Raw genomic sequence first — 144,179 nt, forward strand, 5'->3', positions numbered from 1 at the left:
TGTCCTCCTTCAATTTGTTTTAGTCACCCAGGTGTAATGAAGATGTTGGCAGAACCAAAGACAGGAGGAAAGGGAAATCAGAGAAGTTAAAATTAGAAAGACCCTTAGATATCATCTAGTTCATTCCCCTAACTTACAGATAATGAAGTTAAGACTCAGAGATGTTAAACTGTAGAATTAAGGCTTGAACCTCAGTCTTTTAGCTCCAAATCCAATATATTTTCTAACCCGCCATACTGCTTTTGAGATACACCAAAAGATATAACGCTATATGTACTCTATCTCTATGCCATAATTATTTACAGTGACTGCTACTGTGGTACTGAGGTATTTTGGAAGCCTGAAATCCATAATGATTTCAGTGAAACATTCTCCTTTGATTTAAATTACAAGTAGAAGAAGGTTATTTACTAATCTAGTACAGTAAAAAGGGCACAGATTAAGGAAGAGGAAGACCAAGTTATTTGTGTAAACTTCCCGTAGATTCCCCTAGCTGAATTTATTTCCTCATTTCTAAAAGGAGTGGCTTGAACTCAGATCTATGATCTAAAGTAGCACTTTCTTCTGAGTTCCTCCTCTTTTTTTCTTTCTTTCTTTTTTTTTTTTTGCAAGGCAATGAGGGGTTAAGTGACTTGCCCAGGGTCACACAGTTAGTAAAGTGTCAAGTGTCTGAGGCCAGATTTGAACTCAAGTCCTCCTGAGACCAGGGCTGGTGCTTTAATCCACTGCTGCCCCCGTTCCTCCTCTTTCTTGACTTGCACTCTTGGGGTGGGTCCCCAGATGCTAACTACTATTGTCAAGTTTTGGATGCCCTGTGTTTCTATACTACCCCCTCCAAACTTACTTCCCACTAACGATTAGCTAGTAGGCACAATTAGCTCAAAACAAAGATATCTTCTAAGATGGAACAGTAGAACAATAGCTATAAAACATTCTCATAAATCTGAAGTGCACCCTCCCACAAATACACACAGAATACAATAGTAATGGGGCACATATACAGGTATCACATATGACCAAGGCAATTCATGCCCCCAGTAAGGTAGGGCCTTGATATTCTTTCTCTCCTCATGGAATCTTCATCCTGCTTGCCTAGTTGAGAACAGTATCTCTCCTAGGAAGGTGGATCAACTGGCCTCCCAAGGTCCACTTCTGGCCACAACTTGACTCTTGACTGCCAGGGCTAGCTTTTTATTGGATCTATATTCAGCTCTCTTTTCTGTTAAATGTCTCCTGCCTCAAGTTGCTATATTCCACTCTCTCCCCGTGTCCATGTCTGTCTAGAAAGTATGTATGTCTCTGCTTCTTGGCAGATGCAGTGTTTCCGACTGGGTGAGTCGTTCCACACAAAAAATGTCATAATCAATAGGCTACCAACTCCTTTAGTTTCTGAGATTACACCAGTCTTTAAACTAAGTTTAATTCCTATTATTTGTAATTACACACTGGGCCAGGGCAAATCAGGTGGTGAGGGACCAACTCCTTTTGATAATAATGCCACTTAAGGCATTAAAGGAGCTTTTTAAAAAACACCTGTGTGCAAGATACTTTTTCTTCACCAAAATAAAACAGAAAAACCCCACTAAAGTTCCTGCCCTACAGAATTTTGTATAGTATTGGTGATATACCATGTTTACAGATGAGTAAATACAGAATATACAGAAGGTAATTTAATGGGGAAAGAGCACCAATAACTCTACCATGATCAGGAGAGGTCTTATCTGGGAAAAAGTGGCACCTGAACTGATGCAGAGTGAAGTGAGCAGAACCAGGAGAACATTGTACACAGTAACAGCAACATTGTGTGATGATCAACTGTGATAGACTTGGCTCTTCTCAGCAGTGCAATGATCCAAGACAATTCTAAAGAACTCATGATGGTGGGGGCAGCTAGGTGGCACAGTGGATAAAGCACCAGCCCTGGATTCAGGAGTACTTGAGTTCAAATCCGGCCTCAGACACTTGACACTTACTAGTTATGTGACCCTGGGCAAATCACTTAACCCCCATTGCCTTGCAAAAAAGAAAAAAAGAACTCATGATGGAAAATGTTCTCCACATCCAGAAAAAAGAACTGTGGATTCTGAATGCAGATCGAACCATACTGTTTCTACTTTTTGGTTGTTTTTCTTTTTTGAGGTTTCCCCCCTTTTGTTCTGATTTCTTCTTTCACAACATGACTAATGCAGAAATATGTTTAATGTGATTGTACATATATAACCTATATCAGATTGCCATCTTGGGGAGGGAAGAAAGGGAGGGGAGGGAGGGAGAAAAATTTGGAACTCAAAATCTTATAAAAACGAATGTTGAGGGGCAGCTAGGTAGCACAGTGGATAAAGCACTGGCCCTGGATTCAGGAGGACCTGAGTTCAAATTCGATCTCAGACACTCGACATTTACTAGCTGTGTGACCCTGGGCAAGTCACTTAACCCTCATTGCCCTGACAAAAACAAACAAAAACAAATGTTGAAAACTATCTTTACATGTAACTAGAACATAATAAAACACTTTTATGATTTTTTAAAAAATTTAAAAAAGAAGTCGTACCTGAGCTGAGCTTTGAAGGAGGCTAGTGGTTCCCAGAGGACCTATGATAGAAGGTATTTTTTTTTGGGGGGGGGGGAAGGCAATGAGGGTTAAGTGACTTGCCCAGGGTCACACAGCTAGTAAGTGTCAAGTGTCTGAAGTCAAATTTGAACTCAGGTCCTCCTGAATCCAGGGCCAGTGTTTTATCCACTGTGCCACCTAGCTGCCCCCAAAGGTATTCGTTAGAACATAAAACTATTTCTTTTTTTTCTTTTTCTTTTCTTTTCTTTTCTTTTTTTTTGGTGAGGCAATTGGGGTTAAGTGACTTGCCTAGGGTCACACAGCTAGTAAGTGTTAAGTGTCTGAGGTCGGATTTGAACTCGGGTCCTCCTGAATCCAGGGCCGGTGCTCTATCTGCTGCACCACCTAGTTGCCCCCAGAACATAAAAGTATTTCAAACATACAAAGTACTTTTGATTTATTTGCCAACAATTAACCATATCACTATGAGATGCTTCTTAGGTGGAAGGGATTCAAATCCTGCTTGATGTTTATTATTTCTGTGACCTGGGCAACTTACTAAACCTTCCTAAACTTCAGTTTCCTCATCTATAAAATAAGGGGATTGGACTAGATAGCCTCTGAGGTCCTTTCCAACTCTATATCTATGAAACTATGATAATGATGGTTGTAGGATTTTACCCATCATTCCCTTTGTATATAGCCCGAACTAAGGCACAGAGAAGGAATTATTTGCCCTTTTCTTGTATGGTAAGGTTTAGGTTAAAAGGTTGAGCTGGAGTCCAGGTCAGCCATTCTCTGTTCTGTATAAAGATACCTTTACCCCCAGATCCTGCTCTTCTGATTAGAGGTTTCCACCATGGAACACCATTTCATAAGGGGCCCAGGCCATACTTCTATTACTCCCAGCTCTACTCACTTCCTGAGTTTTGAACCTTACCATCTCACCAGCAGCCTTGCCCCCTTTATATGTCACCTTCCCCCATTAGAATATAAGCTCCTTGGGTGTAGGAGTTCTGAGAGAAGGGACTGTCTAGTTTGTTTATATCCCTATCCTTGGTGTTTAGCACAGTGCCTGACACATAGCAAATGATTAATAAATGCCTGCTCTATTTATCTAATCTATCTATCCATCCATTTGTCTTCTATTATCTATCCATCTGTCTCCTGTCTATCATTTATCCATCTATTATCTACCCATTAACCATTTGTCATCTATCATTCACCCATTTTTCTCTTATCTATATATCTAGCATTATCCATCTATGATCTATCCATCTATCTATCCATTATTCATCTGTCTATCCATTATCCATCTGTCATCTATCATCTAGCCATCCATCAGTCTGCCCATCCATCCATCCATCCATCCATCTAATTGTCTATCGGTCTGTCTGTCTGTCTGTCTTCAGGAATCCCCTTTCCTACATCCCCACTTCACTCATTATTTCCCAGAGCCCTCAGCGCCCCGCAGGCCTATTCTCGGGCTCTACCCCGGAGACCACAAGGGGGCGGGATTTTCGTCTTTCTCCCTGTTTCCGGGTCCCCAGGGGACAGGCATTTGGGGGCATCTACGGCCGTCCTCGCCCAGCTCTCGCGAGGTTACGTCGTCCCGGAAGTGGCTGGCTGCCGTGACCGAGGGGGTGCTACCGTTACCGCGATGTGTGGGGACTGTGTGGAGAAGGAATACCCGAATCGGGTGAGCCACAGGACGTAAGGGGTTCCCCGTTCCCCCTGGCCAGGAGCCCCGATACCTCCGTCCTTGTAGATAGGGAAGGAGGGGCAGAAATAGAAATAGGCTCGCTCCAGCCCCTGCGGGGAAGGATGCCCGGCCCTGGGCTGGCCGACGTCGGTGTCCGGCCCCCGCCCTTTACCTTGGCGGTGTCCTCCAGGCGCAGCCCCGGCCCTGGAGCTGAGTGAGGGGTGCCCAGATCTGGCAGAGCGGGCCATCTCCCCTCTGATGTGCCTGTGGTTTAATCTTGTCCTTCGAAACCCCTGTTTCCATTCAACAAATACTGAAATGGTTCCTCTCAACCAAGCTCTTCCGTCAACTTATTTAGGGTTGTTTTTTTTTCTAAATCATATATTTTTATTCAAGCAATCAACCAGATTTTCCTTAATTTATATTTTCAGCCAATGAAAATCCCCCCCTCCCCACCTCTTTTGTTTTGTTTGTTTTTGCGGGACAATGAGGGTTAAGTGACTTGCCCAGGGTCACAGCTAGTAAATGTCAAGTGTCTGAGGCAGGATTTGAACTCAGGTCCTCCGGAATCCAGAGCCAGTACTTTATCCACTGTGCCACCTAGCTGCCCCTCTCCCCACCTCTTTTGATACAAAAAGAAAGAAAAACAAAATCCTCATTATAATAACAAGCGTTATCAGGAGGTTTGATCACAAGACCTCTAGATTCCAGATTGAGACATAGGTACACAGTAGGCACTATATCAATGCTTATTTTTCTTTCCTTTCTCCTTATGATGGAAAGTAACCATAATAATACTTGCATTGTTTACCTCACTGGGTTACTGTGAGTAAAGTGCTTTGTAAACCTTAAAGCATTGTAGAAGTATGAGTTGTCAAAGAGGAGTGATATACACCATAAGTACAAACTTCTCTGGGCTTCAGTTTTTTCAACTATAAAATGAGGGTTTGGACACAATCTGTGATTTTATGAACTACCTGAGGAATAGATACATTATGCCCTTGAAACAACTTAGTATTAGCATAAGGCAATATATGATTATGTCCCAGAAAAGAATGATACAGTCAATATATGCTCTAGGAATTCAGAAAGGGAAATCAATGTAAAGTGCCCTTGTAGTCTTTTAGAAAAGATGACATTTAAGCTTGATCTTATAGGATTTTTAGATAATTGGAGGAGAAAAGAGTGTTCTAGGGCAAGGAGGACCACTAGGCAACATGGTACAGTGGAAAGAGTGCTGGGTTTGGAACCATAGGAAATGGGTTCATATCTTGACTGTCACTACCTGTCTGACCTTGTTCAAGTTATTTAACCTCTCTGGGCTTAGTTTCCTGATCTGTAATATATTACCTCAAAAGTCCTTCTAGCTTTAAATAAATAATTCTATGACTTTATGAACATGAGCAGAAATCAAGGAGCTGGGCAAATAATCCACCTTTCCAGATATTTGATTACTCTTCCTCATGCACTCTGTGTCCCAACCAAACTGTTCTATGTGCTTTGCCTTATACATGATACTCCATTTTCCACTATTGTACTTTTGCACAGGCTGCCTCCCCCTCCCCCCCCCCATGTTTGAAATGCCCTACTTTCTCACCTCCAATCCTTGGGATCACTAATTGCTTTCAAGATTCAGTTCGTGTGCCACCTTCCAGCCCTTGCCGATTCCCTCCCTCTCCCAGCCACTCTGTATCACCAGTGTCTAGCAAAGTGTCTTGATCATAAGTAGGCATTTTATAAATGATTGTTAAATTGAGTCTTTCATTTCAACAAATGTTTGTTGAAAACAAAAACCAAAACCCAAATGTTTGTTGAGCACATGATATGTGCAGAACACTTTGAGGTCCTAAGGAAGATACAAAGTTTTAGATGGGACACAGCATTTCAGAGTTGGAAAGGACTGCAGTACCCACCATTTAGTCCAACTTGGGTTTTTTGTTGTTGTTGTTGGTTTTGTTTTTTTTTTTTTTGGCAGAGCAATGAGGGTTAAGTGACTTGCCCAGCTAGTAAGTGTCAAGTGTTTGAGGCTGCATATGAACTCAGGCCCTCAGGGCCGGTGCTTTATCCACTGTACCATCTAACTGCCCCCCATCTAGTCTAACTTATACTTGAGAAAGAATCATCTCTCCAAAATATCCAACAAATGATCTTCCAGCCTTTGCTTTGAAGAACTCCAGTGAAAGGGAACCCACTTCCTTCTTAGACAGCCCATTTCACTTTTAGAGTTCTAGTTGTTTCATTTTTTTTCCTTATGCTGAGCCAAAATATGCTTCTTTGCAACTTTAATTAGCCAACCTAGGGTGTGTGAGGTGTTCAAGGAGGACTAGCACCTCTGGTAAGCCCTTTTCAGGGCTGTGCATCCTTCTTTGGCATCTGTCTGCCACTCAACTCTCACCTGTGGCTCCAAGAAGCTGTAGCATCCACAGCAGCCAGACCCTAGTAAACTATCTTGGTTGACAGGCTAAACCAGGTTGAGGGTAACTGAAGGACCATAAACCTGTCAGTAAGTTAGGGGGTATCTACCCCAAGCATGTAAAGACTTCCCTCAGCAGAATAGGCAGATGAGAACAAGGGCCATCAAGGCAGCTAAAGCAGGTACTGTGGAGTGCTTTGAACTTGATCAGATATCAGACACCAAGGTCATCCCCTGCATTCTGGGCTATTGCCAGTTGTCCTGACTTTTGTCCTGCCACTGGACTTCCATAACTCTGGAAGAAAGAGTGAGGCTGATGACTTTGTGCTTCACCTTAATTCAGTTTATCCACAAGTCAAGACAAGACATCACCCCATGATGTCATTTGTCCTCTTCAAAAACAAAGAACAAATGACAGTAGCAGGTGAAATCAATCTGATTTCCTTACTTTCCAATTCCACTCAGCAGCCACGGGGCAGGAGCAGATAAATTAGATCCACCATTTGAGATTCAAAGGTAGGGAATGGCAGAAAGTAAGGAGGGTAAGGTATTCTAAAGTTGTTGCTTGTGAAACGTTACAGTGGCAAGCCATGGAGTTAAGGCTGGGTATGGAGGCAAGTAAACAGACTGGGAGATTATGATTTCAGGGCAGATAAGATCAAGAGAAAGGCATAGGGTTGAAGAGGTAGAAAGACTGGAGGCTGTGGTAAGGGAATTTCAAAGTATTGGATCTTGAGAGCTGAAAAGAAAGCCACTGAATTTGACAAGTAGGTTATACGAGACTATTAGTAGTAGCATAGTTTCAAAAGAGTAATGAAGTCATATTGAAAGGAATTAAAGAAGGTACGCATATTGAGAAAATAGAGACAAAGATATAAATTGCTCATATATAATGGTTAGTATTAGAGAAAGAGAAGAATGAAAAATAGTGGCTTGATGATGGGAATAGGGAGTTGTATCATGAGAAAGTGTTATTAGGATAAAAGAGACCTAGTTGTATATGTAAAGGTCAAGGGGAAGTAATTAGTAGGGAGGAAGAGATTGAAAATGCTGGATAGGGAGGGGATAATGGGTTAGTCTAATGGGGAGTTCCAAATCTTGGATGTGTAAGTAGTTGCTAGTTCAGATTGCCAATATGTACAATATTTAGATATTTCTCTTTTATACAGCTATTTGGAGATTTGTAGTGAGTGCATTTCACAGACAAGCAACAAATAGGCCTGAATCAGTGCAGATGGTGATGTATTTACAGTGAGTTCTTGGACAGAGTCATGAACCAAATATGAGAATTGGACAGCTTTCATTTTCCAAACCCTTTTTTTTTTTAACTCAAAACCAAATCTTTCTTCCCCCTGAAATTACCTAGTGAACTAGTTTGAAACTGAACTGAATCTCATTTTGCTCTTTTCTGAAACTGTTGTGTTGGCACATAATTTGGGACCACAAAATCTTTTCCAAAGTAATCCAGAATTGAAATCAGTATGCCATTCTTATCTGTTCTTGGATCTAAACTGCTCAGCAGTACAAGAAAATTCACCAAATTCTTAATAATTTTAACTTAATAGGGGAGAAGCCAGCCTTAGTTAATGAAGAGTGACTTTACAGGTAAAAAATATTTTAAATAGTTTTATTACTTACATATTCTTCGTATATAGTAAGTCATATTAGGCTAATAGTTTCTTCATTCAAGCTGTAGTCTAATAAAATTCCTTAAAATATCTGTGAATGACTCTCAGTACTTAAATACTCAGATGTTTTGCTTAAAATTTATTATCAAGGGGCAGCTAGGTGGCACAGTGGATAAAGCACTGGCCTAGATTCAGGAGGACCTGAGTTCAAATCCGGCCTCAGATACTTGACACTTACTAGCTGTGTGACCCTGGGCAAGTCATTTAACCCTCATTGCCCCGCCAAAAAAAATATATATATATATATATATATATATATATATATATATATATATATATATATATATATATATATATATATATATTATCAAAGGATCATTAAATAGAATTATTTCTGAATCCTGAGAGATTATGATTTATAAATGGGAGGCAGTTTGTAAGGTGACATTTTATTCAAATACTTTTTGGCAATCAATAAACAGCAAGCCCAATAGGGTCTTATATTGGGTGCTTTTAAAAAGTCTGTTTTCTTAAATGTTTTAAACATTCATGGGCAGCTAGGTGGCGCGGTGGATAAATCACCGGCCTTGGATTCGGAGGACCTGAGTTCGGGTGCAGCCTCAAACACTTGACACTTAACTAGCTGTGTGACCCTGGGCAGGTCACTTAACCCTCATTGCCCTGCAAACCCCCCCCCCAAAAAAAACCCCACAAAACATTCCGTTTTTATTTACAGCGTTGTAATTTTCACTGTCTGTAAAGAAACATTTGCTCAACCAAGTAAATTCAGCATAGTTCCTTTCAGAATTACCACAAATTCCTGAAATTAACTTTGCTGTGATATATTGTGAATTGTATCAGTTTTATCATAACATTCATTCTGGGTTGGGAGTGAAGGATAGACATTCCTCACAGCAAATGCATATACATATTTTTTCAAATGCCCAGTCACAACTTAACTTTATTTCACAAGGGTACTTATTAATATGTTGAAATTTATTTTTAAACCTTATCCACTTGTTTCTGGTAATATTTTGAAACTATTGTAGTAGGCTACATATTATTGTGGAATTGATGTATTCCTTTTTCCTACCAGTATAAAGAAGCTCTGTAATATTGCATATTTAAATCCACATTCTCAAAAGTCTGATGATTACAACTATTCATCATATGGAGGACTCATTGACAAAGGTCCCTTGTAGCTTATTATCACTTCTTTCAATGATATAGGGCTCAAAAGCTAAGTCTGGAATCTGTATGGTACATTTATATTCAACTATTTCAAGCATTCATTATTTCGTAACACAAAAGTTATATTGTATATCTCTTCTTCCATTATGCCAGTTTCTGAAATTTGCATTTTATAAAGAGATCACATTTTGTGATAAGATCACAGACACCTATATGGTAGCTCTCTGAGGAAATAGCATAGTTGTGTTGGAAATAGCATCAAACTAGGAATAAGAAGTTGGAAGAGTGACTTACTCACTTAGTAACCATATGACCATTTTATTTCACTGTCTCATCTGTAAAATCGGGTTAATAATTCTTACCTCCTTCACAGGGTTGTTGTAAGGCTCAAAAGACGATACATGTAAGTGTAAACTATATAAAGCATTGTACAAATATACTTCAAAAGAGCTGCGATTTTATTGGTTCCACTTATGTAGGGCACAACCCTTCTATTGCTTAAAAAAATTTTTTTTTCCTGAGTTCCTGGCACCAAAAGAAAAAAAAAATCACCTGGTGACTAACTTGGTAATAAGTCTCTTCAAATTTAGCTACAACTTGGCCTATAGGACTTATAGAACTTGGGTTCTACTGGCATATGCTTACAGAACACAGGGCTACCTCCCTGATCTGAGGAGTCATGAAAGTAGAATCTTAGTTCTTATAAATATAAGATAGTATTCTTGAGGGGCAGGTAGCACAGTGGATACATTGCCAGCTTGAAGTCAAGAAGACTCATGTTCTTGAGTTCAAATCTGACCTCAGACCACATACTAGCTGTAGCTCCATGGCAAGTCCCTGTTTGCCTCAGTTTCCTCATCTGTAAAATGAGCCTGAGAGGGAAATGGCAAATTACTCTAGTATTTTTGCCAAGAAAAGCCCAAATGTCAGGAAGATTTGGACACAAAAAATCTTGTAGGTATCAATTTATGTATAGTTTTTTGGTAATTTTTATAGACTCAGAATTTGAAGGGATCTTAGATATGATCTAGTTTACTAATCCTAATTTTATAATTGTGGGAACAAGCCCAGAAGAGGATATGACTTGCCTGACACCATGCATCTTGTGCCAAACCTGGAACTGGAATCCAGTTCTGGTTAGGAGTCCAGTGTCCTTTCCACTGTACCATGCTGTTTCTCAGACCTAGAGAGATAACTGATCACCATCCCATCCCCATCAATGGATATTTTCTACCTTGTTTTTCCTTCTCTGTTTTATTATAGTATAAAATTTGAATCAGATGTAAAGTGTATGAGTTATCATCAAATTAAAATGTGTCATTTGCTCCAGAGCAGTAACACAATATGCCTTTGATGGAATTGGATCCTTTTTTTTTTTTTTATAAAATAAACATTTTATAAAGCAATTCACAGGACTATTGGCACGATTAAAGTTTCTTGAGATTTTTAGCTAGGAAGTGATGGAGAGTATAACCTTTTAATTGTTAAAAATCCTTTGGGGAAAACTTCCCTTGAGCCAAATGCCTAAATTATTTTTATGAAACATTACCACAAATAGTGTAAACATACTCCCTTCTATTTTGTATTTGTGTCCTATCTCATAGATTACAGATGTCTTGCTTTCAGATCATCACCTACAACAGGGAACTTTTTTGGCCGAGGAATCATATTTGACTGAGTTGTGATTATATTAAGAACTAAGAAGAATTACTCTAACGTTCAGCTGAGTATCATACAAGTACAATTAGAAGGCATGGCAGAGTGGATAATACCCTGGATTTGAGAGTCAGGGAGACTAGGCTTTGAATGAATACTAACTATATCAGATCTAGACACAGCTGTGAGACCCTGGACAAATGATTTCACCTCCATCAGCCTCAGTTTTCTAAAGTCAACAAGCATTTATTAATCATATCTTGAGGATCAGAAACTGTATTAGACAATTGGAATACCAAAAAACCCAAAAGCCCAGGCATACAACCTCTGTTCTCAAGGAACTTGCATTTTATTGGGGAAAACACACGTATAAGTACTAACAGTTAGTGGAATTAGGAAGGACTATGTGTAGAAGGTGTAGAAGGTATCTTGAAGGAAGAAAGATTCTAAAAAGGTAATAATAATAGCATCTAGCTCACATAGTTGTGAGGGTCACATGAGCCAATGTGTGTAAAACACTGTGCAAAGCATCACATAAATGCCCTGGCTATTAGTACTTCTAATTCCAGCTCAGTTAATATATTTTAAAATATTTTTACCTAATTACATGTTAAAACCATTTAAAACTTTTTTTTAAAAGTTCTGAGTTTCAAATTCTATCCCTTCTTCCTCCCTGAGACAATAAGCAATCTGATATAGTTTATACATGTACAGTCATGTAAAACATTTCCATATTAGTCATTTTGTACAAGAGAACTCAAATTTAAAAAAAAAATGAAAGAAAGGAGAATAGCATGCTTCAGTCTATATTCAGATAGTATCAGTTCTTTCCCTGAAGCCAGATGGTATGCTTCATCATTAGACCTTTGGGATTGTCTTAGATCATTGTATTGCTTAGAATAGCTAAGTCAGGGAGCAGCTAGGTGGTGCAGTGGATGAAGCACCTGCCCTGGATTCAGGAGGACCTGAGTTCAAATCTGGCCTCAAGACACTTGACACTTACTAGTTGTGTGACCCTGGGCAAGTCACTTAACCCTCATTGCCCCCCCCCCCAAAAAGCTAAGTCATTCTCAATTCATTATACAATACTGTTGTGACTTTGTACAATGTTTTCCTGGTTTTCCTCTTTTCACTTTTCATCAGTTTGTAAAAGTCTGTCCAGGTTTTTCAGAAATCATCCTGCTTGTTATTTCATAAAGCACAATAATATTCCATCACAATCACATACCACAACTTGTTTAGCTCTTCCCCAGTTGATGGGCACGCTCTCAATTTCCAGATCTTGGCCACCACAAAAAGAGCTGCTATAAATATTTTTGTACAAAATAGGTTCTTTCCCTCCCCCCCCCTTTTTTTAATGTCTTTCGGATATAGACTTAGCTGTGGTATTGCTGGATCAAAGGGCATGTACAGTTTTATAGCCCTTTGGGCATACTTCCAAATTGTTCTCCGGAATGGTTGGATGAGCTCACAACTCCACCAACAGTGCATTAGTCCCAGTTTTCCCACATCCCCTCCAACATCATTTTCCTTTTCTGTCATATTAGCCAATCTGATAGGTATGATGTGGTAGTTCAGAGTTGTTTTAATTTGCATTTCTCTGATCAGTAGTGATTTAGAGAATTGTTTTCATATTACTACAGAGAGCTTTGCTTTCTTCTGAAAATTGCCTGTTCATATCTTTTGACCATTTATCAATTGGGGAATGATTCATTTCTATAAATTTGTCTCAGTTTTCCATATATTTCAGAAATGAAGCTTTTATCAGAGATATTTTTTGCAAAAATTTTTTTCTCAGTTTTCTGCCTTCTTTTTAGTTTTGATTGCATTGGTTTTGTTTGTGCAAAAACTTAAATTTTATATAATCAAAATTCTTTTTTACATTTTTGTAATGCTCTCTATATTTTCTTTGATCCTAATTTCTTCCCTTATCTATAGAACTGAAAAACAAACCATTCAATGGTCTAATTTGCTATATTGTATTATATTTTATATTTTATTATTATATTTATTTCCTATTTTATATTGTTTACGGTTATTTTAAATGGAATTTCTTTTTCTCTCTTGCTGCTGAACTTTGTTGAAAATATATAGAAATGTTGATGATTTATGTGGGTTTATTCTGTATCCTGCAACTTTCTTAAAGTTAACTATTACAATAGTTTTTTAGTTGATTTTCTAGGATTGGCTCAGTTAATATAAGGTATTAACTACATGTTTCATTTTTAGTGACCTTTTTAGCATATTCCTTATAGGATCAAAGATTCAGGAATGGAAAAGACCTTAAAGATCACATGGCCCGATCCCCTCGTTTTTTCAAATTAAGAAACTGAGGCTCAGAAAGGTTTAGTAATATTGTTTTAAGATCCCATAGGCAATATATTTTGATATTTGGATGGTGGCAAGGTATAGTGAGGATCCTCTCACATGCAGAAATGCATCCTTTAGACACTTAGAAAGCTAATTGTTGTTGGGGCAGCTAGGTGACATAGTGGATAGAGCACCGGCCCTGGAATCAGGATTACCTGAGTTCAAATCTAGCTTCAGACACTTAACACTTACTAGCTGTGTGACCCTGGGCAAGTCACTTAACCCCAATTGCCTCACAAAAACAAAAAAAGAAAAAAAAAAAAGAAAGCTAATTGTCTGAACTTTAGTTTGATATAGAGGGTCCTGGCCCTTTTTGTAATGTTGTTTGGTATAGTCTTCAAGTGAGAAAATTTGGGGTCATGAGTTTGTCTAAAAGCTGTGTCACCAGTGATTTGGGGGGGGGGCAGTGAGGGTTAAGTGACTTGCCCAGGGTCACACAGCTAGTAAGTGTCAAGTGTCTGAGGCCAGATTTGAACTCAGGTCCTCCTGAATCCAGGGCCAGTGTTTTATCCACTGCGCCACTTAGCTGCCCCCTACCAGTGATTTTAAAGTGAAAATTTTTATTCTTATTTTAAATATTGTGATATTTAAATGCTGTAATACTATAAATTAAAAAGAATTTATTTTTGTTTTAATTTTTGGTATTTTAGGGTAACACCTGCCTGGAGAATGGATCTTTCTTGTTGAACTACTTAGGCTGTGCAATGTGCAGTAAAAGGGACTTTATGCTGATTGCAAACAAATCCATGAAAGAGGAAGATGGAGAAGAAATAGTTACCTATGATCGTAAGCAGGCTTTGTTTTCTTAATTAGTGACCATGTGTTAGTAGATTTTAGTTTAATTAAGCTGACCTACTAAAAGTCTCATTTTTGTAAAATTGTTGGGGAAAAGCCATAGGAAGTAGGAGAGTGGAAGGAACACAGGACAGAACTTCATCTGAGTTCTGACTGACCATATGCAAGTCATTTAACTTCCATGAATCTTGGTTCCTCACTGTGAGGGAAAACAATCCTCTTCTCAATAATTCTCAGGAACTCAGCAGCAATGTGACAAAAGCTCATTTATTTCCTTTTTGTGAGAAGGAGGCACCCTAGTGTGCAGCTAGTGGGTGCAAAGAAAAGGGGCTTGAAGGCCCTGTTTTAAACCCTAGTCCCTAACATGAATGGACCCTCCCCTTTTTCATCATTGGTCTGATTACTCGAGGGTTACAATCTATATGCAAAAACTAGCTAATCAGAACGAAGTATTCCCATCCCTAATCAGTTCTTCCTTATATGGGCATAACTCAGGAGTGGACCTTATTGAGACCAGGGCTCCTTGAACCATGTGGTTTTGTTAGCCAGAGGGGGAGGAGGGAATCTGAGACCTTTGTCCTAAAAGCAGGTCTGGAGGAGTATGATTGACTGTTATATCCTCATTAAGAGGAGACAACTACCCATTTTCTCACACATAGCATCATATACAGTATTTATAGGAAAAGGATTTGGGGGGCAGCTAGGTGGTGCAGTGGATAAAGCACCAGCCCTGGATTCAGAAGGCTCTGAGTTCAAATCCAGCCTCAGACACGTGACACTTACTAGCTGTGTGACCTTGGGCAAGTCACTTAACCCTCATTGCCCCATTCTCTCTCACACACACACTCACACACTCACACACACACACACACACACACACACACACACACACACACACACACACACCCCTCCAAAAAAAGAAATCATTTAGTCTAAAGGATTTGGGGATGGGGGAGCCAGTAAATAGAGCCAGTAAAATAGTACCAGTAAGGTAGTATAATTTTTTTAAAGGTATTTTTTTTCCTTTGCGTATCCCTTTAAACCTTTTTTAACCATTAAGTTCACTTTAATTATCTGAAATAAATCAATTTACCCAACCCTAATTATGATTAGTCATGTTTAGTTCATTGCAGAGGTATCCATCTAATTTTTGAAAAAAAAAAAATCTGTTGTATATTTGTACAAGTATTGTGATTTTGTAAGTCACACTTAGTTATGCTTTTACTGATTACCTTATGGCTTTGAGTGGAAATTGCATAATTTCCTTTTGTGTTTCATGAAATAGAGCTAAGATTCTCTTAAAGTAATTGTCATGTAAAGAAAAACATTTGACTATTCTAAGGCAAATGAAATGTGTTATTTTTTCCCATTTGTCTTGCAGATGTGTGTAAGAATTGTCATCACATAGTAGCCAGGCATGAATATACGTTCAGTGTCATGGATGAATATCAGGTAAATCTCTTAAGTCTTTGGGGAAAAAAAAATTGTAAATATTCTATAAAAACCTAGATACAGTACTTACAAGATAACCACAGATAGACTCATAGATTTATAGAATCTATAAGGGGACCTCAGAAAGCACATAGTCCTACCTATTCCTGAGCAGGAGTCTTCTCTATTATCATTCCCAAATAGGATTGTGGAGCCTTTACTTGAAAACCCAGGATGTAAAAAAATTCATTACCTCCTGAGGCTACCTATTATACTTTTGAACAGCTCTAATTTTTAGTTATTTAAAATAACTCTGCAGTTCCCACCCATTGGTCCTATTTCAGACTTTTAGGGCCAAATAAAACCAGCCCCAGTCCCTTCCCAATGTGGCAGCCCTTCAGCTGCTTAAAAATGGCTATGTCTACCTTGAGTCTATTCTTCTCCATACTTTCTTCTTTCTCCTCAACTAATTGTCTTAAAACTTCATTTAAATCTTATCAACATCCTGGTCATCTTTCTCTAGGTGCTTTTCAGCTTAACAGTGACCTTCCTAAAATATAGTGTCCAGAACTAAACACTACTTTAAGCAGATTAACACAGGACTATAATCTCCCTTATTTTAGACATGATATTTATGTTAATGCAGATAAGGACAAAACACCTTGTTTAGTTGCTAGCAAAAGTTTTGAGTCCCCTAAACCCTTAGGGTCTTTTTTTTTTTTTTCTGGGGCAATGAAGGTTAAGTGACTTGCCCAGGGTCACACAGCTAGTAAGTGTCAAGTGTCTAAGGCCAGATTTGAACTCAGGTCCTCCTGAATCCAGGGCCGGTGCTTTATCCACTGTGCCACCTAGCTGCCCCCCTCCATTTTTCTAAAGTCCTGCTTTCTCAAAGATCTTGAAGGACATGGCTGAGAATGAGATTGAACTAGTTTCCTTGTTTAAGACCCTACCCAAGAGGAGACATTGTTTTCTGCTTAGGCTTGGGTGGGGCACAAATTCTTTGAATAGATTTGCCCAAGGCTGGCGGTGGTCTGGTTCTAGAGATGGTCCAAGGGTGACAGATGGCACTCTCAGCCCCTCACTGTAATATTCTTTCTCGAATTAATTGTTAACCAATCAGAGTTGATTGCCACTCTTCTTCCAAAAGACCATATAAGCCCTGAGCGGCCCCTCCAGCCAAATGACCATCCTTTTATTAATTAATGTGCTGACTTTATTAATGAAATGATTAAATTACCCAGAAACCATGTCTCTGGGACCTTAAAGCCCTCTGACTCCAAAGACAGCCTTCTTTCCACCGACGATATGATAACTGTTTTCAAATATCTGAAGGGCAGTCACAAGGAAGAGAGATTTGCTCTGTTCTGTTTGGCACCACAGGGTAGACATAAGAAAATGGGTGAAAATTGCAAAGAGGCAAATTTAGGCTCGGTGTCAGGAAAAACTTGTTAACAGTTATAGCTGTTCAAAAAGCAGAATGGGGAGGGGGCCCTAGGTGGTGCAGTGGATAAAACACTGGCCCTGGATTCAGGAGGACCTGAGTTCAAATCTGGCCTCAGACACTTGACACTTACTAACTGTGTGACCCTGGGCAAGTCACTTAACCCTCACTGCCCCGCCCCAAAAAAATCAGGAGAAAAAAAAAAAAGAAAAAAGGAGGAACTCTGGATGTCCCCAGATCATTGGTAATTATTTCTCTCACATCAGTGTGTTTGTTTCTGTTCCCTCTGACATCAAAGGGCCTCTTACCTGGACCATTGTCAGAACTTTCTGACCTGTCACCCACTTTCAGACTCAGCCTTCTGTGGTTTATTCTTTAGACCACTGCCAGATTCATCTTTCTTATACCCACAATTGGTAGTGTCCATCCTGTGCTCAAAACCCTGCAAGAGACCCTTCCTAAAGAAAATGTCATACTTGTTGGCTTCGAAGTAAAGGCTCTTCACAATCTGACTTCAAACTACCCAGCCATCTTTTCTTTTACATGCTAATACATGTTTTAGGCAAACTAGATGACTCATGGTTTTACATATGTCTAGGGCTTTCTGCTCTTGTTTTTTTCTGTTCTTTAGAGCACATACAATGCCTTTCACTCCTTCTATCTCTGCCTTTTGAAATCCAGCCATTCTCTTAAGATTCATCTCATACAAAATGGTCAAAGGATATGAATAGGCAGTTTTCCAATGAAGAAATCAAAGCTATCTATTGCCAGATGAAAAAGTGCTCTAAATCACTATTGATTAGAGAGATGCAAATTAAAACAACTCTGAGGTACCACCTGACACCTATAAGATTGGCAAATATGACAAAAAAGGAAAATAATAAATGTTGGAGAAGCTGTGGAAAAATTGGAACACTAATGCATTGTTGGTGGAGCTGTGAACTGATCCAACCATTCTGGAGGGCAATTTGGAATTATGCCCAAAGAGCTATAAAGTTGTACATACCCTTTGATCCAGCAATACCACTATTAAGTCTTTTTCCCAAAAAGATCATCAAAAAGGGAAAAGGACCCACATGTACAAAAATATTTATAGCTGCTCTTTTTGTAGTGGCAAGGAATTGGAAAATGAGGGGAATCCCCATCAACTGGGGGATGGCTGAACAAATAGTGGTATATGAATGTAATGGAATTCTATTGTGCTGTAAGAAACGATGAGCAGGCAGATTTCAGAGAAACCTGGAAGTACTTACATGAACTGATGCCAAGTGAGATGAGAAGAACCAGGAGAACATTGTACACAGTATCATCAACATTGGGTGTTGATCAATTGTGATAGACTTGATTCTTCTCAGCAATACAATGGTCGAAGATAGTTCCAAAGAACCAATGAAGGGAAATGCTCTCCAAATCCAGAAAAAAAAAGAACTGTGGAATCTGGATGCAGATCGAACCATACTATTTCTATTGTTGTTGTTGTTGTTTTTCTTTTTTGAGGTTTTTCCTTTTTGCTCTAAGTCTTCTTTCACAACATGACTAATGCAGAAATGTTTAATGTGATTGTACATATATAACCTGTATCAGATTGCTTGCTGTCTTGGGGAGGGAAGGGAGGGAGGGAGAAAAATTTGAAACTAGAAATCTTATAAAAATAAATGTTGAAAACTAGCTCTACATATAACTAGAAAATAATGAAATACTTTTTATGGAAAAAAAGGAAAAAAAAGATTCATCTTATACTCTATAAAGTGTTCTTTGTTCTCTGCCCTCTCATTCAGAAATTATTTTCCTTCCTCTGACCTCACTTTAGTCAACAAGCATCTCTCTCCTGGCTTTCCTGGCTTCCTTTAAGTTTCAGTTCAATTCTACCTTTTGCAAAAAGCCTTTCCTGGCCCTTGGCCCCACCCCCCCACAATGCTAGTGCCTTCCTTCTAAGATCACTCCCAGTTTATCCTATATACAGCTTATTTAAGTACATACTTTTAAAATCATGTCTCCCTTATTAGACTGTGAGCCCCTTGTAGACAGGGGCTATTTTTGCTTTTCCTTGTATTCCCAGCACTTAGCTCAGTGCTTGGCACATAGTAAGTACTTAATTCTTCTTGACTTTGCTTTATATCTCTTTTTATGCATCATACTCTACATATTCTAGTTTATGTATATTTTTTATTTCTCTTAGCATACTGCAAATTTCACAAAGTCAAGAACCCTGTTATTCATCTGTAAAGCTCCCCTAGCACCTTGTTCTCTGTATGTAGTAAATGATGAATGTTTACAAGTTGAATTAAAAAAACAAAAGGCTCCTGAGCTCAAATCTGGATTCTCACTATCCACTCAACCTCGCCCCCCTCCATCCCCAACTTGATCACTTATATGTAATTTGTTCATAAAGCTCTGTGCTTTGAGGTGATGAGAGCAGCCTCTGGCTGTTTCCTTTGTATGAAAGGCTCTGGAGATACAAGGTGTGGCATAAAACTAAGGCAAGGCTGATGTTTTTGGAAGAAAAGTGATACAGAAAGCATGTTTATGCTGGTTTGCAGATAAAAGCTCTTACAAAACAGAATCAGTGGTATAAAGTGAACCTCTTGGTTTCCCAAGAGTAAATATGTACTTTGTCTTGTTCTAGGAGTATACCATGCTGTGTCTGTTATGTGGCAAAGCAGAAGATTCTATCAGTGTCCTCCCTGATGACCCACGACAGATGGCTCCATTGTTCTGAACATCCTGCTGAAGTTTTACTGTAACTACTGTCACTGTGCTGGCTTAGGGTGCTTGAAAACCTGACACTTTCACATTTTGTTTTCATTCAAATGGTTTGCTTGCTTTTCAAAGTTCAGAATCAGCTATGTTGAAAGAAAAAAAAATATTCCAATGAAGTGTTCTTCCCTAGGGTTGAGCCCTCGCAGAGCCTCCTGTTGACATCACTGGGGTCAGAATGGTACTAGCAGCTGCATGTCTCTGGGACAAATAGAATGACTTAAATTGCCCCAACAAGTATATCTTTAGAGGAGGAATTTACTGTCTCTCCTTATGTAATGGAATAAACATTGGCCTACGAATCAGAAGACATGTTCTAGGCCTGCCCACTGTGTGCTCTGGAAACTTGAGTCACTTCTCTGGGTCCCAGTTTTCTCATCTATAAAAAAGAAATGGGGGCAGCTTTGTGGCACAGTGGATAAAGCACCAGGCCTGGATTCAGGAGGACCTGAGTTCAAAACTGGCCTCAGATACCCTCAGACACTTGACACTTACTAGCTGTGCGACCCTGGGCAAGTCACTTAACCCTCATTGCCCAGCTAAAAAAGGAAAAAAGAAAAGAAATGATAATTCTTGTTCTGCCTACCTTACGGGATTATGTAGATTGTTGTGAAATGATATATGCGATAACACTTTGAAAACTGTAAAAACATCCTAGTTTGGAATCAAGGGTCCTGGGTCTTCATCCTGTTCTGCTACTTTACTTGCTGTATGTATGACCGTGGGCAAGTTAACTGCACTCTAGGCCCCAATTTCCTCTGCTATAAAATGAGATCCTTTCTAAATCTTTGATCATATGATCTCTCATACTCTTTTTAGAATTTACATATATAAAAGACTTGGTAATACCAAACCATACCTTTTAAGATATAATGGTGAGGAAAGAAGGCAGTGAACTGTTAGTACCAGTAAGAAAACTTTGCATTGTGCAATGCATCATCTGTCTCCCTTTCATCAGTCCTCTAAAAGCATGAAGTAAATCTCTGGTGAGTCTAGGAGGAGGTTTCAAATACCAGTGACAACACTCATGGGAATCCTGTAACTAGATAGTAACCAGCTGCTGTCTTATTCTTGGAAAATGTTTGCACTTGGTTGCATACCTATATCTGACCCCAATGTTGCAGCCCCTTGTAACACTCATCCTTATGAGCAGAGAAAGTTCTCCATTAAAAGTTCAGCAAGGCTTTTTTAAAAAACGTGGTAGATCAAAACCAGGCCTATTAAAGGCACCGACAGTTTATAGTGTGCCAAAATTAGCCATTCAGGGTTCAGGAGATGTTCTTTACTTCATCTTTACCTTTATAATGTATTTTTGTTCTGGATTACATACATTTTTTAAATTGAAGCATAAACCCCTTTTATGTTTCTGCAGTATTGGATCAATCATGATACAGTGTTTCAGACTCCTTGTTGTATGTTTCTACAGTAATACAAAATGCACTTTTACCAAGAGAGAACAGATTTTATTATTTTATTATTATTATTTAACATTATTCTGTGCAGTGAGTCTAATAGAAAAACTCTTGAATCAAGGCTTTCTAATGGAAGCTTGTTATTATGAAAGGAGCCTTGGAGTCAAATCTAGAGTCTTGTATTCAAGTCTTGGTTCCATCACTTGGTAATTGTGTGGCCTTGGGCAAGTCACATATCTTCTGAGCCTCAGTTTTCACCGCTCTAAAATGAGGGGATTATACTAGATGACCTCTAAGGTTCCAGACAGCTCTAAATATTCTGTAATCTGCTTTGTATTCTACCAAGGTGAGAGGAATAATCAAGTTAAAATCTCTGGTTTCTGTTTTGCTTTGTGGGATTTAAGAATGAAAGGAAAGTAGGAAACTAGCAAACTTCTAGTCCTGGGAGTTCAACTTGGTAGCTTTATGTAGTCATAAAGTCAAATGTGCATATTGGGGCTTATTTCAGATTCACTCTTATTCTCAATTCTCAGTCATACTTTGTGAATCACTTATTCTTTGCATCTTATAATAATGAGATTATTATTTGTCAATGAAGATATGAGATGAAAGTTCTAGAATTTTTTTTTAAAGAGAACAGGGGATTTGTATGAATGGATACAAAGCGAAATAAATAGAACCAAAATGATCCATATATACACAATGACTATGACAATGTAAAAGAAAGATCACTAAAAGAAGTTGAACTCCAAGTAACTGAAAAACTAGTTATGGTCCTAGAGAGCAGAAAATCAAACATACCTCCCTTCAGAGCAGTCACTCTGGGTTAAAATCCCACCTCTGCTACTTATTCCTTTATATACCTTGGCAAGTCACTTAACCACTGTGGACCTCAGTTTCCTCACTTGTAAAATGAGAAGATTAGACTAAATGGCCTTGGAGATATATTCGAGCTCTTCTATAGTCCTATGCTTCTTATAGTAGAAAAGAGAGGACCGTTAATCAGTAAACATTTATTAAGTATTTACTGTGCACCAAGCTCTGTGCTAAGTGTTAGGGGGTACAAAAAGAGGAAAGACAGTTCCTTGCCCTCAAGAAGCTTACAGTCTAATGGAGGAGACAACATGCAAAAAAATGTGCACAAAGCAAGCTATATACAGGACAAGTAGGAAATAATTAACAGAGAGAAAAGACTAGGAATAAGAAGGGTTAGAGCAGAATCAAATCTGTCAAATTTAGTCAGGCTGTTTTTCGCTTAATTTTTTTTTTCTTGTTTACAAAGGAGGAGTCACTCTTGGACAAGAGGCAGATTCTCCCCCCCCCACCCGAAATGATTGAAGACAAAAGACAGCAATAAAACATATTTTTAAAAACTGAATGGGGCTTAACAATGATAAAAATAAGCCTTTATATCACACTTTAAAGTTTACAAAATGCTTTGTACATATTATTTCATTTGTGCCTCACAACAATCCTGTGACATAAGTGCTATAGATAGTTTTCCAGTTAGTGATAATAAATGAGGAAACTGAGGTTTAGAGAAGGTAAATGATTTGCACGAGATCATGCAACTAGTATGGACCAGAGGCCAATCTGAAGCAAGGTCTTTGTAACTTTGTAACTTTAGCCAGCAGTCTTTCTACTGAGTTGGGGTCATGGAAACAGGAAGTTGTTCAGTTCAGCCCACATCCCATTTCCCGCAAGCACCTAAATCTGAGGGTTGTTATGAAACCCAAATGAGATAACATTTGTAAGCACTTAGCACAGTACCTGGCCCCTAGCAGCTCCTTAATGAACACTTATTCTCTTGTCTGTCCTAAAGTCATGTCAGCATACTCTATTTCCCTCATAGCTCTAAATCCATGATTCCATATTTTATCTCTGTCCTCATGTAAGGGGCTAAAATTCTAGTTAGTCTGTCTAAAATATCTAATGAATGGTCACCAATAAATTATAAGCTTTATCAAGAGTTAGACTTTTAAGCATTTATTAAGGAGAATAAGAATTTGGTGAAGAGAGAGAAAAAGGCCTAGATTCATTTATCAAAGGGAGAGTACATTTTAGCTCCACTCTCCACGAGAGTCCTCATGAAAGAGCGCAAACCACCCCTTCCTCAATCCCACAAGCCTCCTGTGAAAACTGGAAATGTCCTGTCCCCACACACACAGCTCAAAGCTAATTGGCTGATAGCTTTGATAGAGAGTATCCATGAGCAAATGTCACTTCCTGACGCCAAGGACCTGACTGCATGTCTTGCCCTCAGATGCCTTCTCCTCATGGTGGAGCTTTCCTACAGTAGCTCTCCAGCAGGTGGCATCATTCCAATTGTTACACCCAATATCATGACAGGATCATTGATATAGAGTTGGAGGGGATTTCATAAACCATTTAACCCCTTACTTCCTTATACCTCAAGTAAATATGATTCAGTGATTTTGTTTACTTAAAAAACTGGGTCTGGTTATCCATTAGTCAATACTTCTAAGGATAGAAAGGAAGTGAACTACATGAAGAGTAAAACTAAGACAACTTTTCTACCTCTTAACACTGGACCCATTAGAAATGTAAAGTTAGAGGCTCATAAACCTTAGTCACTATTCAAAGCAAGTAGCAACTGCCTGCCCAGGATAATAATCTGTTTCCCTTTCACTGGGTACAAGGCACTTTTCTAAGTCTTTCAACAAAGACCCTATAGCTATAATTCCAGTGTCTGTGAGAAACCCTAAATTATTCATTTAACCTGAGCGTGATGGAAAAGGACCCAAACACTGCACTGGCATTCCAGGAACTAAATTGCCTGTGGCACAATGCCAACATTAGGTGATACTGGTCCTGTTAGTGATATTGGCTTTGTTCACTGGTCTAACACCACGTAAAGCACTACTGAGATTAAAAAACCAAACACACTCAGATCACTAAATTCTAAATTTCCCTTCTTCAGAATTGAGGCCCTTGGTCTTGGCCTAATACTATTTAAAATGAAGCCACATAAACTGCCTATTGACATGAACAGTTATTCTAAGAAGATTTGGTTCTTCAGGAAAAGGGAGTTGGGGGAGGAGAGGGAAGAATCCATATTGAGACTCTCCTGTGGTGAGATTAAGAATAGAGTAAAAAGGGGCAACTAGGTGGCACAATGGATGGAGCACTGGCCCTGGAGTTAGGAGGACCTGACTTCAGGTTTGACCTCAGACACTTGACACTTACTAACTGTGTGACCCTGGGCAAGTCACTTAACCCCAATTGCCATGCACAAAAAAAAAGGAAAAAAAAGAATAGAGTAAAAAACACTGTTATCCCAGAAGTGGCCATGGTTTACCAGCAGACATTAGGGAGAGATAATGAGGGCTTCCACTCTCCAATTTAGGTGTGATTTCTTAATCAAACAGATAGATTTAGAAGCTGTACACAAGGACCATAGCCTCTGGTATTTACGCTTCCATCTCAACTGGACCAGACTCAGAAAAAGGGTTTAGAGAGCAGAGTAATTGAGAAAGTGGCACTATTCCCCAGAATCAGGGTTTAGTCAGTATTGATTTGGGGAGGTGCCCATCTATCATATTTATAGCAGACCTTTATATATAGGTATGCAAATCACTTTAAGCATATTGTCTCATTTGAGCCTAACAGCAAACCCATGAGGGAAAAGTTCTCTTAACCTCATTTAACTGATGAAGAAATTGAGCTGAGAGGATTGAAGTACTGAAGGAGCTGAGAGCTTGAGATGCTGAGATACAATATTTAAACCCAGGTCTCCCCATCCCAACTACAAGTCCAGCCTTCTGTCTACTGTGCTATGCTCCCATTATCTAATCTTTTATACCTGCCTATTTGAGATGTCCAAAAATTCTTATTTACTGGGGAAAGGTGGGGCTCTGTTTTCTTTTTTCCACTCAAGAAGAGACTAATGCTTTTCCACTTAGTTCCATATAGTTTAGTGCCCTGAGCATAAAAGATTTTTAGGTGGGTAGAGACGTTCATCAGAAGTGGAAGTTTAGGCATTTAAGTATGGTTTTTCAACCATAGGAAGGCTAGAGGCAGATTCTTCACCGTTATTCCTTGGTTGGTTGGTGGTTAAAATGCCCAGGGAATGAAGAGAATAGAGAAAACAGTTGTTATTATTACCTTCTGCCCTTTCGCACACATGCTCACACCACAGCATCCTCTGCACTGCTGAATAAATTGGGGTACTTGTTAGAGGTTGAGAAAGGGCAGCACTTCATAGTGTCCCCATGGACCCAGACAGTGTACACAGGTTTCAAAGACCACCTTGACTTTTTAAATTTGAGGCTCAGGTGCTACTAAAAAAGATCAGCCCCAAACCTTTAGGGATAGATTGAAGAAAGATGTTTTTTCCTGAGAATTCCCAACTATAATGTTGAGGAAAAATTTAGACCCCATTGATAATTCCACTGAATTCCAAGTACTCCTTGGTGTTCCCCAGAAGACAGATGGATCTACTATTCTCATAATCTGATCACTAAGCCTGTTCTGGCACTGTTGACATGGAATAGAGGGGTTTGTCTTAATATAGACTTAGGATCAAAATACCAAAGTCTCATACAAGCAAACATGAAGCGCCCAACAAGACCATAAAGTGAAGTAATTTTACTGATACTCACAAAATGAAGAGCAGTTAAGGAGAATGATGGAAACAGGCCAGGTCTGCTGGGATCCTTGATAAGATATTGCATCCTGTGGAGACCCCAAAGGCAATGGGGCACCCTCTCCCCCTGGTTTTTAAAAGGGTCTTATCTATGTCTGGCAGGACTGTGCATTGGAGAAATGAGCCAAAATCTGGGGACTGGCACTAATTCATACTAGTTTCGGGGAGAGGGGGGACTCCTGGAGGGTCAGCACATAATTGATATGGGAAATGGAACTTTGGGTTTTTACTGTTGGTTATATTCTGGCCAGGTGAATCTGGGGTTTTTTACCTTCCTCAAGAGCAGGCACTGCCTTCTAAGTGACCTTTTCCTGTTCAAGCAACTAGTACCTCTAGAACCTAGCTTTTTTTTTCTTTTTTCTCTTTTTTTTTGGTGGGGCAATGGGGGTTAAGTGACTTGCCCAGGGTCACACAGCTAGTAAGTGTCAAGTGTCTAAGGTCAGATTTGAACTCAGGCCTTCCTGAATTCAGGGCCAGTGCTTTATCCACTGCGCCACCTAACTGCCCTGAACCTAGTTTCTTATACTGTGGGTCACAGCCCCATTTGGGGTAATGTAACTGAATGTGCGGGTCATGAAAAATTTGGCAATGATAAAAGTTTATGTATACCTATTTTATATACCTATATACCATGGGTCAAGCAAAAATTTCTCGGGCAAAAAGGGGTCATGAATGGGAAAAGTTTAAGCCCTACCATAAAACACAGCACTCTTAGCTATAGCTATTCTAGACATGTGGCTTGGAGATTTGTTGCTGGAGGGTCCGGAGTGGGGGAGTACATGGAGTGGTGTGTTTAGGAGCTAAGAACTCCACACTGGAGTCAAGCCAGTGTCAGAAAGTGGCTGGGGAAAGAGAGCGTAAGGCAAAAGGGGGAGAATCCACTGCAATTACACTCACATAGGACCACTTGGGCTGTTTGGGGATTTACAAATGGGCATCATGAGCTTTCCTTTTCCCCTGACACTTCTGGACCCAGTGCTGCCCAGAAACTGAATGTGCTCCTAAGTGATGCCCCTGGGTAGCAGATGTTTTAGTGAAAGCTAGAACATCATTTCATGGGTGCAGATGAGTCTGGTTCTAGTCCAACAAAAATGTATTAAAGCACTTGTCAGTCATTAAGTCTCATTCATCTTTACATGGACTTTGTCCATGGGGTTTTCTTGACAAAGCTACTGGAGTGGTTTGCCGTTTCCTTCTGTGTGAGCACATTTCGCAGATGAGGAATTGAAACAAATAGGGGTTAAGTGACTTGTTCGGGGTCACACAGCTACTTAATGTCTGAGGCCAGATCTTCCTTTCCTGAACTCCAGGCCTGGTGCTCTGTCTGTTGTACCACCTAGCTGCTCCTGGGTTATTAAGCAATTCCTATGTGCAAAACACTTTACTAGTGTCAGGGGATACAAAGATGAAAAGACAGTACCTTCAGGAACTACCATGGGGAGATAGTAGGGAGGAAGAGCTGGCTATGGCACGTAAATAGATAAGTATGATACAGGATACATGACTATTCAAGGAGGCTGGAAAAAACACAAGCAACTAGGGGGATCATGTCTCAAGGAGAGTAATGTTCTTTTTTTTTTTTTTTTTGTGAGGCAATTGGGGTTAAGTGACTTGCTCAGGATCATACAGCTAGTAAGTGTTAAGTGTCTGAGGCCGGATTTGAACTCAGGTCCTCCTGAATCCAGGGCCAGTGCTCTATCCACTGCACCACCTAGCCGCCCTGAGAGTAACATTTTTGAAGCTGAGGCACCTCAACTCTAGTCATGACCTTTGTGCCTCATTTTCACAAACCATAAGGCAAAGGTAGTTATTTCCCTTCTCAGCCTTACTTCCGCCAGATCAATTAACAGTAATAATAATAACTAATATTTATATACCCTACATACTGTCCTAAGGTTTACAAAGCACTTTACAAATGTTAAGTTTAATCCTCACAACAAACAGAAGAGAAAGTACTATTACTATCCCCATTTTGCAAATGAAAAAACTGTGTCTCAGAGAGGTTGACTTGCCCCATGGCCATAAAACTAAGAAGTTCAGAAGATAGGGACTCTGCTTCATAACATATGAATCTAAGTTGTGTCCATTCAAATGATGATAACTGTACTGGTTAGGAACTGAAAGGATATTGACTTCCCAATTAGGAAAGAATTAAAGTATAGTTTGCTAGAAATTAACTTGGGCTGGGACTCCAAAGAAGGAAATTAATGCATTAATAGGGATCAACAGAGAGAAAAACAAAATGGTGCCTATGTGACACAGGACTCTATCAGCTACCTTGTTGTTTTTAGTTGTGCCCAACTCTTCGTGATCCCCTTTGAGGTTTTCTTGGCAAAGATACTGTAGTGGTTTGCAATTTCCTTCTCCAGATCATTTTACACAGGAGTATGAGAACCAGGGTGCCACCCCCTGATGAGAAGCATGTGACTAGCATCCCGGAAGTTGCCTCTATTCATAGAACCGCCTGTAAGTCATGCCAATCAATGCTACCGTCCAATTAGCTTTGAGCTGTGTGCAGGGGGACTGCCCCTCTTCCGGGTCCGCAGGAAGCTTCCACTTGAACAAATGGGGAAACTGTCTCTTTGGTTCAAAAAGGAGCTCATGGTGTCAGAAGAAGGAGGAAGGTAGCCAGGCTTCCTAATGTTTGGAAATTCACTCTCTTGGATAGCTAGGTGAAGGCGGCTTTCTCTCTCTTTGTTAACCCCTAATATAATTTAATAAATGCTTAAAAGCCTAAACTGTTGCTGAATTTATAAGTAAACCGTAGCTAATTCTCCCCCTACACTGCAGGGGGGGGGGGGCAGGTAAGGACACACACATTCGATTTTAAACATCACAGGAGGAAACTGGGGCAAACAGGATTAAGTGACTTAGCCAGGGTCACACAGCTAGTAAGTGTCTTAGGTCTTCCTGACTCCAGGCCCAGTGCTCTTTCCACTGCACTACCTAGCATAATGGAGAATATGATTGACACTGTGGAATTTCCTAAACAGGACTTTGCTTGATGAGGAATCTGGCTTGCTCTAGACCACAGTGATAAACCTTCTATTTAGCAAGCCTTATGCAGATGACCCTGTCGTAGGGTCCCTTCTACCATAATGGAAGAAATGACTGACATAGGCATCCAAAACCAAAATGGCTAGATGATCATGGGCTGAAAGGTAAATTCAGGATTCTAAGGAGAAGCTTGGCAAAGAGGCAGTGACAAGCTTTTCTCTTAGGCAGGTTAAGAGGATAAAAAGTTTTTTGTTTTCTCAAGCACCTCACCCTCCTGCTCTTTTTAAAAAACTTACTAATAGTTAACCAGCCAGGACAGGGACAGTGGATAGTGTGTTGACACTAGCTACGTGACCTTGGGTAAGTCACTTACCTCTCTTCACCTCAGTTTCCTCATCTGTAAAATGTAAAAATCTGGAAAAGGAAATGACAAACCTCTCCAGGATATTTGCCAAGAAAACCTCAAATAGAGTCAGGAAGAGTTGGACATGACTGAACAACAATGACAAAATCTGCTTCCTAGGAGATTAAGAGTAGTTAATTGGCCCTAAACCCATCTAAAGGAGATGTGTGTATTCCTGACTATAGCTCTACCTATAATGACTTTAACCAACAGACTTAAAGGTCTTAATTTTCTTCTTTATCTCTCCAGAGCTCCTCCTCCCCAGTTCTGAGGAAAAGCCTTAGAGTTGTGCCTCAAGGTAAGAGTCTTTAATCAGGACCACTGAGGTCCTGTGATCTCCCCGCAGCTTTTCCTTGCTGTTAAGGAAAAAGACTCAGGAAACACAGCATTTTTCACACCTGACCTTTATTGGATTCACATAGACCAGAATTCAGGCCCTTCACGACTCTCAGGCACCCCCCATTCCCTAAGGGTTTAAGAAGATGCCATCATCCTGTGAAGAGCCAACCCAGACTTTGGAGCCCTGACTCACATCACCAACTGGAGCGCTGGGGAGCCAAAAGGGAACAGGTGGACAAGAAAGGAAAGAATGTTCAAGCAGTGGTACTGATCTTGGGCATCTCCTGAGTCCAGCAGGCCTTGGAAAGGATGCTAGACCCTGGAAAAGGGAACTCTGAGGTTGGATTAGGGGAAAATGGGGATGTATACTGAACAGCTCATCTATATGGCAACTTTGAGGAGACGCTTGATGTCTGGTTCGATATTGATGGTGGGGAAAGATCGGCTGTATCGGCGAAAGGGCTCACCTTCAGGCCCCACTAGGAACTTCTCAAAGTTCCAGGCAATATCTGAGCGACGCACAGGACTCCATATGATGAGCTTGGGGTCTGTCATGAGGGAGAATGGGTCATCATCAGGGTAGGGTAGTTTATCCTTCAGGTAGGCAAAGACAGGATGCTCGTTCTGCCCATTCACCTCACACTTTTGGACAAGGACAAAGTTGGGCTGGAAGCCAGCTCCAGGTCGGACGTGCTTGAGACTGTTTAAGATCTCTTCATTTTGACAGTTTTCCTAGGGGGGAAAAAGGATGGAAATGAAAAGGAGGAATGAAAGATATATACCATGCCAACCTTTCACATCCTCTTGTACTTGCCATCCATATTCTCTCTTCTCCCTTCCTCTCTTTCCCTCCCCCCCCCACCCCACTGTTGTATTCTCACCCTTCCTGTCCACTCTTCTTCCCACCCTTAACTTGGGGTTTTTGCCTCACAGCATACTTCCTCTTGGCTCCCTGCCTATCCTCTACTTTTCCTGGAATCCTTACTATTGTGCCTCCCCACAACACAGCCTTTGAACTTTTATAGCTCCTTAATTGTCCCTTCACTAAATGAGGCAACCTTAGCTTACCCTGAGCATGTTCAGGGGCCTTGTGTTTCAGATTAGGGAAGGGAGAAGAGGAAAAGAAGATTTCAGATCACCCTGTAGGTCAGGAGCAACTCTTAAAAAGATCCCGATCCTGCCTTCCAAACCCTACTAATACTACTGCTCTTCACTTGAAGGTATTGAATGTATCCTCTTTCCCTGCCGCAACAATCCCCATTGCCTGATAGGATGGGGGCTTTCAAGAAATGGAATTTCTAGTCCCTTGCTCCTATCCCTCTGTCCTAGAACTGAACAGAGAAGAGAAAACTGATGTAAACAAATCTTACCCAAGACTACATTTCTCAGGTCTCATTCTCCATAGAATAACAGCAGGACAATGACAATGAATGAATCACCCCCACGTTAATTCACTTATTTCCCACATGAGCTAAATAGGATGGACGATACTAAATGTGTGTTGGGTAGAAAGAGAAGGTAAAAGAGGGTAAAGGCATATGGGTATCTAATAACCCTTTCTGATGAAATGCTAGCTTTGTCCCCAGCTTTGGAGGACAGCAGCCAGCTAGGGCGCATCACCCCTATGTCTCGCTATAGATTTTGTAGCTCCGAGTACCTGTGCCCTCACTGACATCATCTTCATCCTCAGCCAAAATGGTGAAATACTGATGCCATGGAACCTTGAGGTGCAGTCCTCCCACCAGCCTAGGAGCCGAGCTACTTCTGCAGGTTGGGAAAAACACTTCTCTCTGCCCCACTAGTGCCAATTAGTACAGTCAGATCAGAGCCATGTCCCCATCCTTTATCCCAAGGTAATTACTACTAGACCACTTATCTCTTATGTTAATGTCTAGTTGATTGCTACTGGGTCATGGGCTCTTTCCAGCTGCTTTCTCTTCAGAGGAATGATGGAGTGGGGCTTGAAGGAAGCAGCAGCATTTAGCTCTGGCCTATTCCTCCAGCAGTTGTCAGTCTAGAGATAACATGGTTGGCTGCTTGTCTGAACCAACCTTTCTGACCTTCCTCCTTTCACCCGCCCCTCTGGCTTCCCTGTCTTCACACCACTACAGTCAGAATGACCACTGGGACCTTGGCTGCTTTCCCTAATGGAAATTATGCATAGAAATGGTATAAACCCTTAAAAGAGAGCTAAAACACTGAGAGAGCTGACTACTAATGGCACACTTCCAAACAGATAGATACAAATGATATTGAGATGAGTTTGTTCATTGTATACCCATTCCCTTCAACTACTGTTAAGTATTCAGTATAAATAATAACACCTAGTTTTTGTACAGTACTTGATACTTTTTAAGCTGGGTTCACATACATTATTATAAAAACTCATTATTATTGTTTCCCATTTTACAGATGAAGAAACAGGATCAAAGAGGTTGTGACTAGCCCAATGTCACATGGCTAGCTAAGAGTAAATCCACGGGCAGCCAAGTGGCACAGTGGATAAAGCACCTGCCCTGCATTCAGGAGGACCTGAGTTCAAATCTGGCCTCAGACACTTGACACTTACTAGCTGTGTGACCCTGAGCAAGTCACTTAACCCTCACACATACACACACACACAAAATTTTTTTAAAAAAGAGTAAATCCAACCTAAGACTAAAGATCAGTCCAATTTAGTTTTCTTTCCACTATACCATATAGTATAAGACTCACTCCCACTTTCAAACATTCATATCAAGATGTAATCATTGAATGATCAGTTACAGTCTCCGAATGATTGCATAAACTCCCTCTTAGTACCCCAGCCTTTTTGGTTACACCAGCCTAAACACCCAGAGACACCAATGTTTATACAGTCGATAATTCATCTCAGTCCTCCCATCCCAAGCTGCCAGACCCCCTCCTCAACCACACACACGTGAATTCCCCTGAGAAGGTAAGGCAGCCCTGCCTCATGGGCATCATGCCTGGTACCCCTCACCTGGTGCCCAAACTGGTTGCAGGGGAAGCCAAGTATTACAAGACGCCTTGGGAAGCGGAACTGCAACTCGTTGAGCTGGGTGTAGTCCCTGGTGGTCGTTCCTCAGAGGGAGGCCACATTCTCAATAAGCACTGCCCGACCCCGGAAAGTGTTGAAATCTATTTTCTCCCCATCCAGACTGGTAGCACTGAGGTCGTAGAAGGATTTGGCGATGTGAGCCATGGTGAGAAGGCAGAGGGACTTCTCTCACTCTTCACTCTTCACTCTTCAGAGTGAAGGTGGGTGTGGAGCCTTACTTAAAGGGCTTATTGAGGGTTGGGAGGGTAAGGAGGGGAAAAGAGGAGGAACAGGAAAAAGGGGTGAGTCTGTGGTTTGAGGCTGAATGTTCCCAGAATGACTTAGCACAAATAATCTTATACCTGTAGGAGTAATCTGAGTAAGTGCCAGTTATTTATAGCCTCTAAACAAAGCACCTGCCCCACCCTGCCCTGCTTGGCAACCTAGGCAGGGTTGATTTGTTATCTCTGGGTTTCTGTGAATAATTCAGTCTCTGCCCTACCTTGGGAAACCAGAGCCCCTAGAGTCTAATGGGGAGGAGGGAGGGATGAAAGGTAAAGTGATGGCATAGCAGAAGCATTGACTCCAACCTGTACTACCAGGGGGAAGCTATTCCCAAGGACATTGAGTGCCCATCACATCCTAAAGAGCATATACCAGGGGACAGCTAGATGGTGCAGTGGATAAAGCACCCGTCCTGGATTCAGGAGTAGTTGAGTTCAAATCCAGCCTCAGACACTTGATACTTAACTAGCTGTGTGACCCTGGGCAAGTCACCTAACCCCCATTGCCCTGACCCCCCCCCCCAGAAGAAAAGCATACACCAGAAACTGTCTGGGTGACCTTGCTGCAAAGATCAGCTATTACCATTGTGTTAGTATTCCCTTAGCCAGTGCAAAATGAAACCCTTTTATGACTTTGAGAGTTTCTGAGGCTAAAAAGTTCATAAATCTATGGACAATATGGGCTTTCTCCAAACATCTCTAGGCTAGTCTGTCACTGGGCCCATACTCAAAGTCTTTTTAGTTTGGTGGGATTCACCAGACCTTACTTATGCACTGCTGGCATAGCCTTCAAGAATTGAGGGCTTCTATGTCATTATGAGATGTTGGATTAGGACTTTAGAAAGGAAGGAAACAAGCATTTATTAAGCTCTTTACAAATATAATCTCATTTGTTCCTTATAACAACCCTGAGATATAGGCACTATTATTATCTTTACAATTCAGGAAACTGATGCAAACAGAGGTTAAATAACTTGCCCATAGTTATTGAGCTTGCAAGTGTCTGGGGCTGGATTTGATCTCAGGTCTTGGTCCAGCAGTCTATCCACTAAGCTACTCTGTCACTTTTAAGAGATATAACTAAAAAAGCTGGCTAATTCCCAATGTCAAATATTCTACCACGCTGTCCTTATAAATCATCAAAATATCCTAGAAGTTCCAAAATGTCCTCAAATAGTATCTGAATGAATCAAATCAGTGAGCATTACAATAAAATATGCAGGTATACTCCCCTTCACAAAGTTAATTGATTCCTTGAAAATGGAGGTGAGGAGAAATAGCATTAAATTGGTTGTGTGCCCTTGGGCAAAGCACAAAGAGAGGTGAATTCTCCTGGAAAATTTCTTCAGCGGTAAAATTAAACTTCTAATACATGCTACCTGTGTAATCACGGGCAAATTGTATAACCTCTAATGCCCTAAGCAACTTTCTTTTTCTTTTCTTTAAAAAAAAATTCAAATTTTATTGAGAATTCACCAACTCCAAGTTGACTTGGAAACCTTAAACAGCCTTCTTTTTAGCAACATGGTCCTTGAGTAATCCCTTGCTTTCCTTGTCCACTATGAAAGAAAGCAGCTATGGCCAAATTTGGAAGTGGTATTCATAAACTTCAAGTTAAATCTTCTCAGACATTTCATCTGTACCTTCATTAAGTGAGAACAAACTTCTTGGCCCAAAACCTTTCAGCATGATAATGGACAAATATTCCCAGAGATTGGTGGATGCATTATTTTTTATCAGTTTACCATCCCTGATCTTGGCCTAGGCCAATCTTGTAGATCTTGTTTATGTCAGTGTGGTGACCAGCCCAGGCCATGGAGAATGCCACACGAGCAGGTACCAAGCTCCACATACAAGGCACTTTGTGCAGGCCTTGGTGAATTTAAAGAAGCTAATGAAAACCTTGTAACCCTTGCCTTTGATCATCCCAATGACATCAATCACTTTGTCCTGCCCAAACACGCAGACCCTGACACTTACTACTCCAGATTTTCCCAGACCTAGTCCAGGTTCTCAGCCACATTGCCACCACTTACTTGGATTTTTATCAGGTGAGACTTCTTCCTTGGGGGTGGGAGGGAAGATGCTCCTCTGGGTATAAGCAATGACCCAGTAACCTGAAGTCTTTGTCTAGTTGTTTCTTGCCACCATCATCCTACCATCTCTTATAGTACTTAGTGAAAGGACTTCTTGGATTTATGCCAATTGTTGTACAACCACCTCTTCCACCAAATGCTGATGGGAAAGATTGTTTTGAATGTACAGACTCTAGGTTCACATGTAGCCCATGATACCTATGATGGTCATGGTGGAGCATTTCCACAATAGTGTTTGTGTTGCCCAGTTATTTCCTATTTACTTTAGAGCCAGGCCTGTCCACTTCCTGAACGGTGTAGTTCATAACAGTCTCGTAGCCTAGAAATCTGTGAGCTAGATGGGCTCGGTGGAATCATCTTTGGGGAAGCTCTTCACCATTCCCTGGTGTCTTCTGCTTTGGTTCCAAGGCAGGAAGCCCAGAGATGCATGCCTGGGACAGGAGAGCTTCTAGTAGGACACACTGCAGCTGTCACCAAAGTGAGGGGGAGAACTCTAGCTTTCTCACCGCTCCTTAGTTTTAGTGCCTTCCCTCTGAAACTACCCCCAATTTATCCCATGTATATATCTTTTTTGTAAATCATTGAATGAGCTCCTTGAGAGCCTAGACTGGTTTCTTATGTTGTTTTTTTTTGCCTTTCTTTATCCTCAGTGCTTAGCAGGATGCCTGGCACATAGTAGGAGCTTAATGAGTGTTAGTGGATTTAACTGGACATGTACAGAGGATCCCCTCTGGTAAGCATATAGAAGTCCCCTACCCAAAACAAGTCATCAGGCAGGTTTTAGTGGCCAGGAGCCTATATAATATTTTTTTTTTGGGGGGGGGTCAGGGCAATGAGGATTAAGTGACTTGCCCAGGGTTACACAGCTAGTAAGTGTCAGATGTTTGAGGCCAAATTTGAACTCAGGTCCTCCTGAATCCAGGGCCAGTGCTTTATCCACTGTACCACCTAGCTGCCCCTAAGTGGCCAGGAAAGAAAGAAACCCCTCACTGACAGGCTTCTGAATTCTAGCCTTGGGGCTGACACAAAGTATCACTTGGGATCATAAATGATAGGAATAGCTATAGCTCCAGAGATCTCATCTCCATGTCTGGGAAATTTCCCAGCTCAGTTTGAGTTCAGTTTGAACCTCTATCTATTATTACACAGGGAATCAATTTTCTTTAGATGTCTGGTTTATTTAACAAAAGAAAATGTAAAAGAAATAGATTAAGTATACAGGGACTATAGGAACCCTCCACCTCACCTTATACCAGGTTCTTCCCAAAGTTCTGGAAAGGGAATAAGGGTACTGATGCTAGTGCCTAAGGCCTGACTCTAGGTTCTAGACTGAAACAGTGAAATTAAGGGAAAAACCAGAGTGAGTTTTGGGAGTTAGATCAGTCTTCTGATCTCACCATCTGTGAGGTCCAAAATTGTCCAATCTGCAAGAAAAACCACTGAGGCAGAGTTCCAAGCCAATGGCATTTTATTAAAAGGTTCATGGCCCCCTCTAATGAAGTGGACCTCAGATCTTCCTCATAGTCTGAGATGTCCCCTTACTCCAGGGCCTTAGGTTTTGGGTTGTTGTTTTGTTTGTTTTTTTTTTCCAATTTTAAAAACATTTTTATTTGAAGTTTTGAGTTCCAAATTCTATCCTTCCCTCCTTTCCCTCCCCCCTCCCTGAGATGGTAAGTAATCAGATATAGGTTATACATATGCGTTTATGTAAAACATTTCCATATTAGTAATTTTGCACAAGAAAGCTCCAATAAAAGAAAAAAATTAAAGAAAAAAGTGAAAAAGAGCATGCTTCAGTCTGTGTTGTCAATTATCAGTTCTTTCTCTGGAGACAGATAATATGCTTCATCATTAGTCCTTTGGGATTCTCTTGGATCATTGTATTTCTGAGAATAGCTAAGTCACTCACAGTTTTTCATCTTGTAACATTATTGTTACTGTGTACAATGTTCTCCTGGTTCTGTTCACTTCACTATACATCAGATCATGTAAGTCTTTCAGGTTTTTCCGAAATCAATCCTGCTTGTCATTTCTTATAGCACAGTAATATTCCATCACAATCTTATAACACAATTTATTTAGCCATTCCCCAGTTGATGGGCATTCCTTTGATGTCCAATTCTTAGCAGGTCCTTAGTTTTATAGTGCTTGATACCCACAGACACAGAAGGGGTAAAGTAAAACATAATGCATTGGCATGAGTAAGATACAGAATGGGCAAGCAAAGGTCATCTCTGCTAATTGGTCATAAGATTGGCAAGGAAAGAGTTATCTTTGCTGACTAAGTCGTCATAAGATGGGCCCTTCCTCATCTTGGGCAAGAAAGGATGGCCCAGAAGTACAAAAATAAGTTGGAGGACTTTCCATATCACATTAGGACATCCCACCCACACTGAGTTTGGTCGTCAGCATTCTTGTGCTTAGGCAAGTAATATAACTTGTAGTTTAAAGTTTGGGATCTAATATAAAAAAAGAATCTATCTAACCTTATCTAATTATTCCTATATCTAAGATATGTAAAACAGGTATTAATATATGTGATTCTTATACTTGTGTTAGTTGACTAGACTGACTGAATGTATATTACTCAATGAGTATATTACTAATAATTTCTAACAATCATCACCCCTATGGAATCACACTGAACTGATTAATACCAATTAGAAGAAAATAGGAGTCTAATTAATATCATCTTTGTCACATTGACTGGGGTTTGCAGAAGTTGCTCTAGCCTGCCTCCTGGTCCAGACTTACCTCTCCACATTCTGGTCCCTGATTGGCTAGTCTGGATCCCAGTCTGACTTTAGCTGTCCCATTGCTTCACAGTGGCAGCAATCAGTGGCCACCATCACATGACCTTCCTGTTTGAATTCTCAGTGTAAAAGCGAAGCAGCAGAAGTAGGCAGCATCTTTCTGTATTCCTTATACCGAATGCAATGGCAGACACAAAGTCAAAGAAAAGAAAGTGGGAACATTCTAGGACACTGTGTATCTGTGCTCAGATTCCACCACTTCCTTCTTTTCTCACCAGTCTTTTTCTCCTTATTGGGAATTTCTGGTGAGTGGGGAAGACAATCATCAGAACCCAAACTGTCACTTGTTCTCTCAACATCTTCATCCAGGAACTCCAGGTGTGGAACATCATTGTCATCATCATTCAAAGAATGAATATAGCATTGGATACATACACACACACACATTTACAATGGTATCAATTAATCAACTAGAAAATTAGTTTTTAGAATGGGATATTTATTATGGTGGTATGGTTGGTACAAAATATGCCTCTCCCCCCAAATGTCTACAACATACTGTCCCATTAAGATATACAGAGGGGGGGGGCATTTAGGTGGCACAGTGGATAAAGCACTGGCCCTGGATTCAGGAGGACCTCAGTTCAAATCCAGCCTCAGACACTTGACACTTACTAGCTGTGTTACCCTGGTCCACTCACTTAACCCTCATTGCCCCTCAAAAAAAAAAAAGAGAGAAAGAGAGAATAAAAGTTTTTGGATGCCAAAAGATATACAAAGGCTAGGGGAAAGTGGAATGTGTGTGGCAAATGTCATTACTCACAGCTCCTGGAAGTTCTTTTGTTGGAGTCCTTGAGATGTTTTTCTTAAGTACAGTGGTAGATTTCTGCTAGCCAGAGCCTTGAAACTTCCTTTCTTTAGTGTGTCTTGTATATTCTCATTTCTCAATCTAGACACTGCATCATCTGTTCCACAGATGCTAGAAGGACTAAGAAGGCAATTCTCCAGCCCTCAGAAATTCATGAGGTATCCTCCAGGCAAGGTGCAGGGAAGAGTCAGAGTCCAGGACTAGCGCTCTTCTCCTCTTCCCCGCCACCCCCCCCCCCACCTCAAGCAATTCCTTCTCAGGTTCTTGACTAGAGACTTTCACCAGAAAACGGCTAGATGCTTAAATTCCTAGGTTCCCAAGTGGTCTGCCATTTTATACAAAAACCCACAAGATGTGACCAGATTTCTTCAACCAATATGAACACAATTCATGGGCAACATCATTCCAGTTCATCTAATGGCTTTCAAGGATATCTAAGTTAGTCAAGGATTTCTCTGCACTTAGTCTAAAGTGATTGATTAGTTGATGTCTATACGTTGTGCACTCCTCTGAATGAATTAATGATTGGCTTTTCCTCACCTGACAAGGGTATGAGGTTATAGCAGCCTATCTCTGGAATGAAGGGGGTAATTGATTGACTCAATTGGCTCACACCCTTTTACACACACACACATACACACATACACACACATTAAATATTCAAATGGATTAATAGTCAAGAAAATAGAATTAAGCACCTTGTATTTAATATGGGAATATTTTGTAAAGCCAGGCAGAAGCAGAGAGAGAAATAAATATAGTTGAGGTCAGAAAAATGAGGAAAAACAGAAAGAAACAAGAGCAAAAAAAACTTTATCTGTGCCATGAGAAAGAAGAATGGCCAATTTGTGATATAATGACTTATAGTCTTTCTTTCTCTCTTTTTTTGCAGGGCAATGGGGGTTAAGTGACTTGCCCAGGTTCACACAGCTAGTAAGTGTCAAGTGTCTGAGGCCAGATTTGAACTCAGGTCCTCCTGAGACCAGGGCTGGTGCTTTAATCCACTGCACCACCTCGCTGCCCCCAATTTATAATCTTTCAAAAGGCATATAAGTAGCTTATAACTCTTGGCTTCTGTTCCCTTTGGTTTAGTACACTGGAGTGAAGGACTGGAGCTAATATAGGAAATTTGTATATCAAGATGGAAAGAATTGAATTGCACCCCCTTTTTTATCCGGGGGTGGGGGGGAAGTGGTTGAATAAGTAGAGATGAAGGAATTATGTTTCTGTTCAAACTCTGGTGTTTTAAAGCAAGAGGAGTCATAATTAGTGTGGGGGTAATCAAAGATTTGCTTCTGGAAATCAATATTGGGGATGGGGCAAAATTCCTTCCTACAGTGACCAGTACCCTAACACTTCCCCTTGCAGTCCTCTGCTGGTGTAGTACAACCATGTCCAAGCTGCCACTCCCAGGGTCTCATCATGGTGCCCTTTTCTTAATGCCTTCCTTGAGGGATCAAGAGCTGGATTCTATCTGTGATTAGTTATCTCCCAACAATTTTTACCCCAGATAAAAAATTTCTAGTTATAACAGAAAGAAAATGGACTAGAAGCATTCAGAACAGGATCCAAGAGAAAGGAATAGTCACTCAGACCAAGACTATGGTTTATCCCTATACCAAGTGTCCCTAGAGTTATTTATAGAATCAGAATCTCTTACTTCAAAGGGAATTTATGCATTATTAATTCTAACCCTAGGAGGTTATGATTACTAATTAATAATACTTTGCCTATCACTCACTAAAGGGCCTTCCATCAGTATCCTCTTATTCTAAGAAGAGTGTGCACCTGGTGGCAGGCTGCACCCAATTCCTGGGATTGCCACTCTATAAATGGAAAGAAATGGCTAGGGATCTCCAGCTGCCCATTCTCTCTCTCTCTCTCTCTCTCTCTCTCTCTCTCTCTCTCTCTCTCTCTCTCTCTCTCTCTCTCTCTCTCTCTCTCTCTCTCTCTCTCTCTCTCTCTTTCTCTGCCAATTAGGGTTAAGTGATTTGCCCAAGGTCACACAACTAGTGATTGTCTGAGGTCAGATTTGAACTCAGATCTTCCTGACTCCAGGGCCAATGGTCTATCCTCTGCACCACCTACCTGGCCCCAGCTGCCTATTCTCCAATCTTTACTCCTAAATCACCATGAATATGGTGGGAAACAATCATAGAATATCCATTCTTCACTATTTCATACTTAATTCTGATCATGTCACTCCATTGCTCAGATAACTTCAGTAACTCCCCATAGCTTATCAGACAAAGTCCAAACTACACCATAATTTAACATTCAAGGCTCTCCCCATTGTGATTCCATTCCACTTTTCCATCCTTATCAGCCACTACTTCTATCTTCTATGCTCCAAACAAATCACACTATTTGTTGTCCCAAAACTAAAACAGCTAAAGTTAGAAGAAAAGCAAGAAACTCAGGGGAAAATGTGCAACAAATTTCTCTGATATAAGTCTCATTTCTCAAATATATAGGGAGCTAAGCCAGATTTATAAGAATTATATCCATTCCCCAATTGCTCAAGAGAAATGAACAGGCAGTTTTTGAAAGGAGAAATCAAAGCTATAAATAGGCATGTGAAAAAATGCTCTAAGTCGCCAATAATTAGAAAAATGTAAATTAAAACAACTCATGGGGCGGGTAGGTGGCGCAGTGGATAGAGCACTGGCCCTGGATTCAGGAGGACCTGAGTTCAAATCCGGCCTCAGACACTTGACACTTACTAGCTGTGTGACCCTGGGAAAGTCACTTAGCCCCAAATGCCTCACTTAAAAAACAACAACAACAACAACAAAAATTAAAACAACTCACAGGTGTTGGATTGTCTAAGATGATAGGAAAAATTAATGATAACTGTTGGAGGGGATGTGGAAAAATAGGTACTCTTCTGTTGGTGGAGCTATGAACTAGTCTAACCATTCTAGGAATCAATTTGGAACTATGCCCACCAAACTTGTGCATACTATTTGACCAAGAAATGTCACCACTAGTTCTATACCCCAAAGAGATCAAAGGAAAAGGAAAAAGACCCATATGTTCAAAAATATTTATCATAGCTTTTTGTCATAACAAAGAATTAGAAACTGAGGGATACCCATCAGTTGGAGGATGTTTAAACAAATTAAGGTATACGAATATGATAGAATACTATTGTGCTATATAATATGATGAAAGAGATGGTTTCAGAAAAACCTGGGCAGATATATGAACTGATGCAAAGTGAAATGAGCAGAACCAGAACAATTTACACAGTAACAGCAATTCTGTAAGGATAACCAACTGTGTAACTCTGATCAACACAATGGTCCACCACAGTTCTAAAGAATCCATGATGAAAAATGTTATCCACCTCCACATAGAAAACTGATGGATTCAAAATGCAGACAAGCATTTTTTTCTCTTTCTTCCTTTTTATTTTGTACAGAACATGGCTAATGCATATGACTTCATCTTTGTGATATATTTTACCTTCTCAATGGATAGAGGGAAGAAGAAAATTTGGAACAAAAAAAAATTGAATGTTTAAGGAACAGGAGGAGGTATTTTCTTCTATCTCTTATTTAGGACCAAGCTTGTCTAGGACATATTATTAAAGGGATATTTTAAAATTATTTAGAAAGGGAACAGATGGATCACTAAGAAATAGCATGGGTTTATAAAGGGCAGGTTATGCCAAACTAATATTTCTTGTTTAACCCAGTCATTTGATGCATAGATATAATGCTTAATATACATATCTGTCCTTTTCTTATCATTCATTTCTTGATACCAACCATATTGAGTCCCCTCCATTTGGATTCTTTGAAGACTCTTGTGAGGTCATAAATGTAGTAAAACTGGAAGGAAGCAAGAAATGTCTCTCCTACTATCTTGTAGATAAGAGGAATGATAAACTATCTGTTAGTGCAGATAGGCAGATTCTGGAACTGGTTGACTTAGCGAATGCAAAGAGTAATGATTAATGTTAACATGGAAGGAAATCTCTAGTGAAGTACCCCAGAGAGATGTCCTAAGTACATGGGTAGGGGGGCAGGTAAGTGGCACAATGAATAGGACACTGGTCCTGGAATGAGGAAGACCTAAGTTCAAATCCAGCCTCAGATGCTTAATAGCTACGTGATTCTGGGCATGTCACTTAACCCAGATTGCCTAAAAAAAAAAAAAAAGTATGTAGGTATCCTCTATTCAATATTTGCTATATCTGATTAATATTTTAGTTGGTTTACTAAATTTTCAGATGCACAAATTTAGGAGGAATAGCTAACACATTAGATAGTAGAATCAATATCCAAAAAGATCTTGACATACTGAACATTGGACTGAGTCTAATGGGAGAAAATATGATAGAAACAAATGTAGAGTCCTATACTTTGGCTCTGGCTTTTTTTTTTTAATCAGCTTCAAAAACAAAGTGTGGGAGAAACATGACTGGATATTTATGAAAAAGAGCTTGGAGTTTTTAGTGGGCTTTAGGATACATATGAGACTTCATGATGACATGGCAGTGAGAAAATGAAGGTGGTCTTCCCTTAAATGGATCAATGCTAATATAAATGTGGGTACACCTTCCCAAGGTTCAGATCACAACCTGTCTGTGGAAGGAGGAATATCAAGCAGTCTTCTACTTATAGGCATGTAGGCTAGGGTAGTCCTTTTCTTTAAAAAGTATTGAAACGGGGGCAGCTAGGTGGCGCAGTGGATAGAGCACCAGCCCCGGAGTCAGGAGTACCTGAGTTCAAATCCAGCCTCAGACACTTAACACTCACTAGCTGTGTGACCCTGGGCAAGCCACTTAACCCCAATTGCCTCACTAAAAAAAAAAAAAAGTATTGAAACAGGGGCAGCCAGGTGGCACAGTGGATAAAGCACTGGCCCTGGATTCAGGAGGACCTGTGTTCAAGTCCAGGCTCAGACACTTGACACTTACTGGCTGTGTGACCCTGGGCAAGTCACTTAATCCTCATTACCCCGCAAAAAAATAAATAATTTTTTAAAAAGTATTGAAACAACCCTTGAGACTTAATCGGTTTAGGAGACTAAACCAATTGACCAGTTCCCTGGTCACCTGGTATAAAAAAACAACCCAGGGTATAAGGAGCTCCTTCTCCTCCTCAGGCTTCTTTCCAGCAGACCATCATGGGCAACATGGAGAAGGGAAGCCTCAAGCAACTTAATTAAGGCTATATTTTCAATGAATTTCCCTTCTTTGAATATCCTTCCCTTGCCATGGTACAGCAAGTGTCCTTTTGTTCGTTTGTGAATGTTTCATAAGTGTTTTGTTTTGTCCTAATCTCAACCCTGAAGCACCAGACTGGCCTGGTAAGACCTGGACTACTATACTATCCAAGACTTCTCATTCTGGTTGAGTCTTACCCATGTCCTTCCAAAAATCCTCCAGAAAAGATCTACCTAATGAGAAGGACACCTTTCTCTAGATTATTTAACATTGTGTAAGTACCACTGCAGCACTCTAGTTGTCCATGTTATCCCTTGCTCTCATTATAGGACCAACCAACATCTTTTCCTTGCCCAACATTTCCTTTATGCCCACTGTGTGCCTCTCTTTTCTCCTATGGGTCACCTATAACTTTGATTCTAGAACACCATGGTGTAACTTTAGACTGCATTAAGGGAGCATCTACTGTCCCTTACTGACAGTTCTGATTTACTGTGTTCACTTGTGTATTGCTTCACTTTTAAAAAGACACTGAAAGACTGTAACATGACCAGAATGGAAATCATGCCATATAAATGTAGTGAATACTTTGGAAAGACTGTCCCAAACTCTCACTTGCACTAGCAGGCTAGACCCGCCCCCCCAAAATCAAGACTACTACATATACTCAGGGTCACAGAGTTAGCCTTGAGGGACTAGGGGTAGTTTTCCTAATGCTCAAGAGCCCCCACAAATTTGCTTCCTTACATGTTTATCAATTAGTCAGCCACACTTTGACTCCTAGTGCAGACATGAGCACCAGCTATGGCTATCCTGGGAATGCTGCTAAGGATGTTTGATAGTCAAAATACTCCTGTCCTCTGAAGTTTATTAGGCCCTCCCCTAGTCAAGTTGTGGAGGGAAAGAAACTGAGGCAGAATGGCTGTTCTCCCCCAACCCACACACCCAGAAGGGATTTCTTCTCAGGGGTTTCACTGGAGGCTTCTCTCCACTGTCAGATTCTCGAGTTTCTTTGGTTCTGAACTGGACTAATAGAAGATCCACAGGGTGTGACCCAACTAAACAGACTTCCTGTCAAACCTAGTTAAAATTCCTGTCAGTTAGTTGACTGACAGTGTTGCCCAGACTGTGTTCCCACTTTGTTCAAATTCTGATGGATTCAGTGAAATGCTGTTTCACTTGACAAAAAAAACAAACAACAGAGTTGAGTCCGTAGGGTTATCCTCCTTTTACAAAAGCATTGTTTGAAGAAATTGAGGACTCGTGGGAGAAAACATTTAGTGGTGACATGTAACTGTCATGGTATTTGAAAGACAATCAAATGGAAAAGGGATTAGATTTAGTCTTCTTGGCCCCAGGGGGCAGAACTAGGGACAAAGGGAAGAAGTTGGAGAGATGCAGTTTTCAGTTTTATGTAAGGAAAAGATTCCTATTGGAGCTGCCCAACCTTGGAACGGATGGAAGCTGGATGACTACCACTTGTGGAAATGCAGGGAAGATTCCCATTCAGGTCAGATTAGACTAAATTACTTCTGAGGTACCTTCAGCTCTGAGACTCTATCCAGTGCCCCTTTCCATTGTAAGCTCTTTGGGGGAAGAGATTGTCTTATTTTGCGTCTCCCACAGGGTCTAGCACAGTGCTTTCTCACATATTAGGCATGTAATAAATGTTAGCGAAACAAAATGAGCACATGAATTGTAAAAACACTGTCCATTATCTCCCAGACAAAGGGTCAGTTCCAAAGATGCTTATAAGGGAGCTTGTGCACCCCAGAAGAAGCAGTGTAGCTAGGATTCAGGCTGCTGTGGTTCTAGATCCAATCAGAATCACCTGGGAGATTTCCAGTGTAATTCACAGTTAAGTGATCTTGGGGCAGCTAGGTGGGGCAGTGGATAGAGCACCAGTCCTGGAGTCAGGAGGACCTGAATTCAAATCTGGCCTCAGACACTTAACACTTACTAGCTGTGTGACCTTGAGCAAGTCACTTTAAAAAACACCAAAAAAACAAAACCCAAAACAATACACAGTTAAGTGATCTTGAGTTAAAAAAAAAAGTGATCTTGAGTTCTGATACTTTGAAAGTCCAACAGAGGAATAAAAAAAGATAATTGTATTAATGCCTTGGATTTGAATAATACCTTTCTTCTGAAGAGTTCAAGGCTCACAAGAGAACAACATACAATAATGTAAATGAAAATATCAGTAAATGGCAGCCGACCTTAGATTAATTGCAATGAACAACCTTGTTTCCAAAGAATAGGAGTGACTCACATGCCTCCAGGGTACAGAGGTGAGGTATAATGGATATAAAATGTAGCATAAGTTTCCATACTGGATTGCTTTTTTTGATCGGTTATGTTTAACTGCTTTAATTTGTGCCAAGGGAAGTTTTTTATTTTTCTGAGAGAGGATGGAGAAGTAAGTATATCAGAACTGCTTTTCATATTTGCCTTTCTATCCTGATCTAATGGTTAGAGGTCTGGCCTCAGAGTCAGATAACCTGAGTTCAAATCTAGCCTTTTTAGTAGAGTTGAGTATATCCTAATTACGTCTTGTTGTTGTTGTTGTTTTGGTTCGGTTTTTTATGGGGCAATGAGGGTAAAGTGACTTCCCCAGGGTCACACAGCTAGTAAGTGTCAAGTGTCTGAGGCTGGATTTGAACTCAGGTCTTCCTGAATCCAGGACTTGTGCTTTTTCCACTGCACCACCTAGCTGCCCCCGAGTATCTCCTTATAGCAGAGGAAACCAAGCTTTGGATCCCTCGTGGGGAAATTCCTATGTTTGCCTTTTTAGAAACTGTGGGCAGTGGAGTAGATTTGAGTCAGGAAGACTTGAGTTCCAATCCTACTTCAGACATTTATTAGCTGTGTGGCCTTAGGCAAATCGCTTAACCTCTCTCTTTGTGGGGTTCAGACACCTGTGTAAAATAAGGGGGCTGGACTCAATGACCTCTAAAGGCCCCTTCCAGCTCTGTATCTATAATCTTATGATCTGTGACCCTGGAAAAATTACCTAACCTATTAGTGCCCCAGTGAATTCTCTAAGGGCAGCTAGGAGATGAAGTAGAGGGCCAGACCTGGAGTCAGACAGGCTCATCTTTCTGAGTTCAAATCTGGTCCAGACGCTTACCACATTTATGATCCTGAGCTAGTCACTGAACCCTGTTTGCCTCAGTTTCCTAATCTATCTATAAAATGAGCTGGAGAAGGAAATGGCAAAGCACTCCAGTGTTTTTGCTAAGAAAACCCTAAATGGGGTCACAAAGACATGACTGAAAATGACTCAACAACAGAATTCTCTAAATCTGGAAGTGGCAGATTTAATGATTTGTATTGACAGAGAAGCTCTTCACCAAAAGCTTCCTACACTAAGAAATCATAAGCCCAGTTTAAAAAAAAAAATCCTGCCAAGCACATAATTAGCATTTAATAAATGTTAAAATGAAATGAATTAAAGTGTTTGCAATTCTGGGGAGGGACTGAAGGAAAATACCCTGGCAAGTGTTCCATCCCTGCTTGAAGCCCTGGAGAGTTGATTCTTCAGAAAGGGTCCATCCTCTTCTCCCTTTTTCAACCTGGGTCTGGCACACACCTGCCAGACACGTGTGCAGATAGCCAGAAAGAACCAATTTTTCTTAAGGGCAGGATTACCTAAAGTAGGGCTAGCAAGAATTAGGGGTGCACTGCGCCCCCTACTGAAGCTGGGAAGGAGGAATCTCTGGAATCTCCCTACCAGGCAACCAAGTAATTAGTATTTGCCAGTTGACAATGGGCTAAACTGTAACAATGCCAACATGCCCTGGACTTGTTTTCATGTTTTCCCACTACTCCCTAAGGTCTTCTTGAACCTTCTGTTATCTACTCCCTTGTAATCCCTCTGCCCCAGAACAGCATGAGTTTTTAGTCCTGTTATCATCTCTCCTTAGGTCCACTCATCTTTACCCAGAGTACTGCCCTGCCCCTTACTAGTCTCATCCCACTTTTCAGGAAAATAAGTTATTCAGGTGGCAACATATAACTGTGAGTGTGTGCCACTAAGTTTAGAGGACAAGATAATTCACAGGACTTTCCTTTTGGTTTAGCAGAAAAAGCATTTTGAATGGAATATGTCAGAATACGTCAGTTCTAGCTATTCTACTTATGGTCTTTCAGATCATAGTTTTCTCATCCATAAAATGGAGGTAAGACTAGTTGCCCTGACCACCTCACAGGACTTTCGTGCAAATAAAATAATTGATGTGAAAAACTTCTGCACTATACAATATTTGGGACATGTAAGGTATCTGGTTATCAGTGTTCAGGCTTGTGTTTTTGCATGTGAAAGCTTAGAAATCATGTAGTCCCAACCCCTTGTTTCCAGGTGATGAGACACAGGTAGAAAGGCAGGATTCAAACTCAAATCCAGATATATTACCTCTTCCTATTTCTGTCCCACTCCTCCCCATCTCCACCCCAAACAGCTTCAGCTCATTGAAGTATTCAGAGCAGCTTTCTGTGGGGGCAAAAAACCTGAAAACCAAGAGGGTGGTGATTATAATGAAATACTAACGTGCTGTAAGAAAAGAGGGAAAAGCCAGTTTTGAAGAGACATGGAAAGACTTGTATGAACTGATGCCGAGCGAGATGAGCAAAGCCTAAAAGAACAATCTATACTATAGCATCATTATTAGAAAAATGAATAATTTTGAAAGACTTCAGGACTCTGATCAACTAATTGATAAAGCATTTTCCAGAGGACCAGTAAGGAAAAATGCTGCCAATCTGATTGGGAGATGATAGACTAATTTGCCAAAGAAGAAATGCATTTTGGGATGTGACTAACGTGACTAACATTTTGCTTGGTTATGTGATATAAAGGTTCTTTCTTTTCAGGGGGGGCGAGGGTGGGGTGGAAAGGAGAAAAAAAAGAATGCTTAATTTTTGCTTCTGCTTCCCTGAAGTATCCAATACAAGGTTGAAATGGGCTTGAAAGATCATTTAATCCCTTCTCTGTGTTTCATGCAGATAGACACCATTCTACTCCCCCAAAATTAAAAATGAATGCTAGTCTTAAAAGACCTTCCAGAGGTGATGATCATAATTAAACTCCGCCAGGAACCTTTTTTAGCAAATCAATGTTGGGAAGTTCTTCCTTGTGTCTCACCCAAATCCTATAATTTTAAGCCCATTTCTCAGGAGGATAGGAAGAGATGTTGCAGCTTCCAAAGTGGACTTCCTTATAGGTGACATCAGAAAAACTACAGCAAGAATCACAGCGCAGTGACTTAGGGCACCTAGACCCTCCCCCACCTTTATACCAACCCTAAATGCCCAGTCCCCTCTCACTGAGACTATCTCAGGACTGCTGTGTTGCAGCTCAGTTGTGGTTTGAAATTTCCTTTATTTTGTAAACATCTGTGTTTAAAATAGATGAGCCCCGGCTCACAGTTCATACAATGAACCCCAGACACAGGACAGCAACGTTCACAAGTCACAGAGACGGGCAGGGGCTCAAAAACCAGTGTCATTTCTAGAGCAAGGCTGTGTGCCAAGACAGCAGGGGCAGGGATGGCAGAGATGGGCTAGTTGGCAAGGGGAGCCCTGCAATGGCCTCGGCTTCATGCCATTCCCATGGGCCATTTCCTGGGCTTATGAACGGGCTATGAGACATCAATACTGTTACTCCCCCGAACCAGGCTTCTCCCTTAAAACAAAACACTACCTCCCCTAACGCCAGCAGCTACCTCTCCTAACAACAATTGGGTGATGAAGTCTTTCCAGGACCCCTAATAAGGGGTAGAATCTGGCCCCATCCTCCTGAGGACAGAAATGCGGATCTCTGCCTGATTTGCAGGGAAGTAGTACCTATCACACTGTTGTGAATATAGGAAAGACTTAGTAAATATGTGGATTGAATTGGGGACCACCTTTATGAACATCCCATGCTCAAGATAACAACACCTTGCTCTAACTTACGCTAGCTCAGTGAGGCATCCCGGTTTGAAGGCAAAATTCAGTCTGGCTTTATCTGCACTGAGATGCTGTGATTCCTCCTGCTGGTGATGACTTTCTCCCCTCACATGGGATTTGTTTTGCAGTTCTATAATGCATTTATGTACTATTACATAGTTTAATCATCCCTACTTGTGTCTTACCTTTCTACCAGACTATACACTCCATAAGCACAGGATTCCAGTGTTTTCAGTAAACTCTGTATAGCCTCAAGCAACTAACAGTGCTGGCCCTCATCACTTCATAGCTTGAGTATTGCAATAAGGCTGTTGGTTTGCTTACCGCTTTAGTCTATCCTCCATTCAGCTGCCAGCCAAAACACAGGTTCAAACATGTCATTCTCATACTCAATAAACTCCAGTGTCTCCAGGATCAAAACCAAATTCCTGTTTGGTAGTCAAAGCCCTTTATAACCTAGCCCCACCCAGTCTCTCTCCCTCATCTTTCCAATTTTCTTATACTTTCCATCACCCCTCACACACACACTCTTAGATCCAGTGACAACGGCCTCCTTGCTTGCTATTCCATGAACATTTTCCAGCTCTGGACATTTCCTCTGGCTGTGCCCCATTCATGAAATATTCTCCTTCCTCATCTCTGCCTCCCAGATTCTGGGATTTCCTTCAAGTCCCAACCAAAGTCCCACCTTCTATAGGAACCCCTCAAGCTCTAATGAATTCTAGTGCCTTCCCTCTGCTGATTATTTCCTATTTGTCCTGGATGTGGCTCACTTGCACATAGTAGTTTGCTTGTTGTCTCCCACTAATATTAGACTGTGAGATCCTTGAAGGCAGGGAGTCTTTTGCCTTTCTTTGTATCCCCAGCGTTTAGCACAGTGCCTGGCACAAAGTAGGCACTTAATAAATGTTTATTGACTGTCAATTAAGCACCTAATAGAGGCTTAATAATAAATTTAACTGATTTAAGTGAAGTCCCATCTCCTTGTCTCCTCTCCCTTAGCCTTAAGTCTCCCGTTAGTTGGAAGTCCAATATATTCTTCTTTCTCCTACCAGCCTCAACTATTCTCATTCTTTTTTCCACCCAGGGCAATGAGGGTTAAGTGACTTGCCCAGGGTCACACAGCTAGTAAGTGTCAAGTATCTGAGGCTGGATTTGAACTCAGGTCCTCCTGAATCCAGAGCCGGTGCTTTATCCATTGAGCCACCTAGCTGCCCCCCCACCCCATTCTCATTCTTAACTTCCCTGGTCTTTCTGTAACTTGAGTTATGGGGATGAGACTGAATTTAATTCTTTAGAGTGCATGTTAGAAGGAATGCATGGTCACACCCCCCCTTTGCTCCTTGCTATGGTATTCAATGAATTTTACTCAAGTTGTTGAATCCCCAATAGTCTTGTTAGGACCTCTAGGCTGCTCCTGTATTGGGATGCCAGGGTGGGGTGACCCCAAAGGGGAGCTGATTATCCTAACCTCCCAAGAGGCAAGCATACTTTCAGTCTCTTTGGACTTGAAGGCAAGTTGGGCCCAGCCTAGGACTATGACATGTGAAGTCTCAGACCCAGGGGAAAGAAGGTACCTTCCTAAATTAGAGGCTCTGAATAAACATCACAGCCTCCTTCTTTCCTGCTGGCAGCCACAATAGTTTTCAACTGAATTCAGTATGATTCAGTTTCCATCATTATCAGCCCATGGGAGGAGCAAGATGTGCACACCACATCCTGAGGAATATCCAGAATGTCATTAAGAGCTTTCTGCCTAAGATCTGCCACTTCCCCCACTCCTCATCCTCATTCCTGAAACAAAGGTAGGATGTGTAAACATCTATGACCTTCTCCCACTAATTCTTTGTCAGGCAAATCCACGAATTGGGTTAGAAGGGAGTTGAATTCAAGAAAAGGACACTGAAGAGGTACAGCTTCCCAACCCAGTCCCAAGGGATCATGGGAAAATGCTTTTCTCAGTTGGAAAGTGAAGGCAGAAAATGAATTCCATCCTTCTTTGAGGGGGTAGTCCAAGAGAGAATTGTTGCCATCATCTCACAGGCTACCCTGCTCTTCCATGGATTTTGTGCCTGGTCCCCCAGCCAACCCTTAAGAGTTTGTTGATATTGGTAACATTAATCCCAAAGTCTTCCCCAGAGTAGGATCTCATCTCTGATCAGATTTCTCCAAATATAGGAGCCCAGGAACAGGAAAAATGCATGTGCTTATGAGTAAGGAGAAGATCGAAGTGAGGGAAGTGAGACCAACTTGACAAAGAAGTCAGTTTCCTCCCAAACAAGGGAGTTTCCTTCGCCGCCCCACCCCTCCCCACCAGATTCCTTTTCCTGAGCTACTTCTTTCCTTTACCCAGCCTCCTGTTGATTTTTTTTCTGCCTCCATGTTTAATTTCCCTAATAGAAGAGGGTCTTCACTAAAAATTGGGAAGCAGCAGAAACTGCTCCCAAAATGCTAGAAGTTGTCAGGCAGGGTCAGACATCAGGGTGGGTGGAAGTGGGCAGGGCAGGCTCTGCCACAGGCTAAGGTACTGTCCAGTGGGGTGCTCACTCCCTCTGCCCGGCTCCATCCCAGCTTCTTCACAACACTGGAAAATGTAGTGCAAAAAAGATGGGGCATGGGAATGAAGTCCATAGGTGGTGGTAGTCCCTGTGGCAGAGAGCATAGAAATAAAAAAGACTCAAAATTGGCTCCAGTTCCTTAAACTAGCTCCCACTTCAGGCAAAAGGAAACAGAGGGAAGAAAGGAATGGAAGGACTGACACCACTGACAGTAACAAAGGGTAGGAGAATCATGGGTGTGTGTGTGTGTGTGTGTGTGTGAGACAGAGAGGCAAAAGAGTGGATGTGGCTATGGTCTCAGGCACTCTAGGGAGGGAAGGGCTCAAAGAAGCAAGAAGGGGGAGTAAGGGATGGAGGTTGTAGATGCTCATCACTACACATCTTGGGAACACAGGAAGCCCAAGGCTCAGGGAAAACAGTTGAGAACACCAGTGCCTGGAGGGGAAGAGAAGGTCACTAACAGAGCCCAGGAACCCCGCTCCAGGAGCTAGACAGTGATACCTACTGACAATCAAGGAAGTTATCTGGGGGGGGGGGGAGAGCAGTAGGGGAGTGAGACCCAGAGCCCTTTACTGTCCCCTGGTCTGTGGAGGGGAAAATGTGGCACAGAGCAAGGGGATGCCCTGCATGGGTTCCTCAACACCAGCAATTTTTGGAAGAGTTCCCTGCGCCCTCAGTTTTGCTGTCTTTCTCTTCCAACTCAGCCAGCGCCAACTCCTCCCTGGCATGCGCTCGGAGACCATCAAGCTCTTTCTTGTGTGCCTGCAGAACCAGCTCCGTCAGACGAGTGAAGGACTGGGGGACAAAAAGACATGGATTAGCCCTGATCTTTCCGAGTTCATCTAGGGATGAGCCCACCCTTTCCCTTCTCATGACCACCTGAGCTCTTGGCTTTTTTCCTTCTGTTTCCCTCAAGTCCCCATCATGACTGGCTCTCTCCCCGGGTTAAGCAGCTGCACTACCCCTCTCTCCCCTTTGGCTCAGTCCACTCACCTCCTTTATGTTGAGGTTGGTGCAGGCACTGGTTTCAAGAAGTCCATGCCGTACTCCTTAGCCAACTGCAAGGAGGAAGAAAACCCCTGAGACGGGGTTCCCAAGAGAGGAAGGATGGAAAGTTGCCCTTGAGGTCCTGGAATCTGGTGGCAAAATCAGCTCTCCTTGGAATCACCCATCTCTTCTACCTCCTGACAATATTCTCCCTTTGTCCCTTAGATAACTCCTTAACTCTATCCCCTGGCCTCCCAACCCCCAACTTTCTCATGACTTTTGAGTTTCATTTCCGGGGGATGAATTTTTCCACTCTTTGATTCCTATCTCTGCCCCATTCTCTGGCCTGAGGATGAAGAGAATGATGAACAAATAACAGCGAGTTGGAGGAGGGTCGGGCAGTGGATCTGGTTTCCTGGTTATTAGGGAGAGCTCTGCCAAGCTCCTCCAGACAGGGCGTCCTAGCCAGAGGCAATTTTGCTTTGACTGTGAAATCTCCTGAACCTCCCGAAGGGAGCTAGAAGTTCCAAGAGGTGAGGAGGCCGAGTATTTCCAGGCTAGGGTTACAGATTATCTACAAAAGCATGGAGGGGAGACACATGAAGAACAGGCTAGGGTTACAGATTATCTACAAAAGCATGGAGGGGAGACATATGAAGAACATGTCTAAAGAATGGCAGGTGAGCAGGCAGCTATGTGGCACAGTGGATAAAGCACTGGCCCTGGATTCGGGAGGACCTGAGTTCAAATCCAGTCTCAGACACTTGACACTTACTAGCTGTGTGACCCTGGGTAAGTCACTTAACCCTCATTGCCCTGCAAAAACAAAAACAGCAACAACAAAAAGAATAGCAGGTGAATTTGGCTGGAACACCACCTGCCTTGAGGGAGGATGGGGAGGGTCAATTCAGTTCAATTCATGAAGCATTTATAGGATAGTGTGTGTGTGTGTGTGTGTGTGTATGTGAGAGACAGACAGACAGACAGACAGAAACACAGAGAGAGAGATTGAGATTTTTCAGTCATGTCTGATTTCATGACCCCAGTTGGAATCTTGATGGCAATGATGCATTTCCTTCTCCATCTCACTTTACAGATGAGGAACTAAGGCAAAAAGGGTTAAGTGACTTGCTTAGGGTCACACAGCTAGTAAGTGTCTTAGGTTGGATTTGAACTAGGTGAGGTCTTCCTTATTCCACTATGTCATCACCTAGTTGTTGTTGGGTATACGAAGAGAGAATGAAAACCAGTGGCTGCCCACATGGAGAAGCATACTTACATTGGAAATATCCATTTCTTCTACTTCCTTAGGAGAGGGAATTGATACGTAATTAATTACATTGGAAAGATAGGCTGAAGTTAGAATTTAAACATCAAGTAGAGGAGCCAAGATGGCAGAGGAAAGGCAGTGAAAACATCAAGTAGAGAGATTTATATTTCATTTTAGAGGCACTGGGGAGCCAATGGAAGTTCTTGAGCAATGCAGTGACATGGCCAGACTACTGGTGCTTTCGGAGCACCAGTGTGTTAGCTGTGTGGAAGGTGGACTGGAGAAAGGAGAGATGAATTAAAAAGACTGATAAGGAGCTTCCTTATTGCAATAGTTCAGGCAAGATTGGTGAGGAGGCCCTAGACTACAGTGATTGTGGCAAGAGGAGAAGACTTAATTGACAAGATTTCAAATCCTGTGTAACATCCCATGCAGCTGGGGGCAGCTAGGTGGCACAGTGAATAAAGAACTGGCCCTGAGGGGCAACTAGGTGGCGCAGTGGATAGAGCACCGGCCCTGGAGTCAGGAGGACCAGAGTTCAAATCTGGTCTCAGACACTTGACAACTTACTAGCTGTGTGACCCTGGGCAAGTCACTTAACCCCAATTGCCTCACCAAAAAAAACAAAAAAAGACCTGGCCCTGGATTCAGGAGGGCCTGAGTTCAAATGTGGCCTCAGACCCTTGACATTTACTAGCTGTGTGACCCTGGGCAAATCACTTAACCCTCATTGCCCCCCCCCCAAATCCCATTCAGCCATCCACCAGTCACTAGAACCCACCTCAAGCATGGGCACTTTGCCACTCAGTCTACTCTTTGCATCACTAGGAAAATTAACCCTCCAGATTCCCACCTCCAGAGACCACATCCACCCCCATCTCAAATGCCCCTCAACCTAATTAATCCACTCATTTTCAGGATTATGCCTTGGGGTTCATCTGTGGAATTAATGGAAATTTACCTAAACTACTATACCATGCCTCAAATCCCATTCAGCTGCCCTGCCCTTCCACTCTATAATATATAAACACACCTTTGTACCTCACCCTACTCTTCCCACCCCTTATTCTGAGACTTCATTCAAATTCTTGATTGCATAGACCAAAATTCCATTCCTGAGCCACCACTCCCTTATTAGGGTGTTGTCTCCCTTATAATAATAGAACTGCACTTATTTCCAGATAGAGAAGTGGACAGATTGAGGCATGTTTTTTGGGAACATGGGTGATTCTTTGCTTAACTATACGTTTGTAATATATTTTCTTTTTCTTGCTTTCTGGTGAAAAGATGGAAAAGGAGAAAGGGGAAAAATCAGAGATGAAAATAAAATAAAAATGATTTTTCAAAAAGAATATAAGCTCTTTGAGGGCAGAGATGGTTTCATTTTTTTGTATTATGTGCCTAGCAACTACCATAGGATCTGGTATATAGTAGATACTTAGTATACTTGTTGATTTTATGACTTTTCAGCTGAATGAATATTAGGGAGTGAGACAGATTCAAGGATGAATCCTCTATTTCTAACCCAGCATCCCAGAAGTTCTCTGGGGTACATCAAAGAACCTTCTCCTTGAGAAACTAAACCAAAGGACAGACACACCTAAAGAGATAAGTGGCACCAATTGGTACTGAGCTAGTTCCATGACCACTACCCTTCATTCCAGTCTCCCTCACCCCTGGGGAGATAAGATTAGGTGTGGCTGCTGCCTTTGTGGCCTGAGGAGCAGAGAGATGGCTTGAGAGATCCGCAGCCACCCCTCACCCAACTCCTCCAGCCACCACCAGTGGAGAATGGTCCTCCCTCAATAAGGGAATTTTCCACAGTCAGATGATCACCTCCATTAGTCCTCTATAAAAATATCTGCCTGTCTCCTGCTCAAGGAGATTGGTATCACAGAGCCACGCTCTGTGCCATGCCTTCTCCCCATGAGAAGTCCAAGGATTTTTTCTCTTGGTTTCCCTTTGTAACTATTGGAGTGATGCCACCTGCTGGAGAGTTACTGTAGGAAAAGCTCCGCCATGAGGGAGAAGGCAGCTGAGGGCAAGCCATGTGGTCAGTTCCTTGGCATCAGAAAGTGATATTTGCTCGTGGGTACTGTCTATCAAAGCTACCAGCCAATTAGCTTGGAGCTGTATGTGCTTGTGGATGGGATGTTCCCACTTTCACAAGAGGCTTCTGGGAGGAAGAAGGAAGCGTGGGGTCATTTTTGTTCCTGACCTGGCCATGGCAGGTCGGATGAGGGGGTCTCTTAGAAATAGTTAGATTTTTACCTTTCTCTCTGATCATTAGATCCTAATGCTCTTTCATAAATACTCAAACACTTAAATACTCTTGCTAAAGCTTTTTTACTCATCAGATATTTTAGACAGACTAGCTAGGATTTTAGCAACTTTACACCTTTCCCAACCCCTAAATAAACTATTATCTTATTCTATTGGATTTGTGTGCAAGAGGGTGTAATTCTTTAAAGAGGAATTCCTAAGGACCCCAACCCCAACTCCTATCCCAAATCCCCCACCCATTTCCCCACAACAAAATGATGGTGCCTTTAATAGAAATAGAAAAATGGGAATGGGGGGGAAGGAATGATAATGAACTACACATGTTGAATTTGACATGGCTGAGGAATATTCAGGCAGAGACATTAAATGAGCAACTGGAGATCTGGGACTAACTCTCAGGAAAGGAGATGGCTGGAGAGATGGCTCTGGGAGTCTTCTGCACAGAGAAAATGATGAAATGTAGAAGGACCAATGGGATCACCAAGAGGGAGACTGGTGAGAGAAAAGAGGAGAAGACATGAATGACACCTAAACATATGGGTTTGGACATGGAAGATGACTTGCAGAAGAGTTTGTGAAGGAAGTGTGAAGATAGGAAAAGACCTATGGCAGATGGGTACCATGAAAGTGCAGAGAAGAAAGAGTATCTAGGAGAGGGTGGTCCACAGTGCAAGCACTGCACAAGGATCAAGAAAGATGAGGACTAAGGGCAGCTAGGTGGCACAGTGGATAAAGCACTGGCCCTGGATTCAGGAGGACCTGAGTTCAAATCTGGCCTCAGACACTTGACACTTACTAGCTGTGTGACCCTGGGCAAGTCACTTAACCCTCACTACCTGCAAAACATACATACATACATGAGTGAATGAATAAATAAGTAAAAGATGAGGACTGAAGAAAGGCCACTTCATTCACTCATTTGTTTATTTTCGGAGAGACATGACTGACAAAAGTTTATTTGATGGGTTGTTGTTGAGTTGTTTGTGTCTGACTTTCTGTGACTCCATTTGGAGTTTTCTTGGCAAAGATACTAGAGTGATTGGCCATTTCCTGCTCCAGCTCATTTTACAGATGAGGCTGGAAACTGAGGCAAACTTGAGGTAAACTGAGGCAAATAGATGTTTCATGGTTGCCAAATTGTGTTTCTTAAATTATTTGTGGGGGTTATGCTGGGTTTTCTAAAATTAATGATGCTGCTATATTAATGGTTATTTATATAACAATGGTTATCACACCCATTTTGGTAGTAAATATTTATTATTAAAGTACTGAAAGAATTGACCGCATAGCAGTTAACACAAGCAAGAGGAGTCATTTGTCATTTCCCTGCTGTACCATATTTCCAAGAGAGAGAGCATATGTCCTACTAGCTTACCCTGTCCTAAGAGGAGAGTGCTTACCAACCAACAGCAGGTCCAGGTCAAGAGTGTAAGCCTAAGGTTGGACTGGCCTCCTGGTCTTGGCTTTTATCCTCTTTTGATAGAGGCTGGCCACCACATGCTGATCAAAGCTAATTGGTTAGCATCATTCAATTCCATATGGTGGTCCATATTAAAATAAGCTCTACCATGATCTCATGGCCTAATGGGAGAGACCCCCTGAGGGGCAAAATTGAAGTCCAGATAGATGTGGCTTAATCCATCCCATCAATTTAATTTAGCTAGATGAAAGAGTCTATATCTCCATTTTATTGTACCTTTGGGCTTGCCCTGAGCCCTGAGGTTATTAACTTTCCAAGAACCAAGATTTCTGAAGGGGGGACAAGAGGGAGGGTGGAAGGTGAAAGGAGGAAAAGGGAGGAGTAATACAACTAAAACTGGGTGCCCTGGGTCCCCAAGAATTTGTTATTAATAATTATGTTCCCACCGGGGTTAAGTGATTTGCCAGGGTAACACAGATAGTAAGTGTCAGACCAGGTTTGAATTCAGGTCCTCTTGACTCCAGGCCCAATGCTCTATCCACTGTGCCAGCTAGCAGCCTGGCTGATGGGTATTTTAGTGAATTACAAACTAATTAGAAGAAGGGGGGAAAAAGTCAGCTTCTAGGTTCTTAGCATGTGCTAAAAGGATGTGTCTGAGTATAGACCTGGGAAGGGATTCATGACTCACAGGAGCAATATGTCTCTAGGTAACAATCAAACTGACCCATGGTAAGAAGTAGACTGGAAGAGAAGCCATTGGATTTAACAATTGGTGAATTCTTGCAGAACGATTTCAGCCAAAAGGGCGGGAAATGGATGAAACTGTAGCAAGGGTTAAGGAATGAGTAATGTGGGAAAATATGGGCCCCCCCCCCCAAAAGCTGATTGAAGTTGTCTGGGGAACAATTAATGTCTGGGAGGTGAATTTCAGCTGGGAGAAGGGTGCTTACCCAAGGGTGGTCACGTGGGGGAGGAGTTTAGAGGGCTGCCCCTTTGACTATACTGCATTCCAATTGGCTAGCGTTTGGTGCCAGTGTCTTGGCTCGAAGATTGTAACTAAGGAAGAAAGGAGGGGCCAGCCGGGTTAAGAAATAAAAGGGCTCCCAAGTCCTGAGCTTGCTTGCCATTTTCCATTAGGGAGTTGGCCATTGTGCTCAATACTTCAACACTGAGTCCAGAAATTTTTTTTTTTTGAGGTGACAAAGATTTTATTTTCTTCTCATGAGAAGGAGGCACCCTAGTGTGCAGCTAGTGGGTGCCCAGAAAGGGGGCTCGCAAGGCCCTGTTTTATACCCTAGTCCCCTAACGCGAATGGACCTTCCCTTTTTCATCACTGGTCGGGGTTACAATCTACGCGCAAAAACTAGCTAATCGGAACTCAATATTCCCACCCCTCTTCCTTGTATGGGCATAACTCAGGAGTGGACCTTATACTTACAGAACTCTGGAGAGGACCTAATTGAGACCAGGGCTCCTTGAACCATGTGACCTTGCTAACCTGAGGGGGAGAGGATCTGAGACCTTTGTCCTACAAACAGGTTAGGGGAGTATGACTGACTGTTATATCCACATTGAGAGGAGACAACTACCCATTTCTCACAATCCCTCCTCTTTATTTTTGACTATTTGGCTCCTCTCATTCCATTTATTGACTATTTCCTCTGCCTTTTGGTCTAAATCTGTGAATCCTATGCTATCTAGGCAGATTAGAGCATCAGATGACCCTTTTTGCCCCTCTGGGCTGTGTTTCTTTCTTGATTTAGACTCAGATTTGGAGAAATGCTCAGATGCCATGGTAAAGGGAGTGACCAGCCATACCAACCCACAAGTCCCAGCCCAGTTAGGGAGTAAGGTTGGTCTTCCACCACAATACCACCATAGGTCAGCTCAGGGGAGGATCAAAGATGAAAAATGTTTGGACACAACTCATTGGCTTCCTGGTTGGCATGCCTGGCACCTATGGACTCACTGCCTGGCACCCTGGTTGGCAGGCCTGGCACCTTGGCACACCTGGTACCTACGGACTTTAACTGCCTGGCACCCTGGTTGGCAGGCCTGGCACCATGGCACACCCAAAACCAAGAAAGAGCTGCTGTCCTTTTTCCAAATCCCTGTAACTCTCACCCTTTGCCAACCCATTCTGGTATAATTGAAAGAGACACCAGAACCCCTCCAGACCAAAATGTGGACTTAAGAGTATGGGCAGCTGGGGGCAGCTAGGTGGCGCAGTGGATAGAGCACCGGCCCTGGAGTCAGGAGTACCTGAGTTCAAATCCAGCCTCAGACACTTAACACTTACTAGTTGTGTGACCCTGGGCAAGTCACTTAACCCCAACTGCCTCGCTAAAAAAAAAAAAAAAAAAGAGTATGGGCAGCTGGTCTTCCCAAAGCACTGACCTTCCATCCAAGCATCTAAATCTCCAAACCCAGTCTCTGTCTCTACTGTCTGTCTCACATCCTTAACTTCACTGGCCTGTAACTCAGGAGTTTCAGGGTTTCCTAATTTCCCTTCAAGTCCTAGAAATTTTTAAATGGGGTTTCTCACAAGTAAGAATTGAGAAAATAGAAACAATGAGAGGCAATAGACAGCTTTTTCTAGGAGTTTGGTCTGTAAAACAGGAAAAACACTGTGATGAGGGCCTGGTAGGATCAAGTGAGGTTTTTTTAAAGGATAGGGGACATCTGGGGATATTTGTAAGCACTAGGGAAAGAGCCGGTGGATAAAAGAGAGATTAAAAATTAGGGAGAGATGGGGGCAGCTAGGTGGTATAGTGGATAAAGCACTGGTCCTGGATTCAGGAGAACCAGAGTTCAAATCTGGCCTCAGACACTTGACACTAGCTGTGTGACCCTGGGCAAGTCACTTAACCCTCATTGCCCCCCACACACACACACACAAAATTAGGGAGAGAGAAGGGCACAGTAGGGAGAGTGAAGGCACAAACTCCCAAAGAAAAGAGGAGGCAATATGATTAAGGGATCAAGGCTGGGTTTGAGTCTTGCCTCAGGCACTTACTAGCTGTGTGACCCTAGGCAAGTCATTTAACATTTACCCTCAGTTTCCTCATCAAATATACCTACCTCCAAGGGTAGTAGTGAGGATCAAATGAAATTATCAATCAATAAATATTTATTAAATGTTTACCATGTTGACAAGCATTGTGCTAAGTGCTGGTGATACAAAAAGAGGCAAAAGACAGTTCCTTGCCTTCAAGGAGGTTACAGTCTAACGAAGGAGACAACATGCAAACAAATATATACAAAGCAAGCTATAAACAGGATAAATAGGAAACAATTAACAGAGGGAAGGCAATGGAATTAAGAGAAGTACGGTAAGGTGTCCTGTAGAAGGTGGGATTTTTAGTTAGGACTTAAAGAAAGCCAGGAAGGTCAGCAGTTGGAATTGAGGAGAGAGTACATAAAGTTCTTTGTCAACCTTAAAGTGTCATATAAATGTGAGCCTATTATTTTTATTGTATCTCTCTCCATCATACGGTGCTTATACTAATTTATCATGATGATGATAATAAAATTATCTATGAAGCAGTTGTTCAGAAATAGAGCTTTGTTTTTCATCAAAGCACCTGGATTATCGGATTCAGGGGGAATAATAATAATAATAACAATAATAATAATAGTAATAATACCTAGTACTAGAATAGCACTTTGATTTAAGGTTTGCAAAAGCACTTTACAAACATTATCTCATTTGATCCTCATGACAACCCAAGCAAAAAAAAAAAAAAAGAACCCTAGGTCAGGTACCCTGGCTTTCCCTTCACTTACCTGCTGGCCTTGTTCTCTTCCCACTTGCCTTTTCTGTTCTTCATCAGCCTTATTTCCAATAAGGATTTTCTGGACTCCCTCTGGTGCATACTAAGGACAAAGAAGACAGGACTGTTACTGCCTACTGCCTCTCTTCCATCACATCCCCATTGCTACATAGTACCACTCTCCCCAGAACCCTACCACAAAACCATCTCCAAGTTCCAGAGCCATCAGGGCATTGCAGGCAGTTTGTCCAGTTCTCCTAGCAATAGCCTGGCTCAACCTGGGGTATTGCAGAAGGATTGACATTGTGGCAGCTTAGTGTATGCAACTGTCTGCCTGGAGTTTGTGCTTTAGGCATTTTGAGTCTCAGAATGTTGGAAACAAGAGAGCCCTTAGACATGATCTAGGCTAAACCCCCTCATTTTTTCAGATACTCTAAGACCTCGAAGACTTTCAGATTTGGAAGGATCCCCATCAATCAGGCTCTTTACCATTTTTGTGTCATGGACCTCTTTGGCAGTCTAGTGAAGCCTGTAGATCCCTCCTCAGAATAATGTTATTAATGTATAAAATAAATTACATAGGATTAAAAGGGAAATTAAAGGTTAGTGAAAATAAAGATGGAATTCTTCCCCCCATCCACATTCATGGACCCCTTGAGATCAGTCCATGGACCCAAGAGCAAGAACCCCCTGTTACAGGTTGTGGGAAAATGTGCCCCCCACCAAAAGTTGAAAATGCTAATGTCAACAAATGGAGGGGGGGGCTCCTCCAAGACTAAGAAAGGGCTTCCTCCCCTCCCCTTCCCCATCGAACTGAATCACATGATAAAGGAGACCCAAGGCTGATCACATGGGAGAGGAGTTTAGAGGGCTGTCTCTGTGTCACCTCCCCCCCACTGGCTATATTGGGTTCTGATTGGCTAATTTTTGGCGCCAGTGTCTTGATGTGCAGATTGTAACTGGGGAAGAAGGGAGGGGCCAGCCACGTTAAATGATAAAAGGGCTCAGGGGCCCACATTTTGCTGCCATTCTATTAGGGAATGGCCCATTCTCTGGAGAATGTAAATAAAGACCTTTGATATTTCTCCAACCCTGAGTCCCAGAAATTTTTAAATGGGGTTTCTCACACAGGTCATCTAGTCTAACCCCTTCATTTCATAATGAGAAAAATAGAGGTCAGAGAAGTGAGATGACTTGCCCAAAGTCATTAGGGGGAGCCTCCATGATTACTCAGGTATCCAGATTTTCATTTGATTCTATCCTATCCAACCCTAGATGCTTATGGGAAAAAAAGTAGTTCATAGATAAGGGTGAGGCTTGAGGCAAATCTTGACCCAAAGTCAGTGGAAGAGATATAGGGTATGATAACTCTGAACTCTTCGTTAGGGTCTTGCTTTGGTCCTCAATCCATAGGAACCAGGACTTAGAATTTACTCTTCAGTCTCAGAGCTCTAAGCCCTCCCATTTTATCTACACCTTTTGAAGTCTCCTGCCTTCACTTAATGGGGAGACATGGCTTATCTTACCTCATCCACATCACTGACCCACTTCATGATGTGCTGGTAAGATCTCTCGCTGCTGATGTCATAGACTAAAAATATTCCCTGAGATAAAGAGAGAGAAAGAGAATGAGGGATACACATAGATAGACACATGCACAGAAAAATATCCTAAGAACTAGGAAGTCAAAACAGAGCACTTCAGTACCATAATTGATGGGTCTCTACCTCCCTTCTTCCCCAAAGGGCATGTATACTGTGCTGACTACCTATCTCCTTTTACCATCAACCCCAGCTCTTGTCCAAGCCACTCTGGCTTATGATAAAATATCTTTTGGCCTTGGGGAGGTGATTTTCTGTCCTCAATTAATTCACTTATGTATATCTCTTTGTGTGCATGCCATATCCCCCTGACTCTAAGTTCCACCAGAGAGAAGATCCTGTTTTATCTATGCTGTGTTCTTCAGATGGTTCTTTACATAGTAGGGGACAAAAAATGTTTGTTTAATTTGTCATTGCTCCAAAGATCCCCCAATTCAAGTGCCACCACCTTCAGAAACCATTTCATTTTTGTCTTTGTATTCCATTGCTTGGAATGCAATAGGTACTAAATAATTGCTTGTTGGTTTATTGACCTCATACCCTTGATGACCTTTCCCCCGAAGACCTCATTCACACTTCTTCATTTTGAACTTCTGTATTATTTTGTACTATAGTCATCAGTGTATGTATCCATTCCAGGGCTTAGTACTGTAATGATTGGAATGACGCCACCTGCTGGAGAGCTACTGTAGAAAAGCTCCACCATGAGGAGAAGGCATCTGAGGACAAGCCATGTGGTCAAGGTCCTTGGTGTCAGGAAGTGACATTTGCTCGTGGGTACTGTCTATCAAGGCTACCAGCCAATCAATTTGAGGAGCCTCCCATTTCTGGGAGGAGAACATGAAGTAGGAAGCGGATGCTGGTGGAGGGGTTCTTCCTCTTTTGGTTCCTGACCTCGTCATGGCGGGTCGGATGATGGGGTCTCTTGGAAATAGTTAGATTTTTACCATTCTCTCTGATCTTAATGCTCTTTAATAAATACTTAAACACTTAAATATTCTTGCTAAAGCTTATAATTTATTGGTGACCACTCATTAGATTTTAGATAGTATAGCTAGAATTTTAGACCTTACGGTACAGTGCCTGGCACATAGTAGGTCCTTAATAAATGTTTACTGACTGACTAATTGTCATTCTTTAAGACCATATATTAAATCATAGAGGGACTGCAGCCTGTATTAATAGCCCAGGGATAAAATCAGACTATGGGAATATATGTATCATAATCCCCCTTGCTAAACTGTAAGCTTCATGACGGCAACAAATAAATTAATGAAAAAAAGCATTTAGGAGAGACTTGTTTTGTGTTAAATGTTAGAGATAAATGGTAAAGGCTGTCTCAATTAAATTGTGTATCTTCTTTAGCACCTAGCATCACAAAAAGGAAGAGAAGAGTCTCCCATGGAACAGAAAGAGCAACTATGCCCTGAACAGGCTGCAAGCTCTTGCATCATTCCCATAAAGCAAAATGGAGTTCTTTTTAAATGTCACCTTCCTAGTGGAATGTTAGAATTGACCTTGACTTAAGGCATTCAATTTATATTAATCCCCTGAGGCCACTCAACCCCACACTGTCCATTTCCTTGTTGCTTTGAGGAAGGAGTTGTTTGTCCTTATTTCTGGAAGAGGACCATGACATCAGGGTGATGTCATGACTTGCACTGAATTGGACTTAAGTGAGGCAAGGTCAACAAACTCATTCTCTCCTTCAGAGCCATCTGGGTCCTGTGGCAAGATATACATCAGGATGACAGGAGATGGCCCTGGATGTTTAAGGCAACTGGGGCTAAGTGACTTGCACGGGGTCACACAGCTAGTAAGTGTCTGAGGTGAGATTTGAACTCAGGTCCTCTTGCCTCTTGGTGGGGTGGGGAAGTGCTTTATCCACTGCACCACCTACCTGCTCTTAGGAAGCAGAAAGAACAGGTAAAAGTGTTCTAAAGGAGGCTGTCACAGAAATGTTAGAGTAGGCATTTAATAAATGTTTGCTGAAAATATGAAAATCCATCAGGCAAACTAAGGGTACTTCTCCCAGCACCCTTTGCAAAGAGAGTCACAGAATCGAGCCTCTCTACCCTCCAACTCCCTTGTCAAGGAACTCACCTGGGCCCGTCTGTAGTACTGCTTGGTGATGGTCTGATATCTTTCCTGCCCCGCAGTATCCCTGAAAAAGAAAGTCAGGTTCCCCAGATGTATAAGGACATGGTACAGCAAGAATGGGGAGGGAAGAAGGATGAAGGAAAGGGAAGAGAATCTTCCAACAGAGGACAGAACTAGAGTTGAATGTGTAAAGCAACAGAGCTTTAAGCCTCAGGACCTAGCAGGAAATAGCGACCTGATTAGGAAAGAGGAGAAGTCAAATCTAATTATGAGCTTGCACAGGGGAGGCACACTAGTCTTCTTGCCCTTCTGTCAACCATGTGTCTGAGCCAGAAAAGGCAATGAAATTAGGTATATCTGGGAAGCTTGGAGCATATGGCTAGATGATGGAAGGGGACTGCTTCAATCCCTACCCTGCCACCCTCAGCTCTCTAGGAATCTCCCTGAAAGTCCCTTCCACATTGCTCCAAGGTCAAGATACAATTCCTATACATTCCCTAAAACAGTTAGTACATAGGGTTTTGGAGCAGAGAGAGACAGTGCCTTCTTGTGGTCACACATGGAAACTGCACCATGGTTCTCTGGAAGGTCCCCAAAATGAGTTCAACTTGGCTTCAAACAAGGATTTCCCTATCTCTCTTTTCTGTCTCTCTCCCCACGGCCCCATGCCCCTGGAGTGTGAGACACATTACACAAGAAAATTTAGTTTCGATTCTCTCTAATCTATGACCTTTCTGTTTCCTTCCCCAAGAGATATTTCAGGACTCTTGGATGGACTTATTATATATAAAGAGGGCCAGTTTAAGAGTTGTTCAGGCCTCAAACACTTGACACTTACTAGCTGCGTGACCCTGGGCAAATCACTTAACCCTTATTACCCCGCAAAAAAAAAAAAAAAGTTGTTTGGTCATTTAGTTATGTCCAATTCTACTTGACCCCATGGGCAAATCCATGGGGTTTTCTTGGCAAAGATATAAGAGTAGTTTGTGATTTCCTTCTCCAGTGTGTCCCCATTTTTTTTTGTGGGACAATGAGGGTTAGGTGACTTGTCCAGGGTCACACAGCTAGTAAGTGTCAAGTGTCTGAGGCCAGATTTGAACTCAGGTCTTCCTGAATCCAGGGCCAGTGCTTTATCCATTGTGCCACCTAGTTGCCCCCTAGTGTGTCCCCATTTTAAAGATGAGGAACAGAGGCAAATAGGGGTTAAGTAACTTGCCTGGGGTCACACATCTAGTAAGTGTCTGAGTCTGGATTTGAACCCAAGGCTGCCTAACTTCAGGCCCGGTGACAGTTTAAGGATAGCCTAACATTAAAATTGGGCTGCCAAAAAAATAAAATAAAATAAAAAATAAAAAGTTGGGCTGCAACTCTGTCCCCCTCTTCCCCAGGAAGCAATTCCACATGCCTGCTGCTTCCTTTTTCTCCTTCCATCTAACTCACCAAATCTGTATCCGAACCTTGATGCCATCTACTTCTATTGTCTTCATCTTAAAGTCAACTCCTGATGGAGAGAGGAGAGAAGGAACAGGTTAGGGGATGATCCCGTCAGAACTGAGAAAGCTCAAAGAAAAACTAGAAATTTATAAAGAGATAAGGAACATGATTGGAGGTCTCCCTCCTCTCACTCTGGCCAGAAGACTGAAGGTCATGTGAAGCAGAGGGTTGCTGGGGAGGCAGAAAGAGGCAGAAGTAACATAAGGGAGTTTTTCATAGTTGCCTCAATTAACAGCTTTAAAACATCCAAAATCTGTCTTACTGTACTCATGTGTGAAGTCTATTTATACATTCAGGAAGAACTTATGTTTACCCCAGCCTAGAGCTCTAAACCCTAGAAATAGCAACCAAACCAACTATATATTCCTTATTTTTTTCCTTCTACTGCCTTATCTTGAGAAGGTAAATGACATTCTCCTGAACACCATTAGCTGATCAGAGGGATGTTTACAGAGCCTGGGGTGGGGAAAAACAGCATTATCTTAACTCTTATCTTGGACCATTGTACATACATATGAAAACTTGGGTAGGCTGAAGAATCTACATGGTCCTGGGTATGCGGATAAGAAAAAAAACCAAGAGAATATCAAGCCCTTTGGAATTGTATGTATATATATATGCCTCAGGTACGTGTCACAGGCAAACTCAATCTACTGCTAAAACCAGTCCATAACAAAAATATTTGAGCTCATGTGGGGAGATTTGTGGCAAGGAGAGACAATGGAGAATGTAATATGTCACCAGCAGAGATGAGGAGTAAATTTGACAAGAGGCTAAGAAATGCTTCTAGCTTCTTAGAAGGCTACTGCATGATACTGCTATACTTTTCATTCCCAAATGTCTCCAGGAAGACTGGCCATTACAGTCGTGTTAGCTTCAGCAATCTGGGTTCTGTTTCATGGTTCATTTGGGTAGTGTGCCAAGAATTTTCATCAGCTACAGAGTCATACTTGGTATTATAGTAGATGGACTGTTTGTGTCCTTACTTAGCTTCATACATAGAAAAGCGAATATCCAAACAGGCACACCAATATGTTAAGGTATGTAAACAAAATAGCACCTCTGGATTTCCTAGAATGCCTAATTATTTATGGGAACAGTTCATGGTAGGAAAGTGGATATGGCACTCAGTTTATGGGGACAGCAGTTGGTAGCGTACCTGGTACACAGTAGGCAGTTAATAAATACCTGTTGCTTTGTTGTTCAGGACTCCCTACCCTTCACTTGTCTCTCACCATTTAGGGCTTGCTCCTTGGGCAACTATTCCCTTCTGTCTTTATTCTCACACCCACTTATTCTTCTTCCTTCCCCTCCCCCCTGAACCTCCTGTCCCCAATATAATCCACCTTGGCTAACTTCTTCAGGATTTCAACCTCTCATGTGTCAGATACATTTTTCCTCTGCCCTGACTGTCCTATATTAATGATCCTAGCCTCTCTTGCTACCCCAAATGTGCCAGCCTCCAACACTGCCTCTATGAAAAGTTAAACATTAATAGTACCTCTCATTTCTACTGTATTGATTTTACAATGTAATTGATTTTATGCTATATCGATTTTTATAATTGAGTTAGTACTTGCCAGAACTCACTTTGCTCAGAAATACAGTTTTCTCTCTGAGTTAGTTTAAAGGTATGGTTGAAAGGGAATATTGTTATCACTCATGCAGTTAAGCGCTGGGACATCTGCTTGCTGTCTGTAAGCCCAAACCAGCTTAACCTTGTTCTATCCCCAGCAAAAGACAAGTCTTCTGTCCTTGCCTGTCCTCGAGCAATTAGGGGAGGTTTGATCTCCCCAAAGGGTACAACAAATCTGGTGGTTTTGATTTCCTAGCCAAGATTACAGGAGGCAGATGAATCCCATAAAACAATTCACATTCCTTAATTGTCAAAGAGGGGTATAATTAGCCACACCTGAATGTCAACCCACTTTTCCTAGTATAACCAATTATAAAGTTTCAAAATTGCCCAGACCCCACCCCCTCCTTTCTCCCATCTTCTCACTGGTATTGCTGGCCTTACCGAGGTGGCCAGTCTGACCCACTTTGTTAACAGTTAATCAGTTAAATGAACTGATTTTGGTCTATGAATCTCAGTCTACCTTTATTGCATTTACTTGCCACAGTTCAGGACTATTCAGAGTTCAAATTTAACATTCCTAAGTCAAAGCCTACTTTTACCTACCTACCCTAGTGGTCTATTCCCTTTTCCACAGACCTTTTCAAGGGCCAACATCATAGGCTAATGTGATTTAACAATGGATGAGACCTTGGAAGTCCAATACAGGAGGCTGGTCTTTTCCACTCTCTCGTCTAACTTGCACTTTCCCCCTGAGAATGCATATATTTTGAATGGAGGGTCTTTAGCTTCTAGGATTCACTTCATAATCAGTTATTGAAGAGGCAGTGTGGTGCAAAGGATGCAACTTTGTATATGGAATTAGAGGAACTATCAAATCCAGGCTTTGCCACTTATTACCACCAACCCTTTAGAGTGCTTCCTCATCAATAAACTGAGGGGTTGAACTAGGAAACTTCTAAGGCCCTTTCCAGCTCTAAATCTATGATCCTTACATCATTCTTTCTTTCTTTCTTTCTTTTTTTTTTGTGCGGGGCAATGGGGGTTAAGTGACTTGCCCAGGGTCACACAGCTAGTAAGTGTCAAGTGTCTGAGGCTGGATTTGAACTCAGGTACTCCTGAATCCAAGGCCGATGCTTTATGCACTGCGCCACCTAGCTGCCCCACATCATTCTTTCTTTCTCTGAACCTGTTTACCCAATAAATTTGCTCATATAACAAGATTCTTCCATCCATTGCTCATCCTCACCCCAGCACTTGCATAGCTATGATAGTCTGACCCATAAGACTGAAGTTTAAGTAACTATACTTTCTATTTGTACACTGCCATTACCAGCCCCTCCCTGCTCTTTTGCAGGTATTGTCCCTCATTGTCTAACTCTTAGCAGTCTCTTGGAGGAAGGCTAAAGGATGGGGATTGCTCATTCTTTTCCACTTTCATTTGAGGGAAATTTGCTTTTAGCTGGTAAGTTATACCCCAGAGAGGCACCATGGCATAATGAATACGGAACTGTCCTTAGAATCAAGGAAACATCTCTCTGATGAATCTAGTGGTGTGATAAGTTAAGTCACTTAACCTCTCTTTATTTTTAAAATAATTTAAATTTTTAAAAAAATATATTTTTATTCTGAATTTAACAAACACCAAATCGCATGGACATTTACCTATACAATGTGGAACAGAAAAGAAGAGTATTACATGAAACTGCAGGTCACTATTACATAGAGAAGAGAGCCGGGTGACACAATGAATAGAGCACTGGAATTGGAGTAAGAAAGACTTGAGTTTGAATCTAGTCACAACTTCTAGCTGTATAATCCTGGACAAAATCACTTACTCCCTTGTCTTGGTTTCCTCATCTGTAAAATGGAGATAATAATAACATCTAACTCCCAAGGTTGTTATAAAAATGAAATGAAGTAACTTGGAAAGCTCTATGTAAATACTAGCTATTATTATTATTGCAGCTTACGTTTCTTTTTCAAGTATATATAGAAGATCAACCTATAGATCTCAAAGCTGTCTTGCTTCTCATCCAGAAAAGCTTTTCGTTCTTCCTGGTCTTCTTTACTTTCTTTTCTCTCCATTTTAAAGAAAGATGCTTCAATGACCCTCTTTTTAATCTTTTTGTTGTTGTTTTCTTTTTCTGCTACCATGTCCTCATCTTTCCTTACCTTCCAACACTCCTCCTTCCTCACCCTGGGACACTATTACTTACTTATTGTAAATATTAGGAACAGAGACAGAAAGCAATTTTCCCAAGGTCAAACACTGAAACTATAATGTTTGAATAGAAAACAAGTACCTAAGCACAACATAGAAACCCCCAGCCCCAATACTAGAGGTTTCCTACTACCAAGGAAGCCTTCTTCTGCCTCTACAATGCCAAACAGTTCTTTCAGTGAACTTGAACCCAAAACAAGAGGGTTTGTCCACTAATCCATCATTAGAACATGTTACAAGCTTTCCAAAAAAAGCTAGACAGATTAAACCCATTTTCTCTTCTAGCCATCCAGACCAATAATTATTTAATTAGAAAGAAAACCGAACAACCTGAACCAAATCAAGTTGGACAGACATGATTCATTTTTCACCAGCCAGGGATGACTCATATCTATTGAGTTGTACTTTTCCGAGTGGGCAATGCCTGGCAGCCTAGAAGAGCCAGGCTGGAATGTTCAGGCTTGATCTCTGTCCCCAGATCAAACAGTCACTAAGGTAAATTCACATACCTGAGCACCATACCTTGTAGAATCAACATAGAGCTGAACACACAGTAGCTACTCAAAAATTGCTAACATTCAGCAAGTGTTTATTAAGCATCTATTGTGTGCCAGGCACTATGCTAGCTCTGAGGGACAGATAAAAGAAATGAAACAATCCCAATTTCAAGGAGCCTATATTTTAATGGAGGAGACATCAAGGAAATAGATGTTGTTCTTTAGTCATTTCAAGTCATGTCAAAGTATTCAAGACCCCATTTGGGGTTTTCTTGGCAAAGATAATGGAGTGGTTTGCTATTTCTTTCTCTGGCTCATTTTACAGATGAGGAAACTGAGGCAAATAGGGTTAACTGTGTGCCCAGGGTCACACAGCTAATAAGTGTTGGAGGCCAGATTTGAACTCTGGAAGATGACTCTTCCAGACTCCAAGTCCAGTACTTTATCTACTGTGCCACATAGCTGCCCAGGATATATAGATATAGATTTAGAAGATTTACATATAGATATAGATATATAGATGCAGATGCAAAATGTAGGTATAGATATGTGTGTAGATGCATATATGCAGAATAATTACAAAATAGTTAACTAATAACAATATATCCGTAATGTATTTTGTTTGTTTTGTTTTGTTTGTGGACAATGAGGGTTAAGTGACTTGCCCAGGGTCACACAGCTAGTAAGTGTCAAGTATCTGAGGCCACATTTGAACTCAGGTCCTCCTGAATCCAGGGCAGGTGCTTTATCCACTGCACCACCTAGCTGCCCCCATATCCATAATGTATTAAAGGCTTTCATAATTTTGAAAAACTTAACCTTCATAAGGATCATGTGAAACAATGATGTGAATGAGAATTACCATCTACAATACAAATTAGAAGACAGGCAGAGAGAATGAATGCCTTGTGCATGGCAAGATCATGTGAAGTCAGGCAATCTCTCATGAACTAGATAGGGAAGTTATACATACCTCAGGTGGTATTAACTCTTATTTCCATTGTAGAACCTGATCCCTGGGGAGGATTTGCTGAAGGTATAGATCTCAGCTGAGAAAGAGGCTTCTGGTTCTGAATAAAGACCTTCTCCTACCCTTCCCTGCAACCCTGCTCAAATTAAAACCCTTATTAGCTATGCTTCTCCCAACCTATCATAGCAGGAAGGGGCAGAAAGAGAGTAAGGTGAGTGGCCCTTAGGAGAATGAGTGGGCAAGTGCACTGGTCAGGAATGCAGACAAGTCTCAAGCTTCCTAATCTTACCACTGACTCCCTGTATGTTTGTGGGCCCTTGGGCCAGGATCATGTCTAGGTCTCAAGCCCAAGGCTATAACCTTTACTCATCATTCCTCTTATTCCCCCAGCTAGGATAATACTTACTCTATCACCTGTCAATATGTCTTTTTTTTTTTTTAGTGAGGCAGTTGGGGTTAAGTGACTTGCCCAGGGTCACACAGCTAGTAAGTGTTAAGTGTCTGAAGCCAGATTTGAACTCAGGTACTCCTGACTCCAGGGCCGGTGCTCTATCCACTGCACCATCTAGCTGCTCCACCTGTCAATATGTCTTAATGTTCTTAACAGCAATACATCATTCAAAAACAAATGAAAGTGTCAAAAAAGACAACTGGGAAGATTGGGTTAATTCTTTATGTTCCAGTTGATGTTCTATTCATCAGTGTAATGGAAAGTGCATTGGGCTTGAGTCAGGAGCCCTGGGTTAAAATCCTGACTCTAGCACAATGTGATTATGGACAAGTCACTTGATTTTTCTGAGCTTCAATCTCTTCTTCTGTAAAGTAGGAATGATAAACCTTACTTTACAAGACTATTTTAAGGATTTTATCCTAAAGCACTATGTAAATTTATTATTGATAACAGCAAAACAATCGAAAGATTCTTTTTGGGGGGGGAAGGAGGGCACAGGGCAATGAGGGTTAAGTGACTTGCCCAGGGTCACATAGCCAGTAAGTGTCAAGTGTCTGAGGCTGGATTTGAACTCGGGTCCTCCTGAATCCAGGGCCGGTGCTTTATCTACTGTGCCACCTAGCTGCCCCCTAATCCAAGGATTCTAAGATGGTACCCCTTTCCTTTCCTTCCTGCTTGCTTGATTTCTTGCCCCTTCCTCTGATGAATTGGCTTGTCCTGAAACCTCAGTTTTAAGGAAGTGTCTAGGCCAGGCACATCTTCATTCCTCTTAGGACTTTGCTCCTGATGCTCTGATTAGGGTCCTAACTCAAGTCCCACAAATGCCAACCAATTGTTTTTATGAATGTTGCAACTATCATATCTCAAATATGCCAGGACAGTCCTAATTTCAGGAAAATAAAATATACTTTTAATGAAGTATAATGATTCTCCACATGCCCGGGAGCCCTTCCTCAACCCAAACCCCAATCTTTCAGTTTCCCTCTTATGTTTTCTCTGTCCCCATTAGAATGTAAGCTCTTGGAGGGCAGGGACCGTTTTTCTTTCTGCTTCTCCTTGTATTCTGACAGCACAGTGGCTGGCATGTAGTAAGTACATAATAAATATACTTCTTTGTTGACTTGACTTGATTCCCTTTACCTGGCTTCCACAAAACTGGAGTCTTCACTTTTTCCCAAGACACCTTTCTCAACCACATCTCTGTTTTTGCTCATGTAATTCCTCTTCCTGAAACATCCTCCCTCGTTATCCTAACAAAATCCTCCCTATCTTTCAAGAGCCAGCTCAAGTACCTCTTCTTCAATGAACTATTCCCTCATTATTCCATCTTGAATTGATCCCTCCTCCTCCATGCCCCATTGTACTTACTCCGTATGCATTTCTATTACAGCAATTATTGCAAATTGCCTTGTTATTTTCTATTTGTGTGCACTTCTTACCTTCCCAACTAGACTGTCAAGACCACATCTTATTTGTCCTCATATGCCCTGCAGGACCATGTAAATAAGTGGAATTCAACAGATATTTGTTGAATGAATCCATGCATGCATGAATACCTTCAGCCCTTCATTTCCAGCACTGCCAGTTTCAGACTTGAATGGCCAAGATAGATAGGCTTCCTTCACTGGAATGGAGCACCCTCAGCCTAACGAAGGGTAAGAGTATAGGAGATATGGAGGCAGCTAGGTGGTGCAGTGGATAAAGCACCGGCCCCGGAATCAGAAGGACTTGAGTTCAAATACGACTTCAGATACTTGACACTTACTAGCTGTGTGACCCTGGGCAAGTCACTTAACCCTCACTGCCCCTGCCCCTTTTTTTAAAAAGAGTATAGCAGAATATAATGGCCATGTGGTTCCAAGGAACACAGCATTGTGGCCCAAGAAGAATGCTATTTATATTTAACAGCCCACGTTCCATATGTTTCAGGTCGGGGAAGAAATGAGGGAAGACAAAGAGGCTGAGAGTAAATAAGAATCATCTTGCATGTAATCTGTTTGTCATCTCCACCTTTTCTACATTTCTACTTAATCTTTCACCAAAGAAACAATCTTTCAAACTCCCTTCTTAGCCCAGAGTCATAGCCTTTTTTGAGAAAACAGACATCCTCATCTTTCTGTCATTATCCTCTCAAATCTCAAATTCTTATCCTATTGGGACAAAAGGTTTGTACCTGGAGACTAAGCACATTCGTTTGCTGAAGGAAAAAGCAGACATGAAAACGTGAATCCTTGAGCTTAAAAGTCACCTGTCCTGTCCCTTGTCTCCAGGCAAGAAAGATAATGATACTTTATATTTATGGGGGGGCCTTTAATTCAGAAAACTTTCAGACATCATTGCATTGGTTCTTATGACAGCCCTGTGAAATAGGTCAGAGGTTGTTTTATTATCTAGAAGCACAGAGTAGCTTGCTCCAGTTACATAGTAAGGAAGCCCAAACTAGTAAACAGGCCTCAACTCCCATCCTAGTGTCCTCCCACCTCTTGAAGAGTGATCTTCCAAGAATCAAAACACTTTAGATCTGGAAAGACACTTAGAGAGCACCTAGTACAATTACTTAATTTTACAAATGAAAAAACTGAGGATGAGCAAGGTTAAGTGTTTTACCTTGAGCTATTTAGTAGCTCAGGAGGGACTATAGAGATCTCATTGATTATACAACACCATGGCCCTAGAATAATGCTACCTGTATACATATGGTTCTACTCCCAGGGGCAGAGAAAAACCCAAGGGAGGAAAAATAACCTAATTGGGTATAGTAATATTTTCTCTGTGGTCCCAGAAAATTCTTTTTGGAAGCCTGAGAACCCAGTAGCAGGGAGACAAAGCAGGGAGACTCAAATGGGTACTTGCTAAATACTGTGACCTACATTTTTTGTTTTGTTTTGTGACCATATTTTTTAAAGCAAAAATCAAGACACCATGGTCTGACAGAGCATGGTTGCTTTTGCAAAGCTTCATTAAGAGTATAATGGATTTTCCTGAAACTGTCTGGCGTATTTGGGACATGATAATCACAACAGTCATAAACACAAATGGTTGGCATTTGTGGGACTTGAGGTAGGACCCTAAGGCAGCAAACACTTGTTATTTAAACCATTTCATGTTATATGTCTTATCTCCCAATCTAGATGCAGACAGGGACCACGTTTTTTGAAAGCCCCTCTATGCCCAGGGCTAGAACACACAGTAGGCATTCATTCATTCATTCATTCACACACAGAGGAAGGTTCTAAAGACTTATATAATACGGTCAAGTACAAAGTAGTTATCTTTTGCCCTTCTCACGCTTTCTTCATTTTCCCTTATATTTACCATTATCTTCCGACGTCTCTGAAGACTTAAAAAAAAAAACCTCTTTAGTTAGCAGACAAGCAGTAGAAGCTTTTATATATATGCCGGTACTTTCCCCAGCTTGAAAAATTTAGCCTGCCTCAGCAGGGCACTACCTATGGGTAGCAGCTGTACCTTCTGTGACCCTGGCAGCGTGCCTCCCTCCCATTATCGATGCCACTCCCTTGCCCACCACCTCCCCTCCTCCTCAGAGCCACGTTCCTCCATTATTAACTGCCAACTGCTATCAGTGTCACAGCAGGGGATGTCAGAGAGTGCTGCCAGCTGCTACCCACCAGAACAGAGAAATCCCAAGGAGCTAAAGGACTGGAGCTGAGGCCTGGGGACAAGGCTGCTCGTTGTTCCATTCTCAAGAACCTGTTATCTGACCCATGGACGGGAATTGGGAAGAGCACTCCAGGCCCTGTCTCCAGAGGCCAAAAGAGAGCACATAATAAAGGAAAAATGGGGAAGACTTAATGAGGAGAGAGAAGGCATTTTCTGGGAAATGGAAACTGCTTCTCAGCCATCTGTTGTTAGTTGTGTCCGATTCTTCATGACCTCACAGACCATACTGTCCATAGGGGTTTCTTGGAAAGGAACTGGAGTATTTTGCCACTTCCTTCTCCAGTGGATTAAGGCAAAGGGAGCTGGTGTCTGAGGTTAGACCTGAACTCCTGACTCCTGGTCCAGCACTCTGTCCACTAACCCACCTAGCTGCCTCCTAGGCAAATAGAGGTTAAGTGACTTGCCTAAGGTCACACAGCCAGTAACTGTCCAGGGCTGGATTTAAATTCAGGTCTTGGGGCAGTTAGGTAGACAGAGATCATGGGCAAAGGAGAAGCAGTGATAGTAGGAGGCATTCTGCTAGGATCACAGAAGGTACAGTTGCTGCCTGTATGTAGTGTATGTAGTGTTGGACCTGGAGTGAGGAAGACCTGAGCTCCAATCTAACCTCAGACACTTACTAGCCATGTGACCTTAGGCAAGACATTTAACCTCTGTTTGCCTCAGTTTCCTCATCTGCAAAATAGGGATAATAATAGTACTACCTCCTGGGGTTGTTGTGAGGATCAAATGAGATAATAGTTGTTAAAGAGCACTTAGTACAGTGCCTGGCAGATAGCAAGTATTCTGTAATGCTGATTCCTTCCCTTCCTCCCCAGGGGAGAATGGAAATAGCTCCCAGAGCATGACAGAAATCACTGAGGTAGGTGGGAGACGACAGACTAGTGGAGAAGAAGGGACAGTGCTGAGTAAGTGCAATTTGACTAAAGGGCGGAAATACCTGAGGTCTGGATGGAAGAAGAGCAGAAGCACATTCAAATATGCTCTTGCCATGTCTGTCTTCACCAATTACTGAGCAAACAGCACTCTCTCTCTCAAGCCTCAGCCAGTACCCCATAGATTAACATCCAATATTGGCCTCGGGCTGCCAAGATACTGACATATTTTATTGGAAGCAAAGCTCCCTTTGGGAACCAAACATAATCAAAGCAGCACGGAAGAATGAGGAAAGGAGTGATCCAAAGACTTAGCAATGGATTTCTCTAGGAGGAACAATCCAATTTTCCTTAAACTCAAGGCAGTAACTCAGTCCTCATCCAGGTATGGCTGACTCAACTTACTCACACAAACCCGAAGCCAGAGGCTGATCATCCAGTGAGCCAGCACGTTGTAAGCAGGGCAAGGAGACTGAGAAAACATATATTGAGTTCACAAAACAAAAAGGGTTGAAGAACTCCCTATAGTAGAGTCCCTGTGAAGTTGTCCAAGTCACGCCAACAAGTAAACTTGTAATATGTGCCAGGCACTATGCTAAGCATTAAGGGTACAAAGAAAGTGTGTGTGTGTGGGGGAAATACAGGAAGAGCAACAGAGGGTAGAACTAGGAGTAATGTGTGGAAGTCACAAAGAACATTTCAATTTAATGTAAAAGACTTCCCCACAATGAGAGCTGTAAGAAAAATTATTATTAATAACCAATGATTTGGGGAGATCCAGAGTTCCCTCCTTTCTCTAAAGTCCTCATTTCAAAGTCCAGTCTCTTGAAGGATGTTACTGATAATGAGGATGGATTAACTTTTTTAACAATCTTGTTCAGAGCTCACCCAGCTGGGGAAACTATTGTGCTCCACTCAGGTTGGGTGGGGATAAATTCTTTGAACAGATTGTTCAAGGCTGGCAGAAATTTAGAAGGAAATGAGATGATCAGGTCCATTTGAATAGGTTCAGCCTCACACTGTAATACGCATTCTCTCATTAATTGTTAACCAATTGGAATTGATTGCCACCCTCAGGAATGCCCCTTTTCCAAGGGCATATGAGCCCTGAGCCTGCTGCCATGCTTGTCTTTGGCATGAGAGTGCCACTGACCTTTTGTTTAAAATACTGGCATTATTAATAAAATGACTAATTACTCAGAAATTATGTCTTCTGAACTTTTTAAACATCAAAGCTATCCAAAAATGGTAAGCATTTCCTTAGAAAATAGTGTGTCTTGGGGAAGCCAGGTGGCGCAGTGGATAAAGCACTGGCCCTGGATTCAGGAGGAACTGAGTTCAAATCCGGCCTCAGACACTTGACACTTACTAGCTGTATGACCCTGGATAAGTCACTTAACCCTCACTGCCCCACAAAAAAACTCCAAACAACAACAACAACAACAACAACAAACCCATCAACATTTACAACTTGGCTAATGTGGGAATAGTGGGTCTTCCCTACCTACACAAGACTTAGTAGGTCATGAATAAAATTTAACAGGATGTACAAGTACATGCATAGCGCCTGCCTGGAGCTTGTAGGAAGAAGAAGGCTCCAGGTTCTGTAAGATTTCATGTATGCTGTGAGAATCCTTGTGAGAAGGGGAAGAGGAAGGAAATCAATAGTTATATAACATCTACTACATGCCAGTTATTATAGTAAGCACTTTATACTATTATCCATTTGATTCTCACAACAACCATGAGAGGGAGGTGCTGTTATCTCCTTTTTACAGTTGAGGAAACTGAGGCAAACAGATTGTGATTTGCCCAGAGCCATATATCTGGTAAGAGTTTGAAGCTAAATTTGAACTCAGGTCTTTCTGACTCCAGGCTCAGCATTCTGTCAAATGTGCCACTAAGGCTGCCCAGTACAAATCACTACCTCTTTCTGAGCCTCAATTTTCCCAACTGGGAAATGGGATTAATGATGACCCTTGGGGCAGCTAGGTGGTGTAGTGGATAAAGCACTGGCCCTGGATTCAGGAGGACCTGAGTTCAAATCCGACCTCAGATACTTGGCACTTACTAGCTGTGTGACTCTGAGCAAGTCACTTAACCCTCATTGACCTGTCCCGCCCCGCAAAAAAAAAGAAAGAAAAGAAAAAAAATGACCCTTACCTTTGTCCTATTCAGTTGGAAAACTCCTGAGATCCTTATGTGTTGATACTAACAAATTGCACACAGAAGCAGAGAGTTCAGAAGCTAGTTCCAATGGACTGTAACCTGCTTGTGGAAAGGGACTGTTTTTCATTTTTGTCTTTGTCTCCTTGGTGCCTGGCCAAGTAGATGTTTAATAATTGTTTACTGAACGAAATTGAGCTTCAGAAGTCTGATGAGTCTCACAGAGAAACAGACTCAAATAAAATATTAGATCACAAAAGAGTTCCCAGATGAGAGTCAATCAACTGGAGATATGAGTGGGTATAATGGGCAAATATTGACTTTCACATTGTAAAACCCATCACCATCCCATCAAGGGAGGTCAGAAGGGGAATAGAAAAGGGAGGAAGAAGCCAAGACCAGAGAATAATGTATTGGAAGTGGAGGCTGGTAAAGGAGGCAGAAATCTTATCTTGGAGAAGTGAATGCAGGAAATACTCATCCCTAGAGCCACCAATATAGAGCACTCCGAGCTCTGGACTGATTAATAACTATGCAATTTTAATAATACTTTCTGCTTATCTTCTCTCCAAAGACCTCAAAGCATGTTCACAGGTATTCTCATTCCTGCTGATAATATCTCTTGGAAAGAGAAGCATAGACGTATGGGTCTATTATGTCTATGTCAAAGGACAGACTGAGGAACAGAGAAAGACACTTTTCTATACCATCCCCCTCCCCTCCCCCCACTGGAAGGAAGTTGGAGAAAGTTGATACTGTGGCAGTGTGCACTTGGCAGGAGAACAGAACCCCAGAGCTAGTAGTCAAACCTGTCTGACAGGAAACTTAGAGGGGCTTTCATTCATTCCCCTGGGGCTTCCTATTACTACAAGTATAAACAGGTGCTGCTAGAGCAGCCCTGTATCTTCAGCCCCAAGGAGGCCTCTGGAAGATCAACAAGAAGCAGAGGGTATAAAGACCCAGGAGTCTGGTCCAGGAGGGATGAAAACTACCTGGCAGATTTAGAAACAGCATCTATCAACCACTCTAGCAGAGGACTTGCGTCCATTTGCTAGAATCAGTAGTAGAAGTTTACATTCTGAGGACTCAAATTAAAAGACACAAAAGATGGGGCAACTAGGTGGTGCGGTAGATAGAGTCAGGAGGACCTGAGTTCAAAATAGGCCTCAGACACTTGACACTTACTAGCTATGTGACCCTAGGCAAGTCACTTAACCCTCATTGCCCCGCCCTCCCCCAAAAGACACAAAAGATTCTCTTTCTTTATGTTGGATCTTCTCTAGGTTATTCATCTCTACTCAAGTGGAACCTGGATACATTGGGAGCTAGAAGTTCTCAAAGGGAATGATGGTACTTGGTCCGCTGACTCAGGCTTTGCAGCCACTTCGATCTCCACTCTACTATGTGTGACGTCTCTCCCATTAGAATTTAAGCTTCTTTGGGGCAGGAACTGTCTTCACCTTTATATTTGTATCTCTAGTGCTTAGCATACTGTTTAGTACATAATAAGTGCTTAATAAAGGCCCTTTCATTATGTTATTATGCTATCCCAATATGATAGCCCTTAGGAACATATATGTGTGTGCACATCTATATATGTATGTATATATATATATTTTTTCATATATACATTTACATATCCGTACACACACACATGAAATAGACTGGCAGAGAGCTGGAGCAGCAACAGTGATTCATGGGGCTGGCAGTTGGAAAGGCAGTCTGAGAAGAGATGCTTGAAAGATATCACTTGGAGCAGGGATGGGGAAGCATGGAGTGATGGAGGGAGTAGAACAGCTGAGGAGGTCAGAGGACTAGAATGCACAAGAAGAATCTGGAAACAGCATAAGACTGGGTCCTCTGTTTCCTCTTTGCTGGGGCCCCTCTCAGGGAAATATGTGAGGGGTACTATACAGGATCCTGGGGAGGGAGGAACACCAGATAGGGGAAAGGAATTGTCCTAACTTTTGCTGGTTTCAGATACAAGTCCTTTCTATGTCCTTTACTAGGTACATAAAACCTGTTCTGTTTGATGACATGTAAGTCTGAATGCTTGCAAAGGAAACCAATGGACACCCTTTAAGGAATACCTTGTGTTCATATTCCCTAGGACTATCTTACTGGGGAAGAAGAATAAATTAAAGGAAAAGCATTTATTAAACACTTAATATAAACCCACATATATGTACATATATACACTCATAACTATACCCATATGTACACATGTGCATATGCATGTATACACATATGCACTATAATCCCCGCAAACTGTATAAATCTTTCTATGTCTTTCTGGTAAGTCCAGGGTCAAAATGACTCTAGGCCACTTAAGACTCTGTTCTTTCATCCTATCCACAAAAAAAAATCTTCTTAAGCAGTAGTGGTAAAACCTTGCTTTTTCTTAGGTTGCTCCAAAGTGTCTATATTTCCATTTTAAATAAGTTCACATAATCCATCCTTCTTCCTCAAGCAACTAGTTGGTTTGTTGTTCAATCGTTTCAGTCATGTCTGACTCTTTGTGACCCCATTTGGGGTTTTCTAGGCAAAGATACTAGAGTGGTTTGCCATTTGCTTTTCCAGCTCATTTTACAGATGAGAAAGCTGAGGCAAACAGGGTTAAATAACTTGCTCATGGGGCAGCTAGGTGGCAGAGTGGATAGAGCACTATCCCTGGAGTCAGGAGTACCTGAGTTCAAATCTGGCCTCAAACACTTGACACTTACTAGCTGTGTGACCCTGGGCAAGTCACTTAACCCCAATTACCTCACCAAAAAAACAAACAAACAAACAAACAAAGAAATTAAAAAAAAATAACTTGCTCAGGATCATACAGGTACTTTCTAAAGTCATATTTGAATTCAGGAAGATAAGTCTTCCTGACTTTAGGCCTGATACTCTAACCATTGTGCCACCTGGTACATTCCCATTTAATCAGCCCTCCCTATTGAATTTGGGGGGGTCTCAAAGTGACATCTGCCCTCTCTTTCAATTTCTTATCTTCTGTGGCAGGTGGGCCAAGGTTATAAATATCATCCTAGGGCTTCTCTGAGCCTTTCTAGAGAACTCTAAAGGGACAGAGAGATGTGAGGAATTAGCTCATACTGGTGCAGGCATCTGCATTAAAGGAAGAAGGACCTTTACTAAGCAAGGCTGAAGACTCTTCTACATTTGCTAGTGGTAGAAGTGATTGGTCCTCCAGCTACTAGAGAAACTGTATACAGTTTAGAATGCTACATCTTTCTCTGGGGAATGGAATTGCAGGAAGGTAAAAGCAGTTACTGTGCAAAAGTAAGTGGTTGAGGGGACAGCTAGATGGTGCAATGGATAAAGCACTGGCCCTGGATTCAGGAGGAGCTGACCTCAAATCCAGCCTCAGACACTTGACACTTACTAGCTGTGTGACCCTGGGCAAGTCACTTAACCCACATTGCCCCACCAAAAAAAAAAAAGTTGGGCTTTATGTTAGTGCCATGGGATGGGGTGGGAAGTGGACAATTCAATTCAAACCTTTATGTTAAACACTGAGATAGAAAGAAGAAAATGAAAACATATAATCCCTGCCTTCAAGGAAATTACAATCTAATAAGGGGTAAAAGTCACATGTATAAATAAATATGATCAAAGTCATATGTTATAAGAGGTTATTTAGAAAAATGTCATAAGACATGAAGTGCAAGAGTTCACTTTTAGTGAGGGATGGGGAGAGGCAAGGTAGACTTCATGGAAGAGGTGGTACCTAGTACCTGGACTGGTCTTTAAAGAAAAAGGATTTTGACAAGTGGAGATGTGGAAAGAGTGGTTTCAGGCATCAGGGATTAATAGATCTAGCCTCCTTACTAGTCTCTCTGATTCTAGTCTTTTCCTCCTCCAATCCATACTACACACTGATAGCAGACTGATATTCCTGAAACACTGATTTTAGCCTATCAATCCCTTGAGCAGAACTCCTTAATGCTCCCCATTTCCATTTTTTGGGGGCATGGCAATGAGGGTTAAGTGACTTTCCCAGGGTCACACAGCTAGTAAGTGTCAAATATTTGAGGCCAGATTTGGCCTCAGGTCCTCCTGAATCCAGGATCCGTGCTTTATCCACTGTGCCACCTAGCTGCCCCTCCCATGTCCATTTTATAAGGTCATCAGTTTAGAGGTGGAAGGGACCTTAGCAACTGCCTAGTCCAACCCTACAGGAGAACACCTCAATTCCTTAGCCTTCCATTTAAAGGTATCTATAGACGGATTTTAAATTTCCTTTCCACCTTGATCTTCTACTACTCTGCTACACAAAACCAATGCTCCAGTCAGACTAATCTATTTTTGTCTCCTGAATATGCCACATGAAATCCCAGATCTTCGCCTTTGTTCATTCTATTCTCCAATCTGTAATGCCCATCCCCTTCCGCTCCACCTATCTGTCCTTCAAAGCTCAACACAAGTTTCGTCTTTTCCATGAAGGCTTCACTAGCCAACCTAGGCCAATGACCTCCTCTCTCTGAACACCTATTACACTATCCATATCACTAATTCAGTACTTTATCATGTAGTACTCTAGTTCTTGTGCTATTAATGCTTGTATTTAACTTTTCTTGAGTCATGTCTCCCCCAACTAGATTATAAACACACTGAAGCAAGAATGATATATTGGGGGCAGCTAGGTGGCACAGTGGATAAAGCACCAGCTCTGGATTCAGGAGGACCTGAGTTCAAATTAGGCCTCAGACACTTGACACTTACTAGCTGTGTGACCCTGGGCAAGTCGCTGAACCCTCACTGCCCCCCCCAAATCACATCAGCACAGTGCTCTGCACATAGTAGGTATTCAACAAATAGCTGCTGAATAGTTTAGAACAGCCTTGGCACAAGACATAGGCAAGAGGACAGAGGAAAGAAGGGCATCAACCTGACCTTCTCTGCACGCACTAGGGACTCCCTCCTCACCTACCTGGCTAATGCAACCACCTCAGGAACGAAATGCACTGGACACTTCCACAGCTGCACAGCCACACTGGCTGGCTGTCTGGAACAGAAAGGGGAGAAGAGTGTAGAAAGAAGAGTACCATGTCTACTCCGGAACTATCTCATCATCTGATCTCTGGCCAGGTCTTGCCCTAGTTAGCCTGGACCTAGACGATGTCTCAGGTTTCTGAAGCGGTTATAGTAGATGGAAAAGAATGAAGATGTCAGCATGAAAAAGCTGTTAGCGTAATTTCAAGCCCTGGCTTGGTTTTCAATTTTTCAATTTTTTAATTTTTTGTGGGGCAATGAGGGTTAAGTGACTTGCCCAGGGTCACACAGATAGTAAGTGTCAAGTGTCTGAGGTCGGATTTGAACTCGGGTCCTCCTGAATCCAGGGCCGGTGCTCCATCCATTGTGCCACCTAGCTGCCCTCCCCCGCCCCTGCCCTGGTTTGGTTTTCCAATGGGTTTTTCTTGTGATGAGGGAGTTTTTGTCCTAGGGCACAAATGTTAGAAGAGTCACAAGGTCTTTCCTCTTTACCTCAGTTTCCCAATCTGGGAAAAGTACACTTCTGAAAAAGTGATTATATCCATACATGGCAGTTACAAGATAGCTTCCATTGTGTGCAGTACATTTTTGTTTTCAAAGTCTGGGTTTTCTTTTTTATACACACTGACATTTGATTCCTACAATAATCTTGCAAGGTTAACAAGGAAAAAAAAAACTCCACTTGGGGAAGCTAGGTGGTGCAGTGGATAAAGCACTGGCCCTGGATTCAGGAGGACCTGAGTTCAAATTCGGCCTCAGACACTTGACACTTACTAGCTGTGTGACCTTGGGCAAGTCACTGAACCCTTATTGCCCCACCCCCCAAAATAATAATAATCCGAGATGAGGAAATTAATATCTAGGAGTAATAATTTGCCTGAAGTCATACATTAGCAGTAACAGGACTACGAGACAAGTCTTCTGATTCCAAGTCCAAGACTTTATCCACTGTACCACATTCCCTTTCTTAACAGAATATAAATAGCTATTGCTCATTGCCCTGGCTCCTTAATTTATGCTTTAGTTTCTTTTCTTTTCTTTTCTTGCAGGGCAATAAGGGTTAAGTGACTTGCTCAGGGTCATACAGTTAGTAAGTGTCTCAGACTGGATTTGAACTCAGGTCCTCCTGAATCTAGGGCTGGTGCTCTATCCACTGTGCCACCTAGCTGCCCCTGCTTTATTTTCTTTAAACCCATCACTGGTCCCTCCTGACTTCTTATTAAGTTACTTTAGAAAGCCTATAGATTATAACCCATTGGCACTGGAAGATAAAACCTGGGCTCAATTCTCCAACCCCTTTCCTCCTAGGTCTCATTGAAACTTAGAAACCATACCAAAGGAGTGAGAATTATAAACCTTTCCCATACTTTAAGGTCTTGAGCATTCAAAAAGTCAAGACAAAAAACAATATGAAAGAAAAAGATAGGTTATTTTTGTCTTCCCAAATATATCAGAGGTCAAACCCCATTAAAGTCCAAAGGAAGGGGGGCGGCTAGGTGGCGTAGTGGATAAAGCACCGGCCCTGGATTCAGGGGTTCCTGAGTTCAAATCCGACCTCAGACACTTGACACTTACTGGCTGTGTGACCCTGGGCAAGTCACTTAACCCCCATTGCCCCGCAAAAAAAAAAAAAAGTCCAAAGGAAGGATAGTTAGAGCACTACTTTAGGTGAAAGAACAACATAAAGGGCAACGGTTCCATAGGAATAAGTTCATAAATGCAAAATATATTCCTGGGTCAAGGAAGCCCCTAATAACTCTATCATACATTCAATGGAAGGTTGGAGGCTGGTGGCCCCAGGAAGAGAGAGGCCTGGAGAAAGATCTGGGTCTGAGTCAGGGAGTCATTAATGCTAAGCTAGGGCTGGAGTGTCTGGCTGAAGGGAGTCATGGGTACTGACTCAAGGCTCAAGGCTGGTATCAAGCATATTTCAGGGCTGAGGAGAGCAAGAGCTGGAGAGGCTAGAAACACTGGTTATAAAATTAGTAATCATTTACTCTGAGATATCATTGTTTGTACAACTTTATGAGGGGAATGGAACTGCCAGAAAGTTCTTCCCCATTCCATGAGTGGAGACTAGAAAGCATGAAGCCAAAGGGTCATTTCCACCCCCATTTATTTAGAATTTTATTTTTTTCCCAATTACATGTAAAAATAATTTTAGGGGGCAGCTAGGTGGCACAGTGAATAAAGCACCGGCCTGGATTCAGAAGGACCTGAGTTAAAATCCCAGCCTCAGACACTTGATACTTACTAGCTGTGTGACCCTGAGCAAGTCACTTAACCCTCATTTCTCCACCAAAAAAGAGAGAGAGAGAGAGAGAGAGAGGATTTACATCCATTTTTAAAACTTTGTGTTCCAAATTCTCTTCCTCCCCCCGCCAAGAACACAAGCAATCTAATATAAGTTATACATGTGTGGTCATGTAAAACATTTCCACATTAGTCAAGCTGTGAAAGAAAACAGACCAAGAAAAAAAAAAGCTTAAGAAAAAGAAACTAAAAAATATATGCTTCAATCTGTATTCGGACACCATCAGTTCTTTTTCTGGAGATGGATCGCATTTTTCATAAGTCCTTCAGAGTTGTCTTGGATCATTGTATTGCTGAGAATAGCTAAGTCATTCGCAGCTGATCATCTTACAATATTGCTGTTACTTTGTATACAATACATTTCACTTTGCATCAGTTCATGTAAGTCTTTCCAAGTTTTTCTGAGAGCATCCTGCTCATCATTTCTTATAGCACAATAGTGTTCCAGCATAATCTCATCCCACAATTTGTTCAGCCATTCTCCAATTGTTGGGCATCTCCTCAACTTTGAATTCTTTGCACCAGAAAAAAGCTGCCATAAATTTTTTTTTTTACATATAGGTCCTTTAACTTTTTGGGTTTTATCCCTTTTTGGGTACTAACCTAGTAGTGGTGTGACTAGATCAAAGAGTATGTATGGTTTTACAGTCCTTTAGCCATAGTTCCAAATTGCTCCACAGAATGTTTGAATCAGTTTACAACTCCACCAACAGTGCATTAATGTCTCTTTTTCATCATATCCCCTACAACATTTGTTATTTTCCTCTGCTATCCTATTATCCAATCCAAACAGTATGGGGTAGTACCCCAAAATTGTTTTGACTTGATCTTTCTAATCAATAGTGAGTTAGAGAATTTTTATATGCCTATAGATACCTTTGATTATTTCATCTGAAAACTCTTCATATCTTTTTATTTTTATTATTATTATTATTATTTTTTTAGTGAGGCAATTGGGGTTAAGTGACTTGCCCAGGGTCACACAGCTAGTAAGTGTTAAGTGTCTGAGGCCGGATTTGAACTCAGATACTCTGATTCCAGGGCTGGTGCTCTATCCACTGTACCATCTAGCTGCCCCGCGCCATCTAGCTGCCCCCATATCTTTTTGTTTTTTGTTTTTTGTGGGGCAATGGGGGTTAAGTGACTTGCCCAAGGTCACATAGCTAGTAAGTGTCAAGTGTCTGAGGCCGGATTTGAACTCAGGTACTCCTGAATCCAGGGCCAGTGCTTTATCCACTGAGCCACCTAGCTACCCCCTCTTCATATATATATTTTTTAATCATTTATCAATTGGGGAATGGCTGTTATTTTAATAAATTTGATTCCATTCTCTATGTATTTGAAAAATGAGGTCTATGTCAGACAAACTTGCTTCAAAATGTTTTCACAGTCACTGTATTTTCCTTCATCCCATTCCTTCCCCATGCCATTTACTCTATTCTCTCTCCTTACACTCTGTCCCTCCTCAAAGGTGTTTTGCTTCTGACTGCCCCTCCCCAATCTGCCCTCCCTTCTATCACCCCTTCCCCCTTTTCCCCTTTCCCTCCTACTTTCCTGCAGGGTAAGATAGATTATTATACCCAATTGAGTGTGTATGTTATTCCCTCTTTGAGAAAATTCTGATGAGAGTAAGGTTCATTCACTCCTCAGCACCTCCCCAATCTTCCCCTCCACTATATAGCTTTTTCTTGCTTCTTTTTTTTTTGAGGGGGGGGAAGGGCAATGAGGGTTAAGTGACTTGCCCAGGGTCACACAACTAATAAGTGTAAAGTATCTGAGGCTGGATTTGAACTCAGGTCCTCCTAAATCCAGGGCCAGGGCTTTATCCCCTAGAACAATAGATATTTATCTATGCCTATCCCATCTTTGTGAGTTCAAATCTGGTTTCAGACATTTCCTAGCTGTGTGAGTCACTTGACCCTGTTTGTCTCAATTTCCCCATCTGTAAAATGAGCTGGAGAAAAAAATGGCAAACCACTCCAGTATCTTTGCCAAGAAAACTCCAAATGGGGTCACAAAGATTTGGATGATTGAACAACATATTATCTTATACTAGTAAAATTGGGAGTTTTTGCATACAAGTGTAAAACTTTACATTTTTACATTATTAAATTTTGTCTTCCTAGAGTCTGTCCGTCCTCTAGTCTAGTTAGTCAAAATCTTTTTGGATCCTGACTCTGTCAACTGATACATTAGCTATCTTCCCCCCAGCTTTGTGTCTTCTGCAGTAGGGGTGAGCATGCTGTCCTCCTAAATCCAGGGCCAGTGCTTTATCCACTGCACCACCTAGCTGTTCCCTCTTGCTTCTTTTATGCGAGATACTTTACCCCATTTCACCTCTCCCTTTCCCTTTCTCCTAGTGCATTCCTCTCCTACCCCTTAATTTTATCTCTTTTAAAGATATCATCCCTTCATATTCAACTCACACCTGTGCCCTCTGTCTAAATATATTCCATCCAGCTGCCCTAATAATGAGAAAGTTCTTATGAGTTACAAGTATCATCTTCCCATTTAGGAATGCAAACAGTTTAAGCCTTTAATATCTTTTATGATTTCTTTCTCCTGTTTAACTTTTTATGCTTATCTAGAATCTTATATTTGAAAGTCAAATTTTCTATTCAGCTCAGGTCTTTTCATCACAAATGCCTGAATGTCCTCTCTTTCATTGAATTCCCATTTTTCACCCTGAAAGATTATAATCAGTTTTGCTGGGTAGGTGATTCTTGGTTGTAATCCCAGTTCTTTTGCCCTCTGGAATATATTATCCCAAGCCCTTTGATCCTTTAATGTAGAAGCTGCTAAATCTTGTGATATCCTGACTGTGGCTCCAGGCTACTTGCAATATTTTCTCCTTGACCTGGGAGCTCTAGAATTTGGCTATAATATTCCTGGGAGTTTTCATTTTAGGATCTCTTTCAGGAGGTGATCAGTGGATTCTTTCAATTTCTATTTTGCCTTTTGGTTCTAGAATAACAGGGCAATTTTCCCTTACAATTTCTTCGGAGATGATGTCTAGGCTCTTTTTTTTTATCATGGTTTTCAGGCAGTCTAATAATTTTGAAATTATCTCTCCAAGTCAGTTGTTTTTCCACTGAGATATTTTGCATTGCCTTATATTTTTTAATGCTTTTGGTTTTGCTTTATTTTTCTTGATTTCTCATAAAGTCATTAGCTTCCATTTGCTCAATCCTAATTTTTAAGGAGTTATTTTCTTTGTAGAGTGTTTGTACCTCCTTTTCCATTTGGCCAATTCAGCTTCTCAAGGAATTCTTTTCCTCATTGACTTTTAATACCTCTTTTACCATTTGTCCTAGTCTGTTTTTCTTTTTTCTTTCAATTTTTACATAGTTTATTTATGCTCTGATGAAAAATCCATATCTTCATGTATAAACACCTTCCATAGTGCCTTTTATTCCTTCTTTTTGCCAGGACTGACATTTGCCTTTGCAGTACCCCTGACTTTCTTCATTCTGTTCTTGTGTTTCTTTCACTGCTTTCTTGATGTCTTTTTCTTCTCATATAGGCCATGCCTTGCAATTCTGTGCTTTGGTTCATTTTTCTTTGCATAATCAAGGGAATCATAAATCATGCCAAAGCCTGTTGTTTTGCTGCCACCAAAATGGGTTCTGAATCCAAAGACAAAAATGACATCTGGAGTTGTCTTGTACATCTTGGCCAGTTTTTCTTGAATTTCAGTCTTGGGCACTATGGCCTTTCCAGAATGAAGGACATCTATAACCATCTGTTTATGCAAAAAAAGTCTGTTTGTCATGAACTTCCTGGTTCTGCTGGTTTCAGTGTCATTCATGGTAGTGGTCAGCTCTTTGAGCAGCAGGAGAGAGAAAGGCTAGTCTGTTTTTCAAGGTCGTATTTTCTTCAGTATTTTTTTGTGTCTCTTTTTTTTTTTTTGGTGTGTGTGTATGACCAAAGAGTATGTTTATGGACACCCCCTTTGAAGCAGATTAACAGTCTAGACCAACACAGGAGTGCAATGGTGACTAGAAGTAAGGAAGGTCAGTCCAGATAGGGCAATCAGAGAGGAAATCCTGGGATTCTAAATCTGTGGGATTTAGAAGAGTCGCATGAAAAAGTGGCTGGGAAGCGTGCTCACAGAGGGAGTGACGAATGAGTGAGTCTGTGTGCCTGAAGCCTGTGCAGGGTGGAGCAATAGGTGAGTGCCAAAGTGGATGGATTCCATGGGGAAAGGAGAGGCAGCAAGCTCGAGATCAGGCCATAGGTGCATAGACAGCCAGGATCTCCAAGCTTTGTGGACAGGTGTACTTGAATTCCTTCTCCTACAGTGCATTTTCCAGGTATCAGTGGAGCCCATGGAGCTCAACAGGGATGGGTGTCTGTCAATAATGGGTGCACACAGTATTGACGATGAGCAGCTTGGGCAGGAGGTTGCAATCTGCCAAGGTGAGCTGGTCGCCATCTAAGAAGCAACACCTGAACTGAGTGAAGTTCGGATCCTGAGTCAACTCATGCTCCAGGGGTGTGACTAGATATCCATCGAGTTTCACCAGGGCATAAAGCAGAGGCCAATACAAGGCTTCATCCTGAGCAAGAGAAGTGTTTTTTGATGAAAGCTGAGAACTTGTAGAAGACATCATTACCAGCTATGTTATAGCAAGGAGCCAGGCTGGGGAAGCTGGGTGGCCCCAATGTCTCTTCCAGGAACTCTTCAATCTGGATGGTATCTGTCTTGGCTTCCCCATCATATAGCAGAATGGGCAGCTGGGAGCAAGGGGCAAAGTCCTTCAGCACATCCAAGGACCTCCTGGTGTCCACTGTGGTGAGATTGAAGGGGACACCTTTGACTAGCAGGATCATGAAGAGATGATGGCAGAAAGGACAGTTCCCTTTACTCTCACCATCTTCACTGGCCTTGACAAATAGCTGGAGTTTGGCATTCTCGGCCATGGTGTCTGGCAGGATTGATTACAGCAGCCTTGTCTCCTTTTTTTTTTCATGATTTTCTTGCATCACTCTCATTTCTCTTTCCATTTTTTCCTCTACCTCAGTGACTTTATTTTCAAAGTCCTTTTTGAGCACATCTATGGCCTGAGATCAATCCATATTTTTCTTGGAAGTTTTGGACGTTTTGGAACTCAGTCGACAGACAGTAAGGGGGTCAAACAGTTGTCCAAAAGATTACAGCGATCTCTTTGCTAGCACTGAGGCAGGCCTCTGTTATTTTGCCCATACTAGGATCTAGGTCACAGTCTTGGGTGGCAGTCCCAGGCTGGGAGGAGCACAAGCACACCATAGCTTGCAGCCACAATGGAGGGGGACTCTATTCATAGTTTTAGGACAACTGTTTGACCCCCTTACTGTCTGTCGACTGAGTTCCAGAAGCAGTTCCTGCCTCTGCTGATTCAGAGGCTCCCAAGGCCTGCTCCTGGTTTGCTGTGGCTGTGGCTAGGTCTGCACTGGCATGGTCTGCACTTGGTTGCACTCCACTCTCACCCCAGTACAACAGACCTTTCTTGCCAACCTTCTAAGTTGTCTTTGGCTGGAAAATTATTTCACCCTGTGTGGGTTTTTTTTGGGGGGGGTGGGGTGGGGCAATGAGAGTCAAGTAACTTGATCAGGGTCACACAGCTAGTAAGTGTCAAGTGTCTGAGGCCAGATTTGAACTCAGGTCCTCCTGAATGTAGGGCCAGTGCTTTATCCACTGTGCCATGTACCTGCCCCCTCACCCTATCTTTTTGTGGGTTCTGCTGCTCCATAAATTGTCTTACGGCATTATTTGAAGGTATTTGGAGTGGCCTTGGGGATAGTTCAGGCAAGTCACTGCCTTTCCTGTGCCATCTTGGCTCTGCTCCTGCCCCAAGGGTCATTTTAAGAACAATTGCTTTCAGGCCAAATATTCCTTATTGAGGGAATAAGACCAAGTCTCCTCAAATGTCCATCCCAAAGTGGTTACCCTTATTCCTATCTTATCTACCTTACAAGGACATTGTAAGGTACTGGCCATTTCATGAATGGACATTTTATTCGTCCCAAGAAGCAGAAAAAAGGACATTCATGTGAAAAAAGCAACTTGGTACAATTCTGAGGACCAGAGAGAAAAGTGCCCCTCCAATAAATGTAACATGGGAATATGTTTGAAAACAATGCAAATCAAAGAGCATTGACAGAGTGGGGATGGGTTTAATACATGATCATCCAACAGTTTCTTTTACAACAGCTATTTAGGGAGTTTTGGAGGATGTCACTGAGAAACTACAAGTCCAGGAACTTTTTGGAGATTATTGGACAAGGTATATAAGGACCTTTTAGGTCTATAAATAGGACCTTTTAGGTATATAAATACTTATTAGTGGCTAGGTGGTAGTAGATAGAATATTGATTCTGGAGTCAGGAAGACTGTTCTTCCTGAGTTCAAATCTAGCCTCAGATGCTTATTAGCTGTGTGACCCTGGACAAATCACTTAATCCCGTTTGCATCAGTTTCCTCATCCATAAAATGAGCTGGAGTAGGGCTTCTTAAGCTTTTTCCACTCATAACCCCTTTTCACCTGAAAAATTTTTACGCAACCACAGGTATATGGGTATATAAAATAGGTATACATAACATTTTACTTTTGCTAAATTTTTCGTGACCCCCACATTCAGTTATGTAACCCCATAAGGGGTTGTGACGCACAGTTTAAGAAGTTCTGAGCTAGAGAAGGAAATGACAAACTACTCCAGTATCTTTGCCAAGAAAAGGAGTCAGATATGACTGAACAACAACAACAATGTAATTATGAAGAGATGGGATTAGGACTACTTTAGTTCCTCCCTTATTAGAGTATCATGGGGAGATGGGGTTGTTGAGCATGGGCACAGCCACATTATGCAGGCTAACTGCCATATAATCAAAGTTTTAAACAGGTTTTTTAAATGGGAGTTACCCAAACTGACTTTGCACTACTCCCCACTATGGCCACCATGTACATTGGTGGGAAATGTTTATGAGTAAGGAGGCTATTAGGTTTTAGTTATTCCTGCACTTTCTCTGGTAAATATTTTATGTTGACTCATTAATGATGTCATTTTGAATGCTTTGTGTAATGCACATTGGTGGGGGCTCTGGAACTCATTACAATGGTGTTACCTCTGGGGTCCTGAGAGTTGAATAGAAACCACAGAGTTGAATTCGTGGCTGTTCTCCAACTCTAGGAATTCTGCCCCGCCCCACCAAGACCTGCCAGCATGAGTTCAGCCGGCCCAAAGAGAGAAAAGGGGTACAGATTCCATATTGGTCATACTGGTAGCATGCTTTGGGGGTTATACTGGTGTGAAGTGTTAATAATGGCCTTGGGTTAAATGCCTACTGTGCTCCCACCACGGTGTTAGCTGCTAAAGATACAGAGAAAAATAAGATACTGTAATCCCTTCCCTCAAAAAGCTACATTCCACTGGAAGGAAACAATATGTATGTAACAAATTAAAGACAAAATATATACCAAGTAACTTCTTGGGGGAAGGAATTAGCACCTGTGGGAGACAAGATAAGCTTGCTGTAGAGCTTTTTAAAAAGCTAAAGATTCTATTGGGCAGAGGTGAGGAAGAATGCATGGAAAGCAGGAGATGAAATGTCTGTCAATCGTATTAACCTCAAAATACTAAGGCACAATGCTATCCCTCTCCTCCTATGGAGGGTAGGCTAGTTTTATTGAAAAAAAAAAAAGATCGAAACTGTCCTCAAAATTTTTTTAAAAAATAATAAACTTGGGGCAGCTAGGTGGCGCAGTGGATAGAGCACTGGCCCTAGAGTCAGGAGTACCTGAGTTCAAATCCAACCTCAGACACTTAACACTTACTAGCTGTGTGACCCTGGGCAAGTCACTTAACCCCAATTGCCTCACTAAAAAAAAATTAAAAATTAAATAATAATAATAATAATAATAAACTAGGGGCAGCTAGGTGGTGCAGTGGATAGAGCACTGGTCCTGGAGTCAGGAGTACCTGAGTTCAAATCCGGCCTCAGACACTTAACACTTACTAGCTGTGTGACCCTGGGCAAGTCACTTAACCCCAATTGCCTCACTAAAAAAATTATTATTATTATTAATAATAATAATAATAATAATAAACTGTCCTCAAGATTTAATTGGTTCAGGCCATTGACCTACCTTTCTGGTTGCTTTGCATATAAACTAGCAGGAAAAGCAATATCAACATGGATAGCTAAAGTCAATTGAAATTGGATGAACATTCCTTCCATGCTATGGCTAAGTAAATCTTCTGCTGTTAGATGTCTCTTTTCATTTCTTTTTTATTTTGAGATTGCTTCTGCTGGGGTGGGGGGGGCAATCAAGATTAAATGACTTGGGGGCAGCTAGGTGGCGCAGTGGATAAAGCACTGGCCCTGGATTCAGGAGGTTCTGCGTTCAGGTCCAGCCTCAGACACTTGACACTTACTAGCTGTGTGACCCTGGGCAAGTCACTTAACCCTCATTACCCCACCAAAAAAAAAAAAAAGATTAAATGACTTGCCCAGGATCACACAACTAGGAAGTGTCTGAGGTCATATTTGAACTTAGGTCTTCCTGACTCTAGGGCGGGTGCTCCACTGCACTACCTGACTGTCTTCTCTTTTCATTTCAATTTTAGACCTAAACTATTTGGGGCCTGACCAGAATTTGACCCAACTCAAGACCTGTGTAGATGGAGAATGGCCAAATTCAAGGAAAATGAGCCCCAGGTGGCCTTCATTCTTTTTTTGCTGCTTCTGGTACTAGCTCTGGTCCATTATAGTGACCCCCCCCCCTCCAGGAAATTACTGACTAAACTGTGACAATTCAATAACTAAACCCCAATATGAATGAATATGCTGTGTCCTTGAAAACTCTATCCTGAATATAGCTACAGTAAACACTTATTGGTTGAATTTTAAAAATACATATTTTAATTTTGGAAACTAGTGATCTGATGGACTACTAGCTAAATTACTGATGGTTGGGCCTTCTGGTGGGAATTCAGCTTACCTTTGAAACAGCAGGGTAGGATCGAATTTTGGGGTTAGAAAATTTGGGGTTTCTTTTCTCCTAGCTAAAAAAAGTCAAAGGATGAAGAAAGATACTTTGCCAGACCCCAAAGAAACCCAGAAGCTATAAATATTAAGGATATTATTTTAAAATGTAAATTTGGGGTAGCTAGGTGGTGCAGTGGATAAAGCACTGGCCTTGGATTCAGGAGGACCTGAGTTCAAATCCAGCCTCAGGCACTTGACACTTACTAGCTGTGTGACCCTGGGCAAGTCACTTAACCCTCATTGCCCTGCAAAAAACCAAAGGAACAAACAAACAAAAAAACCCCAAAAAACAAAATGTAAATTTGACACCTTGGTTTCGAGATGGTTTAAGAGGAATGGCTTTTCTTTTGGAAGTCTTAAATAACCCCTCCCCTTTGTCCTGTCCCTCCCCCGCAAGGTTTTTTAAATGGGTAATGAACTTTAACCCCAAAGGATGGGTCAACCTTACAGTGAGATTTGTTTGTAAATGGGAAAAGAAGTTTGGTTTTCTGTTCTGAAATGTATAAAAAGTACTATGGAAACTGTTGTTCCAACATCAACTATTATTGTTTTGATGGGTTTTTCCCTCTTTTGTTTGAAAACATATTTTCAGGGGACTAGTCATCTGTTCCTGTCCACTAGTGGGAATATTAATATGAGACTGGTTTCTTTTGACACGATTTTTTTTTTTGGTGGGGCAATGGGGGTTACAATGGGGGGGGACTTGCCCAGGGTCACACAGCTAGTAAGTGTCAAGTGTGTGAGGCCGGATTTGAACTCAGGTCCTCCTGACTCCAGGGCCAGTGCTCTATCCACTGTGCCACCTAGCTGCCCCTTGACCCAATTTTAATCAAGGCCCCAAACATTGTTAACACTTGAGAAGAGATTTGCTCATTGAATGATTCAACAAATTGCAGTCCCCAACAGGCTGTTTTGCTGAGTACTCTTGGATGGTGCCTTTGAGTGGCAAAACTGAATATTAAATTGGTCCTAGGTTTAACATCAGAAAACAGTAAAAAATTTTTTTAAAAGGGGGGGCAAATAACCCCTTGAAAAATGTTGTTTGAACTTTTATTGGTTCTTCTCCCCCTCCAGGCTATGCTTCTTTCACCATCATCAGCCATCATCATAAGTCATCATGACTCAGCTGCTTTCTCAGCAAGAAACTTCCCTCAATATGTGGCCCTTTCTCATCCCAGGACTGACTGGGAGACTCCAGAGCCTTTCTCCCACTGGTACAGTCTTTTCAGAACCTCCACTCTGGGAAGGAGCCAAGGCTGGTCATCCTCCTTTCCTCTCTTGGTTATACTACTGACTCTCCAGAATTCACCCCCCCCCCACACACACGCATATGTGCTCCTACCCACCCAACCCACACCCCCTACCCCTACGCATTAACTTCCTTTTATGTCTTGCCTTTCTGTATGAAGCGATGAACAAGAACTGGGGCAGACTTCAAGAGATAGTGGAGGATAAAAGGGCCTTGTGTGCTATGGTCCATGGGGTCCTAAATAGTTGGACACAACTGAATGACTGAATACAACATCAGAACATTAGCTCCTTGAGAACAGGGACTGTCTTTTTGTATCCCCAGCACCTAGTCCCATGCCTGGCACCTAGCAAGCACTTACTAAATACTTGTTGCTTGGCTGCCTATTCTGAACCCACATGGGATGATGGGGTGCCTCCCCCTACCAACTGAATATGGATGGCCGGAGCTGTCCTATAAGCCCAGATGGGCATATCCAGCCTGTGAAGGAGTGGCCCATAACTGTGGCCCTGGAATTTTCATATTGTCTAAAAATTGCTCAAGGGACTGTTTGGAAGTGTTTTGTTTTATTGTGTTTTAATACAGCATACACAACCCTTAGACCTTTCCAGAATTAGCAATATTAAAAAAAATGTACCTCAGACAAGAGTAGAGCTACACCATAATATAAAGTTTTAAAAGACTGTTTCTGGAGGCACCCAGGTGGTGCAGTGGATAAAGCACTGACCCTGGATTCAGGAGTACCTGAGTTCAAATCCGACCTCAGACACTTGACACTTACTAGCTGTGTGACCCTGGGCAAGTCATTTAACCCTCATTGCCCCGCCCCCCCAAAAAAAAGTATTGAAAGAAAAGAAAGAAAAAAAGACTGTTTCTGGGGGCAGCTAGGTGGTGCAGTGGATAGAGCACCAGCCTTGGATTCAGGAGAACCCGAGTTCAAATCCAGCATCAGACGCTTGACACTTACTAGCTGTGTGACCCTGGGCAAGTCACTTAACCCTCATTGCTCTGCAAAAAAAAAAAAAAAGGACAGTTTCTGATGTAGGAAGCAAAAGAGGGGTTAACAGAAAAACCTAAGATCCAAGCTCTGATTTAGATCTGAGTTCTAAGAGGGATTCAGACCCCAGTTAATGGATAACTCAAGACTTGAGTCTTCATTAATACAAGTCAGGGCCTAGGTTCTTGTTAACCACATTAACACTCATAAGAAGAATATAAAGAGGCAGGTCATAGAGACCTTAACTATAACAAAGATACACAGACAGGGTATAGAAATTCTAACTGATAAATGAAAATATTTTGAAAGTAGGCATGGGAATGAAAAGGTGACATGCACAGAAAAGGCCAAATTTGTCCCCAGATTCACCTTATGACGGGTAAACCCCCAACACACACCTCCACTGAAAAACTACCTGCCTTGGTGGTTGGCTTAGGACCCCAGGAACTCCAAATTAGGATAAACCCTCCCCTGTACTTCCCAAAAGTAGAGATTATTCTAATGAGTAGGGCAAGCCCTCCCCTGTACCTCCCTAAAGTGGAGATGATTATGAGACTGATAATCAATTTATCCATACTATAAATATAACTGTCTTTTCTTTCCCTATTTGAGAGACACCTCCATGATGCTCTCCCTGTGGTCACTCACAGTATTGCAATAAAACTTGGGAAACTGAGTCACTGAGTCTTGTAATTCTTTTGGGATGACTTAATCAATTTGACCCTAAATCCATCCCATATCAGTTTCTACTCTTGCCCTTCCCCTCCCTCCCTTCACCCCTCTGTTTCTATCACTCTCTCTTCCTCTTTCCTCTTCTCTCCCTTTCTCCTTCCCTTGTGAACTTGAGATACCAGGAGCAGTGGCAGCTAGGTGGCACAGTGGATAGAGCATGGCCCTGGATTCAGGAGAACCTGAGTTCAAATCTGACCTCAGACACTTAACACTTACTAGCTGTGTGACCCTGGGCAAGTCACTTAACCCCAATTGCCTCAAAAAAAAAAAAGAGAGAGATACCAGGAGCTCCTGGGTCCCTTCATAGAGACCAACTGGCAGCAGGAAGAAGTTCCTGCAGGAAAAGGATAACCAATAACAGAAAGATACCAAGCTCTAGGGCTATTCCTGGCCTCACCAATATGGTGGCCCAGGCAGCAGGGGCAGTGGGGGAACCTGTGAGGGAGGTTGGGGTGGCACTAGCACTGAGGCCCTAGTATGGGTTGGGGGGTGCAGGGCAGTGAGAAAAATTGGCTGAAGACAATGGCTGTGGCAGCGGGCAGTTACACATGCCACAGCAAAGTTGGCAATGAAACGGGCAATAATAAAGGCAGGCCTATGATAACCCCTTTCCTTACTATAATTTGGAACTGACTGATCCATCCACCTTGTTGCCACCATAGTACAAAGCTGTTATTGGACCACTTTTCCCCAGGGAAATCTTAAAGAACTAAGTGTGTGTGTGTATGTGTGGGGAAGGTGGAAGGGGGTAGGTGATGCTTGCTTTCTGTAGAAAAAGGGGAAGATCAAAATATCCACCCAGCCTTTCCAGAATAAGGAGAAGAATTCCCTTAGAGGTCTCTAATGGGAGAGAGAGTTGGTATCCCTTTCAATCCCCCATGGTATTCTTTTTTTTTTTTTTTTTTTTTGGTGAGGCAATGGGGGTTAAGTGACTTGCCCAGGGTCACACAGCTAGTAAGTGTCAAGTGTCTGAGGCCAGATTTGAACTCAGGTACTCCTGAATCCAGGGCCAGTGCTTTATCCACTTCGCCACCTACCTGCTCCCCCCCCCCCATGGTATTCTAAAGAAGCAGAAGGCCCTGGATGGTGGATCAGCAAACACTAAGTCATTGTCAGTCAGCGAGATTTATTAAACACTTACTATGTGCAAGACATTGTGCAACATTCTGGAGATACAAAGAAAAGCAAAAAGATTCGCTTAAGGTACTCACAGTCTAATGAAGGGAAACAACATGCAAACCACTATGTGCAGGTAAGTTACATAGAGAATACTGGAAATAATCAATAGAGAGAATAGATGCACTAGCATCAAGGGGGATCAGGAGGGCAAATTTCAGTCTCAACCCTGACAGTGGAACAGGATATGTACAATAGGAAAAGGCTCTTTTAGTTACCCTTCTACAGATTGCTCCCACCCCACCCCCACCCAACCTATGGTGAGGATCTGTGACTCTGCAGGTAGTAGCACAATCCCCTCTGGATCCCTTGACATTCCTGGTGTCATTTGTTCTGGTTTATTGATGTCTCTATAGATCAAGGGAATCACTGTGAACTGCAAAGATTGGACATCGTGGCCATCATCATCACCATCACACATATGGTTTAAATAAAGGATTTGATCTTTTAGAATAAAGGAGGTGAAAACCCTAGGATGACTGGTCTTTGTATTCAGTTACTTCCACTGAAGGTTATTCCATTCTTTGGGGTTGGGTTTTGTTGTCTTTTGTTTTGCATTTCCACCCGTTAGTTTATTTGTGCTGCAAAATCAGGGTTCTTGAGTCCAGGATTTTGCAGTAATAGCCCTAAAGTCGCTTCAGTGGTAGAAAGTCCTCTAGAAGACATTTAGGGCCTTACCACCAAGTGATATGGCATGGTAGGAACAATATGGTAAGTCCCTCTCCCTGTAAATTAGGCTAGTTTTTCCTGAAAAGATATCTATCTATCCTCAGTATTTAATTGACTCAGGGGACTAAGGCTGGGGCTACTGATAGAGCTTCCCAGTCACTTGGGTACAAAACAGCTAAGACAGGAGTAGAGAAGAGCTCCCTCAAGACTCTAATCACATAACAGCAGAATGACCAACATCTACACAAGAGAGAACATTTATCTGAATCGAGGCTATATCCTGGATAGACATCCTTTCACTGCTCTGAATGTCTTTCTCCTGCTATGGCTAAGTAAAACTTTTGTTAACTCCTACATGGATTATAAGTATCTCATTCCCTTCCAGTTTGGGCTTGAAACTACCCAGAGACTGATCAGCACCAGGCCCAGACAAATGGCATTATGTAAGCTGACCAGCAAACAGCTAGAATATAGAATTTGTGGGGTACATGCAATAATCTGGAAAGGTATATTGGAGGTACATTGTGACAGGTTATAGAAGCCAATATGAGTCTGAACAGCTAGGTTCAATTTGTGCAAAAAAAAGAATTCTCCCTGAAGTAGCTACATTATTTAAATTAGCAATACACATTTCTATTGTGTTGGAACCAATAACCATATCATAACTTCAAATAATGCATATTTAAATACATATGATTATATCCTCTCTCTCTCTCTCTCTCTCTCTCTCTCTCTCTCTCTCTTTTGCGGGGCAATGAGGGTTAAGTGACTTGCCCAGGGTCACACAGCTAGTAAGTGTTAAGTGTCTGAGGTCAGATTTGAACTCAGATACTCCTGACTCCAGGGCCAGTGCTCTATCCACTGTGCCACCTAGCTGCCCCTCATCCTATATCTCTTAAAGAAATATGTGATCATATCCTGTGTCTCTTCTGCTCTTCATAGCTCCACTCAGCTGCCAACGTGATTTTTCTAAAGCACAGGTCTGACCATGTCACCTTCCCTATTCAATAAATTCCAGTGTCTATTACCTCTGGGATCCAATGTAAAAATCCTCTGCTTGGCATTTAAAATCTTTCCCACTTGGCTCTTCTTATGTTTTATTCCCATTCACATGCTTTATCTACATCAAGCATCTACATTTGAACACTGACTGTTCCTCACACACACACATAGCACTCCATCAGCCATACTTGGGATGCTCTCCCTCATTACTTCTCCTTCTTGGTTTCCATGTCTTTCTTCAAGATTCATCTCAAATCCCACTTTCAGCAGGATGACTCAGCTGTCCCTAGAAAGTTAATGGCTCCATGCTTTTGGCACCGCTAATGCATAAAGGTCAGACCTAATCTAGAAAACAATAGCTTTGAGATTATTTAAGTGCTAAGAGATAACATGTTGTTGCAAGACTGTATTCTGTCCTTTATACCCTACCTATCCACTTAGCTATTTCTTTCCTCATTCCCAAGTGAGAAAACAGCAGGCCTTGGAAATCATGAAACCCTTTTCTAGCCCCTTATTTTGCTACTTGAGCATACCCCTAAGAAGAATGGCAAGTATAAAAATTACAAGGGGGAAGGTTTTAGAAAAACCTAGGAAGTCATATGAACTGATGCAAAATGAAGTGGGCAGAACCAGGAGAACATTGTACATAGTAACAGCGATATTGTAATGATGACCAACTGTGAAAGACTTTGCTACTCTGATCAAGACAGTTCCAAAGGACTCATTTTGAAAAATGATATGTACTTCCAGAGAAAGAACTGATGAATTCTGAGGGCAGATTGAAGCATACTTTTTCACTTTATTTGTCTTGTTTGTGTGTTTTTTCTTTCATATCATGGTTAATATAGAAATATATTTTATATGATTTCACATATGTAACCGATATCATACTTCTTGCCTTCATTAGGGGGAGGGCAAAGGCAGGAGGCAGGAAGAGAATTTGGAACTCAAAATTTTAAAAAGATGAATGCTAAATAAAACCTTTTTAATGTAATTAGGAAAAATTTAACAAAATTAATATTTTTAAAAATCTTTTAAAATAAGAGGAATAAGGAGAACATTGTACACAGAGTCAACAACATTATGTGTTGATAAACTATGATAGACTTAGCTCTTCTCAGCAATACAATGATCAAAGACAGTTCTAAAAGACTCATGATGGAAAATGTTATTGACACCCAGAGAAAGAACTATGGAGTCTGAATGCAGATCAAAGCACATTATTTTCACTTTTTTGTTGTTTTTTGTTTCTTCTTTCTCGTGGTTTTCCCCTTTTGTTCTGATTCCTCTTTCACAACATGACTAATGTGGAAATACATTTAACATGATTGTAAATCTATAACTTCTATCAGATTGCTTGCTGTCTTAAGAAGGGGGGAAGGGAAGGAAGGAGGGAGAAAAAAATTGAAACTCAAAATCTTATAAAAATGAATGTTGAGGGGGCAGCTAGGTGGCACAGTGGATAGAGCACTGGCCCTGGATTCAGGAGGACCTGAGTTCAAATCCGGCCTCAGACACTTAACACTTACTAGCTGTGTGAATTTGGGCAAGTCACTTAACCCCAATTGCCTCACAAAAAAAAAACAAAGAACAATAAACATTTATGAAGGACTTGCTGTGTGCCAGGTATTATTTAGATTTGAGAGAGGAGGCTATAGGCAAAATTACAGTCTCAAGAACAGTAAAGATGTTCTTCATCTTCTATATCCACAGGACTTAAGAGGCAGCAAAAGATTTTCATGGGGGGAAGTTGGGGGCGGGGGTGGGAAGTGAGGAAGGGGCTGGGGAAAGAAAATATTCCACCCACTATGGTCATGACACCACAGCCCTGTCCTGTTAGCACTACCAGGCTATGGTCTATTTAAAAAGGTATATCACAACAATGATTTTTAAAATAATGAATTCTCAGGGATGGATCTTTTTTACCCACGTCCTCTGGACTAGATAAATATTCTTGAGACTCTTCCATTCTCCTTATCCTCCTTTAAAATAGACTGCTTCAGTCTTTTGCCAAATACCCAGGCAAGCTAGCTACTATTGTGTGTCATTTTCACACTCAACACTCCCTTTTAGATTCTCACCCTCTGTGTGTGTGTGTGTGTGTGTGTTTTGCTCCCCATCTCCCTACTCATGGCATATCATGGGGTACAAGTAAGGAGCTAGGCACAGCACAGTGGATACAGTCTTAGACTTGGAGTCAGAATGACCAGAAAGCTTTCTCAGGCATTTGCCATCAGTGTGACCTTGGTCAAATCACTTTAAGCTTAGTCAGCCTTAGTTTCCTTATCTGTAAAATGAGGTTAATAAAAGCACCTACTTTCTAGGGTTTGGGTTTTTTAAGGATAAAATAATACATGGAAAGTGCTTTGCAAAACTTAAAGCATTATGTAAATAGGGACTTCCAACTAAAATGGTTCCATGATAGGCAATAGTAGAGCTCTTTTTCATTTTTCCCAGCAGCTCTTTCATATATAATCCAGCAAAAATCTAAAAAGGTTGCCAACCAGATCAAATAATGTTTTTTTTTAAATCCAAAGGGAAATAATAGTATGCTTCTTCATCCACTCCAAGACTGGACAACAGGACAAACCAGAATCCTATGGGTACCAGGAAAGTAAGACTGTTCATAGTTTAGTCATGCCAATATAAAATGACACTGCTATTTAGATTAATTTACTTGTTCAATATCATATCAAACTACTAAAAATTACTTTTATTATAAAGGTAAATATATAGATATCAGATATATGAATTGAAAGCTTAAAGGAAAAGTAAATAGACCTTAGGGAAAATGAACAATAAAACTAAAATACGTGTGAACTTCAATGTACCTATTTCACATTTAGATAAAGCTAACAAAAAAGATAAACAAGAAAAGAGCTCAGAACTTGAATAGAATTTTAGAAAAGTCAGATATGATAGATCTCTGGTTGTTACTGAATTGTAACAAAAAGGAATATATATATATTAGGACATAAAAATATCACAAAGAAATGCTGGAAAATAGAAATATTAAACATATTCTTTACTGGCCATAATGTAAGAACAATATACATTCATTCAAGTGCCTTTAAAGAAGGGGTTAGAGGCACCTAGGTGGCACAATAGCCCTTAATTTAGGAGAACCTGAGTTCAAATCTGGCCTCAGACACTTGACACTCACTAGCTGTGTAACCCTGGGCAAGTTACTTAACCCTCGTTTGCCCTGTCAAAAAAAATTTTTTTTTAAATAAGAAAGGGTTAAAATTAATTGGACTTAAAGAACTCATGAATCAAGGAAGAAATTATGGAAATAGAAAATTTCATCAAATGACAACTATGAGACAACATACCAAAACTTTTAGCATGCTATCAAAATAGTCCTGAGGAGAAAATTTATACATATATACTCATTATCAACAACATATATATGTGTGTGTGTGTATAAATGTGTGAATACATGTATGTGTGTGTGTGTATACATGGAGAGAGAGATAACAGAAATCAATGCATTGGACATGAAAATTTTAAAAACTAGAAAACCAACAAATTTTAAAACACCAAAATAGAACTTCTGAATAAAAAATATGAAATTAACAAAATTGAAAGCAAAAAAAAAAATAACCCACTGAACTGACAACTAAAATCAGAAGCTAACTTTTAGGGGAAAAATTAGAATAGAATAAAAGTTAAATGATTAGCTAATCTGATTTTAAAAGAGAGTAAAACCAAAATGTCAGTTTCAAAAAAAAAAAATTTTTTTTAAATAATTCATTACAAAAGAAGAAATAAAGGATATTATTAGGAACTATTTTACTGAATTTTTGTGGGCTGGGGAGAGGTGAGGAAGAATGGGTATCTCTATCTTGCCCAAGCTGGGCCTGACCCCACCAATGATCTCTTATTAACCTGTTCTTTCTAACGTGGACAAGTTTGCCAGAAGCTAGCCATATGGTATAGACACCTGACTGACTTTAGCTTACTGCAGCTCAGAACTCCAGCATTCAAGGAATCTACCAGCCTCAGTCTCTTCAGCAGCCAGGATTATAGGCTTACAGCACCATGCCCAGCTACTTTGCTAAATGTTATGCCAACAAAATTGACAATTTAAATGAAATGGATAAATATTTTTTTAATTAACTACCCAGATTATTTGACCAACAAATAGAGAATATTAATGTCAGAAAAAGAAATTGAGTAAGACATAAATGAACTGCCAAAGGGGAGAAAAACAGATGAATTTACAAGTGAATTTGACCAAATATTCAAAGAAAAATTCATTCCAATATTACACAAACTGTTGCAAAAACAGAAAAATAAAAGATCCTAAAAATTCCTTCCATAAACAAATATGGTCTTGATAGCTAAACCAAGTAGGAACAAATCAGAGAAAGAAAAATATAAACCAATATCTCTAATGAATATTAACAGAAAAATTTTAAGTAAAATATTAGCAAAGAGGTCACAGGAACACATCAAAAAGGTTGTGTATTATAACCAGGTAGAATCTATACTAGGAATACAAAGCTGGTTCAATATTTTAAAAAATATAAATAGATTAATATATTAATAACCAAAATAATCAAAATCATTATTATATCAACAATGAAAAGACAGAATCCAATATTAGTTTTTGTTCAAAATACCAAAATGCATATGAATAAATAAATTTTGACTATTTACCTAAAACCAAGAGCCAGTGTTATATTTAATGGAAATAAACTAAAGTCCTTTTCAATACAGTGAGAGGGGCAGCTAGATGGCACAGTGGATAAGCACTGGCTCTGGATTCAGGAGTACCTGAGTTCAAATCTGGCCTCAGACACTTACTAGCTGTGTGACCCTGGGCAAGTCACTTAACCCCAATTGCCTCACCAAAATAAAATAAAATAACAAATCAATACAATGAGAGATGTCCATTGTTATTGAACATTGTGATAGAAATACTAGCTATAGCAATAAAAAACAGAAATTGAGGTTTTACATTTTGCAGATGACATGACAATTCTCATTTAGGATCCTAGAAAGTCAACTAAAATTTAACTGAAAAAATAATTTCATCAAAGTAGCAGGATATAAAGAAATCCAAAGAAATCATCAGTCTTTCTAATATTACCAACCAAGACCAGCAGGAGGAATGTTAAAAAAAATTCAATTCAAAATTATCTACATGATGTATAAAATACTTAGGAGTCCACCTACTAAAACACGCTCAGAAGTTTTATAAGTACAACAACAGGACACTCTTTACAGAAAAAAAGACAAATAATTGAAGAGATATCAATTGCTTATGGTTTGGGCATGACAATATTTTTTTAAAAGAGCTAGGTGGCTCAATACATAGAGTTCTGGCCTGGAGTCAGGAAAACCTTAAATACTAGAACTCAAACTCTACTACAAAGCAGTAATCATCAGCTATTTGATACTGGGTTTTTTTTTTTTTAAAGCTCAAAGCAAGGTCCAAAAGCAATGAATACCATAGCATAGTGTTCAGTAAACCAAAGGACCCCAAATACTGAAATTTAGGACCTACTATTCAACAAAATCTGGAGGGAAAACAGTAAAGTTTTTTATCAGAAATTAAGACTAGTTCAACATCTCACACTATATATTACAATAAACTATAAATGGATGTATAAACCAGATATAAATGGTCAGGTAAAAAACCAATTAGATTTTAAAAAAGAAAAAAGAAATGAAAAAACCAATTACATTATAAAGCAGAAAAGAATTCTTGACTAAACCAAGATAGGGAGATCACAAGGGGTTAGATTGACAATTTTAATACATAAAATTGAAAAGGTTTGTACAAGCAAAACCAATAAGACATAGCATTTATCTTTAATAAAGGTTTGATATCCACAGTATATAAGGAACAGATTCAAATGTATAAAAAAGAACCATTTCCCAGTAGATAAAACAGTCAATGGTTAAGAGCAGGCAGTTATTTTATTATATTTCCCCAAAAAAAATCCATCCCTTCTTTCTTCCAATTATTGTTCAGAGCACCACTATCTTCTCAGTCACCCAGACTCACAACCTGGGTGTCATCCTCAATTCCTCTCTCTTATTCTTCCCTCCTCCATTTCCAATCGGTTGGATTGGATGTATAACATCTATCCTACATACCCCCTTTTCTCCTCTGACACTGCCACCACCAAGGGTGCAAGCCCTTATCATTTTGTACCTAGATTATTGGATGGTAGGATGATTTCAGAAAAATCTGGAAAGACTTACATAAGCTGATGCAAAGTGAAGTGAGTAGAATCAGGAGAACCTTGTACACAATAACAGCAATGTTGTACAATGATTAATTGTGAGTGACTTGGCTATTTTCAGCAATACATAAATCCAAGATAATTCCAAAGGAATGAAAAATGTTATCCACCTCCAAAGAAAGAACTGGTGGAGTCTGAATGCAGATCGAAGAATACTACTTTTTACTCTTTATTTTTTCATGTTTCTATGTGTATTTTCTTTTACTAAATTGCTAATAAAAATGTTTTGCATGACTGCACCTGTATAACCTATAACAAATTGCTTTCCATCTCAGGGAGAGAAGAAAAGAAGGAGGAAGAGAGAGAATTCAGAACTGAAAATTTTTTTAAAAGAATGTTAGGGGGCAGCTAGGTGGCGCAGTGGATAGAGCACTGGCCCTGGATTCAGAAGGACCTGAATTCAAATCCGGCCTCAGACACTTGACACTTACTAGCTATGTGACCCTGGGCAAGTCACTTAACCCTCATTGTCCCGCCAAAAAAAAAAAAAGAATGTTAAAAGTTGTTTTTATACATAATTAGAAAACACATACATATATGTGCGTGTATTTTCTAATTATGTCTAAAAATAATTTTTAACATTTTTTTTTTTTGCTGCAGCTCCCTATTCCAAGTGTTTTCACTGTTTGTCTCCTATAACTGGAACATTTTCTTATCTCAGCCTCCAGGATTCTTCTGGCTTCCACCAAGTCTTAGTCAGAGTCCTATCTTCTGCAAGAAGTCTTTCTCATTCCTCCTTAACACAAGTGCCCTCCCTCTGGGATCATCTCCAATCTGGTCTGTATCTACCTTGTTTGTACATGGTTGTTTGAAAGTTCGCTCCTCCATCAGATTGTGAATTCTTTGAAAGCAGGGGCTGTTTTGTTTTGTTTTGTTTTTACCTTTGTGCCTGACATCGTCCCTGATAAATAGTAGGAGCTTAATAAATGCTTGTTAACTTGTCAGAACACCAAAAAACAAAACAAAACAAACTTATCAGAAGAAACCCAAGTTATTGACAGCCATATGAAAAAATATGTTCTGAATCACCAATAAATGAAATGCAAATTTAAAACAGCTTTGAGGGTTTTGCCTCCCACCCACCAGATTGGCAAAGATAACAAAAAAAAAATAAAATGTCAATTGTTGGAAAGGTTGTGGGAGGACAGGCACACTGATGTGCTATTGGTGGAGCTGTGAAGTGATCCAGCCATTCTGGAAAGTAATTCAGAACTATATCCAAAAAGTTACTAAATTGTCCCCAAACTTTGACTCAGCCATATCACTCTAGGCATATACCCTCTGAACAGATCAAAGACGAAGGAAAAAGATCCATATGTACAAAAATATATACAGCAACACTTTTTATTGTAACAAAAACTAAAGATGTCCATCAATTGTAGAATGGATGAACTAATTATGGGATATGAATGTAACAGAATATTATGGGGCTATAAGAAAAGATAAAAGGGAATAATTCAGAGAACTGAGGTGAGAGGAGAGTAAGAATAAGGACCTGTGATTTCATAGGTTTAGGGAACTCCCTTGTTGAAGAAACTCCTTGTACCAAGTGGGACTAGCTTCTCAGAAGCTTGGTCTTTTATAGTTAGATTACTATGAGGTTAAGCGACTTGCCTAGGGAGCCAGTATGTTTTAGAGGTAGCACTTGAACTCAGGGCTTCCTGACTTCAAGGTCAGTTCTCTATCCACTATTCAATTATCATGTTGCCTCTTCTCTATCTCTATCTAAAACTGTGGGGGTTGTGAAAAATTTGGCAACAGTAAAAGGTTATGTGTACCTATTGTATATACCTATATACTTGGGGTTGCATAAAAAATTTCTCTGGCCAAGAATTGGAAAAGTTTAAGAAACCTTGCTCAATCTGATGAATGTGAAAGAGGGGGAGAAAGGAAAGGGGGAAGAAAGGAAAGGGTGAGACAGAGAGAGAGGGAGAGGGACAGAGAGAGAGAGATCAATGAAACATTTTCTTTAAAGTTCACAGAAGAGAACAGAAGGTAGTTCAGAGGAAACAAACAAAAGAGTTTTGATACTAACATACTTTTTATATCCTTTTTTTTCTTTTAAAAAAGCTGTTTAGAGATTTGGGGTTTCATATAAAGTCCTCTTTTTCTGTTCTTCAATAAGGAAATATTCATGTTGGTAGTGGTTGCCAAGTTAAGAATAATGAGGGGCAGCTAGGTGGCACAGTGGATAGAGCACTGGCCCTGGATTCAGGAGGACCTGAGTTCAAATCTGGTCTCAGACACTTGACACTTATTAGCTGTGGGACCCTAGGCAAGTCACTTACCCCAATTGTCTCACCCCCCCCAAAAAAAAATTAAAAAAAACTTTTAAATTAATAACATGTGCTCCAGTAATTCAAACTCTTTCCCTTGCCCCATCCCAGCTCTACATTCCATAGCTACTTCCCAAGTCTTCCAATCCTTCATTTGAATCTACCATTCCTTCAAGCTATTGTGCTATAAGAATATCTCTTCTCCCTTTCATAGTCAAAAAAGTGGAAAAAGAGGAGCAGCTAGGTGGCACAGTGGATAGAGTACTGGCCCTGGATTTAGGAGGACCTGAGTTCAAATCCAGCCTCAGACACTTAACGCTTATTAGTTGTGTGACCCTGGGCAAGTCACTTAACCCCAATTGCCTCACCCCCCAAGCCCCCCCCAAAAAAACCTGGAAAAAAGCTTTCTACTTGTCCCATCATTCCTCAACCCCTTGTTCCAAACTGTCCTTATCCTACTTTACCTGACTCAATTGACCACCGTTGCCTACTGAACACTCTCTTCTCTGAATTGTCTCTTGGCTCATCTCTATATCAACAGTATCTCACCTCATAACTGTGAATGTCTCCCAAGGCTCTGTCCTGGGACCTCTTCTCTTTTCTATATGTACCTTCTCAGTGATCTCATCAGCTCCTGTGGATTCAAATATCATCTCTATGGCAGATGATTTCCAGATTAGCACTAATTTTTCTCTTGTTCTCCAATCCCATACCAATGTTAGTGTTGCCTGTTAGAAATTTTAATAAAGTACCAGCCCTGGACTCAGAGGACCTGAGTTCAAATCCAGCCTCACACACTTGATACTTACTAGCAGTCTGCCCTTGGGCAAGTCACTTAACCCTCATTGCCTTGCCAAAAATAAATAAGTAAAATAAATACATTTTAAAATGGATGTCCTGAAGGTATCTCTAATTTAACATGTCCAAAACAATTCATCTTTTCCCTGAAATGCACACCTCTTTCTAACTTTCCTGTTTCTGTTGAAGGCACCACAATTCTTCTAGTCACCCAGATTTGAAGGTACAGTTTTCCTTGCTTCTCAACCTTCCTTCACCCTGCCAAATCTTCACATAGTTGCCAAATATTATCAATTTTACCTCCACAATATATCTTAAATTTAACCACTTCCTACATGGAATGTATTTTCCTTCAAGTCATTATCATCTCCTGCCCATACTATTGGTCTCTCTGTTTCAAGCATCCAAGTGGCACAGTGGGCTGGAGTCAGAAAGACCTGAGTTCAAATCCAGACTCAGATACTAATGGACCCTTGGTCAAGTCACTTAGTCTCTGTGTGTCTCAGTTTCCTCATCTGTAAAATAGGGATAAGAATAGCACCTACCTCCTGGAGGCTGTTTTGAAGATCAAATGAAATAAAATTCATAAAGCACCTGTCACAAGGTAGGTGCTTAATAAATGCCAGTTTCATTCCTTCCTTCTCCAATTCATCCTTTGCATAGCTGCCAAAGTGATACTCCTACAAAGCAGTCATTTACCTTCTCAGAAAAACTCCAGTAGTTCCCTATTGCTTCTAGCTTAAAATGTCTCTATTTGGCATTTAGATCCTTTAACAATCTGGTTCCAGGATTATTACTCATTACTCCCCATTCATCTGAGGTCTGTTTCAACCAAACTGGCCTACTTGCTATTCCTCACAAACAATACTCCATTTCCAGTTTTCCTGCCTCTCTGCACAGACTATCCTCAATGCCTGAAATGCACTCCTCCTTACCTCTTAGAATCTCTTCAAAGCTCAGTTCATGCAATCACCACCTATGAGAGGCCTTCTTTTCTAAAGTTCCCAACTGTTAATCCCCCTCCCCAATTACTTTGTATTTATTTTCCACATAATTTGTATGTGTACAGGTTGTTTCCCTGTAGTAGAAAACGAAATCCTTGAAGGAAAGCACTGTTTTGTTTTGTGTTTTTCCTTTGTATACCCAGGGCCTCCTCTTAAAGTGCAATGATACATAGTAGGCACTTAAATGCTTGTTGATTGATTCTCAGTAAACTATTCAAAGCACTGGATATGCCACCCCCTCCCAACGACCCAAAGTCTCAAACTGAGCAGCACCATCTTTTGTGCCCTTGGTCTGGTCTCCAGAAAAATATGCTCTCTACACTGAATAATGCCACTGGGGGGAGGGGGACGATATAAAGTTCAGGGCCCTATAAATTGCAGGCCGTGTGTGGAAGAAGGGAAGCAATAGAAGAATGACTCTCTCTTGGGCTCATGGCATCATTGCTTTCTTCTCCACAGGAGCTCAGCTAGGGAGATACAGGCAGATTCACCAGCCCCTAATTTCCATTACTGAAGCATTTCTCTCTCCAACCTCCAGCCTTTCAGTCCTAGAAGGGTTTGATCACAGCTGACCACGGGGAGGGAGCAGGAGAGGAAGAGCCTACCCAGCTTTCCATCCATTCATTCGGATGAAGCGCTTCCCGGGCTACCCGGCAGAGGGAGCAGCCCCCTTGGCACCCCTCCTGGGGGGCCGTCTCCCCAAGCTGGGGCACTGCTGCCCCTGCCACACGCTCCCACTCTGGATCGCTCTCCCGCAGCCGCCGCCCCTTACCGATGGTGGAGATGTGGGAGGAATGGAACTCGTTGTCCGTGAAACGGCACAGGAGGCAGGTCTTGCCGACCCCGGAATCCCCGATCAGAAGCAGCCGGAAAAGCACATCGTACTGCTTCGCCATGGCTGGGGCCCGGGGGGCTTCGGGGCGGCCCCGGGAGGGGAGGGGATGGGGGGGGGCACCGGCCAGGGAAAGCAGGTTAGCCCTGCTCCGTTGGAGCTGCTCCCGCCGCAGGCGCGGACAGCATCGTGGCTGGCGCCCCGTGAGGATGCTTGCAGCTGCGGGCGGGGGCTGTCCTGACCCTGGGGGCCGGGGGTCCCCGCCTGGGCTCCGTGCTTCTCGGGGGGCCTCTGTCCTGGCTCCCCTCGGTGCAGGAGAATGAAGCCCGCGAAGGGGCCACGGCCGGAGCTCCGCGCTCTTGGCACTGGCAGTGGGAGGAGAAATGCCCGCCCGTCTGCCTGCCTGGCTGCCTGGCGCGGCGGTGGATGCAGCGACAGCAGCAGCAGCAGCGGCAGCAACGGCAGCAGCTCCTGCCCGCCCCTTCCTCCTCTTCGCCCCGAGGAGCGCAGGGAGAGGGGGCGGGGGAGCTGAGAGAGTGGCGGGCTGGGACTGAGAAATGAAGGGACAGTGCGGAGGGGCGCAGGTTGGATGGGAGTGGGGTGACGAGGGAGCTGAGGGAAGGTGGCGTGCAGATTCACAGAATGAAGTCACCTCTTGACCGCCCGCGCACCACCCCTCTCTACTATTTTGGAGCCCCCTGGGGAAGTGCATTTTTGAAGAAATGATGAGAGCGCCAAAGAAGACGCAGATGTGGGATTGGGGAGAAAACCTTGGGCATACATAAGAGCTCTGGTTCCTACCAAATGCTGCTTTACATTTTCATCAACCCTCTTCCAACACCTACCTCCATTTCTATTTTGCTAACCCTCCTGGGACTGAAACCAATCTGCAAGAATCTGACCTTTCAGCCTTCTACCCACATGGCTTGAGCAGGTATGCAGGGCTTCATCCTTATTCGGATGTCTGTGGATTCCAACCATGGCTTATTTGGGTTCATATCTGGTTATCAAAGGCTATGGAAAATCCAAAAGCTTCTACTGGTGTTTAATCCAACCTCCGATTCTTTCTATGCCACGTTAATTCCATGTTTAAAATAGGAAGGATGCTGCTCATTGCTTCACAAAAGTGATAGATGCTCATAAAACTCTTTACAATTGCAAAATACTATAGAGCTGTTTTATTGCTAACAGTCTCTGTTCTCTCTAGTTGCTTAGGAAGGCAAATGTCCTATTTCAGGCTTCTAGATAATACTGTAGTCAATGTACTGGCTACCTCTATCCTCCCCCAATGGCAGAAAAGAGTGAATTGCATCCCTAAAGACATAATTTAGCAACAAGGAATGACGGGCCCTTAGAACTGTTTTTCCCCCCAGGAATCTGTACTAGAGGAGAACAAGTGTAGCTTATCAGACAAGCGTAAAGTAACATGCATATCTACCTAGTTTTGTAGTTGGAAGAGAACTAACTCAAGGACCATCTTGTCCAACCATTACATTATAAAGAATCCCTCTATAAAATATCCAACAGTCATCCAGCTTTGGCTTAAATGCTTCCTATGAAAGGGAACCCATTGCTTTCCAAGGCCACTCATTCTACTTTTGGATAGGTCTAATTGCTTAAAAGCTTTTTCTTCCATCAAACTTAAATTGGTCTCTTTGCAACTTCTGCCCTTTGCTCCTAGTTCTCCTCTGGGGTTAAGTTGAACAAATATGATTCCCTTTCCAAGTGACAGCCCTTTAAATACTTGAAAACAGATTTTTGTTCCCTCTAAATCTTTTTCTTCTCCAGGATAAATATCCCTAGTTCCTTGGATGAAAGAACCCTTTAGGGGGGGGGGCAATTAGTCATTTTGAATAGAATATTTTGTGTTGTCATGAAATTCTGTATGTTATTAACATAAATTCATCCCACTTCAGATTAGTCCCACTAATTCCTGTATTCTTATTAGAAATTCTACATAAGATTTCATGACTTCCACATGCTGATTTTCTCTAGCCTATGTAATCTCAAATCTGTTAACATTTCTTTCTAATGACCTCCTTGGGTTCTACTTTGGGTTCTTTTTGGCTTTTCTGTATCATTTGGATTATCACTAGAAATGGACACAGTATAGACAGTTCTTGCTTTATATAAGTGGACTCTTCCACAGGTTTCTAGGTAAAGTGGTTTTGACATAATTCAAATTTGCCTTCTCACATCAGAGGAGAGGGTGGGAGGCAGTAAGGGCCTGTACAGGGGGCTAGCCATGTCAAGTCTGACCAAAAGAGGAGGAAGAACAAGAGGAAACAGACATGTGGGAGCTTGACACCAACATAGACAGAAACAGAGTACAACCCAATGATGGAGGGAGACAGATGCAAGGAGTTACATGTGAGCAGCACAGCAAAGGTTTCCTCTTTGCACCAGAGGTCTCAAGCTAAGCTCCCATCCAGCATCAAGCATCTATTCTGCTTTCACTTTGAGGTTTTTTGTTTTGTTTTGTTTTTGGTGGGGAGGTGAGAAACAGAGGCAGGAGCAGAAAGAGAACAGTACTGTGTAGTAAAATTAACATAGGGTTGTTTTTTAAAAAAATACAGATTTCTTTCAGAATTCTTTACCTAGGGGGCAGCTAGGTGGCGCAGTGGATAAAGCACCAGCCCTGGATTCAGGAGAACCTGAGGTCAAATCCTGCCTGAGACACATGATACTTACTAGCTGTGTGACCCTGGGCAAGTCATTTAACCCTCATTGCCCTGCCCCCCCAAAAAAACAAACAAAAAAAGAATTCTTTACCTAAGGTTGAATTTGTGTAATGTGAATTTGTATAAAGCAAGAACCGTCTGTACTCTATAAAAATCTCTTGTATGTCTCCTCCTACAATCATTCTATTTCAAACTCTTACCATCTCTGGTCTGGACTACTGTAATACCTTGATAATTTGTCTCCATGCATCTGTTCTTTTCCTGTTCCATTCTATGCACCAAACATATTACTAAAAAAAGCAGTTCATAAACTTTTTGGTTTCAATACCCCTAGGATAAAATAAAAGCTCTTGTTTAGTACTTAAAACTCCTCACAGTCTGTCTACAATTTATATTTTTAGAATGATTACACATTAACCCCTCTCATGTACTCTATGTTCTAGCCAAGCTGACTTGTTTGCAGCCCAGAACACTCCACCCCATCTCCATGCCTTTGCACAAGCTGTGCCAACACATGGAAGAATCTCTCTTCTCACTTCCATATCTTGGAACACTTAGCTCTCTTCAAGGCTCAGTCCTGCAAGAGAACTTTCCAGTTGTTTCTCCCCCCCCAAAAATGACTTTGCATTTATTTTGTGCATGGATGTACATATACAAATGTATGTGTATATATGTATATGTATATACACACATATGTATGTATACATATGCAGGCATGTGTGGTGATATAGGTGTATATATACTATTTATATATCAGTAAGCACATAGTAGGTGCTTAATAAATGGTATGATTTTTTTGTTAATGTTCCCCTCACCTGCTTTTTTCTTTTTTAGAAATTTCATTAATAAATGTTTGATTGATTCATCTGATCCTCATATGTCATTATCCTGAGATGTTTTACCATACTAGTTGCTTTCCTCTGAATGCTTTTCAGAATATCATATTTAGGAATTCCATTCCAGAAAAAAAATTCCTCCTAATACCACCTTTCTTTCCATTTGGTTTGAGAGAGAATTTTTAAAATTATTGTTTTTTTCATAAAAGTACATTTTCCATCAGCATCTATGCTTGACTTGACTCCATGGGAACACCATACCCTACCCCGGTATAAACTGCTCATCTGAAACCTTATCACCATGCAGATTGGACTCAGGTTTTGATACTTAACACCTCAATTCACCTTCAGTTTGCTGATTGGAGGCTGGAGAGTAGGGCACTCACTAATCACCTTCCAAAGTCTTCCTGTATAGAGGGCTTACAACCTTCTAGATAACCCCATTTTCCATTAGCATCTCTGCTTGGTTAGGGTTACTATTCCATATACTCCATGGCAGCCACCTGACCCCTCTTTTCAGCTTCCTTTTCTATATTGTCTTCCCCCATTAGATTGTAAATTCCTTGAGAGCAAGGACTGTGTCTTTTTCTTATTTGTATCTAACACAGTGCCTGGTAAATGGTAGGCACTTAATAAATGTGTATTGAACTGAATAAATGGTAATATCCCTGCTGGATTAGTCTCTCCAATTTAACTTGTACTTTGTTGTTGTTCAGATATTTTCAGACATGTCTTCCTTATTCCCATCTGGGGTTTTTTTGGCAAAGATACTGGAGTGGTTTGCCACTTCCTTCTACAGCTCATTTTACAGAAGAGGAAACTGAGACAAAAAGGGTGAAGTAACCTGCCCAGGGTCACACAGCTAGTGTCTGAGGCCAGATTTCAACCCAAGTCTTCTTGACTCCAGACTCTATATGCTGTACCACCCAACTGCCCAACTTATACTTGCCCTTAGGTTAACTTGGATTCTAGGGGTAATTGTCTCAAGAGTGGTGGTGGTGGAAGTGGGACACAACTAGCCTAAGAGTTGAAGGGTATTCCTTTGGGGAAGCCACCCCTACTGGGGACTCCTCAAACTGCCCCCCCCCCTTTTTTTTTTGGTAAGTTACTTGATTAGAAGATTTCAGTTGCCGCTACTTTACACAGAAAATGTCATGTTCACTAATTGTGAATACAGGAAAATAGCTTTTCAGTGCTTTGCTGAAATAGAAATAAAAATTCTGTAATTTAGACTATATGTAATTATTCTCTTCTTTTGACATCTCAAAATTTTATTTTCTGATTATCATACATTTTAATGCTATAAAACAAAGGATAAGTATTTGATTTTTCCAATATAATAAATTTCCTTAACTAAGTGGGGGGAGTGGAAATAATACTTAGTGGAACCCTCTAGTGATGCCACTGTTGGTTGAGTAGATTCTTCGTGTTTGAGGAAATAAAGGAGCATAATTGTAGTTTGTGAATATTTAGAGGAGTTTCATTCCGAGAAGGTCTATTGACACTGAGGACATCAGTTCTTTTTAAGCATCAAAAAACTTAATAGCAAATCACCTACTGTTTTGCTAGATGGTGACAATGAATCCCATATTGGAACCTAAGCTTTAATTGAATAAAAGCTGAGAAAGGAAAAGAAAATGTCTCTTTAGCATTCTTTCCTGTGTTTTTCCCCTTATATCACTGATGATTTCCTTATTTTGATTTTCCTTTCCTATAATTTTCAAAGTTTCATACTGAGGCTCAGTTTCTCCATTTTTAGTACTGAAATCTCAGAAAAGCCTTCATTGAAGGAAGATGGAAATTAAAGTGTTAAGTTAGCATCCTTTTCCAGAAAAAAAACATATTGTCAATCCTTTTGTTCTGTTCACTGACGTGGTAATAGCCACCTAGTTTTTATTAAAGGATGTAATGTGTGTGAATGTGTGTTTTTGTGTGAATATGTGTGTGATTGTATGTATGTGTATATATATATGAATGTGAGTGTATATGTATATGTGAATGTGTAAGTATGTGTGTGCTTGTGTATGTATGTGAATGTGCATGTGAGCTAAGCAAATGTGTGTTTAGTATGGACTTGTGATGGCAATGGTATAGGAAACTTTTGGGGAGAACTCATTCCACCATGAAGATCATGTTGATCTTGACAATTTACTTGTAATTTAGAGTTTTAGTTGACTGGGATATTGAGATTAATTAAGTGACTTGTCCATGGTCGAATAGCCAGTATGTATCAGAGGCAGGATTTGAAGCCATTTCTTCCTGACACAGAGGCCCCAGATATCCATTCACTGTCCCACACTGATATATTTAACTCCTTATTGGTATAACATATACCTCATATCAGTATGTGTATACCTTATCAGTATAACTACATACCACCACCTCTCTCTCTCTCTCTCTCTCTCTCTCTCTCTCTCTCTCTCTCTCTCTCTCTCCTATGAAAGAGACAAAGAGTGAGACTGTTTTTGTACTAAGTAGCCAGGAATATATTTTCCTATAGTTTAGACAAAGTGGTAACTCCATTGATTTGAGGTGGAATATTGTGTTTCAGATTTAGCTTCTAAATTTATAATAAAGAGGAAAAATCCTACTGAACTTGATAGGTACTTTGAGTACATTAGAAGGCAAGGAAACTGAGCCTTTGAATTCAGTTAGGATTTCTTGGTTACGATTACTGCTTGTTGTTTTTATAGGAGGGGGAGGGGGAAAGAAAAGATGTGGCTCACTGTATCTGAAAACAGAAAATAAAAAAGCTTTGCTATATTTTCTACTCTGCACTTGATTGGGTGCTAAATGTATTTCCTAGAGGAGTACAGTTAAAGTTGTTTTAGATACATTGGAGAAATAGATTGATTTGATTTTTAAATTTTTCTCCTCTTTCCATATAAAGTATAGTACTCAGTAGCAATTCTGCTTAATTGTCTTTACTCTGACCTCCTTTGTGCTTCTTGGCTGTATTTCTATTGATCAAAGACTAGAACGTAAGTAATATCCATGTCTCCTTCTTGGCACCATTAGCTGCTCCCCCATTAACCCCTGTAGAAAAATGACCTAACCTTATTTCAACTGTAACAGTCCTAAATGGAATTCTTCAGTCCAGAAGGAAAATTGACTTCTCAGGGAGCTGTGTTTCCTAGTTTACCCTTCAAAAATGAGGTTTGTCATTACCTGAGGGGTACATTTTCTTATTAAAAGAATTGAGGATATTTCATCATATTGGATTGACTCCCAAAACTGGTAGTTTAGGGCTGACAAGCAAAGTCCGGCATGTGAATTCTCCTCCTGTGTCTCTCACCTCACCTTGCAGAGATCCATTTCCTCTTTGGGATAGTATCCTTCCCCCACCCACCCATCTTTCAAGGATGAGGAGGTGATCGACAAGCAGGGACCTTACAAGGCCTGTGTCAGCCACAGGACTATACCAGTGCAGAGTGGCTTTGGATGCTTTAATTAGAGTTCTAAATAGGACAGTTAATTCCATTGCCTTGTCTGGCTAGGCTATCTTGGCATCTTCCATGGCTCAACTTGGACTGCAATGGATTTCATCAACCTGGGGAGATGCAAGAGGAACAGATGGCTAGCTGTTCCTGTCCTATGAAAACTTCAGGAGCCAGCAATCAAGTTCTATCATACTAGCTGATTCTTTTAACAGAAAAACAAGTGCCTGTCTCTGCACCCAGAGCACACAGAGCATGCTCATTCTCCAGTCAGCAAGTGAGAGCACTGCCATGGAGAGCTACCATAGCAACAAAGCAAAATACTTAGTGAGAAACGAAGGGGAACACATGGCGATACCACCTGCATGGTGCACCATCCTTCCTCACAGACCCATGTTTATATTTGCAATGCCATGGTTACTGCGAGTAATTCACCCTCCTTGCTGAAGGATTTCCCTCATATTTCAAGACCTCATGGGAAAACTGACAAATAAAGAAATACCAGAATGGCCACTGACATTTCTGTTAACTTCTATTAACTATTTCTACCCAAAATTTCGGTACCCTTATGCATCTGCTTGGGCACTGTTATCACTCTAACCTAGTAGGGAATAGAGAAAGGGAATGGAAAGAAGATCTCCTAAACTCTGAAACGAGAGGGAAAGAAAAAAGGGAGGAACATTTGTATTAAGGTCTTGGATCCAAGTCTCAAATAGGAAACTGCCATCCAAGAAAAAAATATTACTATGTACCCTGCATTTTAAACACATTTTTCAGAAATAATTCTATTTATTTTAACATTATTAAATCTGTCCAAGCCTTTTCTTGGCTTAGAGAGGTGTCCAACTGGCATAGTTCCACTGTGTCCAAGAAGATTTGAGGTGACATTTATAGCAATCTTGAACAAGGAAAAGATCATAGGTTAAAGTACAGTTTGGGGTTAACTTTCCAAAACCACAAATACCAATACTTGGTGCCTTTCTGGACCATTCCTCATTAGGATTAAGGTCTGCATTGACAATTCTTTATGGACAAAGAAGGGTCATAGCCGAAGGCTTTAGGGGATGGGGAAGGCAAAGATCTTAAGAGAAGAGGTCCTCTTTTCTAAAGTTTCAGTTTCTGTGGTTGTTTAGTTGTTTTCAGTTATATCCTACTCTTCATAACCCTGTTAGTGATTTTCTTGGCAAAGATACTGGAGCTGTTTTCCATTTCCTTCTCCAGCTCATTTCACAGATGAGGAGACTGAGGCCAACAGGGTTGTGACTTGCCAAGGTCACACAGATTGGAACTCAGGAAGATAAGTCTTGCTGACTCCATCCATTACACCTAAGCTGCTCTTATTTTTAAGTTAAACTTTCCCTCTTCCCTCAAGTCTAGAAAGGGCTTTTAGACCAGAGAAATATTATTTTCTTTTTAATGTTTTTTTTTTTTGGTGAGGCAATTGGGGTTAAGTGACTTGCCCAGGGTCACACAGCTAGTAAGTGTTAAGTGTCTGAGGCTGGATTTGAACTCAGGTACTCCTGAATCCAGGGCCAGTGCTTTATCCACTGCGCCATCTAGCTGCCCCGAAATATTATTTTCTTTATAGTTTTAATAAGCTTATCCACAACACTGAGGCAGCTAGGTGGCGCAGTAGAGTACTGTCCTTAGAGTCAGGAGGACTTGAGTTCAAATCTTACCTCAGACACTGGATACTTACTAGCAAGTCACTTAGCCCCATTGCCTCAAACATCTGGGACCATCTTGTTAATTGTCTGATATATATCTTGCCACTGGACCCAGATGGCTCTGGAGGAGAGAATGAGGCTGGTGACTTTGTACAACCCTTCCTCACTTAAATCCAATTCAATGCAAGTCATGACATCACCTCTAGATATCATGGTCCTCTTCAAGAATGAAGGACAAACAATAACACACACCACCTATTATTGCTAATATTATAATATAAAATAACCTTACTTTTAACTCTCAATAAGGTTAATTAGCAAGTCTATACTGCACACTAACCACTGTCCACAGGGTCAAACTCAGAACTTCCAGCTCACTGAAGAAGTTCATACATAATGACATTTTCTAGAAATATTTAACAGCAGGGCAAGAAATGAGGTTTAGGCTCTTCTTTGCTACACAATCCTATGGGGCAGCTAGGTGGTGCAGTGGATAGAGCACTGGCCTTGAAGTTGGGAGGACCCGAGTTCAAATCTTACTTCAGATTCTTATTAGCTGTGTGACCCTGGGCAAGTCACTTAACCCCAATTGCTGTAAACATCCAGAGTCATGTCCAATCATCCTGTTATATATCTTGCCACTGGACCCAGATGGCTCTGGAGGAGAGAGTGAGGTTGGTGACCTTGCACAGCCCTCCCTCACTTAAATCTTCAATGAGGTTATGCACCTTTTTTTCCATTTGGCCAGATGAATTTTTTAAGGCATTGTTTTCTTCAATGAGATTATGCACCTTTTTTTCTATTTTAAGGCATTGTTTTCTTTAGTGAAATTATGTGCTTCCTTTTCCAAGCTGCTGATTCTTTTTTCATAGTTTTCTTGTTTTGCTTTCATTTCTCTCCCAATTTTTTCTTCTACCTCTCTCAATTGATTTTTTAAAATCCTTTTTGAGCTCTTCCAGGAAGGCTTTTTGTTCTTGAGACCAATTCACCTTCCCTCTGAGGCTTCAGATGTAGGCAATTTGAGGCTATTGTCCTCATCTGAGTTTGTGTTGGCTTCTTCCCTATTGATACAGAAGCTCTCAATGGAGAGGGCTCTTTTTTACTTCTTACTCATTATTGCAGCTTGTTTGTTTATTTTTTAAGTTGAGGTCTGCCCTGGGGGCACCAGGGTCCCTGTTTTGGGCTTCTTGTGCAGGGGTATAGGTGCTGTGTGACCGGCTTTTTACTCTGAGGCCTTTATAGTGTGTGCAGTTCGACCCCCTGCACTTCCTGTCTGGGTGCGCTCAGCCAGGCGCCTGATCCCGCCTGTCCCGTTCGTGGCCCTACCGCTTGGCCTCCCAGCTGGTGCAGGTAGGTTTTTCCACTGTCCTTCTTGGCCACCAGATTTTTGAGCCAGGTTCCAGGGGCCTCAGTTGTTCAGCTGTGGCCCGCAGCTCCTGCTGACTTGCCCCAACCCCTTCGGCACTGGGCTGCTGCCCTGCGCTGGGACTTCCTTTTGCCCCAGTCAGACCGACCTTTTCCTGAAGTCTTCTAAATTATCTCTGGTTGGAAGACTGTGTCTCTCTGTCTCTTTGCAGGTTCTGTAGTTTCAGAATCTGTCCAGAGGCTTGATTTAATGTTCTTTTTGAGGGAACAGGAGAGCTCAGGCAGCTTGCTGCTTCCTCTCGGCCATCTTGGCTCTGCCCCCCTCCCCCCACTTAAATCTAATTCACTACAAGATGTCATGGTTTTCTTTGTAAAAGAGGGACAAAGAACCCAATCTTATCTGGTGGGAGCACTGGACTATAAATGAATATGGTAAATTTTTTTGTTTTTTGTTTTTTGTTTTTTTGGCGGGGCAATGGGGGTTAAGTGACTTGCCCAGGGTCACATAGCTATTAAGTGTCAAGTGTCTGGGGCCAGATTTGAACTCAGGTCCTCCTGAATTCAGGGCCAGTGCTTTATTCACTGCTCTACCTAGCTGCCCCCCATATGGTAAGCTTTTGAGGTCAGGAAATGTCTTTTGCTTCTTTTTGTATTCCTGGAACTTAGCAGAATGTCTGACACATAGTAGGCACTTAATGTTTATTGATAGATTATTGATTGAAAGGCACCTCAGAATTTAAGCCCTTCCTCAGTAAAGGCAAATATTATGCAGCCTCTCTCAGAAACAAATGCTGGGAAATAGAACTAGCTTTCATATGGACAGTACTCTATCCACTGCGCCACCTAGCTGCCCAAAAGGCTTTAAAACTGGGCATACCCTTTGACCCAGCAATACCACTACTAGGTCTATATCCCCCCCAAAAGGGGAAAAAACCAACATGTACAAAAATATCCATAGCTGCTTTTTGTGGTAGCAAAGAATTGGAAACTGAGGGGATGCTCATCAATTGGGGAATGGCTAAACAAATTGTGTTATATGAATGTAATGGAATACTATTGTGCTGTAAGAAATGATAAGCAGGGGCAGCTAGATGGCGCAGTGGAACACACTTACTAGCTGTGTGACCCTGGGCAAGTCACTTAATCCCAATTGCCTCACTAAAAAAAAAAAAAAGAAAAGAAAAGAAATGATAAGCAGAGGGATTTCAGAAAAACCTGGAAAGACTTACATGAATTGAGGCTGAGTGACATGAACAGAACCAAGAGAACATTGTACACAGTATCAACAACATTTTGTGATGATCAACTGTGATGGACTTGGCTCTTCCCAGCAAGGCAATGTTTCCAAGACAATGCCAAAAGACTTATGGGTGGAAAAATGGCTCTCCACATTCAGAAAAAGAACTACAGTGTCTGAATGCAGACCGCAGCATACTATTTTCACTTTTGTTGTTGCTTTTTTATTATTGTTCCTGTTTATTCTTTTTTGCATTTTTTCCTTTGGTTCCGTTTAATGTGGAAATATGTTTAACATGATAGTAAAGTATAACCTATACCAAATTTCTTGCTGGCCTCAAGGAGGGGGGAGGGGAAGGGGAGGGGTGGGAGAAAAATTTGGAACTCAAAAAATAAATTTACATGTAATTGAGAAAAATTTAAGTTGTTTTTTTTTTAAAGACTATGCCCCTTTTCAGCCAGCTGGAAAATTCTGTTGGTTCAAAGTGGCAGAATTGTAGGTTTCTGTTTGGTCTGGGATTCCTGCCTTGGTTATTACTCTGGAGGTTGGGCTAGATACTGGAAGTAAAACCCTGCTCTGAGTCTGGGGTCTGAGCCAAACTGCTGCTGCTGGCTTCCAAACTTTTTCCTCATTTTGCATTGGTCCCCTTTTCATTCACCCTGAATTTTGTGACTTCTAAACTGGATAGTGGCCAACAAAGCTGGCAGTTTCCATCTGTCCCGGTTGCTGTGCTCTGGTGTAGGTCCAAGGGTGACTCCATCTGGATGTGGGACCTCCTCTTACCCTAGTGCACAGGTCTTCTTCACTGTTGGTGTGTTCCATAGGCAGTGTGATTCTGGTCCAACTCAGTTCCCAATGTCTGAGGCCCTCCTTATCCCTATACTGAATTGGGCTAAACAAATAACTTCCAGTGACATTTTCTGGATTTCCCCATTGAGATTAAGTCTGCTGTATTTTCTAAAGCTGCTCAGAGAAATTTGTGAATGGGAGCTCACAACATTGCTGCCTATCTGCCATTTTGGCTCGACCTCTTATTATGCTAATCTTATATAACATGCTCTGTCCCTACTACTCATCCAAAACTGCTTTTTCAATTACTGTAATCCCATTCCCACCCAAGCCTGTGATGGTTTTCCTGAAAGACAGTCATGTAACATTACACACTGAGTATAGAGAAGGACATGTGACTCCTGATTCACTGAGAAACCTCTGAGCCCATACCTGCTTAAGGAAGGAGAGGGGGTTTTTAAACTTAAAAAGATCCTAAAGAAGAGGAGAGGGAATTTGAGAGATATGAGGGAAAAAAGGCAAACCTTGAATGGCAGACAGATTTCCCTGGACTACCCCCTAACACGCCCTTTGACCTGAAACTCTAGAGACTATTAAGAACAGACTTCCCTGGTGAGATCATTCTTTCAGTCATTTTTCAATCACGTCAACTCTTTTGACCCCATTTAGGGTTTTCTTGGCAAAGATACTGAAGTAGGTTGTCATTTCCTTCTCCGGCTCATTTTACAGGATGAGAAACCAAGGCAAACAGGTTTAACTGACTTGCTCGGAATCACAAAGCTAGTAAGGGTGAGGACCAGATTGAACTCACCAAGAGGGGTCTTTCTGACGTCAGGCCAGCACTCTGTCCGCCATGCCATGTAGCTGCCCAAGATCATTCTAGCTTTGTTAATCAGATTCTAATTCACTCCCAAAATTGAAAATATACTCTTGTATATTTTTAAAATTTTATTTAATCTTTATAACTTCCCTGGTTTGTATTAACTCTTTGGATAAATGAGTTTGTTCACTATCTTTGATTTTTTTGGTATGAAATATTTGGCATGAGACATCTAAGCTGGAAAAAGGAAGTTTACTTTTACCATCCCCGTGAGAGCAATCAAGAAAAATGTTTATCCTGAACCCTAAAAGAATTGTACACCTAACCTACAAATATCTGATTTATGGTAGAGCAAAGAAATTTTAGCTCAATACTTATCTTGAATATAAGAAAATGAAGGAGCAAGCATTCAGCTACATCTGTCCTTTTGCCTCCACAAAGGTCAAAATCAAGTCTCCCTTGAAGATGGGATAGATGAGATGTCAGATCAAATATCTGTTTATGCTTCATGCAGGCCAGTTGTAGTTATATTAGACAGAAGTACCCACACATTTATATTAATCACTAGTCCTAATCAACAAATATATCCTTTCCAAAACTAATCTTTCTATCTGTGTCTCATTCTTCACCTTTATTAGATCTCACTCATACCTATTTCCTCTTTCCTAATGTCCCTTTCTTGTCCTTTCGTCCCCAGAACATATAGGGTTGGGAATAAAGGTTATGCTGACGAAATGGAATTATTCGACTTGTTATGACTGACCAGCTCATGAGGGGCTGAGTTTAAAAGAGAACTCTGTTTCTTCTCAAACCTTTCCAAAGAGAGGCTATTATAAGAGGGTTTTTTAGAAGTTGACTTAAGTGACGAGTGCTTGATTAGAAGGTATGAGGAAAGATTTCAGCGGGTGAATGGAAAGGATGGTGATACAGGGATGCTGCAAAAATGTAGCAATAAGCAATTGAAATTAAAATTATTTCTGCGGGCCAAAATATCTATAGACAAAGCCTTATCTTTCAAAAGAAAATCCATAGCTTTCCTTTAAAATTACATTTATCATTTAGTTCATTAGTTTTTAATTCCCTCTTTAGATAAAGTACTTTGATAGTTTGGATGCCTTTCACATATAGTTTGCTTAGAATAAATGCTATGCTCTAATTCTGTGATTCTATAATTGTAATTGTTCCTAGTTGTATGCTTTCTTTTTTATGAAGGGCAGTTAAAAAAAAAGAGGGGGAACACATCCTGGCAGTGTATGAGAGGGCAAAATTAAGAGAGAGAGTGTTTGGGATTGTCTGTGTCTCTTGGATTCTATCTTGGCTGGAGGCTCCAGAACTAAGGGGAGAGAATCTTATGTATTATGATTTTTTTGTTTTTGTGAGGCAATTGGGGTATAGGTGACTTGCCCAGGGTCACACAGCTAATAAGTGTCAAGTGTCTGAGGGCCAGATTTGTACTCCTGAATCCAGGGCCAGTGCTTTATCCACTGCACCACCTAGCTGCCCCTATTATGATATTTTGTAAACTTCCCAATGAAGAGCAAAATCAGAATCTGCAATTTTCCCTTGACAAAAGTCTGATTCATGAATAAGCAGATTTATGTGGTGAAAAGGAGGCTGGGATGAATAAGAACAGGAGATGATACCCTCAGATTTTAGGCACCTCAGTGGAGTTCTCTATCCTCATCATATTGTGACCCTGGAGTCTATTCCTGAGGGAACAAGCAGAGTAGAGGCATTGACTAAGGTAAAGTCATGGTTCAGGATGTCTGAAGGGAGGAATTGAGTGGCTCCACATAGAGAAAAGTGTGGTCTAAGTAAGAGTAATAAGCTAGATTTCCTATTTAACTAACCACTTCCATCAATCAGCATACTTGGCTTTACTAACAAATAGTTATTTGCATTTTGTCCAACCCTTATTAAAAATGTGGAACTCCTTGAGAGCAAGGGGCTGTGTTGTTGACTTTTTTGCTATCTCCATTACTTAATGCAGTAACTGACACATAATAAATGCTCAATAAATGCTTCTTCACTTGATCTGAAATCTGCTTCTTTCCTTCTATCTTTGAATATACTTAGGTTCTCCATTTCTGAAAAAAACTTCCTTGATCCATTAAATTATTTCTCTCCTTTTCCTTGCAAAATTCTAAAATGTGGTCTTTAATATCCTCTGCCTGTACTTCCCCGTCTGCCAACACTGACATCTAGCTTGTTATCCTCACTCAATAAAATTTTTTATCTTTGTAACGATTGGAATGACGCCACCTGCTGGATACTTACTGTAGAAGAGTTCTGCCCATGAAGCAAAGGTCTTTGAGGGCAAGACCAGGCTTCAGGAAGTGACGCGGACTAGTGGGAGAGGAAGGAAGAGACTGGCGCTCAGGCTCGCTCTCTGTCCTGAGGACGCTGGCGGAGAAGGGAGCTAGAAATGTGCCTCTCCCTTTAATAGATAGGAATCTAGGCCTTTCTCTCTCTCTTACCAAATTCTTATTCTCCTTAATAAATGCTTAAAAGTCTAACTCTTGATAAAGCTTGTAATTGATTGGCGACCACTCATTAGATATTTTAGGCAGTTTAGCTAGAATTTTAACCCTTAACAGATGGCGACCACGAAGAGGAAAGCTAACCCTCAGTCTTCTGATCTTCTGGTTGGGTAAGAAATTCCCCTCCCTCTCCCTTTAACTGCTAAGTACTGGTGTACTGCTGTGTTTTTCCTTTGAATTTTTCGATGGACCTTTTAAACTCCCTAATTATTCCTATTTTGATTTTGGTCTGTTTAACCATGACAAATGGGAGATAAGATCATGTTAATGCTTTGTTTTTGTGGATTTTCTATTTTCTTTTATTTTTGTTAAAAGAGGCCAGCAACTTACTCACACAAGGAAATATCTCTCCCTCTCTCCAACCATGCTTTTTTCAGAGAAACCTGTAGAGATTCCCGCAGCTTTTCCCAGTTCTAACACTAATTGTTGCTCTAATTTTGCATGCCTGGAGGCAATGACCCACCCTCTAGAAGCTTTTAATCCCTAGCACCTGGAGGCAAAGTGGTGGAAGAGGAATCCAGGCCTGAGTTCAAAATCAAGTCTGATTCAAATTGCTCTGGTCCCTCCCTCCTCTCCAGACCCCACCCTTCTACTCCTCCCATGTCGCAGAGACCCATTGCTTCCCCTGCCTGGGAGAGTCCAAAGAACTGATGCGCATGCTCAACTTTCTCTACTACATTTGCAGCTTCAGGCTCAGCCCTTCCCCGCCTGGCTGTGCTTCTGAGACAACCTTAGAAAGCCCTTTAAATTCCAGATATACTCTTTTGTTCATAATTTTGCTAACCTGCTTTTGTCTTTATTAGTAATCTTAAAAGCATTTGTATGGTGAAAAGCCACAGACAATATAGAGGGGTGAAAGAAGAAAAACTTAAGCCGAATAAGAATTACAATCATCAACATAGTTTCAAGACTCCGCTTCTTTTGCCATGGAAGGGTATATATTTTACAGAAATGTAGAAGTAAGCAGCAAGGTATTGATATGAGTATTGGGGATTTTAGATATCGGAATCAAAAGTGTTCTAAATTCACTCAGATTATTAATAGTATCAGTTCAGAGGTTACATAGGATTTCGATGCTATTACATATACATTTTGAAATTATGGTATGGGTTTATTTTCATAGAGATTTTAATGCTTTTGAGATTGTGTCTTATACTTAGTTTCTAAAACAAGGAGAATATTTGTAAAAGCTTTTATATAGACATGTGATCAAGTTATATTTATAATACTCTTATTGATATTAAGTTCATATTCATTTAGATTTCCTTAGTTTGATTTCACTGTATTTTATTGTTCCATGTGTATTTTCTTCTATTCATTTGTCTATCTAAGTTTGAAACATTGCAAGATGGTTTTGATTTTATTATACAATGTTAATTCTAGGAGTATTGTGCTCCCATATTCTGAGTTGTTTGTTTTTGTTATTTTTTCTCAACTGATTATTTGATCAAACTCTTTAAAGCATTTCCCTGGCAAATTGGTTGCCATGGCAAGTGTAAATTGATTCTAGAAGTATTATTTTTTGATAAGCATATTCCCAAAAAAAAAAAAAAAAAGAGGGGAACATTTGTAAAAGTTTTCTATTTTCAAAAAAAAAAGTTCTTTGAGATTCTGTTGTGCTTTAACTTGTATTTAAGTATGTTCTGATTTTTCACAAAAGTAATTGTATACTAAGTAAAAAAAAGGGTATTATTTGAAATTGTTGCATAATTATATATTATATTTTGAGTCAAGATGTATTTACATTTTTTGCAATCATTTATTATCCTCAATTTTAAATCCATATGAGACTTGGATTATGGGAACTTATCATTTAAGACATTAATTGCCTTTATTCTGAGTTATCAGATGCCAGTTGGCCAAGATGCCATCCAATCACAAGAGGAATACATGCAAGAGCAGACACTGAACTGTCACATGAGGGGAGACATGCATGAAGTCAAGGTATGGCCGAGGGAACGGCTTTTGACAAATGTTGAGGTTGGATTCTCTTGGTTTAATATTTTATTCTCTTTTTCCCCACAATATTGTACAGATGGCTGGAAGTATTCATCCCACCCATCTCACTTCTACACCTGGCTTCTATGCTCCCTCCTATATGCCTGATGCCATGGACATCTCAATCCCATGCATCTGATTAAGTCTGACTCAGTTTCCTCCAATATGTTCGGTGGCATGGACATATATTCCATCCACCTATTTTAAACCTGGCATACTGCATGGGCAGTATATATTGCTCAAGTGTGGGAATGCTCATATCCCATCATTTTTCTGTTCTTTTATGGTAACCCCCATAATTATCTCAGGTGTCATGATAAATACAGTGTTGAATTTGGCCTTGACACCTGTTACCAATTATATTAGATTTTTTAATTTCTCATAATGGCATGAGGATAATTAGGCAGATGATGCAAAAAGTGATGAAACAAAGATAAAAAATTATTTTAATAAGTAATATCGCAGCAATTGTCTTCTCAAATACCCTCCATAAGGGGGGACTATAGTAATATTATAATTTTAAAGAATGGTTCAATTTTTGTTTTATTATATGTTTCATGTGTAACAACTAAGATTCTGAATTCCCTTAGACATGTTTTTGAGAACTTTCATTGTTTGATTTGATTATTGACAAAGCTATTTTAAAGTTGTGTTAAGCTCAATTTTGTAGGAAATTTTCCTGGCTGATTACCAGCATCCACACATCAACCCCTGAAAAGACTTCCATTCCACGACTACACCTAGAGGACATCTGAGAAAAGACTTTCAGAGACTTTAAATGAACAGTTTTGATTTGTTCTTTTTGTTGGTTTTTTTCTCTTTCTGTTATAATATACACCATCTGTAACATGTATTCTCTGCAGAGGCCCTCCCTTTGCAAGACCAATGTCAAAGCGTCGGTTCATGAGGACAAAAAAAAAAAAAAAATCGCCCCTCTGGACAAAACTTTCCTCTCTTCCTTTTCTATATTGTTGTTCACATATTATTAGTTAGCAATAGTTATTATATTGTTTTTACTGTTCCGTCAAGGAAACATTTTGTTTCTTGAGGAACAACAGGGGGGACTGTAACGATTGGAATGACGCCACCTGCTGGATACTTACTGTAGAAGAGTTCTGCCCATGAAGCAAAGGTCTTTGAGGGCAAGACCAGGCTTCAGGAAGTGACGCGGACTAGTGGGAGGAGGAAGGAAGAGACTGGCGCTCAGGCTCGCTCTCTGTCCTGAGGACGCTGGCGGAGAAGGGAGCTAGAAATGTGCTCTCCCTTTAATAGATAGGAATCTAGGCCTTTCTCTCTCTCTTTACCAAATTCTTATTCTCCTTAATAAATGCTTAAAAGTCTAACTCTTGATAAAGCTTGTAATTGATTGGCGACCACTCATTAGATATTTTAGGCAGTTTAGCTAGAATTTTAACCCTTAACATCTTGAAGATTACCATTAACTGTTAACATAAAAATTGTCCGAGGATTCATCAATAGGTAATGCTACCAACCATACTTATCAACATGCCCACATTTTAATAACCGTTAATTATATGTGTACAAAAACCAGTGGGCTCCGAAGGACATTTTCAACAACCTTATCTACTTTTAGTTACATCAGCACTATGAGGGGCAGCTAGGTGGCGCAGTGGATAAAGCACTGGCCTTGAATTCAGGAGGAGCTGAGTTCAAACCTAGCCTCAGACACTTGAAACTTACTAGCTGTGTGACCCTGGCCAAGTCACTTAACCCTCATTGCCCTGCAAAAACAAAAGCAAAACAAAAAAACAAACAAACATCAGCACAATGGATACAGTTTGAATTTTACAAAAGACAAAGGGGAAAGTAAAGCTTTACACACCAAAGAACCAATGGTAGAAGGAGATCTACCTCAAGAAAAATAATAAAATGATCAGCCAACACTGGAGCTAAACTTGGTGTCTCAGGTTGGAATTTGGAAACATACAGGAGCAGGAACTAACTAGATAGTACCAGGGCTATAGTTGATATCTCAATTGAAGTAATAAGTAATAATAAAACTGAACCAGAAATTGTTCTATCACTAACCAGTTAATTTCCTGACCTCCAGCTCTAGGTGATATGATGCTGTCTCAAGCAAACAGCAATAATACTAAAATTCTCTTATGATACTTTCTCAACCAATCCAAAAGCCTTTTTTTTTTTTTTTTTTTGGTGAGGCAATTGGGGTTAAGTGACTTGCCCAGGGTCACACAGCTAGTAAGTGTTAAGTGTCTGAGGGCGGATTTGAACTCAGGTACTCCTGACTCCAGGGCCAGCGCTCTATCCACTGCATCACCTAGCTGCCCCCAAAAGCTTTTTTTGAGGCTTTATTATCTTTGGTTTCTCTTCAGCATTTCATACTGTTGACCACCCCCTCCTTGGTAATTTCTTCTACCTTAGCTTCCAATCTCATCTTATTTCCCTCTACCTTTCTGCTCTACTTCATTCATTTTCTTCATGCTCCTATGTTAATTTGGATATTTTCTAAACTTCTTCACTTTACCCTATCCCCTTGCCTCTATATCTTTTCTTTTTTTATGAATTTATCCATCCTCATGGTTTCAACTATATTCCTATTCCTATTCCTACTTCTATCTCTGACATCTTTCCTAAACTCCAGATCACAATTTGTATTTCCAGAAAAATGTGTCACCAAAAACTTAAATGCAGCATATTACCCTTGCTACTCAAAAAACTCACCAGTGCCTCCAAGAAGCTGTAAGCATGTGCAATAACCACACCCTGGTGAAACTGTCTCAGCAGATGGGCTAAACTAGGTTAACCAAACAGGTCTCAAACCCATCAGTGAGTTAGGGGGATGTCTACCCCAACCATATAAAGAATGGGTGGGTGAGAACAATTTGTTCTAATGGCCATGAAGGTGGCTGAAGGAGGCAGTGTGGAGCACTTAGACTTTGGTCAGGCATCGATGACACCAAGGTTATCCACTGCATCCCAAAACATCACCAGTCATTCTGACTTTTGTCTTATCATGGGTCTCCAATGATTCAGAAAGACAGAGTGAGGCTGATGACTTTGTACAACTGTCTCACTTAAACCTAAGTTACCCTCAAGTCAAGACATCATCCCTTGATGTTATTGATCCTCTTAGAAAACACAGGCCGAACAACAAACTCCAGTGGCTTCCCTTCACTTCTAGGATCAGATACAAGTTTGGCATTTGTTATTTGTGAAAACAAATTCCAAAATCTGAAATGGTTTTAATTAATTTTTTTGCGAGGCAATTGGAGTTAAGTGACTTGCCCAGGGTCACACAGATAGTAAGTGTTAAGTGTCTGAGGCTGGATTTGAACTCAGGTCCTCCCGAACCCAGGGCCGGTGCTCTATAACACTGAGCCACCTAGCTGCCCCTGAAATGGTTTTAGAACGAAAATTATTAGGTCATATGGTAGAGGAGAGCTAGCCAGAAAGTAGGTGCAGCTCCCTTCCTCAGGTTCTGGAAGGTTCATATTATATGGGATTTAGATAAGGGTGCCTATACACAAACCACACTGTACACAGTTAAATTGCCAACAGGGCAACTTGAAAGCAAAGTAGATTCAGATAGACATGAATAACTGTAAACATTCAATTCAAAAATATTTGGGTGAAACAAAAACACAAGCTTGGGTGGTCCTCATCACAAGTCCTGGATGTGGTAACCCAAAACAAAAATGCTTTGGGTGGATCCAGGACCCGTGGGAAATCAAAATACTTTGTTGCCATTTCCAGCATGGAGTCAGGCAACATTCTGGATACACACAACCTTTAATCACATAGGGTTGGATTTAAACAGTATTATAATTTTTTTGTATGTTATAATAAATCATTTTTCCTATACATTCAAAGCCCTTCATAACCCAATTCCCCTAATCTTTCCTGTCTTCTCACATCTTATTCTTAGATCTAGTGACACTGACCAACTTGCTTGATGGCATCTCATGCCTAGAATGTTCTCCTTCCTCATCCACTGGCCTGCTGGCTTAAGTGGTTTCCTTTAAACTGAAATTACAATCCCATCTTCTACAGGAAGCCTTTCCTAACCCCTCTTAATTCTAGTGTCTTCCCTCTGTTAATTATTCCTATTTGTCCTGTATATAGCTTGCTTATATATGTTTGCTTGTTGTCTCCTCCGTCAGATTGTGAGCTCCTTGAGAGCAGGAACTGTCTTTTTTAGTATCTCTTTTTTTTTTTTAAAGTGAGGCAATTGGGGTTAAATGACTTGCCCAGGGTCACACAGCTAGTAAGTATTAAGTGTCTGAGGCCGGATTTGAACTCAGGTACTCCTGACTCCAGGGCTGGTGCTCTATCCACTGCACCACCTAGCTGCCCCTTTTTTAGTATCTCTAATGCTTAGCACAATGCCTGGTACATAGTTGGCACTGAATAAATGGTGATTGGCTGACTGATGTTCAAAGTCAAACATTATCATTTCCCTTAAACCTGTTACATTAAAAAAAAATAGCAGGGGCAGCTAGGTGGCGCAGTGGATACAGCACCAGCCCTGGATTCAGGAGGACCTGAGTTCAAATTCGGCCTCAGACACTTAACACTTATTAGCTGTGTGACCCTGGGCAAGTCACTTAACCCCAATTGCCTCACTAGAAAAACAAAAAACCAAAAAAAACAATAGCATTTGTTACTCCTTTTTGCCTTTATCCATCATTTTGTGAAGCTAAGTTTCAGGTGCTTGTAAGTCAAATGATTTTGAAGAAGTCACAAAATTACTCCCCCTCCCAAAGGTCACACATTTTAAGGAATGCCACAAAACTATCCCCTCTCCCTCTCACCTCAGTGTCTCTAGATACTCTCCACCAATGAGAAACTAGATGCCTCAGTCCTTTTAATCTTGTTTTTCACTCCCTCCAGAATGTATATTAATGATGTGGAAACCAAACTTTGGGGGTACTTGGTTTACTGAGAGCCTTGGGCCCAGTTTGTTTTGTAACTGAATGCATTGTTAAAAATGAATTGTTTATTTGGATGAAACTTGGCTTCAGTCCTGCTCTTTCTCCTGACTTCCCTTTTCCTGTCAATGGGAAATTCACTCATTCATGACCTCAGAGCCATCTTTTTCACTTCTCAAAAGTAATTTGTTGGGGGCAGCTAGGTGGCGCAGTGGATAAAGCACTGGCCTTGGATTCAGGAGGACCTGAGTTCAAATCCAGCCTCAGACACTTGACACTTACTAGCTGTGTGACCCTGGGCAAGTCACTTAACCCTCAATGCCCTACAAAAACAACAACAACAACAAAGTAATTTGTTGTCTATTCCTGTTCTTTTTATAGTATCACTGGTATCCACATTTTCCTTTTGATTCCTGCTGCTCAGATTTTCATTACCTCTCAATTTGGCTCTTAGAACAGCTTCCTAACTAGTTTTTTTTTGCTTTCATTTTCATTCCCTTTCCAATCCATATTTCACACTAATGACAAATTAAACTCCTTTATGCATTGATTTGACTACATAATTTATCTACCAAAAATCTTTCAGTAGTTTTTTATTGCCTATAGAATAAAGTACAAGCTCCTTAGTCCTTCATGATCTTTCTGCAAGCTGTATTTTTGTACTGATCTCATACTTTTCCACTCCTGCACTTTGCAGCCAAAGTGGACTACTCACTTTCTTCTAACATCCAACACTTTCTTCTAGGCTTTTGCTCACATGTTCCCTACATCTTTTCTTCTCATTTCCATTTCTGTAAGATCCAAATAAAATTCTCTCTCTTTCAGGAAATCTTTCCCTAATTTATTGTTAGAAATTACCTTTTTAGGGAAAAGGACTCACATGTACAAAAATATTTATAGCTGTTCTTTTTGTGGTGGCAAGGAATTGGAAATTGAGAGATTGCCCATGAATTGGGGAATGGCTAAACAAATTGTGGTATATGAATGTAATGGAATACTATTGTGCTGTAAGAACCGATGAGCAGGCAGATTTCAGAGAAACGTGGAAGGGCTTACATGAACTGATGCTGAGTGAGATGAGCAGAACCAGGAAAACATTGTACACAAAATCAACAACATTATGTCCAAGATAGTTCCAGAGGACTCATGATGGAAAATGCTCTCCAAATCCAGGGGGAAAAAAGAACTGTGGAATATAGATGCAGATTGAACCATACTATTTCTATTGTTTTTCTTTTTTGAGGTTTTTCCTTTTTGCTCTGATTCTTCTTTCACAGCATGACTATTGCAGAAATATTTTAAATGTGATTGTACATATATTACTTGCTATCTTGGGGAAACTAGAAATCTTATAAAAACAAATGTTGTAGGGCAGCTAGGTGGTGTAGTGGATGAAGCACTGGCCTTGAATTCAGGGGGATCTGAGTTCAAATCCAGCCTCAGACACTTGACACTTAACTAGCTGTGTGACCCTGGGCAAGTCACTTAACCCTCATTGCCCTGTAAAAAAAAAACCCACAAATGTTGAAAACTATCTCTACATGTAACTGGAAAATAATAAAATACTTTTATGGAAAAAAAAAGAAATTACCTTTCTAAAGAAAAAAAATTACCTTTCTGTCTTTGACACTATCACAAAACTTTGTAACTGGGCCTGAACATATCAAGACCTGAGTTAAAATCCAACTTCAGATACTTATGTGATTCTTACAAGTGACTTCACTGCTATCTGCCTCAGTTTCCTCAATTGTAAAATGGCTACCATTATAGCACTACTTCCCAGGGTTGTTGCAAGGATCAAATGAGATATTATTAAAGCACATAGTATAGTGCCCAGCACATAGTAGGATCCTGATAAACACTTTTTCCTTTCCCTTCCCTTTTACTCATATAAAATTCAGTTTTATATTTTTAATTTATTTATCTTGATTTATCCATTTTTTTATCTCTATATTGATTGCTGGGAACAGGTATTTTGTCTTTATTGTTCTCTTTTCCCTAGCCTTAATAAAATATTTTGCAAATAATAGTACTTAGTAAATGTTTATTAAATTTTTTGCTGAACATTAGATCCAAAATACACATTAATCTAGGTAATCAATGAGTCATGTTATGATAAAGTTTTATTGAATGCTCTAAATTTTAGTTTTGGGAAGAAAAGAAGGAAGGGAGCATAGCTGCTAAGGCTAAGAAATGGTGAATGAACCCCAACTCAGGCTCACTTACCCAACTCACAATGCCACTAGCAGTTTGGGTCTCCAGACATGTGATTAATAGTATACCCATTGTGGCAGCTAGGTGGCACAGTGGATAAAACACCAGCCCTGGATTCAGGAGGACCTGAGTTCAGATATGACCTCAGACACTTGACACTTACTAGCAGTATGACCCTGGGCAAGTCACTTAACCCTCATTGTCCCACCCCCCCCAAAAAATAGTATGCCCATGATTGTACACATAACATTGTGGTTGTTTATCTTTCTAAACACTAGCTCAGGAGCTCCCATTAGTGATCTTCCTTTAGATCAACCATAGATTCAGGTTTGTTTTTTGTTTTTAGCAAAATGGCATGGCAAGAATAGTAGTTGCAAAGCATTTCCCCCAACACCAAGCATATAGTCTCTCAAAAACACTCAGAGTTTAGGAGGGTGGGGAGGAAAGAATGGGCACGAACTTAAAGTACAATGGTAGGAAGGTATCTCACCACTACAAGACCTTAATGTTCTTTCTCTCCAGAGGGTCCTCAAGAAATTTACTACATGTTGTTGCTCCACTATTCAACTAGGTTGACTTTGTCCTGACACTCTTCCCAGGGTATAATGTTGCTCTTCAATGGACAGCTACAGTTATTTTTTTTTTCCTACTTTTATCAACTGGCTAGGTCAGGGAGTACTGAACTCTCTTCAGCTGGAGTGTTAACCTGTTCTTTTCATCTGGAAGTTTTTCAGTAGAAGCAATAATCCTTAGCTTAAGGCTTTCAGAAGCTTCTTTCCTTTGACTTCTTCAGAGAGTGAGCTCTAAGCTTGTTTGTCACCTCTAGGTAGGAGATAAGAGAGGACTTGCCTTTCCTTTCAAAGGATAAATTCCTCCTACCTCAAAAGTCCCTTCTTTTTTCTGGATGCTTGCCTTAGAGTGATTAGTTTCAATTCAATCATTTTTACCTCCAATATCATGTATCCTTTGCCAATGTTATGAGATATAACATAAATACAGGGGGCAGCTAGGTGGCGCAGTGGATAGAGCACTGGCCCTGGAGTCAGGAGTACCTGAGTTCAAATCCGGCCTCAGCCATTTAATACTTACTAGCTGTGTGACCCTGGGCAAGTCACTTAACCCCAATTGCCTCACTTTAAAAAAAATAGATTTCTATAATATAAATACAGTCTATGTTTTGGAGTCACTATCCCTTGTCTTGCTGGCCTCCCACTCTTTTTAGGATGGAAAATACCTATTTTGCTTCTAAAAGCTTTTCTCTTTACCTTTCATTGTATCTTTTCTTTAGCCTCTGCAGACCTTCAGCTGTTGCTTGCTTCACTGGAGCATTCCTTTACAAAGTTATTTATTTGACTTATTTCAAATATTTTTTGTTTTACTTTAGATTTTGATTTGAGTGCATACTGAAAGGTTTGGATGTTAAAAGATAGTGAAAAATACAAGACTGAATTAGGGTGAAGCTGTACCATGTTAGTGGGATCACCAGTTACTCCATCTAACACTTATTAAAGCGCTCACTATGTGTCAGGCACTGTACTAAATGTTGAGGATACAAAGAAAGAAAAAACAAACAAAAAACCCTACCAGACCCTGCTCTCAAGAAGCTCACAGTCTAATGGGGTAGACAATATGCAAGCAAAATGTATGCAGGGTAAATTGGGGTTATTCTTAGGGCCAAGGGAGTAAGAGTAAGGAGGCCTGAGAAAGGCTTCTTATAGAAGCTGGGCCTTAAGCTGAGACTTGAAGGAAGCTAATATAAGGAAAGACCCCAAGTGTGAAGAATCCTACCTGTGGTGAAAGCTGTCCTTGTGTGGCTCAAAGGGAGGAAAATAGACATCTCTAGCCTCCTCCTTCCACCCTTCTCCAAGAGAGACTTTAATTCCTGCTGTTGGGGGGACTTGTGAACTGGATGGAGAGTGATTAGCTCAAAGAATTGGAGGCTTATCACAAATCTTACAAAATAAAAAGATTTAATAGAGAGGAACACATGGCTGAAAGAAAGAATCTCTATGAAGACTGCCTCTCTGAGTAAGAGAAGAGCTGGTCTTTTTGTATGTTTACAAACAAAAGCTGTCAAAATGGTTAGGAGAGGAATGCAAAGCAACTGGGAAGAGTAAAACAACCGAGAACTGGAAGGGATGCTGGAGTATGAATAGTACCCACCCATATCAATATATCATCTTTGTTCCTTGGAACCAGGATCTTTGTGCTCAGCTACACTCTATTTCTAAGGTGGGAGGCAGAGCTGCTTTTCCCTTGAAAAGTTTAAAGTTTCCTTGAAGGTTGAGATCTTCAGGTTTCTTGGGGTCCCACATCCCACAACACTGCCAGAGGGCCAGAGAGGGAAGGGTACCAGGCTAGAATTATATCTATCTAGTCTCTTAAATAGTGCTATTCTAGGGTTTATGATCAGGCTCTGTCTAACTTCTGACTTCTTTGTCATTATTATTGGGGATATAGAGCCAAGCTCTATATCCAAGGCTTTCCCATCAAATACCAATTCCATAATGAATACACATAGCAAATAACAAAGAAACCCATTTTCCCAAATCATAACAAAACAGATATCAGAGAAGGTACAAACACAGGAGTGTGTGTGTGTGTGTATATATATATATATATATATATATATAGAGAGAGAGAGAGAGAGAGAGAGAGAGAGACAGAGAGACAGAGAGACAGAGACAGAGACAGAGACAGAGACAGAGAGACAGAGAGAGAGAGAGAGAGAGAGAGAGAGAATAATGGGTGGAGGAGCTTTCCCATTGAGAGTGAGATAACTCAACTCAACCAAAAGTGTCTTAGATCTCACCCAAGAGTAAATGCTGCATTCTCTACTGTAACAAGCTGGAGAATATAGGTATGTGAAAAAGACTGCTAACTCCTCTCTTGTCTTTCCAAAGTTGTTTTTTTTTCCCTTCAGAAACTTAAAGTGGAATTGGTCTCTTCCATCTTCTCTCTCAAAGTTGGAAGCTAGAAGTGCTCAAAGAGACTTGAAGCTTGAAGAGTCCCAAAGAAACTTAAAGAATCCTGACAGGGACTGAAGACATCTTGCACTCTCCCTCTCTAGACAATTCCAATCCAACCCTCATACAGAGCTAGGCATTCATCTCCACCAATAAACAGTCTCACATCAATGGGTTTGGGCACTAGGGTTATACCAGGAGACAGAGATGAGGAGGGTGAGAGTTCAGGCATGGAGAACAGCCAGTGAAAATGTTTATACTAAAAAAATGTATTGTCATGTTCGAATAACAGCATGGAAGTCAGTATCACCAGATTAAAGAGTGGAGAGTAGAAATGTATAAGAAGACTATGATATATATAACCTATATAAAATTTCCTGCTGTCTAGGGGAGGCGGGGAGAGAGGGGAGGGAGGGAGAAAAATTTAAAATTGGAAATCTTATATAAACAAATGCTGAAAAAATATCTCTACATGTAACTGGAAAATAATAAAATACTTTTTTTCTTAATAGTAGTATGGGAAAGGATATGAAGGACTTAAAAAACCAAACAGGGGCAGCTAGGTGGCGCAGTGGATAGAGCACCGGCCTTGGAGTCAGGAGTACCTGAGTTCAAATCCGGCCTCAGACACTTAACACTTACTAGCTGTGTGACCCTGGGCAAGTCAATTAACCCCAATTGCCTCACTAAAAAAACAAAAACAAAAAACCAAACAGATTTTTATACTTGAAGTTAGAGGTAATAGGGAGCCACTAGAGTTTATTGAGTAGGGGAGTGATATGGTAAGATCTGAGCTTTAGGAAGATCAATTTGATAGCTGGGTAAAGAATGGATTGAAGTAGGAGGATACTTGAGGCAGAAAGGTCCAAAAAGCAAGCTATTGGAATAGTCTAGGCTTGAGGTGATGAGGACAGACAAGAGATATTCTGAGATAAGAAATGACAGGACTAGACGACTGATTGGATATGGGAGGCAAGAGTGAGGTATTTGGATGCCACTGAGTTTGCAATCCTCACTGGTTAGGAGGATGGTTATATTCTCCACAGTAATAAGGAAGTTAAGAAAAGAGGAAGAGTTTTGGGGAAAAGATAATGAGTACAGTTTTGCACATATTAAGTTTAAGACATCTAGGCGAGGGGGGGGGCAGCTAAGTGACACAGTGGATAAAGCACCAGCCCTGGATTCAGGAGGACCTGAGTTCAAATGAGGCCTCAGATACTTGACACTTACTAGCTGTGTGACCCTGGGCAATTCACTTAACCCTCATTGTCCTGAAAAAAAAAAAAAGACATGTATAGGGCATCCAATTTGAAATGTTCAAAAGGCATTTGGAAATTTGAGACTGGAGTTTAGGAGAATGGTTAAGGCTAGACAGATCTCAGAGTCATCTGAGATGATAGAGGTAATAAATGAAAGTATGGGGGCTGATAAGATCACTACAACTGTAGAATCTGATTGTCAGCTCTCTTGATTCAGGAATTCAATCTCATCAGTCTACCCAGTCATAGTCAGGCTTTGGAGGACAGATTCACACTAAATTCACAAAACACTGATTAATAAATGAGAATATGGGGCAGCTAGGTGGCACAGTGGATAAAGCACCAGCCCTGGATTCAGGAGTACCTGAGTTCAAATCCGGCCTCAAACACTTGACACTTACTAGCTGTGTGACCCTGGGCAAGTCACTTAACCCCAATTGCCTCACTAAAAAAAAAAAAGTATATTAGGGGTTAGTAAAGAGAAACATGTGGATAAAGTATGAGTTTTGCCTACTCTCCCTATTCTACCTGTCCCTGCCGCCACACACCATCAGAAATGAAAAAACTGCTTCTCAGCGGCTTCTCCTAGAAGCCCCCTCTAAAACTGGAAGCTGGGCCATCCTCACACACAGCTCCAAGCTAATTGGTTGGTAACACTGATTGACAGGACCCACAGACAGCAGACACAACTTCTGGATGTCAAAGTCACATGATTTCTTTTCAGGTCAGAGCTCACAATGTCCCTCCCAGCAGGGGGTGTCATTCCAATTCTCACACCATCAAATAGTAATAGCTTATAGGATTTAGGCCTGGTAAAGACCTTAGAGGTCATCTAATCCAACATTCTCTTTTTCCAGATGAGGAAATTAAGGCCCAGAGACATTATATAATCTACCCAAGATCACATAGATAATAAGTATCAGTAAGCATTTGACTCCATATCTTCCAACTCCAAATTTGGTGTTCTATGGTATAATGTTGACTCCACAGGCTTAAATTGTCTAGGTTTTTATTTTTCACACTTGTGAGGGAGAAGGTTGCTCTGTGGCATACTCATAGAACATGTATAAATTCACTGATTCTTATTCCAGTGGAAAGAAGGGTCTTTATACTACCTCCTATCCAGATTAATTTATCAAATTCTGAACTGGTTTCCCTACTTCTAAGTCATCCTTTACAAAACTGACAAATAATCTTCCTAATGCACAGGCCTGACTACATAATTCCCTCACTCAGAAATCTTTAGTGGTACCCTAATGCCCATAGGGAAAAATGCCATTTCCTTAACCTTACCTCCCATTATCTTGCTCTGATCTGCCTTCCCAGAGTTTGGGGATTACTCTCCTTTATGAACTTGACATTTTAGATACACTGGACTATTAGCTGAAAAGAGTACTGGATTTCAAATCAGAAGTCCTGGATTCAGGTCTAGAGTCCAGGAAAAAGTTGGCTCAATCTTAGAAAGCATGTGTGGCACAGCAGTAACTCCTGGTCTCTGAACCTCATTTATCCTCATTGATGGGGTACCTATGGAGTTCCCTTTTGGTATGTAAGGTCAGGCCACTGGGTAAAATAATGGTCTGAGTCTGAGTGACCCCTATATTTTAGCCTCGCTCAACCTTTGCAGCCAGACTGCAGGAGGTGAGTTCATGCCCAGACTAATCCCATCTCCTTCAGACTAATCCCATAACCTGAGAATTAATCTCATCTCCCAATGATGCTGTAATGTGGAGGAGCTGAGATGATATTTGTCCTAATTCCTGATTAGAATTGTCTTACATTTTACAATTGAAAATTGTTGTACTACTGTTTATAAAAGCAGGCTGGAGCTTGGATTTGGTGACTGTTCCCATTCCAACTGCTTCATGCCTCATGGAGTGCCAATAAACTCTGTTTTGTCTTCTTTCCAGTTGTGATGCAGTCATTTTCAGTTATGTCCAACTCTCCATCACCCCCTTTGGAGTTTTCTTGGCAAAGATACTGAAATGGTTTGCCATTTCCCTCTCCAGTTCATTTTACAGGTGAATAGACTGAGGCAAATTGGGTTAAGTGACTTGCCCAGGGTCACACAGAATTAAATAAGTGTCTGAAGTCAGATTTGAACTCAGGAAGATGAATCTTCCTGGCTCCAGGCCCAGTGCTCTATCTACTGTGCCACCTAGCTGCCTTAACTGAGTTTGCCTTTAGTTGACATGGGTGAGGCCCAAACAAGGAATTTAATTTTAACAATTTTGGCAACTCAGATGGGACCTTTTATTTGCATGGCTATTGCTGAGTGACCA

The 144,179-nt window shown here is 41.0% G+C and overlaps 4 protein-coding genes and 2 pseudogenes across 7 annotated transcripts; 1 reads left to right on the forward strand and 5 right to left on the reverse strand.

Moving 5' to 3' along the window:
• Positions 1 to 4,123: 4,123 nt before the first annotated feature.
• Positions 4,124 to 29,798, forward strand: CHURC1 (churchill domain containing 1). 4 transcript variants are annotated; one of them, XM_043988910.1, is made up of 5 exons: positions 4,197 to 4,250; positions 14,162 to 14,297; positions 15,688 to 15,758; positions 19,805 to 19,918; positions 29,663 to 29,798. In XM_043988910.1, the coding sequence occupies exons 1-4, from the start codon at positions 4,212 to 4,214 to the stop codon at positions 19,895 to 19,897; spliced, it is 339 nt and encodes a 112-aa protein (XP_043844845.1). In that variant the 5' UTR covers positions 4,197 to 4,211; the 3' UTR covers positions 19,898 to 19,918; positions 29,663 to 29,798. The 4 variants fall into 4 exon arrangements, with proteins under 4 accessions (XP_043844843.1, XP_043844846.1, XP_043844845.1 ...); XM_043988909.1 differs by lacking the exon at positions 29,663 to 29,798 and adding an exon at positions 22,630 to 28,417; XM_043988908.1 differs by lacking the exon at positions 29,663 to 29,798 and having other exon boundaries at positions 4,124 to 4,250; positions 19,805 to 20,280.
• Positions 29,799 to 29,801: 3 nt separating this feature from the next.
• GPX2 (glutathione peroxidase 2) lies at positions 29,802 to 33,510 on the reverse strand. The gene is made up of 2 exons (XM_043988900.1): positions 32,736 to 33,510; positions 29,802 to 30,484 (listed from the first exon to the last, which is right to left on the reverse strand). Exons 1-2 carry the CDS (start codon positions 32,955 to 32,957, stop codon positions 30,134 to 30,136), a joined length of 573 nt encoding a protein of 190 aa, XP_043844835.1. The 5' UTR covers positions 32,958 to 33,510; the 3' UTR covers positions 29,802 to 30,133.
• Positions 33,511 to 34,690: 1,180 nt separating this feature from the next.
• Positions 34,691 to 37,936, reverse strand: LOC122738666 (annotated as a pseudogene).
• Positions 37,937 to 43,701: 5,765 nt separating this feature from the next.
• RAB15 (RAB15, member RAS oncogene family) lies at positions 43,702 to 114,675 on the reverse strand. The gene is given in 8 exon segments (XM_043988899.1): positions 43,702 to 53,271; positions 53,470 to 53,507; positions 53,510 to 53,534; positions 62,223 to 62,312; positions 63,736 to 63,813; positions 65,914 to 65,974; positions 67,351 to 67,411; positions 113,119 to 114,675. Coding segments are annotated over 8 exon segments (1,284 nt in total). The 5' UTR covers positions 113,891 to 114,675; the 3' UTR covers positions 43,702 to 53,112.
• On the reverse strand, positions 90,646 to 90,966 carry LOC122743771 (40S ribosomal protein S24-like). The gene has a single exon (XM_043988912.1). It carries the CDS (start codon positions 90,964 to 90,966, stop codon positions 90,646 to 90,648), a length of 321 nt encoding a protein of 106 aa, XP_043844847.1.
• On the reverse strand, positions 91,385 to 92,081 carry LOC122743765 (annotated as a pseudogene).
• Positions 114,676 to 144,179: the final 29,504 nt, after the last annotated feature.

Source organism: Dromiciops gliroides, chromosome 2, assembly GCF_019393635.1.
Source record: "Dromiciops gliroides isolate mDroGli1 chromosome 2, mDroGli1.pri, whole genome shotgun sequence".
Classification (NCBI taxonomy): Eukaryota; Metazoa; Chordata; class Mammalia; order Microbiotheria; family Microbiotheriidae; genus Dromiciops; species Dromiciops gliroides.

Coding starts and splice junctions, on each gene's coding strand:
- CHURC1 (XM_043988908.1), top strand. CDS start 4,212: ATGTGTGGGGACTGTGTGGAGAAGGAATACCCGAATCGG. Junction 4,251..14,161: donor AGAAGGAATACCCGAATCGG/GTGAGCCACAGG, acceptor TTGGTATTTTAG/GGTAACACCTGCCTGGAGAA. Junction 14,298..15,687: donor AGAAATAGTTACCTATGATC/GTAAGCAGGCTT, acceptor TTTGTCTTGCAG/ATGTGTGTAAGAATTGTCAT.
- LOC122743771 (XM_043988912.1), bottom strand. CDS start 90,966: ATGAATGACACTGAAACCAGCAGAACCAGGAAGTTCATGACAAACAGA.